The sequence below is a fragment of the Peromyscus leucopus genome, chromosome 6 (genome assembly GCF_004664715.2).
Source record: "Peromyscus leucopus breed LL Stock chromosome 6, UCI_PerLeu_2.1, whole genome shotgun sequence".
In the NCBI taxonomy this organism is placed as follows: Eukaryota; Metazoa; Chordata; class Mammalia; order Rodentia; family Cricetidae; genus Peromyscus; species Peromyscus leucopus.
Genome location: NC_051068.1, coordinates 78707208 through 78851386, shown reverse-complemented (window position 1 = coordinate 78851386; position 144179 = coordinate 78707208). Strand labels below are relative to the sequence as shown.

Genomic DNA, 144179 nt, shown 5'->3' with positions numbered 1-144179 from the left:
GAAAGATAAGAATTGTGGAAGGGGGGCTGGAGCAATAGCTCAGAGGTTAAGAGCACTGGATGTTCTTCCAGAGGTCCTGAGTTCAATTCCCAGCAACCACATGGCGGCTCACAACCGTCTGTAATGAGATCTGGTGCCCTCTTCTGTATAATAAATAAATAAATAAATAAATAAATAAATAAATAAATATAAATAAATCTTAAAACAAAACAAAAAACTGTGGAAGAAAGCTGGTGTGGTGGCACAGGCCTTTAGCCCCAGCAGTGGGGAGGCAGAGGCAGGCCTATCCCTATGAGTTTGAGGTCAGCCTGGACTACATAGTGAGTTCTAGGACAGCCAGACGTACGTAGTGAGATCGTGTCTCAAAAATAAAATAAAATAACTTAAAAAAAAATTATGGAACAGAAGGCAAGAACAGTGTAGCAGTGTAGGTGGTGTGATTTTGTTTGTGGTTGTGGTAGTGGGGTGGAAGTGCGAGGGAGGGAGTTGTTGTTTATTTTTAGTAAGTTAGCCTGCAATTTTTTTTTTTTTTTGTTTTTTTTTGTTTTTTGTATTGTTTTTTTGATTTTTTTTTTTTTTTGTTTTTGTTTTTTGTTTTTGTATTTTGCAATTTTTTTTTTTTTTTTTTTTTTTTTTTTTCATTGTTTTGTTTGCCCTCAGCTGTTTGAAGCAAGTGCTTTGTGGATCTATGTTTTTTTTTTTTGTTTTTGTTTTTTTTTTTTGTTTTTTTGTTTTTTTTTTTTTTTTTTTTTTTGTTTTTTTGTTTTTTTTTTTGTTGTTTTTTTTTTTTTTTTTTTTTTTTTTTTTTTGTTTTTTTTGGTTTTTTTTTTTTTTTTTTGTGTGTTTGTAGTTTTTTTTTTTTTTTTTTGTGTTTTTTGTTTGCTTTTGTTTTTTTTTGTTTTTTTTTTTTGTTGTTCGGTGATTATTGTAAAGTCCTTTTTTCTCTTCTATTTCCTTTTGTTCTTGGTAAATGTTAGCCCTACACATTTTATATGTGATGTTGTGGTGTGTGGTCTTTGTGTATGTTTTAAGTTTGTCTTTCCTGCCCTACTTTTTGGAGGTGAGGGAAACTTGTGATTTTCTTTACCTTTATTGGATTCTGAAAGATTGAAGTCGGTTTGGTTTCTACATGTTTACCTTGTCTGATTCATGTTAAGTCCCAAATTACAGTTCTTAAATCAAAATTTTATTGGTATTTTTTCTACTTAACGTTATTTGGGGGTAGATGGTCCTTGTGATTTGTGGTATTTGACGTTTTCTCTGTATCCCTGTGTAGGAAAGGATCTGTAACTTAGGTATGGGCTTATGGTTGCAGTTGGTCGCCGTCTGCCTAGTAGGATGTTAATCACTTGGAACAATTGTCCTGCAAAATATTGTAGAACAGAGATGGTGAAAATGAGTTGTATTTATTTTGTTTGTTTTGTGTATTATTGTTTTTTGTTTTGTATTTTGTTTTTTTTTCTTGTTTTTTTTTGTTTTAGTTTTTCTTATTTCTTCGTGTTATTGTATTTTGGTTTTTTTGTGTGTAGCTTTGTTTGTATTTTCTTTGTATTCTTGTTTTTTTGTTTGTTGTTTTTTTGTGGTTTTTTTGTATTGTTTGTTTTTGTGTTTTGTTTATTGTTTTTTGTTTTTTATTGTTCTTGTGTTTTGTTGGTTGTTTGTTTTTGTTTTTGTAATTTGTTGTGTTGTTGTTTTGTGTTTTTTGTTGTATGGTTTTGTGTGTTGTGTATTTGTTTGCTCAGAGCTGTAGCAGGCATGGGCACCTTAACAGGATGGGTAGTGGGGTGGAGTGGGGGGGGTAGGGAAGGAGTGGGGTTTTTTTTGTTGTTGTTGGTCTTGAGTGAATGAAGACAATTAAGGAAATGAGGTGGGAGGTGGTAGTTTGGGGCTGCAGATACCCACTGTCCATATCAACATCAGTTTCAAGGAAAAACCCAAAGGGAGACTGAGGATCTGAAACTGGAAAAATGGATTCCTTTGAAAGTATCCAGGGCCGTGTCTCCTGAGAAGTATTCCCATATCATGGCCACTTGCAGTCTTACTAAATTCTATGTTAATTTGTCTTTCTCTGTCCTACTTTCTAGGGAGGAAATTGGATCAAAGGAGTAGGAAAAAGGGTTTGCTACTTGTCCCTTGTCCCACCAGTTAAGTACAACTAGAAGCCTCAAGGATCTTCTAAGTCATTCTGGAGAGCCTGAGGGTGGCTTTTGCTTTTCTCTTTATTCCCTGTTAGGGATGGAACTCAGGGCTTTGCGTTGCAGTAGGTCAAGCCGTCTACCACAGAGTGGCTTAATTCACTGTGGAGAACAAATTGGCCTGCAACTCACTCTGTAGATCAGGCTGGCTTCAAACTCAGAGATCCATTTGCCTCTGCCTCCTGAGTTCTAGGCTTAAAGGCTGTGCCGCTATGCCCAGCCCAATTGACAATATATATATTTTGGTTTTTTGAGACAGGGTTTCTCTGTGTAGCTTTGTGCTACATTGTTGCTATGATTACTCTGTGTGTGTGTGTGTGTGTGTGTGTGTGTGTGTGTGTGTGTGTAGTGCTTTTGTGAGTGTGGGGGCATATGTGCTGTCACATGATTCTCTCCTTCCAATGTGTGTCCCAGGGATTGAACTCAGGCTGTCAGACTTGCAAGGCAAGTGCTTTTCCCGCTGAGCCATCTCACTGGCCCAATATTTGCTCTTGGTGGTGATTGATTTGTAGTTCCCTCCTACAACTTTGCAATGGTTTTCCGTGGACGACTGCAAAAGAACAACTTTAACAAAAGACCCTGAGCAGTCTTATTTTTGAGATGCGTCATTCACAGGACACACAGAATTTAATTCCTGATGGAGTCCAGGTAGACCTGACCGAAGAGTCACTTCTTCCATACATACCTCTTAGTTGCTTGAATTTAGCCCTAAAGGGTTTTGCTGGCGTTAACTCTTTGATATCTATTGCTAACTCTCATAATGTGGAAGCGTAGCGGACTGAGACAGGTCTCATCTTGATGGCTAGGGATAGTCAACATCAAGCCACTAGAAGGTTCATCACAATGTCTTCAGAGGAAATTATTCAGAGATGGAGGAGAGGGTTGTCAGAACAGAAATGGAATGCACTCCCAGAGGTAAGGAAAGCCTAGAGGCTTCCAGGAGAGGCTCCAGTTGCATGGTGACTTGACACTAGGTAAATATTCCAGTATTTGTTCCAGGCACCGGCATATTTCAGGAATTCTCACACCAACTGCAGCCTATTATCCCAAATCCCTTAAGATTGAGATCTACAAACAAATAGAGGAGAATTGGGTTCTGTCCGGAGAGAAGGTCTTCTAAAGAGACCCTTGTGCTCCTCTCTTAGCTTATGGATTATGGAGACAATGGTCCCTGGGGACTTTGGAATTCCCCAGCGATCTCATGCTGGGAGAAGGGGAAAGGCTGAAGGAACCGGCCCTGGAGCCAGTTAGAGGAGGAACCTGCCTCCCAGGAGGGGATCTCACAGGGTGCTGACGATTTATCAGACAAACGACCTTGCCAGACAGACTGGAGCCAAGACCAGAAGAGCTTACTTCTGCACAGTTCTTGCCCTCCTTAAAGCCTAAACCTCATGCTGGTGCCTGGGAGGTAGACTCGGGGGTCACAGGGCCTTTTTATTTGTTCTTCTTCCTGTCCTGGCCACATTGAGCAGGTCTCCTCTGCTTTTCATTCCTGCCTGTATATTCATTCTTTATTGGGTACATTATGGGGGACCCGAGTTTTTGTTTTTGTTTTTTAGAAACTCTAGGACCCAGGCTTGTATCTTAAACATTATGACCACGGTTTCTGCCCATTTCATTTATCCTCTTTAACTTTTAAAACAGACTTGCTAGCTCCTCCTCTATGCCAGTGAACAAAATGGTCCCCATGGTCTTAGTTTTCAAGGTTATTCTCTCTCTCTCTCTCTCTCCTCCCTCTTTCTAGACAGGGTCTCATTATGTAGTCCAGGTGGCCTTGTGGGCTTAAGCCTTCCATTCTCCTGCCTCAGCTCCTTCAGGACTGGAGCTGTAAGCATGCACTACCACTCCTTGACTGTTCGCATTTTTGGAGACAAGGTCTCTCAATGCCATTCCAGGCTGGCCCCCAACTTGTAATCTTTCGGCCTTAGCCTCCAGGGTGCTCCGTGCTCATTTTGTGTTACGACTTCAACTGTAAAAGTTATTACTACAGCTTGTGGTAAGTAGTTAGGATGGGAAAAGCGCCGAGTGTGTGTGGGTAGAAAGGGTGATCAGAAAATGAATTCCAACTAGCAACACGGTGTGTCTGAAGACACTGAACCTGTGGGACTTCATTCAGCAAGGACCCCTGGAAATGAATGGCACTAAAGAAGAGATGCCCAGACTCATAGATAGGCTTGGACTGAAAAAAAAAAAAAAAAAGGAAATATGCACAAGCTAGGCTTAGTGTATGGAGCAAGGAGCCCACCACATACTCTGAGAAACAAGAACAAAAGTGTTCTCATGTTCTGCAATGATATCAGAAAACATGGGTGACAGATGTCTTGTTTATGGGCTGGTTCCAGCAATACTTCATCTCAGAAGTTAAACAAGACAAAACTAGGAAATAAAAAGGTTGCTATCTAAAGCCCCACAAAAGGGGCTAGAGAAATGGCTCATCAGTTAAGAGCTCTTGCTGCTTTTCCGGAAGACCCAAGTTTGGTTTCCAGTATGCGGTCAAGCGTCTCACAACTGTTGGTAGCTCCAGCTCCGGGCATGCAGGCACCCTCTTCTGGGCACCCCTCTCCCGTGTGGCATCTAGTCACAGAGCCGCACACATGCACATAAAATAAAAAATAAATCGAAAAAAAAAAAAAAGGCCCATTAGTAATAGATAATTCAGACAGATGTGGTGGCGCACACCTTTAATCCCAGTATTTGGGAGGCGGAGGCAGGTGGATCTCTGTGAGTTCCAGGCCAGCCTGGTCTTCATAGTGAGTTCCAGGACAGCCAGGGCTACATGGTGAGAAAGGTCTCAACAAAACAAAAACAACAACAGAAAAGACAGTTCACCCGGCCTTCCATAATATGCTATGAAAATGGAAATATAGAGAGTACATTCTTACCTCCAAACATAACTTGATAATCTCAGCCCTTTGACCTGGCAATTCTTTGGTTTGTCAAAGGCCATACCTACCCACTTGGTGTTTGATCGTATTTGGTCAGCAATTGGTGCAGACCATAAAGAAGTCTGGGTACACAACACAGGGCTGGAAGTCATTCACTATTGCCTATGAAACAACATTCATTTCATCAAAGCTTTAACAGACAGATTAAAACCTAAAACCATAAAAGCTGCTAGAAGAAAGTATGAAGTCACGATCGGCTTTGAAGGCTTACTGGGGATGGTGGAAAAGCTAGAGTAATCATTCTCATGCCAAGACAAGTTGGTAGATGAGCGTATGCCAACGGGCTTGCCAAGGAAATGGATGAGCATACGGAAGGCAGCAGAGAAGTGTTAATTAATAAGTGAGGATTGGAGGAGCCTGTGGAGACGTCTTCAGAGGGAGACGACGATAAGGAAGAAGGGGAAGCGGAGCTGGTGATGTCCACACGACTGAGACATGCCCAACTGTTGAGTCACATAGAAATTGAAACACAAAATTATGGGATATGACCCTTGAATGGAACGTAACCCCAAGTCACCCGAGTCACGACTGAAGAGGTACCCCCTCAGCACTGTGGACTGAAGTCCTCTGAGGAAGCCGTTATCTGTATCGAAGATCCTGCAAATAGAGTGAGCTTGTCTGATAGAAAAACTGGAACTGTGGACAGGTGGAATGTGGTCAGTCCAGAGCCAAAATTATCTTGGGCTATCTTGGGTCCCTTAACAGCCTCTTGCCTTAACTTTTGTAGCTGACCCAACATTCTCCTGGCTAATAGGTAAACTTCTTGGAATGTGTCACTGAGCCTATCATCCCCGGAGCCTCCACCAAGCCTAAAGCAAGAAGTACCGTGAGATAACATCTATGAGTCTCTAGAAAAGATTTCCTGGCTTTGGAGCCTTGCCTACCCGATGCTTCCACCCATGCAATCAGGAAATTGATATATGGCTTTCTTTTGTTCTGTGGCTGTAAAGGTTCACCTTTTCCACAGCGGGGTGTGCCAGTCAGGGCCACTGGAGTAAGTGTTCTTGGGCCGTAGTTCCTCAGCGGCTTGGAATAACCATTTTCTTCTTTCCCTTAAAGCAGTTATTCTTTCAAGTTTGGCAGCAGCACCGGAGAGTTATAAAGCAAAGACCACAACTTTGTTTTTAAATGGTATTTTATTACTTTGTGTGTTACGTGTTTGTGCATGTGTGAGTGCATGTGTGCATGTGCTGCACACATCAAATGCACACACACACACACACACACACACACACACACACACACTAAAAAAAGTAATTAAAAAAAAAATAAAGACCGGGTCTCACTATATAGACCTTTGTTACTATATTGAAACTCGTGATCTGATTGCCTTAGCCTCCCAGGGCTGGGGTGACAAGGTTCACCATGTCTGGCTTGCTTCTCTGTCTTTCTTATTAGCATATGGATTATTTTAGGGTATGGAGATTCAATAGACCACCTTCAAATAGGATTGTAGAAGGCCACAATCTGCCTTTCCAAAACATGTCTTTCTGATATATTTATTATATTAGTTATCTTGAGAAACTATAGACAAAATAAGAGAAATTTATACCTAAAAAGGAAATTTCATTTTAAAGGTCTTTCTTCTTTGTACCAGAAAGAGAAGAACTAGTGACTAGATACTTTTTAACAACAGAAAAGGCATGCACTTTCTCCCTCACACATACCCCGCTCAATAAAGGTTTATTAGCCTTTGAAATCTAGGAGGTAGACACTGGAAATGGTCCTGAGAAAATCTGGGGAGCCTGGATGTCACCTCCAGTTCCAATCAGGATGCACAGGACTCCAACATATTCATTCTGGGTCAAGATTTCCTCCTGCAGTGGGCCCAGTTTTCCAGCTCAATGGCTGGAGGCCAGGGTCGAAGGTCAGGAGGGTTACTGCTTTGGCCTCAGAGGAAAAACAGGTGTGTGTGTGTGTGTGTGTTGGGGGCTGGCAGGAGAGGATATACCATTGAGGAGGTGTGGACTGAGCCAGCTGGCTAAAGTTAGAGACAACTGTCTTTCTTCTTCGGCCAGGTAGCTACAGGGCCACAACTGTGAAAGCCCCAAGAGGGCTGGGGGTGGAGAGAGCCGTGACACTCTTAACAGTCCACACCGGGCAGCCCCTGCCTTGCAGAAAAATGTGACTCCAGGATGTGGGGCCGGTTGCTCCAAGGACCCCCTGGGCTGTAAACAGCAGTGTCACAGTTCATCTCTCTTTCCTTTCTGAGGAAACAAAATCACAAATTTCCATGTCATCCTTTAACAGAGACCATGCTAACCTCTGTGTGGTACATTTCTGTTGTACTCAATGGCAAGCTGAGCCCATGTACTTTAACCCATGTTACATATCTGGCTTGTATTGAGGAGCTTCTTTTCCTGGCTGTGGCTTCTGGATACATATTTAATTACCCCCCCTCCCATCCTTTCTTCTTTATTTCAGATAATGGAGATTTTAGGCCTAAAGTTTAAACATTTTCTTAGAGACACTTATAGACATTTACGCTGAGCATATGAAAATACACATACAATGCCATGCGGTGGTGGCACATGCCTTTAATTCCAGCACTTGGGAGGCAGAGCCAGGCTGATTCTGTGAGTTCAAGGCCAACCTGGTCTACAGAGTGAGATCCAGGACAGGCTGCAAAGCTACACAGAGAAACCCTGTCTTGAAAAAACCAATAAACAAACAAACAAATGAATGAATAAAAACTGTAATATTGCCAGGCTTGGTGACACATGCCTTTAATTCCAGCACTCAGGAAGCAGAGGCAGGCAGATCTCTGAGTTCTAGTCCAGCCTGGTCTACTACCTAGGGGAGATCCTGTGTCAAAAAAATAAATAAGGGAGCTAGAAAGATGACTCAGTGATTGAGAACACTTTCTATTTTCCAGAGGACCTGAGTTCAATTCCCAGCACCTTTGCCTAGCTTCTGCTGGCACCTGCACTCACCTGCACATGTCTACATGCAGACATACACACAATTTAAAAAGGCATATAAATAAATAAAATAAATATTGTTATAATTCCATCCTCTGGCAGAATGAATTAACTTGGGAAACTTACCCTTAGCTCTTCTACGAGAAAAAGGGTAACTTTCTCTCTTTCCATTAGATTTTGTTTTATTTATTTATTCATTCATTCATTTATTTATGGCTTTCTTTCTTTTTTTTTTTTTTTTTTTTTCAAGACAGGGTTTCTCTGTGTAGTTTTGGTGCCTGTTTTGGATTTTGCTCTGTAGACCAGACTGGCCTTGAACTCACAGAGATCCACCTGGCTCTGCCTCCCGCTGAGTGCTGGGATTAAAGGTGTGCGCCACCACTGCCTGGCTAAAAATTATAGTTTTAACTATCTTAATAGTTCTTCCTTTGGTTCAAAAACTGTGTAATATTTCACTCTACAAATCAAAATAAATGTCCCAGTGGGCTGGAAGAGCTGAATGAGTTTCTAATGAGAAAGGCTGAAAAGAGCAAACACCAAACAACAACAAAGAGACTCGAGAGTCAGATTGGTCACTTGGAAGTTACTTGTCTTGCAAGGCACGATAGGACAATAGAAAAATAACGGACTGATTGACATTGGTTTCTTTCACGTTGTTTCTCTGTGTAAGATCCGAGGCAGAATGAACAGGTTACAGGTCTACTGAGAGCGTCCTGGTCAGGAGTTTGCCTCTTTGTCTAAGCGGGGTCCTTGGAAGGTCAGAGAAACCAGCTTGGTTTCCCATTGGTGCTATGGGACGGCAAGGAACTCCATGTTGAGTTTTAACCCAGTCAGTTGGGGCCCACCCAGTAGAGGACTCCACTGGTGAACAATGGCCGCCTGTAACTTCTGTTTAAAATCCCCTAGTGTTTAACACAGGACTGGACAAAGTAGGGCTCAAGGGAATTTCATGGCCTTGAAATTCATGCCTTTTGGAGAAATTTGAGGGTTTGTTTTTTTTTAAGGGTAATTATGCTGGTTTTGGCATATGTAATAAATGGACACAAGAAGCAGCTTTGTGTTAGAGCAAGAAGTAATAACAGAAGACCTTAGACTGGGTAATTTTGTTGTTACTGTTCTATTTTGTTGTGGTTGTGTTGATGGCACCGTAGTGCTTGTGTGAAAATCAGAGGACAACTTAGAGTCCATTCTCTCCTTCCATTGTCTGGGACCTTGGGGTTAAACTCAGGTCATCAGGCCTGGTGGTAAGCACCTTACCCAAGGAGCCTTCTTGCTGGCTGAAACACTGCTCTTGTTTGTTTTTATTTTGTTTTGTTTTTTTAGAGAATAGGATCTCAGTTGTACTCCAGGGTAGCCTTACACTCAAGACCCTTCTCCTTCTACCTTTGAGTTCTGGAGCTATCTTCATGTCCAGCTTTAAATCAGGTAACCCAAAAAAGCTATCGAAATTACCACTGGTAGGTGTGGAGACTAGGAAGTCGAGGATCAAGGTGCCAGCAGATTTGGTATCCAGTGAGAGCCAGTTCCTTAGAATAGGTGGTTTTTATTAGTATTTTTTTTTTTTGGAGGCAGAATTTCATGTAGCCCAAGCTGCCCTCAAACTCCTAGTTAGACAAAGCTAACCCTGAATTTTTTTACTTTTTAAAAATTGAATATTTCATAATATTTGTTTAATTATGTAAAGATGTGTTGCTGTTCCACCTTGCCTGCCTAAGTCACCTGATTGGTCTAATAAAAAGCTGAACCACCAACAGTGAGGGAGGAGTATAGGCAGGACTTCCAGGCAGGGAGAGTAAGTAGAAGGAGGGATCTAGGTCAAAAGAAAAAGAAGACAACAGAGAGATGCCAGCTAGCCAGCCAGCCACAGCAGAAGCAGGAAAATAGAACATACAGAATGAAAGAAAGGTAAAAAGCCCTGAAGCAAAATGTAGATGAATGGAAACTGGCTAAATTAAGTTAAAAGAGTTAGTGGGACAAGCCTAAGCTAAGGCCGAGCATTCATAAATAATAAGTCTCTGTGTCTTTGTGTGAGAGCTGGTTGGAGATCCAAAGAAAATCACAACTGCAACTGGATTTTACTATTTTAGTGTGTGTGTGTGTGTGTGTGTGTGTGTGTGTGTGTGTACACTTGCACACAAGCAGGCAAGTGCATGCCTTGGCACATGTGCGTGTGGAGGTCAGAGGCCAATCTGAAGGAGTGGATTCTTTACTTCTTTGGTGGGCTCTGGGTGTTGAACTTTAGGCCTCAGGCCTGGGTGGCAAGTGCTTAGTTACTGGCTGAGCCTTTTTGTAGGCCCCAGCCTCTGAACTCTTAATCCTCCTGCCTCCACCTCCAAATGCTGGGTTAACAAGTGTGTGCCTCCTCACCCAGTTTAGACATTGGTTTTTATGTGTTCTCATGAGGTGCAAGGGACAAACACCCTCCCTCGAACCCCATTTATCCGGATCCTTCCCTCATGACCCAATCACCTCCCAACAGCCCTCACCTTGGTATAATGCTACAGTTAGACTCATGAGGTCCTGATCCCCAACACCATAAAAAACAGCCAACCAAAACAATAAAAGGCACCACCTCTACTTGTTTTCTTTTTGAAACAGGGCCTTGCTATGGGCTCCAGGTTGGCCTAGCATTCTGGTGCTGAATTGGAGGGGTGTTGGGGTGTTGATGTGGCCTACCATTCTTGGCAGGCACTACCTCTAACAGTATCACATGGGGAAAATATGTAGCCCATAATACTTTTCTGTCTTTTATCTTTCGGTAATAAACAGAAGGAATTCTCTTTAAATGAGTGAAAGAGCCCTAGGTGTCTTGAGGACAAGGGCTCATTCCACACAGCCTCTGCCACCCTGGAGGTCCTGGATCTGGACGGAGGACAGCAGGGCTCAGGAATAATGATTCATTTGAATATGGAGGAGAAGCCATCCCTACCCAGGGTGAAGGAGAGGCTGACTCTGATGCTCCAGCCAGCGATGAAAGAAACAGTCAATGGAGAAGCAGCCTATTATCTGGACTCAGCCTCCTCCAAACAATGCTTTTGTTGACACATTCTCTGCTCCTTTTCCAAGGGGGAGGGGACAGCAGTTGGCTGATCTATGAAGTCTTGCAGCCTGGAGTCCAGAGGATCTGGGGGGAGGTCATCTTATCAGAAAGCTATCCCAGCAAGGCCCTGACCCAACTTGCAACAGTCTATTCCTAGTCTCTACATTCGAACTCATAAGTGCTGCTCCAGATAACATCCCGTGCTCCCTCGGAAAAGTTCCTTCAAGTTCATGCAAATGCCTGGGCTGCTCCAGACTGCTAAAGCAGAATTCCAGGGTGAGGCCCAGGAAGCTGTGTTTTAACAAGTTCTGTGGGGGATAGTTAGGTATGCTAAGGTTTGGGGTGTGTGTGTGTGTGTGTGTGTGAGAGAGAGAGAGAGAGAGAGAGAGAGAGAGAGAGAGAGAGAGAGAGAGAGAGAGAGAGAAGAAGGAGGAGGAGGAGGAGGAGGAGGAGGAGGAGGAGGAGGAGAGGGAGGAGGAGGAGGGAGAGAGGGAGGGAGGGAGGGAGGGAGGGAGGGGAAAAGAAACCCCTGCAGCTGCTAATGCCACTGGGTGTCTTCCTGTGGTTTCCCTCAGCAGGCCCGGGATTTGTTTTTTCTCCACTGTGAATCCCGTTCATTTCCTGCTGCTGTGTGTTGAGAAAGGATGGGGAGCAGGGAGGAAAGTGCGAGGGAGGGGAAAGGGTCAGCCAAGGCAGCAGCGTTTTCTGGGATGGAAAGGCAAAAGCTTCGTGACAATGTCCCTTTGTCGAGTTATGTGGATGGAACTGCAAGTCATTAGCAGCTAAGGAGTTTGACCCGGTCATTCTTTAGGGCCAGATCGCCCTCTGCTGCCCACCAGCAAATGGCACCAGCAAATGGCACTCTAAGACGCCAAGGAAAAGAGGAAGAGTCGAGGCGGCGGTGGGCGAAAAGAGCACGTGAGGAAGACCAAAAGGTCATCAGGTCACCACTCAGGCTGTATCAAAATCATATTCAAATCTTGTTTGCTGGAAGAAGCCTTAGCCAATGCCGGGGGGCGAAGGGGCTTTCCAGGACACATCCCGCAAACAGCAGGTTCTGCCAAGAGCCCCACCGTTCCCAGGATTCCAAGCTCCGCAGTGGATTTGGCCCTGCAGCCGTTCCCCTTTGGCTCACCCGCACCTCACCTAGAACAGACAGGGTGTTTAATAAAACAGGAAGAGGGAGGAAAGTGATGAAAATGTTTGGTGTGCAATCATTTATAGGCAATTAGTCAAGAGTCCGCTTTTCCCTCCCAGATCTTCCTTTCTCAGCCTCTCTGTACCTGCGCCCGCCTCCCGCTCCCGACAGCACCGCGTCTTTCAACCTTTCTTCTGCCAGGGAACTCTTGCCCTACAGCTGTGGAGTCAGCCCTTCTTTCCAACTTTATTGCCCCACTTTATTGCTGTTGGGAACCAGAGTTCATGTAGGTCATTAGTGGAAAGGGCAAAGATTTCTTTCCAGAATAAAAGCTCAAGCTAGCAGTTGCTCCTGCCCGCCCCTGGCAGTGACCCATTTCCTCCTGCCTCTTACCTTTGCCCCCTTCCAGCTCTGACTGCAGTGGACCCCCAGAGGATCTCAGCCCCAACCCCAGGTTTCTGCAGGATTTCTGCAGCGGATCCCGGTCGGGTCTGGGACATGATTTAAACTGTTACAAAAGATTTGGGGGTGAAATCCAGGCAGCGGTGTGGGAGACTGGGTGGAGGTGAAGGTTCAGGTAGGGAGGAGGTAAGAGCGCCAGCCAAATTCTGCAGAATGTTCTGATGTCATGAAATACTCAGGCTCTGCCCCCTAACAACCTCTAGACTGGGTGAATCTGTGTGCTTAGGAGAGAAAAAAAAAAAAAAAAATGCAGGCTGAGCAAGGCAAAGGGAGCAAGCCAGTAAGCTGAACGCCTCCATGGCCTCTGCATCAGCTCCTGCCTTCAGTCAGGTTCCTGCCCTGTTTGAGTTCCTGCCCTGACTTCCTTCAGTAATGGTCTACATGTGGAGGTGTAAGCCAAAGAAACCCTTTCCTCCCCAGCTTGCTATGGTCATGTTGTTTCACTGAAGCAAGAAAAACCCTAACTAGAACAATGAGACAGTATCATACAATCCAGGCTGGCCTCAAACTCACTGTGCCGCCAAAACTGTCCCTGAACTTCTGGTTTTCCTCCCTCTACCTGAGTGCTGAAACTGCCATTGTACGCCAAGACTAGTTCGTGTTGCTAGGTATTTCATGGGGCCTCATGCATGCTAGGCACCCGTTACACCTCCAGCCTTCCAAGAGTCAGTTGACTTCCTTCCATTTTGCCTCTCAGCCAGTCCTGTATGAAGACTAGTGACCTTCAGGCATCTCACTCTGGTGAATTCAGGAATTGACAATGGCTGGCTGCCCAATTTCATCTTTTTTCTTTCCTTTCCTTTCTTTCTCTTCCTTTCTTTTCTTTTCTTTTTTAAGAAAAAGTCTCACTATATAGCCCTAGTTGGCATGGAATTTGCTAGGTAGACCAGGCTGGCCCAGAACCAACAGAGATCTGTGTGCACCACCATACCCACTGGACCTTAAACCCTCACTTTTCACAGACATCAGTCATTAAGGTATCCAGCCTAGGATACACACCAATGAAATATAACATTAAGTAAGATAGCATATAATTTAAAGGTTTTTTTTTTTTTTTTTTTTTTTGGTTTTTCGAGACAGGGTCTCTCTGTGTAGCTTTGTGCCTTTTCCTAGAACTCACTTTGTAGTCCAGGCTGGCCTCGAACTCACAGAGATCCGCCTGGCTCTGCCTCCCGAGTGCTGGGATTAAAGGCGTGCGCCACCACCGCCCGGCTCTTAAAGGTTTGTTTTAAATTGTGTGTTTTAAATGTTTATTTACAAGTCATAATAAATGAAATTTCCATTTAAACCATGATTAGTTGGGCTGGAGAGATGGCTCAGAGGTTAAGAACACTGGCTGTTCTTCCAGAGGTCCTGAGTTCAATTCCCAGCACCCAGATGGTGGCTCACAACCATCTGTAATGAGATCTGCCTCCCTCTTCTGGCCTGCAGGGATACATGCAAACAGAACACTGTATACATAATAAATAAATAAATCTTTAAAAAAAAAAAACATCAACAAAACCATGATTAGTTGCTGCTTCTTCTAAGGGAGATGACATCATGCAAATTGGTGGGGAAGTTCTCTTGGTTCCTGTTGCATTCAAAGGTTATTGAGGGTGGGGGTGGGTTTGAAGAGATGGCTCAGTGGTTAAGAGCCCTGGCTGCTCTTCCAGAGGTCCTGGGTTCAATTCCCAGCACCCACAGGGCAGCTCACAATTGTCTGTAACTCCAGTTCCAGAGGCTCTGACATCTCCACACAAACATACATGTAGGCAAAACACCAATGCACATGAAACAAAAATAAATAAGTCATTAAAAAAAGAAAAGGCTATTGGAGAAGAAGAAGAGGGAAGAGAGAGACGAGAGGCTCCTAGGCGCTGGGTGAAGGGAAGATGCTGGCTGGCTAGCAGTGGACAGTTGCAAGCCTCACTCTCCAGGGAAGGCAGCTGGACCCTGATTTAACTCAGGGTACAGAGGTCAGCTGTTTTGCATACAGAGCCAGAGAAAAGGAGTTTCTGGAGAGGACAAAGGAATAAGCCCTGGAGAACTCGATAAACCAGGAGGAAAGAAAAACGGACAAGTCCCCTCTGAGTGGTGACCTTGTGTTTCTACAGTGTAAACTTCTGTCCCCTTGGGTCTGTGTACACTAATGCCTTCGGTTAACCGTGAAGAAAACAAACCCTTCTACATTTGCTGAGCATTACACAGTATTTCTTGGTACTTTACATATATACATTTTATTTATTGCTTGCTTTTGTGAGATAGGATCTCATGTAGCTCAGACTGGCCTCTAACTCTTTATGTAGCCAAGGCTGGCCTTGAACTCCTGATCCTCCTGAGTTCAGGAATTACAGAGCTGTGCCCCTGTGACAGTCTCTCTTATTTGTGTGTGTATATGTATATATGCTGCATATTTGTATTGGGTCCAGAGTGGACCTCAGGCAGTGTTCCTTCAATGCTGTCCACCTCTTTTGTTTTGTTTTTCTTTTATATTTGTTTTATTTTATATGTATGAGTAGTTTGCCTATATGTATGCATGCATGCACACCATGTACATGCCTGGTAACTGCAGATGTCAGAAGAAGGCATCAGATCCCCTGGTCTGGAGTGAAGGATGGCTGTGATACTGGGAACTGAATTTGGGACCCCTGCAATAGCAACAAGTGCTCTTAACCCCTGGGCTGCCTCTCCAGCCCCCAATCCTTGGTTTTTGTTGTTTGATTTTTTTTTGCAGGGGGGGGCAGGGCGCGGAGGAGGGCACAGAATCTTTCACTGGCCTGAGATTGCTACTATGGCTAGGCTGGCTGGCTGGGTAGGGAATACCAGGGATCTGCCTGTCTCCATCTCCCAAGCACTGGCATGACAGCTGTGTGCCATCATGATTTTCTTTTACACAGGGTCTAAGGACTGAACTCATGTCATCATGCTTACAGGCAGGCAGTTTGCCGACTGAGCCGTCTCTTCGTGTTTTCTGTGGAGGTGGAGCTCTAACTCAGGGTAAGACTAGTGAGCAAGTGCTGTGCCACTAAGCTGACCTGCAGCTCTAATATATACGGATCCACACATGCAGGCGTATATACACTTCTTTGTTAGATTAAAAAATCTCAGCCGGGCGGTGGTGGCGCACGCCTTTAATCCCAGCACTCGGGAGGCAGAGCCAGGCGGATCTCTGTGAGTTCGAGGCCAGCCTGGGCTACCAAGTGAGTTCCAGGAAAGGCGCAAAGCTACACAAGAGAAACCCTGTCTCGAAAAACCAAAAAAAAAAAAAATCTATTTTATTTTAGCTGGGTGCGGTGCCTCATGCCTTTAATTCCATCACTCAGGAGGCAGAGGCAGGCCTGGTCTACATAGTGAGTTCCAGGCTAGCCAGAGCTACATAGGGAGATTTTGTCTCAAATATCCCCACAAAGATATTTTATTTTATGTGTATGGCTGCTTTTGCCTGCATGTATGTATGTGTATTACATGTGTGCCTAGTACCTGTAGAGATGTTAGAAGAGGGAGGTGGATCACCTGGAATTGGAATTACAGATGACTACAAGCTGTCATGTGGGAGCTGAGAACCAAACCTGGGTCCTCTGTAAGAGCAGGAAGTGCTCTTGACTGCCAAACCACCTCTCCAATCCAGCTTCCAGAAATATTACTATTCTATTCTCTCTCTCTCTGAGACAGTTTTCTACATAGCATCTAACTATGCAGATCAGGCTAAACTCACAGAGATCTGCCTGCCTCTGCCTCCTGAGCGCTAGAATTAAAGGCATACGCCATAATGCCTGGCTTGATTATGAAATACCTGACAACCTTTTCTTTCTTTCTTCCCTTCCTTCCTTCTTTCTTTTTTGAGACAGGGTCTTGCTATTGTTGATGTAAAAAACACAGCTCTCATCTTTTGTTGTTGTCTGTTTGTTTTTTAAGACAGGGTTTCTCTGTGTAGCTGTCCTGGAACTCACTGTGTAGCCCAGGCTGGCCTTGAACTCAGAGATCTGCCCGTCTCTGCCTCCCAAGTGCTGGGATTTAAGGTGTGCACCACTCTACCCGGCCACAGCTCTCATCTTAAAGTGAATAAGAGACAGTTTTTATTCTAGAGCCTTTTTGAGTGGGAACACAGATTTAGGTTATCCCAAATTCCATGTTCCAGCATGGAAGCAGTTTCATGACATGTTTATAGTTTTACAGAACAAAGAAAGCCATAAATCAAGACAAGATTGAAATACATTGGTGGGTGCACCAGAAAGGTAGGTACAGAGAGCTGGGGGAAGCATTTCTGTAGACTCCAGATCCTCTATGAGTTTTTGGTGGAAGCTAGTGATCTGCTAAGTCAGTAGATGCTGAAGGGTTTTATTATTAGCCACTGGATGTTAGTGCTGACACAGAGGAGGGGAAGGAATGGCTAGAACCAGCCCAAGATAGTAATGGGCCTTTGGACCTGCCCCATTCCAAGCTCTCTATAGTACTAAAACTCTAATCAGCCAGTCAGTTTCATAGCCGAACTCAGCTTCTTTGCGGGAGCTTTTGTTCACACTCTGTAACCCTGGCTGACCTGGAACTCACTTATGTAGACCAGGTTGGTCTAGAACTCACAGAGATTTGTCTGCCTCTGCCAGGAACTGGCAACCCTTTAATTATCAAGTTTAAAAATTAACAGGAGGCTGCACATGTGGCTCAATGTTGTAGTATTTGCTCAGCTTGTGCAAGATCTTGGATTTGTTGCCCGGTACAACAAGAAATAGAAAAAGGAAAGATAAAATGAACGAGAGTTGTAGCAGGAGGGTCTGTTGCCTAGGAATAATTGTTTTATTATTTTCTGTCTTTTTTTTTCTTCTGAACTAAAGAATCGTATAAAACCAAAAATGATCACCACATGTGCTGCAAGATGGGAAGAGATTCGTGAGCAGAGTCACGGCAGATGTAGGGGCGCAATGCTGAGGTGAGACTGAAGCCTGCTGGTAAATTGTTTTAGGTAAATACTCTACTATGGAGCTATGGCTTGAGCCTAATTAACTTAAAAACAATCTCATTTAAAAAATTAAAATAAGGGACTACAGAAATGACTCAGCAGGTAAGAACACTCACTGCTGCTCTGAGGAGCTGAGATTTCTGTTCCCAGCACCCACATAGTGACTCACAACCTGCTACAACTCCAGTCCTGGGGGAGCCAATGCCCTCTTCTGGCCTCCAAGGGCACCACAAGCACATGGTGCACACACACACACACACACACACACACACACACGCACACGCACACGCACACGCACACGCACACGCGCACACACACAAAATACTTATACACACAACATAAAGACTAAGTAAAAACAAAAATAGAGCCCATGAGAGGACTTATTGGGGTGCAAAGTTCCAGTTGACCTGCTCCTGACCCGAGTCCAATCCTCAGGTCCCACAGGATAAAAGGACAGAACCAGCTCCTGCAGAACCAGCTGACCTAAAAACACAGGCAGGGTCATAGCATGTGAGTTCCCTCTACACTTGCCTGTACATACACACAATTTAAAATCAAAAATTTCAATAGGGGCTGGAGAGACATGCAGTGGTTAAAAGCACTGGCTTAGCAATTAGTGCAGCTCTATCTCTAAACAGAAGTAAAGAGGGTGTAACTGATGGCAGAGTGCTTCCCTAGTGTGTGTGAGGTCCTGGGCTGTATCATTAGAACCAACCAACCAACCAACCAACCAACCAACCAACAAACCAAAAAACAAACAAACAAAAACAACCGAAGAGCCCTCCCTTGTGTGGGCCACATCTGGCCCTTCATACACATTGGATGTGCCGTATGTTAGGGGAATCCTTTAAAAACTGGGGAGCAATCAGGGATGATAACACTGGGCAGGGGACTCTGTCATACCTTTTCTGATTTTGCCCTTGGAACATTTTTTAATGGTACCGCTCTTGTTTCATGAATTAAGAAACACAGGCGTAGTAAAATTAAGTCTTGACTCCGGATCATGCAGGTATATCAGAATTTAAACACAAGTTGGCATGACTTTTCCACCCATATGCTGAGTCACTGTGTACACGGACTTTCAGAAGAAGTAAGACATGGCCAATGGAGTCATCAATTAAACTGCTCCTTAATACAAATTGTTAAAGGCCTTGGGTCTCTTTAACTTAGAGAAACAGAAGTGTTGTGGCTATTTGCAAATATTTTTAATGTTTCTTGTGGAGAAGATAGGTCTTGAGGGCCCAATTAGGGCAAAGTTGTCTTTCTCTGCTCTACGTGAGGCTCATCAAATGTCTGAAATGGAGTGGGGGCTGAGGAGATGGCCCAGTCAGTAAGGTGGTCGTTGGCATACACCTAAAAAGCTGGGGAGAGCAGCGTATGCGTGTAACCCTGGTGGTGGGTGCTGGACTCAGATAATGCCCGGAGCTTCCTCATCAGCCAGTTTAGCCAAATTGCCAACCCCCAGCTCTCAATGAGAGAGCCTGCCTTCAGAACCAAAGAGGGTAATGGGCTGAGGGACGGCTCAGCAGTTGAGAGCACTTGCTGCTCTTCCAGAGGACCTGGGTTCGGTCTCCAGCACTGAACAGGAGGCTCACAAGCATCTGTAAACTCCAGTTTCAATGGACTCTAATGCCCTTTTCTGGCCATTGTGAGTACCACACATATATGAAACACATTTAGAGACCTACACATACATATACATGAAATAAATCTTAAAAAACAAAATCAATCAGTCAATTAAAAACAACCAAATCAAACTGGGCATGGTGATGTACATCTTTAATTCAACTCTTTGGAGGCAGAATCAGGTAGATCCCTGTGTGTTTGAGGTCAGCCTGGTCTACATATCAAGTTCCTGGACAGCCAGGGCTATATAGTGACACCCTCTCTCAAAACAAATGAAAAAACAACAACAATAACAAAAACAACAAACAAAAGCAAAAATGAAAAACAAAAAGAACCCCACAAAGGTGGACAGCTCCTAAAGAATGACACCTGAAGTTGACTTCTTACCCCTCTACAAGAACACACACACACACACACACACACACACACACACACACACACAAATAAAAAAAATAATTTTTTTTTTCTAATTGCTAAGAAAAACTATTGGCGTGCTGGTGATACCTAAGCTTGCAATCAAAGCTATTCCTGTTGGCATTCTGGCTCGCCCCTTGGGGACCCGCCCTGCGTCCTGACGTAACGCCCCCTTTAAGAGGAATCCCCCCCTCTTCCCCTTTCCCTCTCTCTTCTCCATGAGGGTGCACACACCTCCGCTTTCCTTTCTCTCCTTCCCTCCTCTCTCTGTCTCTCTTTTCTCATTCCCTCCATTCCTTCCCCCCCCAAATAAACTTTCCACGCGGACAAGAGTCTACACGGTGTGAGTGACTTTCCACGGCTCCACGCCGCAGCCCGCGGTGGTGTCTGCGTGACGTGTCTCCCTCACCCACTGGAGCCCCTTGGCCCAACCTGCCAAGGCCTCTCGCTGGCCGTGTCTTTACAATTCCTTTATGTAACTATTTGGATACTTTGATGTTTAAGAGTTCATGCAAATGTTAGCTACAAACACATTGAAAAACAAATAGCTCACGTGTTGCCTCTACTTGCTCTACCCACATAGCCTCCTCAGGTAGTCACGGTTGCTACTGCTGTCTCCACGGCTCTCCCACCGCAACTGGCTTACCCACGGGCACAAAGACTTGGACGTGAACCTCGAGCGTGGTTTTCTCCGTCATAGACCAGAGCTTGGGAAAACTTAAATGCATATCAGCAGTGAACAGATAGATAAATGGAGGCACATCAGACCTAGGAAACAAACATTTTAGTCTGCAGAGCAACAGATTGTATGAAAGAAGCCAGGAGAAGAAGTTCATGCCCCGTACTATTTCATCTCTGTAAAACACTAAGACTATGTAAATGAATCTCTATGGACAGAAAATAGGTGCTTGACCACAGAAAGCGTAGGAGGAGGGGGAAGGCATGGTGGGTGGATTGCAGAGGAGCGTGGGAAAATGTAGGAGTGGAGGGGTGATGCCTTCTTCACTTCGCTGAGGTTATGGTGTCAGAGGTATACACACATCTATGTATCAAAACCCAGCAACTTGTACTCTTTAAATATTAAATAAATGGAATGTCAATTAAATCTTAATGAAATTGAAATTAAAGAAAAAAATATAGGTAGTTACTTCTGAAATTAGGACTGTAAAAGGGATGACAGAATGCCCGCTTTTTGTGCCATTTAAACTATATATACTATATGTATTTCTTGGATTTTTTTTCTTTATTTTGAAATATTTGTTTTTTATTATTTATTTGTGTGCATGTGTCTGTATCTGTGTACGTGTGCTCGTACATGTGGATGCCCAGGGAGGCCAGAAGGGGGCGCTGGATACTCTGTAGACATAGGTAGTTGTTAGCCAACAGATCTGGGTGCTGGGACCTAAACTTAGGTCCTCTGCAAAAAGCAGCAAGTACACCTGGCGGTGGTGGCGCAGGCCTTTGATCCCAGCACTCGGGAGGCAGAGGCAGGTGGATCTCTGTGAGTTTGAGGCCAGCCTGGGCTACAGAATGAGTTCCAGGCCAGCGAGAACTACACAAAGAAACCCCATGTGGGAGTGGGGGAGAGAGAGAGAAGGCAGGAAGTACCCTTCACTTCTCTGCCATCTCTCAGTCCTTATTCATTTATTTATTTAGAGACACTATCTTCCTGTGTGGTGTAGGCTGATCTGAACTTTTGATCTTCCTAACTCAGCCTTCAAGTGCTGGTATTAACTGAGCATAGGCTTAACATTTTTATGACAAAATTAAAATATTGAAAGAAACCATAAACCTATTCACAAAGCAAGAGAAGTTTATCGTTGTGCCTTGAGCTTAAGCAGCTATGGATTTGGGAAAATGTTCCCAGTGGGTTCCGTGGAGAACAGAGAAGGCTGTTGTAGAATGGAATGTTCAGAGGTGTCCTAATTACTGAGAGCTGCAAAGACTGAGCTGCACACTTGAAAGGTTCTCTTTTTTTCCTATTTCCCCAGGGTCAAAGTCTTTGGAACCCAGTAATACTCCCAGAATAGGCTTCTGTCTTTCTGGGATTAAAGTAGACGTCATTACATTAAGAAATCTGGTCACAGGGCTTGATCAATGGCTCTGAGGTTAAGAGCACAGGCTGCTTTTGCAAAGGACCTTGGGTTTGATTCCTAGCACCCATATGGCAGCTCACAAACATCTATAATTCCAGTTCCAGGGAATCTGACACCCTCTTCCAGTCTCTGAAGGTACCAGGCACACCCATGGTGCACAGATACGCATGTGGGCAAACTACCCATGCACATAAACATAAATAAATAAATCATCTTTCTAAAAAATATGCTCATGCTCACTTGGTCTTTTTTTTCTTTTTTGGTTTTCCGAGACAGGGTTTCTCTGTGTAGCTTTGCGCCTTTTCCTGGAACTCACTTGTAGACCAGGCTGGCCTCGAACTCACAGAGATCCGCCTGCCTCTGCCTCCCGAGTGCTGGGATTAAAGGCGTGCGCCACCACCGCCCGGCCCGCTCACTTGGTCTTTACATGGATACTTGGAATTCAAACTCAGGCCTCTTGCTTGCAGAGTTAAGTGTTCTTACCCATGGAGCCATCTCTCCTGAATTTTATTTATTTTTTTAATTCATTCATTCATTCATCCATTTATTTATTTATAGTGTGTGTGGTGGGGAGGGGACAGGACAACTTTGGGGAGTCTGCTCTCTCCTACAATGTCAGTCTCAGGAATGGAACTCAAGCCCTAGGTTTGCCAGCAAGCACCCTACCCACGGAGTCATCTTAGAGAATTTTAATCTGCATTTTACAGATAAAGAAATCTGTCAAGACCAAAAGAGAGTTGGAGGGTGGTGTGATAAGGTAAAAAGGTAGATTATTGAATCCACTTTTATGAAGGTACTACTTGTTTAAATATTTTACATTGGATTGGATTTTTGTATATTGTATACAATTTTGGATTGGGCTCACCAAAATAGGATAAATAGTGAAATTTTTTTGTCTGAATTTGTCAAATGTTAATAGACTAGACATTCTTAATATATATAATGGATTTTTTGTCTGAATCTGTCAAATATTAATGAACTAGACATTGTTAATGTAATTCTTGACTGTATATATTGTATATATTTATTAGATATAGTTTTTCTTAGAGTTATAAGTTTCTTTTACTATTTTAGACAAAAAAGGGGGAAATGTGGTAATATTGTGTCCCCCAATATATTGTGTACCCTAATAAACTTATCTGGGGTCAGAGAACAGAACAGCCACTAGATAGACATAGAGGCCAGAAAATGGTGGCACACACACCTTTAATCCTAACATTCTGGAGGCAGAGATCCAACCGGATCTCTGTGAGTTCAAGGCCACACTGGAAACAGCCAGGCACGGTGACACATGCCTTCAATCCCAGCACTTGAGATCTCATGCCTTGCTTGGGAAAAACATACGCCTTTAATCCCAAGAAGTGATGGCAGGAAACAGAAAGGTATATAAGGTGGGAGGACCAGGAACCAGAGGCTTTTTAAGCTTTTGGTTTTTAGCAGTAGTTCAGCTGAGAGCCATTCAGATGAGGACTCAGGATTTCAGATGAGGAAACAGGATCAGCTGAGGAATGGGTAAGGTGAGGTGGATGTGGCTTGTTCTGCTTCTCTGATCTTTCAGCATTCACCCCAATACCTGGCTCCAGGTTTGTTTTTATTAATAAGACCTTTTAAGATTCATGTTACAGTGGTGGCGCATGCCTTTAATCCCAGCACTCAGGAGGCAGAGGCAGGCGGATCTCTGTAAATTCGAGGCCAGCCTGGGCTGCAGAGTGAGTTCCAGGAAAGGTGCCAAACCTACACAGAGAAACCCTGTCTGGCGGGGGGGGGAGGAAGGAGAAGTTAAATATTTTATCTTAGGTTACTGAATTGATAAGTTGGTAATGTTGAGGATCAAACCCAAGTGCTTGCACATGCTAGGCAAACACTCTACCACTAAGCTACACCTCTCTCTCTCTCTCTCTCTCTCCTCTCTCTCTCTCTCTCTCTCTCTTCTCTTTCTCTCTTGGTTTTCGAGACAGGGTTTCTCTGTATAGCCCTGGCTGTCCCGGAACTCACTCTGTAGACCAGGCTGGCCTCGAACTCACAGAGATCCGCCTGCCTCCGAGTGCTGGGGTTAAAGGCGTGCCCCACCACTGCCCAGCAAGCTGCACCTCTTATTCTAGAGCCGAGATGTTAAAGTGGGTTCTTCCTGAAGCAGTGTACTTTGGTCACCATGAAACAGCTCTTTGGTGTTCTGGGATGGAAAGAGAGGCCCTATTCTCCAGATCTCATCACGTGGGAGGCACACCCGAAGAGAGACACACTGGCCTACCATGTGATAAGCACTATAGTGAAGGTGTGTATGTGGACTATGAAGAGACCAAGGAAGGCCCTTGGCCCCCTGGAAATGGGGAAAGTGTTAGCTGAGATGTGTCTTGAAGCCTAGATGAGATCTGCTTCATGGGAGGGAAGTGGCGACAAGGAATCCCATGCCCAGTAGGCACAGGGGAATGAGCCCTGAAAGCCCATCAGATTGAGGAAAAACAAACAGCATGAAGAAAGAATAGAGCATACATTGGCATATGAGGATGGGATCAGTTTAAGAGATTAGGTTAGCCCTTCCGGATGTCCCTCAAAATTTAGTTTCCCCAGGATTGTGCAGGTCTCCAGATGAAATAAGAATAGCTGGGAAAGGCTGGATTGTCACAGCCCTCTCGCCTTGCTTATCCAGGTGATGCTCCTGCAAGGTTAAGTGGTACAGTCCAGGGGTAGAGCGCTTGCTGCGAGACGCCCTGTTTTGATTTTTATGAAAAATGTTACTAGAGATTCTCATGTGCAAATATATACTTTTATATGCTTGAGAGTTCAATTGCTGAGTCATAGGGCAGATAGTTGCTTAGTTGTATTAAGAAGAGGGAGGAGAGGGGGAGAGAGAGAGAGAGAGAGAGAGAGAGAGAGAGAGAGAGAGAGAGAGAGCTAAATCTACGTATGTCCTGTTCCAAAGCTTCCTGAATGTAACCCTGTTAAACATCTTTGCAGAACCATGATTTAAGTGATTTCATTTATAATTTAACCTTGCCCAACCGTGTTTAGTCACTGACACACCTCTGTATTTGTCGGGGCCTGCCAAGTCACATTTAGGTGGGGTTTTATTTTTAAACCACCTCCTAGTGCTTTATGTACTCTCTTCACATTTTATATACATGGAATTGCACATACTGGGATTATACTTAGAATATTATCTCCTTGTATAAAACGGGGAGTGATCTGAGTATGTGTTAACCAATTATAAACTGTGCACTTAGAGTTTACACTAGTACATATATACTTCTGTTTTATACAAAAGTTGTGCATATGATGGAGGGGAGAGGACACTGAATTTGAGCTTGACTTTTTTTTAAGTACTGAGGACTGAATTAGGGCCCTGCGCAGGCTAGGCAAGCACTCCACCACCAGCTGCATCTCTAGCCCTGAGCTTACCTTTGGACTAGCACTGTAAACTTCTACAACATTTGTTCAATCTTTTGCTCATTTGCAAGTGAGGAGACAATGGATGCTTTCAAACTGCAGGACTATCTGAGGATCAGATGAGCTCCCACACTCAGCAAGTCTTGCCCGTGCATCTTTCTTTTTCAGCTAATGAGCTGTCCATATGAACTGCCATAAATCTGCATGATGCAATGCAAGTCTCTGTATGTCCCTGCTGATGAGCCCCAAACTCCTCTCCCCTGCTTCTCATCTGCTCACACGCTTCTGAACTCTGTGAAAAGAACATGGATCAGAGATTGAGTTGAACAGGAATCAAGAGAAAGGGCAAAGGGCAGAAGGAAATGGAGAGTGGCATGTGTTTTCTTGTAAACTACAAAATGTACTGTTGGCTAAAATGGAAGAAAATAGTAGACAGGTTGTGTGTGTGTGTGTGTGTGTGTGTGTGTGTGTGTGTGTGTGCACATGTGCATGCTGAGCTTCACACATGCTAGGGAAGTGTCCTACCATTGAACTGTATCTGTAGCCTCACAAATGACAATTTATATACTCTGTGAGTGTGACTTAAAAAAAAAGAAAAATTTGAATTTGAAGTTGGAAATCAATATATCCATTTTGTGTTAAACAATAAAAACACCCTCATGTATAGTGATATTTGCATAAAAAAATCTGAAAGACAATAATGGTTATCATGGGCTATCCTAGGCAAGTGTCTGGAATGCACAGGTTCACTTTTCTTTCTCACCTTCTCCTTCTTTTCTTCTTCTTCTCCTTCTCCTTCTCCTCCTCCTCCTCCTTCTTCCCCTTCTCCTTCTTCTTCCTCTTCTTTTTCTTCTTCCTTATCTGGAGATAAGGTAGTTCAGGTTGACCTCGACTCAATGTATAGTAAAGAATAAGCTTGAGGGGCTGGAGAGATGGCTCTGAGGTTACAAGCACTTACTGCTCTTCCAAAGACCTGAGTTCAATTCCCAGCACCCACATGGTGGCTCACAACTGTCTCTAACTCCAGTTCCAGGGGATCCAACACCCTCACACAGACATAAATGTTTTACAAAAAAAGAATAACCTTGAATTTAAAAAGTATTATTATTTATTCTTCTCTCATATATTATATCCTAACACGTTTCCCCTCCCTTCACTCCTCCTAGTCCCTTCCCTTCACCTCCCCTCTCCCCCAGATCTACTCCTCCTCCATTTCCTTTCAGAAAAGAGCCTCCCAGGATATCAACCGAACATGGCATAACAAGTTACAATAAGGCTAGGCACCTCCCCTTGTAGCAGGGCTGGACTAGGCAACCCAGTAGGAGGAAAAGGGTCCCAAGAATGGAGGAAAGAACCAGAGACACACCCACTTCCACTGTTAGGAGTCCCACAAGAACAGCAAGCTACACAACTATTATGTGCAGAGGACCTAGCTCAGATCCATACAGGCCACCTGATTGTAGCTCCAGTCTCTGTGAGCCCCTGTGAGCCCTGCTTAGTTGATTCTGTGGGCCATGTTCTCCCGGCTCCTACAATCCTCCCTCCCCCTCTTCTGAGGGATTCCCTGGACTCCATCTAAGGTTTGGCTGTGAGTCTCTGCATCTGCTCCTGTCCGTTGCTGGATGAAGTCTCTCTGTTGGACTTTTCATCCTCTTGTCTCCACCTTCCCTCCTGAGTGCTAGATTTTTGCTTGGTTTTTCAAAATAGGGTCTCTCTGTGCAGCCCTGGCTGTCCTGGAATTCACTCTGCAGACCAGGCTGTTCTTGAACTCACAGAGCCTGCCTCTGTCTCCCAAACGCTGGGGTTAAAGGCATGCAAACCACCACCTGGTTTAAGTGTGTGCTGCCGCACCTACCCTGTGTATGTAGTTCTGGCACTTGAACCAAGGGCTTTGTTCACACTAGCCACTCTACCAACTGGGCCACTTCTCCATCCCTGAAGACTTCATTGTTTACAGTCTCCTGTGTGGTTTAAAAGTGCCTGTGATCATTTATTACTATCACCTTCAAAAATGAAATATGAAGGGCTGGAGAGTTGGCTCTGTCGTTAAGAGCACTTATTGCTCTTGCAGAGAAGCCGGGCTTTAGTTCCCAGCTCCCACATGGCAGCTCAGGACCACCTGTGACTCCAGTTCCAGGGGATCCAACGCCCTCTTTTGTCCTTGGCAGGCACTGTACACGTGTTACATCTGCATACACTTAGACACACACACACACACACACACACACACACACACACACACACACACACACACACCAAATAAGCAAATAACTCTTTCTTTCTCTCTCTTTAAGGGAAATATGCCCAGGTCAGGGAATAGCTGGTAGGCACACATGAGCTCTGCTCCCATGTCAGTGTCCTTAACCCTCGGCTCCTCTCTGCAAGGCCACCCTCAGTCCCAGGAGGATGTTGACCATCTGCCCTACTTTCCACGTGCTCTTCTGCAGTCCACATCAGCTGCCTAAGCAGCAGGTTCCCAGTGGCTGGTCAGCTGGAACTGCTGCTTCAGACAAACAGGAAAGAACCACAATACCCCACTGGACTCACTGACAGGGAAAAAAATAGAAAAGAAAAAAAATTAAACCTCAAAATGTTGAGGGAAATGTCATGCTATTAACACCCCAGGCCTCTTCTTGGATCTGGCAGGAAGCTGGACTTGGGATGTTCTGGAGGACCCTTGTCTGTGCGTGCTACAGGCTGCTCCCTGGCAACTTGCCTCTTACTTGGTTCGTGTCCCAGCTTCGTCAGCTAAGTTCTGATATCAGCTAAGTTCTGATGTTGTCAGCTAAGTTCTGATGTTGTCAGCTAAGTTCTGATGTCAGCTAAGTTCTAATGATCTTTTTTTCTTTTTTCTCTCCTGAGACAGGGTTTCTCTGTGTAGCTTTTGGAGCCTGTCCTGGAACTCGCTCTGTAGACCAGACTGGCCTCCAACTCACAAGAGATCTGCCTGCCTCTGCCCCCTGAGTGCTGGGATTAAAGACGTGTGCCACCATCATCCTCCCTAAATTCTAATGATCTTCATCCTCCTCGTCACACTGTAGCTTTCTGTGGACAAATAGGAAGCCTCACCATTCCCTTATGGAAGAGGCCTGTAAATTCCACAGTGTAGAAACTCAGGACAAAGGTGGATTCCTGAAGACAGGCAATGAAATAAGGCAAGAACTGCAATGGGCAGTATACAGCTAGCCTGTCTCTGCCCAGACATTCCTTAATGGCGGTGTGACTTTAGGTAAATGACATCACCTGCCAGTTTCTTCATCTGTAAAAGGGGAAGGGGTAACATCTTTGCCTCATAGCCTAGAGATGCTACATATGAAGGCTTAGTGCTATCAGGTGGCTGTGGGGCACGCCTTTAATCCCAGCACTCAGGGGGCAGAGGCAAGCGGATCTCTGAGTTCGAGGCCAGCCTGGTCTGCAGAGCAGCGACATGCTCAGTAAATGTTCTTCTTTTTTTTTTTTTTGGTTTTTTTTTGGTTTTTCGAGACAGGGTTTCTCTGTGTAGCTTTGCGCCTCTCCTGGAACTCACTTGGTAGCCCAGACTGGCCTCGAACTCACAGAGATCCACCTGGCTCTGCTTCCCAAGTGCTGGGACTAAAGCCGTGCGCCACCACCGCCCGGCACAGTAAATGTTCTTATTTGTGTGTTGATCCTCATTTCCTGTCACGTCTCACAATGGCTGTGAGTTTGGACCCCTAAAGGATAGGATGAACAGTTATACCCCTGCAATCCCAGCACTTGGGAGATAGAGGCAGGAGGAGGATCAGTTCTACTAAGCCAGTTTAAGGCCAGCCTGGGCTACGTTATGAAACCCATCTCAAATCTGGACCCCAGAGCCAGATTCTGCAACTCAGGCTTCTGGTGCTCTCTTTCCTGTGACTTTGGGCAGCCCTCTTAGCTTCTCGGTGTTCTCATTAGCAAAGTGAGTAGCAGGTTCCCATCTCATGTGACTCTTGTGGAAATTATCTAAGAGAGTGCATATAAAACAGTCGAGAGCCTAGAATCTCATCAGTTAGGCGATGGAGCTGTTTTGTTAAGTTGGTGCAGGGAGCAGGCTTCCTATAGAGAATGTGAGTTTAGTCAGGTATGGCAGCCTACAGCCTCAGCACTTGGTGGTAAAGGGCAGGAGGATTAGGAAGCCAAGGTCATTCTTGCTACGTATGGATTTCAAAGCTAGCCTGGGCTACCTACAACATAGTTTTTTTTTGTTTTTTTTTTTTTTTAAAAAAAAAAGGCCAGGAAGATAGATAACTCGTGGGTCAAGCATTTGCTGCTCAGTCTTACCAACCTGAGTTCAATTCCCAGAACCAACCTAAAGGTGGAAGAAAGACTTGACTTCAGACAGTTGTCCTTTGATCTCCATAGAGATGCCATGCCCTCTCCATCATGCATACACATAATTATAAATACAATTTAAAAGTCAAAAAGGAATATGAGTTTGTTAAACAGTCTTCTAAGTCCCTCTCTCCACCCTCCCCCAAATACTGAGAGAGTGAGCCATTGGTTCCATCCAGCAATCTCCTTCGCTCCTCCGTGCACTAGGATCTTCCCAGCTTCACAGTCTCCTTCTCAGCCTGCCAGCTTCTCTTTCTCTTCCTGCCTAGGCCTCTCATTAGTCCAATTAATAAATCATTGCTGTCATTGCAGACCCTGGCATTGGGGTCCCTTGGGGATAGGCATTATGCTGAACCTCCCAGGGCCCAGGTCTCTGGGGACACCGTCAGGATAATCATTGAATACTTTATTATACAGTGAGCGACTGTCAAATTGGCAGAACACTGGGGCCCACTCAGGGACAGGAAGGCTCTGGCTTGGAGCTAATGACCAGCCTCAGGCTTCTGGCTTTTTTCCATGTTCTGGCCTTCAGCTTCCCCTGGGCATTCACATACACACTCATGTAGTCACGCACACAAGTTCCCTCAGTGTTCTGTCAGCTAAAGGGTTTGTGGGTACGCTTCCAGCCTGGCAGGCCGGTAAACAGGGTGAAGCGTGGAGGGTCCAGGGACGCCTGAGTGCACCTGCTGATTGCTGAGAAGAACCAAACTCGGAGGTTCCCAAGAGTCCATTAACCATCGTCACACCCAGGAAGCTTGGTTCTCTCCCAACCTTGGAAAGAGTAAAGGAGCAGGTCTGGGGAGTGGCCCGGCAAGCTGAAAACCCCCAAATGGGACTTGCTTCAGATGTACTCAGAGGCTCAAGCAGTCCAGGGTCTGGCTGACCCGATGGGTACAGGATGGAAGTCGGCACCTTCATCCCTCTCCTCCCCACACCCTCAAAGCATGAAACCAGAGTTTATGCCAAGGATGAGGGCTGGACCGGAAATCAGGGGATGTGGCTTGGGGGGAAGCAGTCTGGTTAGTGTCCCGCCAGTTAGATCAAGCTCTTTGGGTATGCATTTGGGGAAAAGGAGTTGGGATCATACTCATCGGGCTGACACCTGGTTCCTACCTGCTCTGCTGTCAACACTCTTATTCACCACCTAGAATTAGGAGCTTCTGTGCTGGCCCCAGCCCAAGAAGAAAGGAGGAAGAATGCCAGTGTTTTCTTCCATGTTTGGCCTCTTAGTTCTCCTCAGCCACAAAACACACACACACACACACACACACACACACACACACACACACACGGTGTTTATGAGACTTTTGCAGACCTGGAAGGTCAGTCGAGGGTCAGTCTTGCCATTTCTTTCTTCTTTTCTTTTTTCTTTAGTTTTTTGAGTCAGGGTTTCTCTGTATCTAGCCCTAGCTGTCCTGGATCTCTCATCTCTCCCTCCCTTCACTGTGTTTGTGTTGTTGAGACAGGGTCTCACTCAGTCCGTGCTAGCCTCAGACTTGATATGTGGCCAAAGATGACCTTGGATGCCTCCTGCCTTTGCCTCCCAGATGCAGAGATTATAGGCAGGCACCACCATGCCTGGGTTATGAGGTGCTGGAGATGGAACCCAGGGCTTCCCAAACCCTAGGTAAGCACTTCCTATCTCCAGCTCCCTGATACCTCTTCAACCTGGTGTTCATCATTTTTGCCCCTGCTTTTACTACTGTTACTACCTTTGAACTTGGTTGTTTGGGCTGTACTGTGCTTATTGTGAGCAGTTTGCTTTTCTCAGTCACTACTGAGGGTGCAGATCTAGCCTCAAGCTACTGCACCTCTGTCTTTTCTAGTTGGTGGACATGGGGCGGTGGCTAAGTTTCAACTCTGGAAAGTCATGCTTCAGTTAACACTCATGTGTACAGCCCTTTCTACCAACATACAAGACTTTCTCTAGGATTTACACATAGGAATGGAACTGCTAGGTCATTGATAGTGTGCACCATCAGCTTTTCTAGATCTTTGGAAGGGATAAACAAATCCCCACACCACACCACCCCCACCCGGGTTGTGTAGCTCTGACTTTCCTGGAACTCGACTTGAACTCTGAGAGATCTTCCTGCCTCTGCCTCCCGAGTGCTGGAATTAAAGGCGTGCACTACCACAGCCCGCAACAAACAAACTTTTAATGTCCCCAGATCAATGGAGAAAAGATAACTCAAACAAACAATAGGAAATCTAAGAGGAACCTTGAATGGTGTGGGGACCACAAGCCCCTTCAGCGGTTTGGTTGGAAAAGCATGTTATCTAACTAGGCACCATTGGGAGGTAGTGGAAGCCATCTGGAGGTGGGGCCCTGTGGGAAGTCTTCAGTTCCTTGGGATCACAGCATGAAAGGGGACAGGGAACCCAGGCACTTCTTCCTAATTTTTTTTTAAATGATTTATTTACTTATTATGTACACAGAAGAGGGCGCCAGATCTCATTACAGATGGTTGTGAGCCACCATGTGGTTGCTGGGAATTGAACTCAGGACCTCTGGAAGAGCAGTCAGTGCTCTTAACCTCTGAGCCATCTCTCCAGCCGATCTTCCTAATTTTTTTCTTTTGCTTCCTGGCCACGAGATAAGCACTTCTGCTCTCCCATGCCCTCCCCTGCAGCATGCCAATGCCATGGGGCCAACATAAAATTCTGAAACCTCAAGGTCCAGAAGCCAACAGAAGCCTGTTTTTTCTAACGTGACTATCTCAGATATTCGTGATCCAGATGAAAAGCTGACTAACACTCTTGGAAGTGTTTTTGCTTGATAACATCTGACTACATACGTCAAAGTGAAAAATAGCTGGGTGTGGCAGCTCATACCTGCAATCCCAGCATGCAGGAGTCTGAGGCAAGTGGGCTGCCGTGAATTTGTAACCCGCCTAACCCACATAGTGAGTTCAAGGCCATAAGCTGTAGAGTGAGCCCTTGTCTCAGATACATAGGTATTCTGGGCTAGTGTCATTTATAGACAGACAATAGATATAGATATTTGGGCTACAGTGTGAGACTACAGGTAGGTAGGTTGGTAGATAGACAGACAGACGACAGACAGGTAAAAATATTACTACCACCAGGGATGGTGGCACATATCTATAATCCTAGCACTTGAGAGATGGAGAAAAGATGATCAGGATTTCAAAGCCAGCCTCAGCTACATGGTGGATTTAATGCCATCCTGGGCTACATGAGTCATTGTCTTTAAAAAAATTAATTAAAGAAAATACGTTATAAAATATGAAAATACCCAAGGCCTTGTTCATGCTATGTAACCACTCTTTTGTTGTTGTTGTGTTTTGGTTTGGTTTTTTCGAGACAGGGTTTCTCTGTGTAGCTTTGGAGCCTGTCCTGGATCTCACTCTGTAGCCCAGGCTGGCCTCGAACTCACAGATTCCACCTGCCTCTGCTCCATGCTGGAATAAAGCTGTGCCACACCCCGGTGCATGTATCATCTTACCTGAGCTCACCCGGCTTTGACTAACGCTTTGAATAAGGGAATAAACATATGACAGGTGTCCGGCTTTGAAGCAGTTGAGAATGCATTCAATCACTAAATCAGGCTGAGAGGTCGCTAAATCAGTGTGAGAGCGTTTGTTGGATTTGACGCTCTTTGTTTTTTAGACAGTTCTCTGTGTAGCTTTGCGCCTTTCCTGAACTTACTTGTAGCCAGGCTGGCCGAACTCACAGATCCGCCTGGTTGCCTCCGAGTGCTGGATTAAGGCGGGCACACGCCGGCGGATTGATGCTCTTATGCTTTTGCAGTTGACCCAAGTTCAGTTCTCAGCACTCACACCCAGTGACTCGTAACCGGTAACTCCAGATCCAGGAAATCTGGTGCCCTCTTCTGTCCAGTGGGGCACCTGCATGCATATGGCGCGCATGCATATGGCGCACATACATACAAGCAGGCACGCGCGCGCGCGCGCACACACACACACACAAACACACACACATTAAAAAGAAAAATCTTGCTGGATGGTGGCGGCGGCTGCTGCTGCTGCTGCTGCTGCTGCGGCGGCGGCGGCGGCGCACGCCTTTAATCCCAGCACCGGGGAGTCAGAGGCAGGTGGATTTCTGTGAGTTTGAGGCCAGCCTGGTCTACAGATGGAGTTCTAGAACAGCTAGGGCTACTACACAAAGAAACCCTGTATCAACCCCCCCCCCCCCAAAAAAAACCCTAAAAAATACAATAAAGGACTCATCACTGGCACAACTGACAAATTATCAAAGTTTAGCAATGGCAAATATGGACAATGAGCTACAGGAATTGTTTGTTTGAGATAGGATCTCCTGGAGCTCAGGAGACTGTTCCAATTCAGGGTGTATCTATCTGAGAATGACCTTGAACTTTGATCCCTATGCCTCCACCTCCTCTGCACTGGAATTATAGCTATCTGCAGCCACTCCAGGTTCTATGCTGCGGTGGGCATCAAGCCCAGGATTTTTTGCATACCAGGCAAGTATTCTACCAACTAAGGCCATTCCTAGCTCAGGAAACAGGAATGCTGTACTCCATTATTCTAACCACTTTTTCTTTTCAAAACCTTCCTTTTTAAAATTTTATTTATTTATTTATGTATTTTTGAGGCAGAGTTTCTCTCTGTAGCCCTGGTTGCCCTGGAACTCACCATGTAGACTAGGCTAGCCTCAAACATGGAGATCCACTTGTGACAGAGTAGATCTGTCTCCTTAGTGCTGGGATTAGAGGTGTGTGCCACTTAAATGTTTCTTCAGTTTTAAGGCTTTAAAAATATAAACTATTGGGTGGCAGTGACCCACACCTTTAATCTCAGTACTTGGGAGGCAGGTGGATCTCTGTGAGTTTGAGGCCAGCCTGGGCTACAGAGTGAGTTTCAGGACAGGCTTCTAAGCTATACAGAGAAACCCTGTCTGAAAAAAAATATATATATATATATATATGCTAGACAGCCAGGCATGGTGGCACATGCCTTTAATCTAGCACTGGGGAGGCAGAGGCAGGTGGATCTCTGTGAGTTCAAGGCCAGCCTGGTCTACATAGTAAGCTCCAAGATAGTCAGGGCTACATAGAAAGACCTTGTCTCAAAAAACCAAAACCAGAACCAAAATAAATAAATAAATTTAAAAAAATAGTACCAAAAACAAACCAGAGGAGGCTGGGAAAGTGTACAGGGTGCTTATTGTGGAAGAATGGGAGTGTGGCTCTTAGGGACAGGAAGTAGTCTCTGTCACACCTTCTCTACCTACACACAAGGCAATTCTCTAAAATTTTCTTCTAGAAGTTTTGTTTTTTTCATTTTGGTCTTTACTAGATTTTTTTTTCAGTATGAGCAGAGTCTAATTTTGTTCTTGGTTATTTTTTTATGACTAACAAGTGGTTCTAGCCTGTACACGCAAGTGCATACATACATACATACATATACATACATACCAGGGCCTCGAGTAGGCTAGGCAACTGGTCTACTGCTGAGTTACAACCCCAGCCCTAGCATGTGAGATGACTGATGAGTTTTGTAATGTGGCCTTTGGCCATACATTTCCTGTGTATGGGATGGGACTTTCGTTCTACACCCCATTCAGTTGTGTTTGACCATTTGCCTATGCACATACTTCTTCCTCATTTCCCTACTAAGCTATTCTGTTGGGTTTGACTATTTGCTGTGACCTTTGGCCACACATTTCCTGTGTATGGGACTTTAATCCTGTACCTCTTCCCATTCGGTTGTGTTTGATTATTTGCCTAGGCACCTACTTCTTCCTCATTTTCCTACTAAGACTTGTTATGAGGCTTGTTTTCTGGAATAGTAGGTCTTTTGTTTTTTTTTCCCTTTTACAGTACCGGTGATTGAACCTAGTGCCTTGCACATGATAGACAAGTACCTTAGCACTGAGTTACATTCCCAACCCTTTTTTATTTTGAGACCGGATCTCATGAAGTTGCCCAGGTTGGCCTTAAACTTGTAGCCCATGTTGGCCTTGAACTTGTGATTCTCCTGTCTCAATCCTGACTGTTGGGATTATACCAGCTGGGGCTGAGCCACCAGGCCTGAGTTTTGTTTCATTTTTAAGTTTTGTTTTGGTTTTTGTTTATTGAGACAAGTTATCCAAGTGTGTTAATAGTCCAGGCTAGCCTGGAACTTACTATCTGGCTGAGGCTAGCCTCCAACCTGCAGCAATCCTATTGCTGAGGCCTCCTGAGTGCAGGGATTTTGAGTGTGTACCATTGAGCCTAACTTATTTTCCTGAGCTAGGCTCTCATGAAGTTCAGGTTGGCCTCAGACTGGCTACGTAGTCAAGGCTGGCCTTGAATTTCTAATACTCTGCTTCGACCCCCCCCCCAAATGCTGGGGTTATAGGTGTGTTTTACTAAGCACACTTGTTTTATTTTTATTTGCTTAATTTCTTTAGACAGGGTCTAATTATGTGGCCCTGGTTGGCTGGAACTCACTATGAAGACACCAGAAACGAAACGGTGGGAAGAAGAGTCACCTCCTGGTTCCTGACAGTCGTCCTCTGATTTCCACATGCACGCTTTGGACACACACAATACATGGTTTTGTTTGTTTGTTTGTTTGGTTTTTTGAGGCAGGGTTTCTCTCTCCGTGTAGCTCTGGCTGGAACTCACTCTGTAGACCAGGCTGGTTTGGAACTCAGAGAACCACCTGCCTCTGCCTCTAGAGATCAAAGGTGTGTGCCACCACCACCCAGCTAATAAACAATGCAAATTTAAAAATCAGCTCGACAGGGGAAGCTGTATTATAGTCTTAGACTGAAAGATTCATTTCTATAAAGACATCAAGTTCTCCCAGGTTGATTTATGGATTTAGGGCAATCCTGATTAAAACCAGTATGAATGATATTGCAAAGTAAAAATAACAGTAAAGATACAGTTGTGGTAAAGAAATGTGGACAAACTTGCTGGGCCAGCTATCAAGATATACTTGATGGCTACTGTAGTTTAAAAATATAGTACTGCCCCAGGGAAAGTTAAATTGACTTTTGATACCTATCAGATACTTAATTGGATATTTGATTTATGACAGAACTTCAGAGCAGTGATTGAAAGGACAGATGTTTCACTGAATGAAGCTGAGCTCACTGGATTGTCACATGAGAGAAAAAAAGAAGTTGATACTCTTTTCTTTTTAAGTTATTTTATTTTGGTGTGTGGCGGGGAGGGGGGGCACGGGGGGGGGGGGTGGGGAGATGAGACAGGGTTTCTCTGTATAGCCCTGGCTATCTTGGAACTCACTATGTAGACCAGGCTGGCCACAAACTCATAGGGACCTGCCTGCCTCTGCCTCCTGAGTGCTGGGATCAAAGACATGTGATACCTGGATTTTTTCTTAATCATAGGCAAAAATCAATACAAGGGAGGGAGATGGTCCATAAGATAAAGATACTTGTTACTCTAAGCTGATAACCTGAGTTCAATCCCTAGGCCCCACATAAAGGGCAAGGGAAGGAACCCACTCCACAAGGATGCCCTCTGACCTCTATGCTAAATCATGGCATACACACCCACCACTGCATATCATGTACACACACACACACACACACACACACACACACACACACACACACACTAATCAGTGCTTGCAGAAATGGCTTATTGGTTAAGAGCATTGGGTGCTCTTCCAGAGGATTCGGGTTCAATTGCTAGCACCCACAAGGTGGTTTACAGGGAATGGTCTGTGACTCCAGTCCTAGGAATTCGATGCTCTCTTCTGGCCTCCACGGGCACTACATGCACATGGTGCACAGACATATATGCAGGCAAAACATCCATACACATAAAAATAAATAAGTTAAACAATTGTTTTTTGGTTTTTAGAGACAGGGTTTGAGTAGCCCTGGCTGTCCTAGAACTCGCTCTGTAGACCAGGCTGGCCTTGAGCTCACAGAGATCCACCTGCCTCTGCCTCCTAAGTAAAATTTTAAATTTAAATAAATTCCAGACCAAAAAAATCATATGCATAGCTATAAATATTTCGGAAGAGAATTATCAGAGAATATTTTTTTTCACTTTGGAGTAGAAATAGATGATTTTAGATGTAAAAAAGTTATTAACCATAAAAGAATAAGAAATTTGACCATAATTAAAATAAATTTGCCAGGCATGATGGTGTATGTCTGTAACCCAAGCACTCTGGAGGCTGAGACTGGATGGTCTTGAGTTCAAGGCCACTTGAGACCACATAGTGAGACCCCCTATGTTAAAAAAAACAGAATCATGGTCGAGGGGGTGGAGAGACGGCTCAGTAGTTAAGAGCACCGGCTGCTCTTTCAAAAGACCCAGGGTTGGTCCCCAGCATCCACAATGCAGCTCACAACCTTCTGTGACTCTAGTCTCAGGGGATTCCATGCCCTTTTCCCGCCTTCTCAGGCACTTTGTGCATGTGGTACACAGACATGCATGCTGGCAAAACACTCATACACATTGGGAAAAAAAAATCAGGGGTAGGAGAGATGGCTTAGCTCTTGTTCCTTTTCTAGAAGTCCCTGGAGGCCAGAAGAGGGCACTGGAGTCCCTGGAGCTGGGTTTCAAACTGTCCAGTGTCTGTGCTAGGAACTGCACCGTGCTCCTCTGCAAGAACAGCATGTGCTTCTAGCCACTGAACCATCTCTCCTGTGCCCAAAGTTTTATATTTTGATGAAGTCCAGTATCTGTATCAGTTTTCTGGCTTCACATTTTGCTTCAATAATAGTTAGTAGTTGCTGTTAATTCTCATGTTCAATCTTGGCTTTACTGGAAAGAGGAGGAGGGAGAAGAAGCTGAAGGAGACAGCTTACTAAAAGTCTTATTCAGTAGACAAGCCAGAAATGAGGATAGCCAGAAAGTTAATTTCAACCCAAATGCATGACATGGAAGTGGTGTGTTTATGTGTGTGTGTGTGTGTGTGTGTGGTGTGTGTGTGTGTGTGTGTGTGTGTGTGTGCAGTGACTATTGTAGAGCAGAGGTGGAAACCAGATGCCTTGAAAAGTCAGGGAAATCTCCAGAGAAAAGCTGGAAGCAAGTGGGAAGTGCCCAGTGAGGGTTAGTGGGCAGGGGACCAGCAAGGTCGTCACACAGAAATACACAGTGATGTTCTCGGCCCAGTTTATGAAAAGCAAACACATTTCTGTCACGGGAATATGGACAAAGTGGTGAGAAGATACAGGAAATGTGGAGATAGTTAGGCTGGGTGCTGATGGTGGATAAACGTTAGACAAAGAATGTGGTTTTTGATAGTATAGGTGAAGAGGGGCCGTTAACGTAAACATTTTTCCTATTTTCCCCAACAGTCCATGTTCACCAGCAAATATTGAGAGAAACACAAATAATAAAAGGCATCGACAATGTCAGATATTCTTATGTGGAGAGACACTAGCATACCTCCATCAATGTGTCTGTCAAGGTCATCAGCCTTGTCAAGGTGACAGCCTGCAGGAGAGGAGGCGCCAGTGCCGGGCGGAGGGCTCCACAAAGAAGCAGCGGAGCAGGGTGTGCTGGGGGACACTATGATTCCAGCATTCAGAAGGCTGAGGCAGGAGGATGGAGGATTTTAAGTTTGAAGCCAGTTTAGACTACATAGCAAATTCGCAGCCAGCCTGGGCTGCATCGTGAGACTCTGTCTCACAAATCCAAAAAAATCGTGCTAGGCATAGTGGCGCACGCCTCTGACCCCAGCACTTGGGAAGCAGAGGCAGGGGGATCTCTGTGAGTTCCAAGGACAGCCTGGTCTACATAATGAGACCCTGTGTCAAAACAAAACAAAATAAAATACAAAGAACAAAAACAAAAAAGGTGGAGGTGAAGGGATGGAGAGGGTAGGGTCTCAGGGGAAGTTAAAATAAATATAATTTAAAAATAGATCTTCTGCCGGCTATGGTGGTACAGCCATTTAATTCCAGCACTGGGGAGGCTGGGCACATCTCTGTGAGTTCAAGGCCAGCTTGGTCTACATAGTCAGTTCCAGGACAGCCAGGGCTAGCTAAAAGAAATTTTGTCTAAAAAAAAAATGTATTTTTAAAAATAATTATTTTTGCCGGGCGGTGGTGGCGCATGCCTTTAATCCCAGCACTCGGGAGGCAGAGCCAGGCGGATCTCTGTGAGTTCAAGGCCAGCCTGGGCTACCAAGTGAGCTCCAGGAAAGGCGCAAAGCTACACAGAGAAACCCTGTCTCGGAAAACCAAAAAAAAAAAAAAAAAATTATTTTTATTTTATGTGTATGAATGTTTTGCCTACATGCATGTTTGTGTACCACATGTGTTCCTGATGCCCTCGGAGGCCAGAAGAGGGCACGGATCCCCTGGAACTGGAGTTACAGATGGGTTTGAGCCATCATGTGCCTGCTGGGAAACAAACCTGGGTCATCTGGAGGAGCAGCCAGTACTCTTAACCACTGAGCCATCTCTCCAGCCCCAGACATTAAAATAAAACTCCCATTTATTTACTTACTTACTGTGTGTATGTGTGTGGGTCCACATGTCTATAGGTGTAAAGGTCAGAAGGGAACCTTCAGGAGTTGGTTCTGTCTATTATGAGGGTCTCAATCAAAATCGGGTCAAGCTTGGAGGCAAGTGCCTTTACCTGCTGAGCTGTCTCCCTTGGTCCTCTTACTAAAAACAAAACAAAACTTTGAAAGGAGAAAATTTCGTTAGTTTTATCATGTAGTATATAAGATCATCCCATCTATTAATTCATCAAGCACTTATTGTCACTATGTGTCAGGGCTACTGTGCTGCTAGTCAATATGGGGAACAGAGGCTGACTGGAATAGCAGCTCAGTGGTACAGCATGGGTTCAGTTCTCCAGGACCACACCCTTTCCTATGTCCAGGGAATATAAAGCTATATAAGGTGCACCTAAGTGTTATCACTGTGGTAAAAATAATGTGCAGGAGGAATGATGAGCTGAAGGTGCCCTTTAAAACTGAGGTTTACCCACACCGTTCACTTGGGGAGGACTCTGGTTTGATATCACAAATTTCCCTTGGGCCATTGACACCGTTTCAGAGGGAAGCTTTGAAATCAGAACTTGGCTTGCAAATAGTCTTTGGAAAGCATAAATGCCAGGGCTGGAGAGATGGCTCAGTGGTTAAGAGTATTTGCTGCTCTTGTAGAGGACCTGGTTCAGCTCTCAGCACCCACATGGTGGCTCACAACTGTCCCTAACTACAGTTTCAGGGCATCTGAATACCCTTTTCTGATCTCTGTAGGCACCAAGCATCCATGGCGCACAGGTATATATGCAGGCAAACCATACCTAAAATTAATAAATCTAGTAAAAAAAAAAAAAGAAAGAAAGAAAAAGCCAGCCCTGTGAGGTGGGCTCATGCCTTTTAATCCCAGTACTCAGGAGGCAGAGGCAGATCTGGTTAGTGAGCCTATTCCATAGCCAGGGAAAGGAGGTTAAGAGTAAAATTCACTCCATTATTTTAGCGTTTAAAGCAAGATTTTAGGACTGGGATGTAGTTCCGTGGTAGGTCACTTGACTAAAGGCATGAGGTTCTGGGTTTGGGTCTCAGTGCCTCTAAATGTACAAAAATCTGATTTTCTGAGCAGAAGCACTGGCTAGGCGTTGCTTCAGTGTTTTTAACTAGCCGTGGATGTTTTGCTTTTGTGTGTGTGTGTGTGTGTGTGTGTGTGTGTGTGTGTGCGTGTGCGTGCGCCTCCAGTGCCACAGCATGCACGTGGAGGTCAGACGACAGTGACTTACAGGAGTCAGTTGTCTCCTTCCGCCTTGTGCGGTCTGGGGACCCAACTCAAGTGGATACGCTTGGTGACAAGGCTGTTGTTGCTGAGTTATCTCACCCACCCTGTTTTTCTTTTCTCCTCTGCTAAACGAAGTGTAACTATGTAGATGAGGCTGAACTGGACTTGGGCTCCTCTGGCTTCAACCTCAAGTGCTGGAGTTCCAGGCATGCAGGCCCACACCTGGCTTGCAAGCAGTCTTTGAAAAGTATACACGTCAGTGAGCCATTACTAATCTTTTCAGTCTTACTCACTTTGTAGGTAACACACGGCTGAGAGAGCACAAGGGTAGAGTGACCCCACTGTTTCCAGCAAGTCTTCACAGCTTTTGCTTCAGGATAATAACCTTCCAGCCTTCGACTTTGTTGATTGCTCAAAAACCACAAACAGAATCCTGAAAACCCACTCCCCCAAAACAACCCTTTCTTTTTATCTATTTGTCCCACTTGTTTTTCTGAAGATGAACAATCTTCTCCCAAACCGAGGGGAGAATTTGCCTTAGAGACATTTACTGAACTCCAGGCTACAACAGAAGCTGGAGGTGTACAGATGACTAAACAGCGCCTCTGCTCCAGGACCATGAGGTCTCCCCACAGAGACATCGTGCTGCGCTCCGGGAGTACCCGCTGCCGCCCTCTTTCAAGGTAGGACGTGCCGCAGCGGCCGCCCTGGTGGTCGAAACTAGGTTTGGATCCCGCACTCATTCGTGGCTGCGGCTTGGAAGGCAGCCCTTCTGCCATTTCCTTCTGCTGCAGCCTGCAGAATAGGTCCTTTTCCTCTGCTACAGCAGATGCACCGCAGGGAAGACCCGGCGGAGCGGACGCCGCTCTATTTTAAGGACCCAGTGCGCCCCCAAGCGGAGGAAGAGCGGCGGAACCGCAGCGGAAGCACGGAGAAGGAGGAAGGGCCACTTTCATGCCCGCCTTCCCCGAGGGCGGGGCCAGCTCAGGCCTCGCCCCGTCTGGACTCCATTTCCGACGCAACCTCGTCCTGCGGCTCCGATTGGCTGGCTTCTGAGCGTGAGGACGTTGCGTCGTGGGGCGGGGCGGGCGAGCGGTGTCTGTCAGGGCTTCAGCCGTACGCCCCCCACTGCCGCCCCCACCCCCGCGGCCGCGTCGTTGCCACCTTTCGCTTGCCGTGAGAGGGGACAGGTGACGGCCGGGGCTCTGGGTGGCGGCTTGGCCTCCGGGCATCTGTCCTCAGCCGCGTCTCTGAGCCAGCCTCGGTCCTCGAGCGGGTCCCGGCCGCGGGAAGATGGCGGCCGCACCCCGCGGCGCCTGCGAGCAGCGGCGCCTGGGCTGTGGGTCGGGACCCCTCGCGCGGCCGCTCGTCCTTGCGCAGGCGCTGCTGCTGCTGCTGCCCGCCGCCCGGGCCGGCCTGTGCCCGGCGCCCTGCGCCTGCCGCCTTCCTCTGCTGGACTGCAGTCGCAGGAAGCTGCCCGCGCCCAGCTGGAGGGCACTGTCAGGCCCGCTCCCCCCCGACACCTCCAGCCTGTGAGTAGAGGAGGGCCCGAGGGCGCGGTCGCTAGCCCGGGTTCAGGAGGGAATTGCCCTGCGGAGATTGTGAACTTTTGAGTGTTAGGTTTCTTGGGACTCGTGGGAAGATTGGGACTAAGATCTGGGGCCCCTCGAGTTTGTGATGCTCTGGGCTGGGGATGTTGAACGTTGGACTCAACGGATCCTTGAGCGCAGCGGATACTGGGGATGGTTGTGGGCCGGGTCCAAGTGCTGCGAAGCCCTCTTTGGGCTGCATCATTTTTGTGTTCCAGCTTGATTGGTCCTTGGGCACGTGATGCAAACAGGATCTCTCCCAAAAGACACAGGAGGAGCTCTCTTTTGTCCCCAATTCTCCCATCGGCTCATTCATTGTATGATTCAGTTTCAATACTTGACAGGGTTAAAAAACCTCATCATGCATAAGGAAGGTCATTGCTGACCTCGAATATTTTTGTAAGAGCAGTATTCTTTAGTAGTCAATTTAAAGAAGGGAAAGAATTTTTTTCTTCCCAAGTCATGATACTTTGTTTTCACTACATTGCTTTGAGGCAAAGAACCTTCACATCAGATCTAGATCTCTCTTTGTTTATGTGTTGAGAACCCAATACAGTCGTTGAGTGGATTCAGGACTCGCTCTGACTTCAAATCCTGACAAACTTGTATTAGCTAGTGGCACCTGGAGAGCTCATTGGTCTGAGTCAGTAGGTATTTAATACTGTAATTATGGGACTTCTTAGCCACCAACATACAGTTATATTTCTGCCACTAACTGAGCGACATGCGCATTAATTATTGTCTTCTAGAGTTACCTCTTAAAAAGAGTTACCACTGAAAATACTTGGGGATGTAATTAAAATGTGAAAAGTAGTTGGGTTCTCATTGGTAATAGAATACAGATAGAACATCTGTATTGCAGAGGTTAAGAATATATTTGCAGTACGTATTTATAGGTTAGCATAGACAGGAAAGAAGCTAACTCGTATATTCATTGAGGAAAATTAGCAACTGCTACAGTTAACATCGAATTAGAACATAGTAGCACAGATTCTGTCATTTTATGGTGGTGACAGCTGTAGCTAGTTCTGGTTTATTGACTCAAAATTTAAGATTCTTATTATCATGTAATGTAATCTGAAAACATAGCATAGCATCTTCCTTATACAGCAGGTGTCTTTTTTCAAAGAAATTATTGAGACAGCTACCTGATTATGATAGACTGAATCTGACATAGGTTTAAACACAATACGACAATGTAACTGTGATTGAAATAAATAAGGCCTACTTTTGGAGATCCTTCATTGAGGCTTGCTGAGCATGCTTGTTTAGCATGCATGAAGGCCAGGGTTTGATCACTAGCACTGAAAAAGAATAATCATTAGTAGGTAAATAGTAATTAGAAGTAATGCTACCAAAAATGCAAAATGTCACCAGAAGCTGACATTTAGTTGTTTGGTTTTTTTGTTAGTTTGTTTTTTCTTTTGTGTTTTGAGAGGAGGTATTGCCAGGTAGCCCAGGATGGCCTCCAACTGTCTATTCTCCTGCCTCAGTTTACTTAGTGCTGCCCCACCATTCCCAGCTTTCATTCAGAAAATTTTAATGTCCTGTAATGAAATTGACATTTTTTGCTGGGTGGTGATGACACAGGTCTTTAATCTTAGCACTTGGGAGGCAGAGGCAGAGGCAGGTGGATCTCTGAGAGTTCATGGCCTGCCTGGACTATAGAATGAGTTCCAGGACAGCTAGGGTTGTTACACAGAGAAACCCTGACTTCAAAACAAAAAAAAAAAACAAAAAAAAAGGATGTTTTCAGTTGAAGTGAAATGTCTTAGAGAATGATTCTCTTATAGAAATGTAATTGGGGGGGGGGGTTGGAGAGATGGCTCAGCAATTAAGCAATTAAGTGACTTCCAGAGGTCCTGAGTTCAATTCCCAGCAACCACATGGTGGCTCACAACCATCCATAATGAGACCTGGTGTGTAACATGAATCTTAAAATGGTTTCACAAATTGCTAAATGGTTTTGTAATAAAAAACACGAGCCAGATATTGGGGTGAAAGCTGAAAGATCAAAGAAGCAGAGCGGCCACAGCCACCACCTCTGACCTCACCAGAATCTCAGCCAGAAAGAGCTCTGGCTGAAAGGGCTTCAGCTGAAAGGGAGGCTTCTGCCGAAAAGCCTTAGTTCCTGTCTCTTCACGCCTTATACACCTTTCTCCACCCACCATATCACTTCATTTTTAGTGCTGGGGTTAAAGGCATGTGACTCCCAAGTATTGGGATTAAAGGCGTGTGCCACCGCTGCCTGGCTCTGTTTTCTCTCCTAGACTGAGTCAGTCTCATGTAGTCCAGGGTGGCTTTGAACTCACAGAGATCCAGATGGAACTATGCCTCCCGAGTGCTAGGATTAAAGGTGTGTGCCATCACTGCCTGACCTGTTTAATCTAGTGGCTTGTTCTGTTCTCTGATCTTCAGTCAGATTTTATTAGGGTACACAATATATGACCATACTGGTGCCCTCTTCTGGCCTGCAGCAGAACACTGTACACATAATAAATAAATAAATCTTTTTAAAAAAGAAAAAAAAAAAAAGAAATGTAATTGAGTCTTCCATTAGCACAAAAACTCATAAGACTGTTCAAGGATAGGATTGTATTGTTTTAAGCCCAGGCTGAAGCATTCTTCAGCAATTGCTATTAGTTACATAATCGCCAGGTATACTTAGGGCTCCTTATGTTATCTTGAATTTTAGAGCACATTCAGTGTTTTAAGAAAACTCAAAAGCTCAAACTTACAGCACTCATGAAAATAATTGTATACAAAATTTGTTAATCCTGTTTATTATTATTTTTTCAGTGCTGGGTATTGAATCTAGGTTTTTAGGCATGTTAGAGAACTGCTGTATTATAGAGCAACACCTCAAGCATAACTGTTTTGTTTTTCAGTTTATTGGACATCGTCTTTATGGTTCTCTGTCTTAGAAATTCTCTAAAATACTTGGTTTTTCAAAATTGGATTCCCTGGGCACAGAGCTCGTTATTGTGTTTCATTTAATTAAGCACACACCTACATACATAGATTGGAGGGCCCAGTAAAATTGTAACTTCTTTTCTTTTTTAAAAATATTTTATTTATTGTTTGTATGTATGACCATGTGTGGAGGTCAGAGGAAACTTGTAGAAGTTGATTCTCTCCTTCTACCATATGGGTCCCAGTGGATCAGACTTTTGCCCTCAAGCCTGGTGGCAAATACTCTCACCCTCTGAGCCAGTAGTTCTCAATATTTCTAATGCTGTGACCCTTTAATGCAATTCCTCATGTTGTGGTGACCCCCAACTGTGTAGCTGGAGGGCTTCTCTCCAGGTTCCCCAAGCCCCGTAGTCCCACAATCCACTTATAAAATAATCACTCAGACGCTTATATCACTTATAAACTGTATGGCCATGGCAGGCTTCCTGCTAACTGTTCTTTTATCTTAAATTAACCCATTTCTATAAATCTATACCTTGCCACGTGGCTGGTGGCTTCCCGGCGTCTTCACATGCTGTTTCTCCTGGCGGTGGCTGCAGTGTCTCTCCCCCAGCCTTCCGCTTCCCAGAATTCTCCTCTCTCCTTGTCCCACCTACCTCCTGCCTGGTCATTGGCCATCAGTGTTTTATTTACATAGAGTGATATCCACAGCACTTCCCCTTTCTTCTTTTTTTAAAAAGGAAGGTTTTAACTTTAACATGGTAAAATTACATATAACAAAACAATTACCGAGCAAGAATTATAGTTACAATATTAAAGAAGATGTCCTATCTATCTTATATTTGTGAGTTTAAGGTTTTATAGCTAACTTATCTTTTATCATAACTGAGGAAATTACGACTATCTAGTCTTCAACCACATCAAAGACCTGAGAAGGAACATAATGGTACCTGAGAAATGGTAGATGGATGCAAGCAACTTTCGGGAATCTTGCAAAAGTAGACCAAGACAGCTGGCAGCCTGGACAGTCACCTAATGTTTTTCAGCATTGTTGGTGCATTCAAATTGGCTACAGGCCTAGAGTATCTGACAGACCATTTTTAGAAGCAGGAATTTTAAGAGACCATCTTACCCTGTCTTGGCAGAGTACAGTGGTCGCTTTCCTTGTGTCCCGCTTGTCCAGAAAGGACAGCATTGCATTTGTACTGTCAGCCATCAAGGCAAGGGCAGTTCTTTGCCCAGTAGGCCATTTTGTGCCAAAAAGACAAACTTCCAAATGGAAATGTCTTAGAAGCCCAACATTCTCTCGGGATCAATTGGTGCAGCCAGGAGCAATTGTGTCTCACGTCAACAGAATTCTAAGTTATTTAAATGCCATATTCTCCAGGTCTATGAAGTGTTTGAAGATTACCTATCTATCTGAAATATATCTATGTATACCTAGAAGACTTAACTAACATGGCTACAGATATGATTATCATAGATGACTAATTATTAATCTATTTTTTAATTATCCATTACAATTTTAAATGAGTTATATAAACACAACACCTCAAACAAGAATAGAAATATATACATATATAGAGAGAGTATAACAAAATTAACTTCAAGTTTGTATCAATGAACCAAAATTTATACCAATGTAAAACATTTTAAACATAAACTAAAATCTATACCAATGTAAAACATTTTAAACAAGTTATTCTTTAAAAGTAGGTTCATTAATCTACCCTTTAATCTTATCATCTCCATATCCTATATATCCATATCATATCCCCTTTTCTTTTTTAGAAAGAGATCACATTTATAATCAACCTGTTTTAAATAAAAATATTGGTTTTTCTCTGTCCCACACCAGAGGGCTCTTTTGATTTGGGACACAAGAATCACTTAACCATTTTTTTTTTTTTTAAAGCAATATGTCTGGGTTTAGAGGGGGAGTGAGCCAATTCCACCTCTAAAGCCAGCTTGGTATATTTGGGAATTTGGGCGTAGCATCTCTTACTACTTCCTGCTGGAGGGGGGCGCTGTATCTTATGGGGATGTAAAGAAAATTTTAGACCTATGGGGTAGTCCGTGAGGCTGTATTGTGTGAACCAGTTGCCTTGAAACCGATCTGGATGTTGGATCATCTGGGCCATGGTGTCATCGGAGTCCTTTCAGGGGGTCTTGGCTGGTGAAACCTAATGTATCTTAATCTGGAACAAGTCCACAGCCTCTGGCTTTCTGTGGAAACAAAAGCAGAACCTCTTTTCCAAAGTAACATATCCTTATATCCAAATTTTGAAGTCAAGGTACCTTTAAAATATACATTTTGGCATAACTCAACAGGTTTTGTAATCAAATGTTTTTCTTTAGTTATGAATATCAAAGACAACATAATCCAGATTCTCTGTGTGGTAGCCATCTTTATGTGGCTTATGTTTTATATTACCTTGAGCCTTGAGCCTATTGCTTTAAACTGTACCATTGTAAGCCCGAAACGGCGCTGTGGCTGCTGGCTCCACCCACTTCAGCTGCCCAACATGGCAGTGGTACATTTTCCGCCAGCTCTGGGAGTCATCAAGTCTCAGAAATAGTGGGTCTAAGCTTTTATCAAAGCAGCGTGTAGCCCAGAAACCTCTTTTTTTTTTTTTTTTTTTTTTAATAATAGTAAAGATTAAATCTACCACACAGCTTAATGTGCCGGTGGCAGACGCCTCATTTCCGCCATACTGCCGGTCAAACGCACCCGCCAGGAACCCGCCAGTGTTTAAACCTGCGTTTTGCAGCGTCTAGCTGTCCGTATGAGACAAGAAGCAGGAACCTGGTTTTGGCTCTGTTTAGAATTGATTATTAAATATTCTCAGGTTTAAGGTGGAAACTCGAGCCGTTGGGCGCCATTTGTAGCTGGAGGGCTTCTCTCCAGGTTCCCCAAGCCCCGTAGTCCCACAATCCACTTATAAAATAATCACTCAGACGCTTATATCACTTATAAACTGTATGGCCATGGCAGGCTTCCTGCTAACTGTTCTTTTATCTTAAATTAACCCATTTCTATAAATCTATACCTTGCCACGTGGCTGGTGGCTTCCCGGCGTCTTCACATGCTGTTTCTCCTGGCGGTGGCTGCAGTGTCTCTCCCCCAGCCTTCCGCTTCCCAGAATTCTCCTCTCTCCTTGTCCCACCTACCTCCTGCCTGGTCATTGGCCATCAGTGTTTTATTTACATAGAGTGATATCCACAGCACAACTGTAAAATTATTTTCATTGCTACTTCAAAACTGTAATTTTGTTACTGTTATGAAGCGTAACATAAATATCTGTGTTTTCTGATGGCCTTAGGCAAACCCTGAGAAAGGGTCGTTCGACCCCCAAAACAGAGTTGTGACCCACAGGTTGAGAACTGCTGCTCTGAGCCATCTTCCCAACCCAAAGCGATAGCCCAGGCTGGCCTGGAACTTGTGGTCCTTCCCCCTCTGCTTCTGCCTCTTCAGCCTGTCTACTTGTGTGGACCACCACAACTGGCTGAACTTTGTATTGTCTCCGTAGCTCTCCTTTTCCAGCTGCGTTGGTTGTTGGTGTTATGGTTTGAATGTGAAGTATCTCCCACAGACTCACATGTTGAGAACTGGCATTGTTCACAATCCCTTTCTGTGTATGCCTGCTTCCTGATGGTTGGGTTTGTGTGTGTGTGTGTGTGTGTGTGTGTGTGTGTGTGTGTGTGTGTGTGTTTTGGTTTGGTTTGTTTGTTTATTTGTTTGAGACAGGAATTTACTGTATAGCCCTGGCTGGCCTGGAACTCCCTCCATAGAACAGACTGGCTTTGAACTCAAAAATGTTTGCCTATTTCTGCCTCCCAAGTGATGAGTCACCACACCTAAGGGGGGATTGTAAGGTTTGTTTCCTTGTTTAATTACATTTGTTTATATATTTATTGAGTGTGTGGGTGGGCAGTACATGCTGTGGTGCATATGTGGAGGTCAGAGACAATCTATGGAAGTCGGTTCTCTTCTTCTGCCATGTGGGTCCAGGTAGTGAATTCAGGTGCCGTGCTTGGCGGCAAGCCTTTTACCTGCTAAGTCATCTGGCTGGTCCCTCATTCTGTTTTTGTTACAATAACTAAGACTTGTTTCCATTTGTTCCTTTAGAATAGTTGTGAATATGTTAATTCTTTACTACACAGAGGACATTAGCTTCCTTTGAATAACTCTAAGTTTTTCATCAAGTCTCTATAAATTTACAGTCTCAACACTGTTCAAAAGTCCAAAGTCTCAGCAGGGTGGTAGTTGCACACGCCTTTACTCCCTGCACTCAGAGGGCAGAAGCAGGTAGATCTCTGAGTTTGAGGCCGTCCTGGTCTATAGATCCAGTTCCAGGACAGCCAGGGCTACACAGAGAATGCTTGTCTTGAAAACCAAAACCAAAACCAAACAAACAAAAAGTTCAAAGCCTCATCTAAGGCCAAGTCTTAATTGGGGGCCACTTGTAAAATCAAAAAGCAAGGTTCCTACTTATAATGTATAATGGAATAAGCATTATTCCTAAAGGATAAATGGATGCATAACAAAAACGATCAGACCAAAGGAAGACTGAAACTTGTCAGGGCAGACACCAGACCCTGAAGCTCGGGGTCTGGTGTCTGGGGCTGTGGCAGCATCTTCACTTCTCCTGTGGACTTGGGTAGCACCATCTTTCCAGTGCATAGGACCATGTGGTCTTTCCATTGGGCCTACCTCACTTGATGCCTTCTGATTTTCTTGTGGAACTTAACACATTTCTGGTATCACCAGTGTCCTAGGGTTCTCCATTGTACCTTTGGTTTCCTCCTCATAGTTGCATGTACAGCCTACTTAGGGTATCCCTGTGGGGAAATTGATCCTGCTATAGTCTGCTTGGCCTGGCTTTCTGGAACCCTGGCTCAAGTCTCCAAGACTTCCCACTCTTGCATTATGTGTGTTTGCAAAACTAGTACTATGTTGACAGTACCATGTTGGAGATACTAACTACTTAACCCTGTTGGACCACAGCTATCTATGGGAGCTATTGAGTGCTTGCCTAGCTGAAAACATTTATTTCCCTGTGAGGTTTTCTGTGGGACTGTACTCTTAGTTCAGCTATTCTCTTTTCTAATGAATTTATATTTTTACAAGTTGGAGCCTTGATGGATAGTGTTTTCCACTCACGGCATCTTTTCTGTTGTCCCTGTGGAAAGTGTGTAATTTTTCCTTAATGGTGCCAGTCTCAACAAATGTAGCTGATTTGTCCATACTCACTACTTTAAGCAGGTGCATGTTCTTTTTCCAGCTCAACTGCTCATTTTCTGTATATTTTCCACTTTCTGATTGAATTCTCACTATAAACTCTTTACTAAACATACTGAACAGTAACCCTGCTGCCGTCTGAATGTATGCTGTTTTGAAATTTCTTCCATCAAATATAGTCAATTATTTTGAATTCAGCCTCACCAAAAATTTCAAAACACAGGTAGAATGCAGCCACATTCCTTGTCAGAATGTAATGTGAATGGCCTCTAATCTAATTCCCTATAGAGTCCTTGTTCTCTGAAGCTTCATGAGCATAGCCACTACTATTTATACCGTTATCAGCAATTTAGTATCAGTGTGTGGCTCACCAACCTCTGCCTCTTAACATTCTAGAGCTTCTCTAATCCATAGCTCAAAGTTATTCTTTCTTCTTGCAAACCAGTTCTAAGGCCCACAAAACAAGATGATCAGCATCATCCCCCCCCCCCCCAGGGTGTCTTTGTGTAGCCCTGGAACTTGCTTTGTAGACTGGGTTGGCCTTGAACTCACAGAGATCCACCTGCCCTTGCCTCCAGAGTGCTGGGACTAAAGGTGTGTGCTACCACTGCCCTGCTAGCCCCATTTTTTAGTATGGATTTTTTTTATATTAGTTACTTTTCTTGTTGCTGGACCAATTACCTGCCGTGTATCAACTCAAGGGAGGAAGGCTTTGTTTTGTCTCATGTTCTGAGAGATGCAGACTATTCTGACTTGCTCACAGCTAGGTGGACCAGGAAACAGCTTTTTTGTTGTTTGAGACAAGGCCTTGCTAAGTAGTCCATGCTGTTCTCAAACTCATGAGTCTCCTGCTTTTGCCTCCTGAGTGCTGGGATCATACTGTGAACTGTCACACTGGACACTATATGTCTAATTTTTGACTTGTGGCATTATGTGTCATTACGTTGCTGCTCAAAAGTTTAGGACTTTGGAGCATTTTGGATTTTCTGGTTAGTAATGCTCAATATATATATTTGATGTTTTCAAGACAGTTTTTTTTTTTTTTTTTTTAATCAGCCTATATTTTTAAATCCTTCCTAGTTACACTTAATATCCAGTGTTAGTGGAGAAGCATTTAGTCAAAATAGTTTAGAGTGCTAGGGCCTTGCTCCTGCTAAGCAAGTCCTCTAAGCTCTATCTGTGGCCCAAGTTGTCATTGCCTTAAATGCCAATTTAGGAGATCTGTGATTGGCTTAATTCTCCAAAATTCCTTTATGCTTTGGAAGACACACTTAAGTACTGATCATTGTCTCAAGTATGCTTTATTTTTATTACAAATGCTTGGTAGGGGCCTAGAGAGAAGGCTCAGCAGTTAAAATCGCTAGCTGCTGTTATAGGGAGTAGGGTTCAATTCCCAGCACTCAAGTGGCAGCTCACAATCATCTGTAACTGGGGGATCTGATGCCTCTTCTGTTTTGTTCGCAGGTCCCAAGCATGCACATGATACATAGACATACATGCAGGCAAAACACCATACATATAAAATAAATTAAAAAAAATAAACCCCTGTATATTTCCAGTATACAACATGCATAATCAAGGGAGTAATCATGTTCTTGATTTTTATTACTATAATTACATAGTTTCCTAATGCTTGAAAATGCATCTCTCATCTTATTATGTTATTATATTTTAACATCTCATCATGTTAAAAAATAGCATTTTTAACAAATATATTTTTATTTTTAATTTGTCTGTCTGTCTGTCTGTACATACAAGTGCCTGGAGGTTGGAGGCATCCAATCTCCAATGAAGCTGGAGTTACAGGGCATTGTGAGCTGCCTGACATAGGGGCTAGGAATTGAACTCAGGACCTCTTGAAGAGCACTGTGTGCCCTGAACTGGTGACCATCTATGTAACCCAATCTTACAGTTCTAAAATTGTATGTATTTTACATGTTTTGTTCTTGATTTACTCTGTGTGTGTGTGTGTGTGTGTGTGTGTGTGTGTGTGTGTGAGAGAGAGAGAGAGAGAGAGAGGAGGGAGGGAGGGAGGGAGGGAGGGAGGGAGGGATTAATTCGAGAAATCCCGGGAGTCTGCTTAACGGGTGAAAGGAATTTATTAGGAAAGAAAACTCACTAGACAGGAGAGTCGCGGAAGGGTCCTGGAAGGCTGAGGTACTGTCCCACACTGTTCTGCTGCCTGAGTCAGTCCCCACCATCCAAGCCCTTGTGGGAGAGAAGATAACCTTATATGTGTGTCTCAGGTCTTAATGGTAGCCCCGAGGCCACGCCCCAGGGGCAGGTACTTCAAGGTTATAGGTAGAACAGTTACCTGCTACATACAGTACTTAAGGTCATAGTCAAAACAGATGTCCACTACAAGAGATTGATTGCGAGATTGTTCTTCTATATTATTCCTTGAGGGAAGGACTCTCAGTCACACCAAGATCTGGTTGTGCTAGCTAGCTGGCTGGGGGGGACCCCTGTCTCTCTCTGCCTTTGGAGACTGGAATTACAGGTGGACCACCACACCTAGCCAACATTTATGTGGGTTCTGGGGCTCTGAACGCTAGTCTTTAATCTTGCCAAGTACTTTAACTGCTGAGCCATCTTCCCATCCCTTATTCTTTAAAGGTCGTCCTAGCCTAATGAAAAACTGGCATTTAACCAATGGAGAAAGATCATATTAAAAGCTTAGCAAAAATGTTTTAAAGAAGGGTTTTGAATGCGTTCTTATATTTTCTTTAGTGTGCCAAAGTAGATGACTCAACATTCTCTATTACTCTAATCATGAAAATGTTAGGTTGTTCACAGTTCATACAAGTAAAAAAAGAAAGAAAGAAAGCAATTTAAATAATTTTACCTGTTGTGTGATATTTTGTATATGTTCTAACAAAGTTTGCTTGGATATCAGAGAGTGGAGCTAGCCACTAGTTAACCATAGAAGCCAGGCAGTGGTGGCACCTTTAATCCAGCACCTGGGAGGAGGAAGCAGGAAGATCAGGAGTTCAAGGCCACTCTGGGCTACATGAGATTGATCCAGTCTAAAAGAAACAGCCAGGCTATGGTGGTACAGCCTTTGATCCCAGCACTAGGGAGGTGGAGACAGGAAGATAATGCCAGTGGAAATGGGATGCAGCCCATTCATTCTGAGGATTCCTAGAGACAGGATGCTCTAGGAATCGGTCTGAGATTTCATAGAGGTAAGAAGTTTCTGGTGGCTGGCTCATCTGCTTTTCTGATCTTTCAGCTTTCACCCTCAATATCTGACTCCGGGTTTTTATTGTTAAGATAATTAGGATTGTGCAACATTTATCCCAACCAAATTACTAAGTTTATATTTAGAACAATCCTCAGAAGAATGGAATAGGTTATATAAACTTTTTTTTTTTAAGGAATGTGTGTTCTTTACCCCTGCTTCCAAAAGGGGTGGGGGCTGTTATGTTATTTGTAAAATAGTTGCCAGGATAACTAGTGATGAACAATTTTACAATTAAGCAATGAACAGTTCAACAATAGAACGTGTACTGTAATAAGAATTAGAAACTAAATGCTGTTTCTTTTGGGTTTCTCTTATTTTGTATTTAATATATTTGTTTCAAAATACTATTACAGCTTGTTCAATTTATTTATTTATTTATTTATTTATGCTCATATAATTTAAATCATGGCAAGTTTCATTGGCAAAAGTATAGACAATCCTGAGCATAAGAGTCTTTCTTTGGGAAGCTGTTAAACCTGATGCTGGGTTAACTATGTTACCATTTGAAGACTAGGAGATGGGCTTGGTGGGTAAGAGTGCTTGCTGTGAAAGCAAGGTGACCTGAGTTAAAATTCCCAGCACTCATGTAAAAAGTGGACATGGCTGTAGCTAGAGTTTTCCTGCCTGGCCCACAGTCAGGACAAATCTCTGTCACCCGCCAGTCTCACAGCCACTCAGACCCAACCAAGTAAACACAGAGACTTATTTTGGTTACAAACTGTATGGCCGTGGCAGGCTTCTTGCTAACTGTTCTTATATCTTAAATTAATCTATTTCTATAAATCTATACCTTGCCACGTGGCTTGTGGCTTACTGGCATGTTCACATGCTGCTTGTCATGGTGGGCAGCTGGCAGTGACTCCTGCCTTCCTGTTCTTTTATTTCTCCTCTCTGTTAGTCCTGCCTATACTTCCTGCCTAGCCACAGCCAATCAGGTTTTATTTATTGACCAATCAGAGCAACTTGACATACAGACCATCCCCCAGCACAGCCAAGTGCAGACCATCTCAGACACCTGCACTCAGGCCCTTGGTCCTAATCATCCTTTATGTGGACCTGCTGGGTAAAGCCACGAGGAACCCAAGAATGGGCTCCCACAGGACATACAGAACATGGCTGTATATGCCTGTAACATCAGTGTGTTGGATGGAGGCAGGTGGATCCCAGAAGCTTGGTAGCCAGCCAGTCTAGTGGAAATGGTGAGTGAGCTTCAGGTTCATTTAGAGACTGTGTCTGAAAAGGTAAGCTGAAGAGTCTGGAGAGAGGGCTCAGCAGTTGACCTAATTTAAATTCCTCACACAAAATAATAAAAAACAAACAAAACCTATGTTTGTTATTGAGGAATCATGGGTTATTTTAGTGATGATATATGGCTCTGTAATTAGATGTTCACTGCATGTTATTTATTTAAATTAAAGTTTTGGTGTGAGTATGAGTGTGGAGGTCAGAGAACAACTTTGTGGAGTCTGTTCTCTCCTCTGCCTTGGGTTCCAGGGATCAACGTAGGTTGGCAGCCTTGTGCAGCAAGTGCCTTTACCCACTGAGACGTCTCACCAGCCCTTAAACCAGTATTTTAAGTGATAAGATAGCTTTTTTGGTATTGCTTGTTTGTTTTCAGACAAGGTCTCACTCTGGCACTCTGGTTTGGCCTGAAACTCACAGAGATCCCACTTGAGTCTATCTCCTATCCCCAGCTAAGATGGCTTGGTTTTTTGTTTGTTTGTTTGTTTAGTTTTCTTGTTCGAGACAGGGTTTCTCTGTCTCTGGCTGTCCTGGAAGTCGATTTGTAGACCAGGCTGGCCTCAAACTCAAAGAAATTCACCTGCTTTTGCCTCCCGAGTGCTGGGATTAAAGGTGTGCGCCACCACTGCCCTGGTGATAGCTTGTTTTTAATGTCCATTTCACATTTAAAAGTTTTAACTTAGAAATAATAAATAGTACATGAACTCAATTGATTTTCAGAAATGCTCACAAATAACCAACAGCATTGTCCCACTGTTCCCAGACTTTTTCTTTCTCTCCCTCCCTGCCCCCTCCCCCTTTTTTGGGAGACAGATTCTTATAATGTGTTGTCCATGCCTCCAATTTACAGTCTTTTTGCCTTGGTCTCTGAATGCTGGGACTGCAGGTGTGTATCACTACACCTAGCCTCTTACTTTTTTTTTTTTTTTTTTTAAAGTGTATTTTATTCTTTTAAATTATGTGTGTGTGTGGGTGAGTCTCCCTCCTCTAGTCCTGGCTCCTCTGCCAAGGCTGGGGCATGGTGTTGGGGTGCTCCTCCCCATTCATGCTGGAGTTTTGGCTGGTGTGGTGTGCAGATAGCCACGGTAGTTGCAAGTGAGTGAGTGCAGTAGCCACATCATGTCTGGAAGTTCGCATTTCATAGTTCTCCTCCCCATCCACCAGCTCTTACATTCCTTCTGCGTCCTCCTTGGAGATGCTCTCTGAGCCTTGGATGGCTGGGTGGGAATGGGGAGGTTGATGGATGATTCATCCACAGCTGAGCTCTCAGTTACTTAGGCCTTTGACCACTTATGGTGAGTTTGTTTTTAAACAGTTTTTTTTTTCATGGTCAAATATTAAAATAGAGTGGGGACATTTAAGGTGGAAAGTAAAAGTTCTTTAGTCACAGTTAAGAAAAACCACAGTTATTTGTTGGGAAGGCGTCTTACAAATATATCTTTTGAAAATGTAAATGAAGCCACTGTATAGTTTGTATAAATATGTGTTGTATATTTTAACTGGCTTCAGAGAACTCCATAGGATGGAATTTTCATAAGTTATTTAACTCATCTTAACAGTATGTAGGTTTCATTTAGGATTTTTTTAGTACAATTACCTCTTGGATGGTTTTCCAAAATGGTATGATTATATATGTAGACTTCTTCTTTTTTTTTTTTTTTTTTTTTTTGGTTTTTCAAGACAGGGTTTCTCTGTGTGGTTTTGGTGGCTGTCCTGGATCTTGCTCTGTAGACCAGGCTGGCCTTGAACTCACAGAGATCCACCTGGCTCTGCCTCTGGAGTGCTGGGATTAAAGGTGTGTGCCATCACTGCCCAGCTGTAGACTAGATTCTTAGAAGTGGTGTTAAATGGATGATTCTGGAATACTAAATATGATATTGGTGTGTACCCCAATATATTGACCAGGTCTTTGGTGGGCTATCTTTTTACTGCTATCTTTCTCATGGAGTCAGAATTCAGAATCAATATTTAGATTGTGGTTTTAGTATTTTATTTATTCATTTATTTTGTTTTTTTGAGATAAGTTTTCTCTGTGTAGCCCTGGCTGTACTGGATCTTGCTTTGTAGACCAGGCTGACCTTGATCTGCCTGCCTCTGTTCCTGAGTGCTGGTATTAAAGGGATGCGCCATCACTGCCTGGCTAATGCTGTTGATTCTTGAAAACAGAAAAGATTATTGACATAGAAGGACATGCACCATCACTGCCTGGCTAATGCTGTTGATTCTTGAAAACAGAAAAGATTATTGACACAGAAGTGGACATATCTGACTGAACAGAAAACTTCTGTATCTTTGTGGCTGCAGAACTTCTTTGTAGTTGGCTTGCAGAACTTGTGATTTCTCTGAGCATTTTGTAAATAATTTACACCTTGAGAGCACTGCACAGCCACAGTAATGGAACCTCAGGCTCTGGGTGGTATTAAGCACTTTAATAACTAATTGATTATCGCAGCTCCTTCCCTGTAGCATGAGTGAGAAGGGGAATCTACAACTCAGGGTGATAAAGCCTTCATTGAGATGTTTACACATCAGTCATCCATTAATACTCATATTTGTAGTGTTAGAAAAAACAGAAAAGGTTACTGATTGTTAAGTACATTTTGGGGATCGTTGAAGGGAATAGTTGGCTTTCATTTTAATCATAGCAGTTCCAGTGATGCTTTACCAAACCCTAAATCTCCCTGGTAGTTAATTTATTATTATGCATATGTGTGGACATATGTATCTGTGCAGGTGTGGGTGCACATGTGTGCACATGAGTGAGGAGGCCCAAGGTTGTTATTGGGAGTGTTCCTTTGAGCAGGGGTCTCTCAACTGAACCCAGGGCTCATCGAACCTCTTAGTCTAGCTAGCTAGGTTGTTCTTGGGATCCTGTCTCTGCCTTCTAAGTGCTGGAATTATAGGTGGGCTTCTGGGCCCACATGGCAGTTGTGTGGGTATTGGGGATCCAAACCCTGGTTTCTATACTTGCTTGACAAGCATCTTAATCTACTGAGTCACAACTCATCTCCCTAGGTCCTTGGTAGTCTAACTTGATTGCACTCCTCCCTAAGAGTTCTCCTGTGGATGTCACTCAGCAGCAATATAGACAATCCTTGGTCAAATAATTTCTTTTTTCTTCTTCTGGTTTTTGGAAACGGGGTTTCCCTGTGAAGCCCTGGCCATCTTGGAATTTGCTCTGTGGACCAGGCTTGCCTGAACGCAGAGATCTGCCTGCCTCTCCCTCCCGAGTGCTGGGATCAAAGGCATGCGCCACCACTGCCCGTCCCAAATAATTTCTTTTGAATAAAATACTTTAAAAGATAGTTCTATGGGGCTGGAGAGATGGCTCAGCAGTTAAGAACACTGGCTGCCCTTTCACAGGACTTGGGTTCAGTTCCCAGCACCCATATGGCAGCTCACAAATTTCCAGGGGATCAGACACTATCACACAGACATACATGCAGGCAAAACGCCAATGAGCACAAAATCAAGTTAAATCATTAAAATTTAAAAAAAGATAGTTCTATGTTAAAAGTTTAAACTCATGATGAAATTCAGTGAAATTTCTACTCCAGTAAACTGTTTGCCTGAGATGGGATGGAATTTTGAATAAATAACTTCTCTACTTTTAGTTGTATGACTTTAGATTGACAAACTATTAGTTTGTGTGCTTGTTTTATATGTAAGCAAAATGAGGATTGTAAATATATTTACCTTGTAGTTATGTGTTATTTAGCTAGTAGTACACAGAAGACTGTCTGCCACTTAATAAATATTAAGCCAGAACTATCATCATCGTCAACATAATTCAAATGAGATTTGTAACCTTCTCCAGAAGCTGGATAGCTCCTTTTAGGAAGACCAAATTCCCTGCAGGACGTGATCAGTTTGGTTTGTTTGCTTTTTGAGACTGGGTCTTGGTATGACACAGGTTAGCCTTGCACTCACTCCAGGGTTAGCCTTTGTGCATGATGTCACCACTGCATATGCAGCCACTTCCAGTTTAGTATAGAAACTCTCGTTTTGACTTGTGAGACATCTACCTTCAGATTTGTTTACAGCTGATGGGTTTTTATGTAATCACTACAAGAGACAAAGAAACTCACTGTTAAGTAAAGAAAGCAAGGGACAAAATGTGTACATTATCATTTGTATAAAAAATTGGAGGGCTGCAACCACACAGTAGTTTCATTTGTCGCTCTTAGAAAAAGACAGTCTGTTAGGAAGCTGGTGACAAGGATGGAAGACTTTATAGCTTTTATACTTAAATTTTTTTTTTAATGGGATCTTAGTTTCTTACTATGTAGCCTGAGCTAGTCTGGAACTCACAGATATCTGTCTACTTCTGCCTTCCCAAGTGCATCACCACACCTAGCTTGTTGGTTTGTGAGACAAGAATTTGCCATATAGTCCAGGTTGGACTGTAGCTTATGTCCCTCCTACCTCAGCCTTCCAAGTGCTGGGATTATAGGTTTGGACCACCATAGTTGGCTTTTGCTTTTTTTTTAATTGAACCATATTGATACATTCTAAATTACTAAAAACACATTAAAAATTGAAAAGTATTAGATCTGTTTTGAAATTTGGACAGACTTATTCATAAGCACTTCTTTTGGTAATACTGAAATTCAGTTGCACTTTTTTTTTTTTTGAGACATGATCTTACTATGTAATCCCGGCTGCTCTAGAGCTTACTGTGACACCAGGCAAACCTCAAATTGAGTGATCCTCCTACCTCTATCTTCTTAATGCTGAGGTTACAGACAATTCAGCACCATCCCCTAAATTCACATTTAGGGACTGGTGAGATAACTCAGAGGTTAAGAGCACATACTGCTCTTGAAGAGAGGAGTCTTGCAGAGGACCACATTGAGTGCCTATAACCCTGCCTTCAGGGGACTCTGATGCCTTTGGCCTCCATGAACATCTGTACTCCCATGCACATACCCACAGATGAACATAATTGAAAATAAAAAGAAATCTTTGTTTGGTTGGTTATCTATCAGTTTATTTATTTATTTATGTATTTATGTATTTATTTATTTATTTATTTATTTATTTGGGGAAAGGGTTTGTCAATCCAAAGTCATATAACTAAAAGTAGAGAAGTTATATATTCAAAATTTTATCTCATCTCAGGCAAGTAGACAATAGTCTGCTGCCTGAGTGCTAGGTTTAAAGGCTAAATAAATCTTTAAAAAAATTTACCTTGAGTAGGATTTCCAGTATTTCCACTTTAGTTTTGCAATTCCTCCCTTCCCTGGGCACACTGGGGAGTCCCTGGGTCTTGGCCCCTCTACCACTAAAGTATCTAACTAGTTCTGTTTTGTTTCTGTCAGAGGTCCAGCTTCCACCACTAAGCTTAATGTTTGTCCTCTTTCAGGGATTTGAGTCATAACCGGTTGTCTAACTGGAACATCAGCTTGGAATCACAAACTTTACAAGAAGTGTAAGTTATTTTTGTTTATTCAGTATTAAAGTCTTTGAAATAACCTAATTATGAATTTGAGTATTTTTGGTGTGTGTATGTGTGTGTATGTATTTGTGGTCTTGTATGTGCTTGTGGAGTCCAGAAATGTACATTAAGGTCTCCTGAATTGCTTGCCTACCTTATTTGTTTAAGATAATGTATTTATTTATCCTTTGAGAATTTCATATATTTTGACCATATTCTTTCCCTTTTTTCAAGTCCTCCCAGATCCTCACACATCTCCCTATCCACCCAACTTCATGTTCTCTCTATTTTTCTTGTTTTTGATTTGTTTTTCTTTCAAGACAGGACTTCTCTGTGTAGCCCTGGCTGTCCTGGAATTCACTGTGTAAACCAGGCTGGCCTCAAACTCAGAGATCCGCCTGCCTCTGCCTCCTGGGTGCTGGGATTAAAGGTGTGTGCCACCACTGTCCAGTGTTGGTTTTTGTTGTTGTTGTTGTTGTTGATTTGTTTTTTGAAACAGTGTCTTACTGTGTAGCCCTGGCTAGCCTGGAACTCACTTTGTAGATCAAGCTGTCTTTGAAATTACAGAATCCACTTGCTTCTGCCACCTAGTCCAGTGCTCTTTCTTTCTTAAAAACTAAACAAACAAACAAACAAACAAGTAAAATCCCTAAACAAACATGGAGTCTAATTTGTGTTAGCTGGCTATTCCTGAATATGGAGCCTTCCCTGAGTGTGGTTGATATACTCAGTATCACTCCATTGAAAAAAACTGATTTCCTCTCCCAGCAGTTACCAATTGTAAGTAGCTTTTTGTCTTGGAGTAGGACTTAGTGTCCACTTCCCCTTGGGGTTTTGTCTGGCTTGAGCTTGTGCATGCCATTGCAGTCTCTGAGTTCATGTGTGCATTTGCCCTGTTATGTCTAAGAAGACAGCTGTTTCCTTGAAGTCATCCGCCACCTCTGACTCTTAGGATCTTTCTGCCCCCTCTTTCTCATACATCCCTGAACTTTGGGAGGAGTGTGATACAGATATCCCATTTAGGACTGAGCATTCCAAATTTTATTAACTCTGCATGTTGATCAGTTAATTAACAGTCTACTTCAAGGAGACACTTCTCTGATAAGAGTTGAGAGATACATTGATCTATGAGTATAGCAATATGTCATTAAGAGTCTTTTTATTGATATGTTCATTTAACAGGATAATAGTAGTAGATTCCCCCTAGGGCCTATGATTTATCTAGTCTCAGGTTCTTGGCCTCATTCTACCTTAGTTTTTGAGGCAGCATCTCTAGACCTGACTCTCACTGATTCAGCTAGATTGACTGGTCATTGATCACCAGGGATCTGCCTAGTTCCACTTCCCCTTACCTCAGTACTGGGTGTACAGATGTGTACTACTCTATTCAGCTTTACATTGGTGCTGGGGATCTTAACTTGGTCCTTATATTTGCATACCAAGCACCAAACTTCCTTGGACTGTTTATTTCTCCAGCCTGAATTTGGGAATATTTAATCTAGAGATGCTGTGAAAAAAATTGAAGGAAGGGCTGGAGAGATGGCTCAGTGGTTAAGAGCACTTGCTGCTCTTCCAGAGGACCTGAGTTCCATTCCCAACAACCATGTGCGGCATCTCACAGCTATCCTACTGTCCTACCACCTTTTGAAACATTTTTTAAAATTAAAATGTATCACTTCTTAACCCCTTTTAAAAAACAGTGTTTTTATTATTTTATGTGTATGGGTGTTTTGGCTGCATGTTTGTTTGTGCACCATGTGCATGCGGGATCCACAAAGGCCAGAACAGGAAGTCAGATCCCCTGGAACTGGAGTTCCAGACAGTTGTGAGCTGCCATATGGGTGCTGGGAATCAAACCTGGGTCTTCTAGAAGAGCAACCAGTGCTATTAACAATGGAACCATCTCTTCAGCTCCTCAACTCCCTTTTTTAAAAAGATGGAATCTTGCTACATAGCTTAGACTGATCTAGAATGTCCTGTGTAGGTTTGCCTTGGATTACATGCCCTCCTCCACCCATCTTCTAAGGTCTGGGGTTGCTGGCATGTGTCATCATATCTGGTCCAAGCCTTTGTAATACTGATTTGTTGTTGTTGTTGTTGTTGCTATTCCTTTTTGAGACAGGGTCTTTCTGTTATAGTCCAGGTTGGTTTTGAACTTACATTCTCCTTCCTGTTCCTTCCAAGTAATGGGATTTCAGATGTGCTAAAACCACATCTAGCATTTAATACTGATTTTAATGGTAGAACATTACTATGAAGTAACACATTAAAATCTCCAATTTCTCAGAGCTGCAGAGATGGCTCAGCTTTGGTTAAGCTCACATACTGCACTTGAAGAGGACCTGAGTTTTGTTCCCATCATTCACATTGGGTGGCTTACTAGTTACTGCCTGTAACTTAAGCTTTAGGGGATCTGATGCCACTGCACTTATTTTGTACAACCTTCCTCTTCTCACATAATTAGAAATAATAAAAACTTAAAAAAAGAAAAGTATTCTAATTTTTCTAAACCACAATTTTATGTTAGTCTAAGTTATTCTGTGTTATAGGCCTTTTCACATTTGGGTACACTAGCATATTATCCAAAACCAGAATTCAGGAGGTAATTTCCACCATTAAACTTTCAAAACTGTTTTCTCTTTTGCTTAGGAAAATGAATTACAATGAGCTAACAGAGATCCCACATTTTGGAGAACCAACACCTAATATTACTCTACTTTCATTGTAAGTTAAGACTTCAGATCTTTTATTTAATTGTGAGTGTGTGTGTGTGTGTGTGTGTGTGTGTGTGTAGAAATCCCTGTTTTGGAGAACCAACACCTGCTATCACTCTGCTTTCACTGTTGTTTGTTTTTCAAGTGCCCATACTATTTATCCTAATTATTTAGTATCCTTGTGGCCTGGGATGAATCATTGGCAATAACTTCAGTATAATCCTTGTTTTGTAGAGTCCATAATCTCATATCAGAAATAAATGCGGATGCATTCCAGCTTTACTCTGCTCTCGAGAGTTTAGACCTCAGTTCCAATATAATATCAGAGATCAAGACATCTTCATTTCCTCAAATGTCGCTGAAGTACCTGTAAGTAAAATAGAGACCTGCATTTACCGAATTGATTGGAAGAGTAGTTTATGAGTAAACTGCAAGGGAACAGTGGGCTGGGCAGTAGCTGGTGTACTGCCTGCTTTCTAGATTTACTTTAAAGTGCATTTCTTTTTCTTTTTTTTTTTTTTTTTTGGTTTTTCGAGACAGGGTTTCTCTGTGTAGCTTTGCGCCTTTCCTGGAGCTCACTTGGTAGCCCAGGTTGGCCTCGAACTCACAGAGATCCGCCTGGCTCTGCCTCCTGAGTGCTGGGATTAAAGGCGTGCGCCACCAACGCCCGGCTTAAAGTGCATTTCTATCCTTCATCGGTTAACCACATTCCCTCAAATGTCTGTTGTTTATTTAATTTTGATATTCATTTGTAAAACAAGCTTAACTTTGGGCTTTTGGGGTTATTTATTCTTCTACTTCACCTGAAAAGAAAGTGTACTCTGTTGCCAGTAAAAAAATTGCTAGACATTGAGTGCAACGTTCAAGATTTAATTTTTAACATTGATTTGTTACTGTACATGGGGTGATGTAATACACATATCCTACAGTGAGAGTGTGGAGGTCAGAGGGCAACTTTGTGGAATTGTTTTTGTCTTCCATCTCTGTCTCTCTGTCTCTTTCTTTCTTTGCTTGGTTTTCTTTCTTTTCTTTTTTTTAATTGAATTAATTATTTTTTTAAAATAATTTTTTTTATTAAAAGATTTTTGTATTCATTTTACATACCAACCACAGATTCCCTTGTCCTCCCTCCTCCCACTCCCCAGCCTTCCCCCCCCCAGCCCACCCCCCATTTGGTTTTCTTTCTTTTGGTTTTTTGAGACAGGGTTTCTCTGTGTATTCTTGGCTGTCCTGGAACTCACTCTGTAGACCAGTCTGGCTTTGAACTCGAGATCCGTCTGCCTCTGCCTCCCTAGTGCTGGGATTAAAGGCGTGCGCCACTAGTCCTCAGTTTTTTTCTTCCATCTTTATGTGTGTTCCAGGGATGGAATTCAGGTTGTTAGGCTTGTTTGGCAAGTGTTTTTATTTGCTAGGCCATCTTGTCAGCCCAAGATGGCTGACATTTTGGTACTGGAAACCAAATCTAGGATCTTGTCATGCTAGGCGGTTGCTGTCCCATGAGCCATACCTCCAGTCCTGATCAGCTTTTGTAATTTACTTTTGTACAAAGTAAATAGGAATGATTTGTTACTGTTTGTTAAACAGTGGCTTACCCTGTGTATTGATGATGATAGTTAGCCTGCATGCCAGTTTCTAAAGCATATTCATGCACACTATTTTGTAACATCCTAAATGAAGTGGAGCTTTACTTTCTACCCCGTTGTATTGAGACAGGGTTTCACTGTGTTGTCCTGGCAGGCCTGGAACTTACCACGTAGACCAGGCTTGCCTCAAACTCACAGAGATCTATCTACCTCTATCTTGCAAGAGCTGGGATTAAGGGTATGTACCACCATGCCCCACCTTCCCCTGATTTTAAGGCTGGGGTTCAAACCCTTAGGACCTTGCCATATGCACGCCATCACTGAGCTATACCTACAGCCCTAACATAATTAATTTTTTAGATAAAGGGAGAAAGCAATTAAGTGATTTGTGAACTAAAATAGCAGTTAAGGAGCTGAGGAGATTGCTCAGTGGGTACAAGTGCTTGGCTCTGCAAGCACAAGAACCTGAGTTCAAATCCCAAATACCCTATGATGATAGGGACGTGGCTGTGTGTGTCTGTAACTCCAGCATTGGGGGTAGTGAGAGGCATATCCTGAGAGTTTGATGGCCAGTCAGCCTAGCCAAAATGATAGGTAGATTCCTGATTCCATGGGAGACTGAGCTTCTGGTTCCACGAGAGACCCTGTCTTGAGGTAATAAGTCAGAGAATGATAGAAGTAGCTCTCTCTTCCCCCATCCTGCTCTGGCCTCTACACCCACATACACACAATGTGCATACTCAATTGAATAACACATACACACACACACACACACACACACACACACACACACATACACAAAATATCAGTTAAGATTCTTTTTTGATTCATAAGCATGATGATTGGGTATTCATGCCTTTGCATGATATGTGCTTCCCGTGATGTTGTTGCAACCTTGGCACATGACTTGTCTGACATGAAAATAAACAGCCTGATTTGGGGTCTGGGGAGATAGCAGTCTAATGTTTTGTCAAAATGTGTATAGTTAATTGATGGAATTGGAGCCAGAGTTACAGACTTTGGTTAGTTATCACTGTTTCTTTTCTTTTGCTGCTACCTTGTCATTTTAGGAATTTGAGTAATAATAGGATAACCACCTTGGAGGCCGGTTGCTTTGACAACTTATCAGGTTCTTTATTAGTGGTAAAATTAAACCGGAACCGAATTAGCATGATTCCACCTAAAGTCTTCAAGCTGCCTCATCTCCAGTTCTTGTGAGTAACAAAATTGATGGATTGTAAGAGACAAGTTTTCCTTTACAGTAGTTTTTAAGTTACTGTTAGAGTAGCTCAGCCAATTTTCTAACTGTAAAATTTTTTGTTTAAGGGAACTGAAAAGAAACAGGATTAAAATTGTAGAAGGCCTTACCTTCCAAGGGCTTGATTCCTTACGCTCACTGAAAATGCAACGGAATGGAATTAGCAAACTCAAAGATGGAGCATTTTTTGGCTTGAATAATATGGAAGAATTGTAAGTACTAGGACAGGGAGAGTTGGGAGGAATCTTTCTGGGCTTTTAATGTTAGTAACAGAGATACACGGTTTTTCTGATGTGAGGTAAAAGGCAAACAACCTTCACTTTCTTCTCCCTTTCTTCTCCTCCTCCCCTCCAAGATTGAACCCAGGCCTTACACATGCTGCACACCTTGCTTTCGTACAGACTTTTAAGTTTTTTTAGTTAACTGGTATTTTGTTAGCATTCTTAAACTTTTCAATCTAAAAATAAATTATATTGTTTTGACTCAAAATTACCAGAATTTATCTGAATCAGGAATCTTGTACTACTTGATGTGTTGGTTTTGTAGCTACTTAGTCACTTTAGGGCTAGATCTTAAGTTTCTTGGGTCACTAGAGTTCAGCCAAGGTGTCTGTCAAAGCATTTAATGGAGATTTACAGTCGTGGTATTGAACGCCTTGTTGGAGTTACTCACTTCTCTCTGTAATTGTACAGAGAGCTGGAACATAATAACCTCACAGGAGTGAACAAAGGGTGGCTGTATGGCTTGCGAATGTTACAGCAGCTCTATGTGAGCCAGAATGCTATCGAGAGGATCAGCCCTGACGCATGGGAGTTCTGCCAGAGACTGTCTGAACTGTAAGTGTGGAGTGGGGTTTCATGGGAGGGTGTGAGACTAGAGCAGATTGGAGGAATTATAATTGCTCATGCTTGTCATGAGATCTGTTTCCTCAGTCTTTGTTAGAAACACTAAACTTAGCATGTCAATGGAGTAAAATTTGTAGGTTGGGCTAAATATAATAATTTTTTGACTTTCAGTGTTTCTTGTTTTTCAGGGATTTGTCCTATAACCAGCTGACCCGCCTTGATGAATCTGCCTTTGTGGGTTTGAGTTTCCTAGAGAGATTGAATTTAGGGGACAATAGAGTCACTCATATTGCTGATGGTGTATTTAGGTTTCTTTCCAATCTTCAAACACTGTAAGTTTTTAATTTTTTTTTTGCTTTATTTTTTTTTAATTTGTTTCAGAATGAAACTAAGCAAATTAATGAAAATAACTATGTGAAAATGGATATATGTTAGCATTTTGTGTTTCTTTTGTTCTCTATCCCATAAGTACACCTTAGAGCAATTTATACTTTAATTCTGACTAATCTCCTAACAGCAAAGCCTCTCCAGGTCAGTTGGCAGTGTTAGAATGTCGTCATCTGCTTGTTCCCTTGATGGATCGTGTACCACAACGCCTGGCTTTGTCTGGAAGGATGCAGCTGTGGAGTGGTAGCGGTCTATACTACTACACTGTTAGAAGTTTGCTGCATGTCGTGTGTGTGTGTGTGTGTGTGTGTGTGTGTGTGTGTGTGTGTGTGTGTGTGTGTGTGTGTCTGTGTGTGTGTGCTGTGTGTGTCTGTGTGTGTCTGTCTGTCTGTCTGTCTGTCTGTCTTTGGGGGCAGTGCTGTGGATTAAAACTTGAGCATACTAAGCCAGCACTTTACCACTGAGCTACATCTTCATGGTTTGCCCCAAGGAAACTAACCCCTTTTTTCTTTTTGGTGACAAGATCTCAATGTGTAGCTTAGGTTGGGCTTGAATTCTTAGCTCTGCCTTACAGGTACAGGGATTATAGATATGTATTATCATGCCTGGTTAAATGGGTGTGTGTGTGTGTGTGTGTGTGTGTGTGTGTGTGTGTGTGTGTGTATGTATGTGTATGTATGCGCACGCGCTGCTACATATGGTGCTGCTGCTGTTGGTTGATTATTGGCCTTGTTCAGGGGAATGCTCCCCTAGCATACACAAGGCCAGTAATCAGTCAACAGAAGCACTACTGATGAGTTTCATTAAGATTGCTTATAGGAGTCTGGCTCGGGTACCAGTAGCCATAAGATTGAAGAAAGTATCTCTTCCCTCCCCCATCAACCATTAACTGTGTAAATCCTCAGTGAGGTGTGGGGCCTTGTGAGCCCCTTTTTCCTCCATTAAAGAATGTTGATGGGCCTTATCTTTTTTTCCCCCTTTATGAAATTTATTTTCTTACATAAATTACGTATCTGGGCAGACAGCCTTCACTTTATTGCACTAGTAAGTAGCACATGAGGTTTGTGTTTTTCAACGTAGCACTGGTCTACCAGGTACTGTAGAAGAGGATGAGGAAAAGCCAGGACCTGCTCTGGAGGCCAGGGGTTGGGTGGGATGGGGTGAGGTATAGAACAACAATAACTCTTCTAACAACTGGTTTTCTCCCAGGAGATGGGCCTCGTTTTACATAGGTCATCACAGCTTCTGGGAGTTTAAGATTGTTATGCTATATAAGAGATAGGCTCCAAACTTTGGGACCTACCCACCAATGGGAAGGAGACACAATAAGTATAAAGATTGATTTATTCATTCTTTATACAGTGTGCTGCCTGAATATATGCCTGCACACCAGCTCTCATTCTAGATGGTTGTGAGCCACCATGTGGGTGCTGGGAATGGAACTCAGGACCTGCGGAAGAGCAGCCAGTGCTCCTAACATCTGAGCCATCTCTCCAGCCCCTATGGCTGAGTCTTAAATACTCTGTCCTCTTCACTTTGACCAGTTATGAGTCTCTGCAGTTAACTGGTGGCTCTCTCCAAAAAGAAGCTTCTCTGATCAAAACTGTCATCAGTAATCATATTCAATTATTTAGAAGTCAGATGTTGGGCTCATCATGATCATTAGGAAAATAATAGCAGTTGCTTCCTCACTAGGGCCCACACCTTTCCTAGCCATGGACTTTTGACCATGTTTATGGAGCAAGCCTCAAATACAATCACAAAGTGGTTGGATAACAGGCGTGTTGATGTTAATACCAGTAGGTACATCTTGCCTTGCAAGTCAGTAGTGTTACACACAGAGTCCATGGCTGAGTAAGACTGTTGATAACAATACTTCTTCAGCACTGTGAGACTAGTCAGCAGGAAGGAAGCTTTCAACCTAGTTCTAGTGTGATTCCTCTGTCCTGAGACCAAAGCATATGGTACCTTCAGCAGCTGTCTTACGGTCTAGTTCTGGTGGGCAGCCAACAGCAGTAGCAATCTCCTGTATTGTTTTGGGGGCATTTGGGGCCTTTCTGTCTAATCGCTTGTAGGGAGGCAACCCACCCTGGCCCTGGGGTTCTCATTTAACATCATATGGCTTCTGGTAGCAGCTTTATTCTCTCGTGCATGGTACCACCATTAAACCTCTGTTTTCTTTTGAAATTTTATTTTTTTAATTAGCTTACCAAGTATCAGGTTTTCCTAGGGGTAGATAGAGGTTTTTTCCATATCCATAGCTTTGACTCTTTCCCACCCTTTCCTCTCCCTCCTCTCCTCCTCTTCCCCTCCTCTTCCCCTACTCCACTGCTTCCTTTCCCATGTAAACTTTTCCACTTTTTGTTTTCCCTTCTACTTTTGTATCTAATGAGTTCTATCCCTTCCCCCTAAAAATGTCTTTTGTCCCTTCTTAGGGGCCCTGTTCTCATAATTTAGATTCTTAATGCCTATTTATTAGAATTCTTGGTGATTATCACATTCAAAATTAATAAATGGTTTCAGGAAAGAGATAGGCTCCAAACTTTGGGACCTAATCACCATTGAGAAGGAGACACAATAAGTATAAGAAAAAAACTTAGGATACACGCTGTCTAGTTACTATTATACTTGGTTACTTAGTTCTGTTGCTGTGAAGAGACACTATGTCCAAGGCAGCTCTTATAAAGGAAAGAATTTAATTAGGGTCTTGCTTATAGTTTCAGAGGGTTTGTCCATGAACATCCTAGCAGGGAGCGTGGCAGCAGGTAGGAGCAGTGGCTAAGAGCTTACATCCTGACCATCAGGCAGCAGACAGAAAAACTAGGTTTGTTGCGGGCTTTTGAAACCTCAAAACCTACGCCTGGTGACACATCTCCTCTAACAAAGCCACACCCCCTCCAGCAAGGACACACTTGTTCAGCAGGGACACAGCACAGTCCTTCCCAAACAGTTCTACCTGGAGATCAAGCATTCAAACATGAATCTATGGGAGCCAGTCTCATTCAAACCACCACATTCCACCTCCTGCCCCATAGGCTTGTAGCTATATCATAATGAAAAATGCATTCCATTCAACTTTAAAAGTCCCCATCGTCTTTCATACCCTCAACACTATTTAAAAGACGAAAGTCTCTTCCAAGACTCAAGGCAATCTTCTAATTGTAATCCCCTGTAAAATAAAAAATCAAATCACATATTTCCAACATACAGTGACACAGTACATACATTACCATTCCAAAAGGGAGGAAAGGGAACATGGTGAGGAAACACTAAACCAAAGCAGGACCAAAACCCAGCAGGGAAAACTCCAAATTCTCTATCTCTGTGCCCAGTGTCTTGACTTATTAGATGGCTTTTTATATCCCCCCCCCTTTTTTCCCCCAGCTTTGTTGACTGCAACACACTTCTCTCTCTTGGACTGGTTCCACACCCTGTCTGTAGCTCTCCTTGACAGGCATCCAAGGTTCTGGCATCTCCAACATCTTGGTATCTCCAATGTAATTACCCAGGCTTCACCTTCATAGCTTCATGAAATGGCCTCTTTGGGTCACCATGCAGGGACTCCCTTGCCACACTTTGCCCTAGCGGCTTTCCTTAACTGCTGAGGACTTATTCTACAACCCCTTTCTTATATCCTTGATCAAACCAGAACCATGTTGCCAAAAGTGCCAAGTTCTGCTGCCTGGGCTAAAACCTGGTCCCTTCCATGACTTATATTTGCATAAACTTTGACTTGGTGGTATTTCCTTTGGGATATAAACTTGCCTTTTTACAAGTTGTAGGATTAGCTAAGTTGGATTTTGCCCTGAGGTAACATTCCTTTTATTCCATTTAGCATCAGACCTTTCTTTAAACTTCCCATCTCTGTGAACATAGGGCTTGCTTGGCTCCAACATTACATTTCCTGGTGGTCTTTCCTCTTAAAACTGTATGTTTTGTATTTCTTTTTGCATCTATGGCTCCTTTTAATTGTAGATCTGTGTAACCGTCATCACTGATAACCACATAACACAGTCAACGCTAGGCTGCTTTGAAATCTCTGCCAATGACATTTGTCCAAACCTCTTCAATTTAGTCTTTGGCAGATTTTTTGAACAAAGGGCAGAAAGCGGCCACATTCTTTGCCAACATATCACATGAGTTGTCTCTAAATATTCTTCCCCTCTGACCTTTTGAACTGGGCCTCCATAGGCCACATTGCTGTCAGCACTGCTGCCTTCCATACTCCTACTAGGACAGCCCAGTTAAGCCCTACTTACAGCATTCAACTGCTTTCCTAATTCAAAGTCCCAGAGTCTTCCATATTTCTGTAAGTAACAGTATGGTCAGGCTGTCACAGCAATACCCCAGTCCCCAATACCAATTTCTATCTTAGTTCTACTGCTGTGATGAAACACTATGACCAAAGCAACTTATAAAAAGAAGCATTTAATTGGGGACTTGGTTACAGTTTCAGAGGGTTAGTCCATAACCATCATGGCAGGGAGCATGTAGGTAGCAGGCAGGCAGACATGGCACTGCCCCAGTAGTTGAGAGCTTACATCTGATCTACAAAATGGAGACAAAGCGAACAAGACTGAACCTGACGTGGGGTTTTGGAACCTCAAAGTCCATCCCCAGTGTACACCTCCTCAAACAAAGCCACACCCCCTAATCCTTCCCAAATAGTTCCACTAACTGAGGATCAAGCATTCATCTGTAGGAGCCTTGGGGGCCAGTTCTCATGCAAACCACTTCATATACATACATACAAAAATACACCTGTATATGTAGACCAAACTGACCTTAAAATCAGAGAGATCTGCTTACTTCTGCCTCTATACCTCACTGATTATGTTTCCTTTTATTTCCTTTTATTTTATTTTTTTGTCTCTTGAGACAAGGTCCTGCTGTGTTAACCCAGGCTGGCTTTGAACTTTTCATCTTCCTGTCTTAGTCTCCTAAGTCCTGGGATTATTGGCATGAGCCACCATGCCTCTGTGGGTCAATCATTTCTATTTATTTTCTGCTGTGGAGGAGGGGAATGTCCTGAAGAAGTGATAGTAAACAAAAATGAGCTGTGTTAGCATTTTACTTGAAGAAGGCTAAGCAAGAAGAAGCCTCTCGGCATCCATACAACTTTATATAATCTTATAAATCAGAAAGTGTGTGCCTTAGTTTAGTATAAGATGACTTTAGGAAGCAAGTGATTAAATATATTTTTTCAAGTTTTGCTTATTTATTATGTATATAGTTTTCTGCCTGCATGGATGCTTGCAGGCCAGAAGAAAGCACCAGATCTCATTAGAGATGGTTGTGAGCCACCATGTGGTGGCTGGGAATTAAACTCTTAACTGCTGAGCCATCTCTGCAGCCTGTGATTAAATTTTTTTTTAAATTTATTTATTATGTATACAGCATGTATGACTGCAGGCCAGAAGAGGGCACCAGATCTCATTACAGGTGTTTGTGAGCCACCATGTGGTTGCTGGGAATTGAACTCAGGACCTCTGGAAGAGCAGTCAGTGCTCTTAATCTCTGAGCCATCTCTCCAGCCCTAAATATTTTTAATATAACTGATATTTTGTCATTACATGGTGTATACAATTGTAATTCCTCTGAGAATGGCATAGTGGATTTTAAAAGACCATACTTTTCAAGAAAACACAGTGACTACACTAGCACCTGGGCATACCATTTTCCTTCCCAAGAGGAATGTTGGTTTGCTCTTGAGCTGTGAAGCTCTGTGTTGGTATTACTCTTGGAGCTATTTTAAGTTTAAGGGCCTAGAGGAAGGCTTGGAACACCCAGAAATCCCATGAGTCTAAAATTACATTTGTAAGCTGTATCTATCTTCTTTATCTTGGAACCCTCCTTTTTGTAGGACCCCATCTACAATTTTTAATAGGCTAGTATCGTTAGATATGGTTAACTAGGAAGATTAGTAATCTAAGCAGGTTAATTGGCTTATTTTTTTATTTATTCATTTATTTGTTCTTATTTATTTATTTTTGAGACAGGGTTTCTTTATGAAGTTCTGGCTGTCCTGGAACTCACTATGTAGATCAGGCTGCCTTGAACTCACCGAGATCCTCCTGCTTCTGCCTCCTGAGTACTAGTACTAAAGACATGTGCCATTACCCCTGCTTAATATATCAATTCTTCTGTTTATCACAAATATTTCTTTCAAAAGCAAAACTGAGTCTTCACCATAAATAATTGTTAAAATAAGAATCAAAATTAGCATGTGTCCCTTTACGCTGCCATACCAGGATGCTGTCTAGTGGTCGTATTGGCTAACAACTTTTTTCTCCCTGACACTTTCAGAGATTTGAGAAACAATGAAATTTCATGGGCCATAGAAGATGCTAGTGAAGCCTTTGCTGGACTCAAAAGTCTCACTAAATTGTATGTATCCGTGATGTTTATCTTTTCAAGGAGTAGTTGTAAATATTATTGGATAATGTTTCTTTTATGACCAGAAAATCTGAGCCTTCCTACCGTCTCCTAAAGGAAGGAGCTTTGTTTGTTTGTTTGTCAAATAGTTTGTTGTGTTTAGGCACTTTTTATTTATATTGCTATGGAAATTAAGTTTTTTATTTTTATTTATTTTTTATTTATTTATTTTTTTCGAGACAGGGTTTCTCTGTGTAGCTTTGCACCTTTCCTGGAACTCGCTTTGGAGACCAGCTGGCCTTGAACCACAGAGATCCGCCTGGCTCTGCCTCCCGAGTGCTAGGATTAAAGGCGTGCGCCACCACCGCCCAGCGACCAAGTTTTTTATTTCTTACTTTCAGGTTAGCACTGTAAGAGATAGGTTTCATCCCAGTGTGTTCATCTATATGTTTCATTATTCTTTGTTCTCATTCATTCCCCTCCCTTACTGTCCTCTTTCTATTTCCTCCCTGCTTGGGTTGGTTCCATTTTTACATCCAGGTAGTTCTTTCTGTTTTCTTTTGACTTATGCACCATTCTCTGTTTCCTACCACCCTCAAGATCTCTTCCTCCCCTCTCATGATCCCTTTTCTAGTTTCATGACCTACAAACACATATATCCAGGTGGTGGTGGTGCACGCCTTTAATCCCAGCACTCGGGAAGCAGAGGTAGGTGAATCTCTGTGAGTTTGAGGCCAGCCTGGTCTACTGAGTGAGTTCCAGGAAAGGTGAAAAACTACACAGAGAAACCCTGTAGCTAGAGTTTTCCTTCCTGGCCCACAGTCAGGACAAATCTTTGTCACCTGCCATTCCCACAGCCGCTCAGACCCAACCAAGTAAACACAGAGATTTATATTGCTTACAAACTGTATGGCCATGGCAGGCTTCTTGCTAACTGTTCTTACAGCTTAAATTAATCCATTTCCATAAATCTATACCTTGCCATGCGGCTCATGGCTTACCAGCATCTTCACATGCTGCTTGTCCTGGTGTCGGCTGGCAGTGACTCCTTCTGCCTTCCTGTTCTTTCTTTTCTCCTCTCTGTTAGTCCCGCCTATAGTTCCTGCCTAGCCATTGGCCAATCAGTGTTTTATTTATTGACCAACCAGAGCAACACATTTGCCACACGTATATAATTCTAAATCTAGGTTCTGCTTATGAGAGAAAATGTTTGGCTTTATCCATTTTCCTACAAATTCAATAACTTAATTTTTCTTTGTGGCTGCATAAAATTCTGTTGTATGTATGTGCTATCTTTTCGTTATCCATCCATGTTTTAGTGGACACCTAGGCTGTGGCATATTGACTTAGAGTCCTTCAGGTATGTATTTACCAGTAGTTTAGTTGGGCCATATGGTAGTTTTATTTTCAGTTTTTGAAGGACCCTCCATACTGGTTTCCATAGTGACTATAAGTGTACGCTCTCAACACTGTGGGATTTAAATAAGTTACAGAATAGAGTTTTCCATTCAAGTAAGAGAAGAGCTTTGAGAAAATGTAGTTGAGTTTGTATTGTGTTTAATCATGTGAGATGTATGGGGAATATGTCTAATAATAGGAGAAAATATTCTCCATGAAGCATTTTACATCTCCTATAAGAAGGATTTCACCAAAGATTTATGCTTGTCTGAATGTCTTTAATCTGACCATCTTTTATTAAGGAGAGAAATGGGAAATTTAACCTTACATAGCATTGGCAAATTACTTAAGTGGTTAGGATGACTGTTCAGAGGAGCTCTGAAATCTCAACAGAAGCTTTTGTGTTGTGCTTTGCATTAATTAGTAAGTTCATAACTTTCTTAAAAATGCTTGCTTTCACTAAGCTATAGTTCAGTGTATATAATTTCCCCCCTCCTCAGTTGTGTTTCAATAAAGCTCAGAGGTTAAGAATGCTTTCTGTTCTTTCAGAGGACCTGAGTTTGGTTCTCAGCACTCATAGTAGGTGGCTCATAACCACTTGTAACTTCTACTTCAGAGGGTCTGATGTCCTCTTCTGGTCTCCACAGACACAGCACTCATATGAACATACCTCTCCCCCACTATCTACACGCAGGGACATAATTAAAAATGTGTTACTAATACCACACTATAAACTTTTAAGTATACCATGTATAGATAAATATTTAATGAATTTAATTTTATTTCAGAGTCTTGCAAGGAAACCAGATTAAGTCAATTACTCAGAAAGCATTCATTGGTCTTGAATCCCTTGAGTATTTGTAAGTATTTCATATATATTTACTCACTGCTGCTGTGGAATGTCTTTCTGTACTCTGTGAATATGTGTTGCTCTGATTGGTTGATAAATAAAGCTGTATTGGCCTATGGCAAAGCAGCTTAGAGGTAAGCAGGAAATATAAGCAGATAGACAGGAAGAAGAAAGGAAGAAGGGAATAGATGTGAGCCAGCCACCCAAGGAACAACATGTAATGGGATGCAGATAAAGCCATGGAACATGTGGCAATACATGGATTAATAGTTACGGGTTAATTTAAGATATAATAACTAGCTAGCATGAGGCCTGCCATAGACTATACAGTTTGTAAATAATATACACCTCTGTGTTTACTTGGGTCTGAGTGGCTGCAGGACTGGACAGGACACAGGAAAACCTCCAGCTATACTCTGCATAATCTTTGTGCTGGGTGTGATGGTGCCTACCTTTCATCCTAGTCCTCAGGAGGCAGAGACAGGGAAATCTTTGTGAGTTTGAGGCCAGCCTGGTCTACATAGCAAGTTTAAAGCCAGACAGGATTGCATACTGAGGCTGCCTCAAAACAAAACAAATTTTGCTGTCACCGGGAGGTGTTCATGAGCATTTAAGCATTTATGTAGCTTCACCATAGACAGAATTACTGATGTTGCATTTCTCTTGGTTTCAGAGATTTGAACAACAATGCTATAATGTCTATCCAAGAAAATGCTTTTTCTCAGACTCACTTAAAGGAGCTGTAAGTAACTTTTTTCTCTTTTAATTGTTAGTGCTTATTGTATGTAAAGTACACCAAACCTGGTGAAGATGGAGGCCAGGGGAGGTCATCAGATTCTCTCAAACTGGAGTTACAGATGATCCTGAACCATTATGTGGGTGCTGGGAATTGAACCTGGGTCTTTATTTCTTTATTTTTTATTTTTTTCCAGAGCTGAGGATTGAACCCAGGGCCTTGCGCTTGCTAGGCAAGCGCTTTGCCACTGAGCTAAATCTAAATCCCCAACCCCGAACCTGGGTCTTTTTTTTTTTTTTTTTTTTTGGTTTTTTCGAGATAGGGTTTCTCTGTGTAGCTTTGCGCCTTTCCTGGAGCTCACTTGGTAGCCCAGGCTGGCCTCGAACTCACAGAGATCCGCCTGCCTCTGCCTCCCGAGTGCTGGGATTAAAGGCGTGTGCTGCCACCACCGCCCGGCTGAACCTGGGTCTTTAGGTAGAGCAGACAGTGTTCTCAATCACTGAGCCATGTCTCCAGCCCCTCATTGTCGGAAAAAAAAAGAAGGCAACTCAGATGTTTTCAGAAGCATTGATTTAAGCAAGAGCTATGTAAGTGTTAACATGGAGTTGTTTCAGTGGTGGTGTCATGTAGAGATACCCAGCACTGAATAGTCAAGTGTGTGCTACCACCTGTGTGCTGATGTGCTCATAAGTAGGAGTCCTTAGCACCACTCCTGGGCTCGGATGTGTACTGTACTTTCTGGACTATCAGAAACATGTCTCCAGTTCTTATCCTGTGGTTGGGCTAAGGTGGGTAGCTGTTGATTTTGTTCTTTTGTTTTATGAAATTGGTCTAGAATTTTGTGTTAATTTTAATGTGTTTAAACTGTTAAAACTTTAAATGTTACATTAAAAAAAAAGTGTTATATATATATTCCTCCCCCCCTAGAGCTGAGGACCGAACCCAGGGCCTTGTGCTTGCTAGGCAAGCACTCTACCACTGAGCTAAATCCCCAACCCATGTTTTATATTTTTTTTACATATAATTTTTAAAGCAAATTTTTAAATGTATATATTGTTTTGCTTACATATATGTCTGTGTACCATGTACGTGTCTGGTGCCTGTGAAGTCCAGAAGAGAGTGTCAGATCCTCTGGAATTGATGTTACAGACAGTTGTGAGCTACCATGTGGGTGTTAGGAACTGAACCCAGATCCTGAAAGAGCAGTGCTTTTAACCACTGAGCCAATTCTCCAACACCTTCTATATAATTTTAAAAAATTGCCTTTTTAAAAAATTGCCTTTTTAGCCAGGCAGATCTCTGTGAGTTCGAGGCCAGCCTGGGCTGCCAAGTGAGTTCCAGGAAAGGCGCAAAGCTACACAGAAAAACCCTGTCTCAAAAAACTAAAAAAAAAAGGAAAAAATTGCCTTTTTAAAAAATGTATGTGTATGTGCCTGAGTGTAAGTGCACCACATGCATGCACGTATGAGTTCAAGGATGTCAGAAGAAGGCATCAGCTCCTCTAGAACTGGAGTTACAGGTGGCTGTGAGATGCCTTGGGGTGCTGGGCAACAAGTTCAGGTCCTCTGTAAGAGCGGTAAGAGTTCTTAACTGCTGAGTCATTTCTTTAGCCCCTAAAATTGGTTTTATTAGTTTAGAGATTTTTCTGAGTGAAGGGAGTTAGCTGGGAATTGTTACCAATTCAAACTGTGGTGTTGGAAAATCGGTATTTTAAATGCTGTGATTGGGGGCTCTTCAAAGGGCATGCAGTAGAATCAGTTCATGACAAGACAGTAATAAAAATGAAGAGAAAGCTTGTAGGATTTTTTACAATTCCATACAATTAGGATACCTTTATAGTAGTTTTTAAAAGTCTTAGTTTTGGGACAGTGACATGGTTCAGTGGATAATGGTGCTTGCCTTCAAGCTTCACAATCTTGAGTTTGATCCCAAGGCCCACATGATGGAAGACCTGACTCTTACTAATTGTCCTCTGACTTCCACATAACAGCATGGCATGTAGCCAGGCATGGTGGTGCACGCTTTTAATCCCAGCACTGGGGAGGCAGAGGCAGGTGGATCTCTATGAATTCCACACCAGTCTGGTCTACATAGTGAATTTAAGGACAGTCAGGATTATGTAGAGAGATCCTGTCATCCCCCCTACTCCCAAAAGAATGTGGCATGTGTGTATGCTAACCGCCCCTCCCAACATCTTTATACACATATATGGTAAATAAAAATCTAAACAAATTTATTTTAAAGTACTGATTTGTATGTAATAGGTTGGAAAATTGAAAAACTTGTTCTCACCCAGATTGAGATTTACTCCATTCCTTACAACTTGTCACAATAGACAAACTGCTTCGCTGGAGTCTCTGTTCCTTTTCAGAACTGGAATAGTGGTTCCCTAGGGTCATGTGAAGATACAGTAGAATAATTTGTTTATAAAGACATTCCTTCATCATCCAGTGTGTACTGAATTGGATCATGGTCTCTCTCTCTCTTTTAATAGTTTATTTTTATTTAATGTGCTTTGTTGTTTTGCCGATGCATATGTCTGTGTTGGGGGTGCCTGATCCCCCAGAATCAGAGCTACAGACAGTTGTGAGCTGCCATATGGGTGCTGGGAATAGAACCTTGGTCCCCTGGAAGGACAGCCAGTGCTCTTAAGTTCTGAGCCATCTCTCCAGCCCCCATGGTCTCTGTTCATACCTCATATTGTATTAAGAAAGATTATTCTAAAGAAGGCACAGAATTAAACAATAAGGGCTAGGCATGTAGTTTGGTAAGGTGCCTTGAGCTCACAGAGATTCCACTGCTTCTGCCTCCTAAGTGCTGGGATTAAAGCTATGCATAACTACAACCCAGACTGTCTAATCTAAAACCTTGCTGATTCTGAAAGTTTAGCAAGGATTCTCCCATGTATACACCTGAGTATCCTTAGATACCCTAGATATTGATCGAGTTTTCCCTTCTATACCATCCCCAGGTGATGTCTGGTTACTCTGGCCTGCCTGTAGCAAGAAGCTTTCTAGATTGTTTTAGCCAGAATTCTCCTCAGTCCTGAGGCTTTTGCTTAGTAATGTGCCATCCACTGATTCTCACCCCTCTTTCTTTTTTTGGCTAAAAATTCCTTTTTGCTGTTGGCTGTAATTGCAATTGAGCCCAGCTTCTTTCCTCTGTTGTAAAATCTCATTGCAATGATCTGTGCCTGGGAGATGGTCTTGAATACACTGCCTCACCGTGCTTTAACAAGTATCATTGAATAACTTTTCCTTTAACAGTTATGGTGTTGTGGCATAGATAGGATCAGATTCATCATTGGACCCCCGGACCTCTCACCCAGGACTCCCAAATGTACACTTTTGAAGACTTTGTCTTCATTCCTGACTGATTGATTGGGGATCCAATGGTGAGTCAGACTGGTGAATCATTGCTCTGGACAAACATCCATTGGAGCTGGTAAGGAGAGATTCTGATTCTTGAGATTGAGTGCAGTTTCTAAAGCGAGGACTGAGTACCCACTTCTTATGGAGGCACCTGCTCGGCTCTGGACAAACATCCATTGGAGCTGGTAAGGAGAGATTCTGATTCTTGAGATTGAGTGCAGTTTCTAAAGCGAGGACTGAGTACCCACTTCTTATGGAGGCACCTGCTCGGCTGGAGGTTTTCCTGGGCCTCTTTCGTGAGTGGGGATTGTTTCCTGACTCCCTGGCATAGATACTCTTTGTACTCTGTAGAATCGTTTTCGTGATTAGATTCTGCTTCTCCTACAGAAACTCTGTCCTCACTGGAAACCCTGGCAATAACGAGTTCTGCCAACTTTGTCCACTTACTGTCCACTTCTTAATGACTGGAACTTTATTATCCTCTTCTGAGGAGCTTAAGGTCTCCTTATGCTGGTTCCTCTTAAGACCACTCCCTTCCCATTGCTATTTCTCTTTCTCCTCTTAATCACTAGTTCCCTTGAGCCTTATATTGCTGTGTCTTTCTGAAAATCCCCCCTTCTTCATTTGTCTACCCACCTCCATCACACCATATTCCATTTTATCTGCTTCACTGTCAGGCCACCTGACCTCCATTGGGACTTTCCGATCCCCAAAGAGCTGTGTGAGTCAGAAAAACACTGAATGGAAGTACTATTTTACCTATACCCAGATGGGCTTTGGTGATATCCAGATAGCTCCTAAGTATCCCTGTAACCTCTCTAAGATGATATATTATGGCAAAAATATTTTTTAATTTCTAAAAACTATTTTATTAGCATATATTGATTATACATAATAGGTTTCATTATGGCATTTTCATACATGTATGTAATGTAATTTGATCATATTCATTCCCTAACACCTTTATCCTTTTATCCCCTGCTACTCCCATTAATCCTCTTCCCAAGTAGCCTCCCTTCTATTTTTATGACCCAGTGAGTTTCATTAGGGTTATTTACAGAAGCACGGGCACCTTGCCTGTGGTTACAGCACTGAAGAAGATGTCTCTCCATCCCCCAACTGTAGATGAATTTCTAAATCGTCTTATTAAATAAAAAACACGAAGCCAAATACAGGAGTGAAAGCCTTAGAGATCAGGGAAATAGGGAAAGCTACCAGCCAACCTTACCTCACCAACTCTGCAGCTTCCAAATGTGAGCTACTTCCTGTCTACCCACACCTTTATATGCCTTGCTTTTCTACCCTCTCATTGGCTCTTAGCCCAGCTACCTCACTTCCTTGTCACTGTCTGTACTGACCTCCAGGTCTCTATGGTTGGTACTGGGACTAAAGGCATGTGGCACCACCCTTGGCTCTGTTCCCTAGTGTGGCCTTGAACTCACAGAGAGCCTGCCTGCTAAGTGATCGGACTAAGGGCGTTTGCTGCCTGACTTTGTTTACTTAAAATGGCTGGCCTTTTCCCCCTGATCTCCAGGCAAACTTTATTTATCAAAGCACAAATAAAATATCACCACATTTCAGCACAAATAAAATATCAACCACACCCAACAACCATTAACAGTGTGTAAATCCTCAGAGGGCCCCCTAAGCTTGACAATCTGCTCCACACATATGTATGTTTTACCCTGTCTTTCAGGAATGTGTCTCCTGTGCTGACACTGCACAGTACCAGGCCATATGTATACTAGAAAGCTATTGCTGCAGAAGAATAGAGTTCCCTTGTCCTTCCATGTCTTGTGCCCTGTTGCCTGCTCTTCATCACCTGTGGTTGGGACTTGAACAAGTTAAAGAAGAGTTATTTGAACCCAAGCTACTGTAACACTAACACTTGATCTGATAATCAAGATGGTGATTAAATCATCAATGGGTGAACAGCATATACAGTGTGGATGTACTAGAGAAAGGAATAATTTATGTCCTGAGTGGGACAGCTCAGATTTTATCACATTAATCAAAATGGCACACAATTTGCAATTTAGCAATTGTTTACTTTTGTGCTCTTCCATGTAACATTTTTCTTTATTATTGACCTCAGATGATTGAAACTATAGGAAGCGAGCTGTGGATGAGGGAAATGTACTGTATATGTAAATATGTATCTCTCTCTCTCTCTTCGTTTTTCAGCAGCCAATTTAGATAAAAATGTAAAGTATAGGAAAAATAACAGCTTTGTAATTTTTTGAGGCAGGGACAGGAGAATCTCTGAGTTTAAGGCCAGCCTAGTCTACATAGTGAGTTTCAAGCCAACCAAGGCTACAGAGAGACTCTGTCTCAAAAAAAGTAAATAAATGAGTTTATGTTAGTGTTTTACTGATTCAAGACTGAAATCTTAGAATGAAAGATGTAGTTTCTCTGTTTGTATCTGTTTATAGAGTAGTTTGTATGCGTTAGGTATGAATGTTAAGTGTGTTTGATAATTTTCTGTTTTTGTGTATGTAACATGATGCATTGTGAGAGTGAACAACATGAACGTGCATTAAGAGGCCAGAAACTGACATCAGGGGTGTTCCTCTGTTATTTTAGCCAGAGTCTCTCACTGATCCTGGAGCTCTGTTTGGGCTAATCTGGCTGGCTAGCATGCTCTTGGGAATCTCCCTGTTCCTGCCTCCCCGAGAACTGGGGTTACAGATACATTTGGCTACATCTACCTTTGACATGGGTGCTGGACATCCAAATGCAGGTCCTCATAGTTTCACAGCAAACCCTTATTCCACTGAGCCACATTTAGCCCTGTGATATTTGTCTAGTTCTAGATCAGTGGTTTTCAACCTGAGGGTTGTGACCCTTTTGATAACCTCTCCAAAAATATTTATATTATGATTCATAACAGTAGCAAAATTACAGTTATTGAAGTAGCAACAAAAATAATTTTATAGTTGGTGGTCACCACAACATGAGCTGTATTAAAAGGTCACAGCATTAAGAAGGTTAAGAATCACTGCTCTAGATGATATTACCAAGTTAATTTATAAAATACTTTAAAGGAGTTCCTTTAAAGCTATCTTAAGGACAAAAAGAAAGCAGAAACAAAAAACTGGGCTGGGCAGTGGTGGTACACATCTTTAATTCCAGCACTTGGGAGGAAGAGGCAGGCAGATCTCTGAGTTCGAGGTCAGCCTGGTCTATAGAGTGAGTTCCAGGACAGCCAGGGCCACACAGAGAAACCGTCTCAAAAAGCCAAACAAACAAACAAAAAACCCAAAAAACAAAACAACAACAAAAAAACAAGAAAAAAAGAACAGGCACTTATGTAACTCTCAGAAACATAGAATTAACCCATGTACTTTTAAACATTTATGGCTTGGATAAGCTGTGTATGAAAGATTAGTCTACTATTGTTGGCTTGATAAAAACAGCTTTCTTTTCAGAATTGTCAGTATTGACTGTGATGCAGACAGTTTTTTTTTTTAAATATTTAGCATAAGCTGACATAGGGACAGTTACATGGCCCCTTGTCTTATTATTCTTTTTTTTAAAATTTTATTTTATTTTACAATACAATTCAGTTCTACATATCAGCCACGGAAACCCTTGTTCTTCCCCCTCCCGCCCCTCTCCTCTTCCCCCCAGCCCACCCCCCATTCCCACCTCCTCCAGGGCAAAGCCTAGGACTGAGATCAACCTGGTAGACTCAGACCAGGCAGGTCCAGTCCCCTCCTCCCAGGCCAAGCCAAGCGACCCTGCATAAAGCCCCAGGTTTCAAACAGCCAACTCATGCAATGAGCACAGGACCTGGTCCCACTGCCTGGATGCCTCCCAAACAGATCAAGCCAATCAACTGTCTCACCCATGCAGAGGGCCTAATCCAGTTGGGGGCCCCTCAGCCATTGGTTCATAGTTCATGTGTTTCCATTCGTTTGGCTATTTGTCCCTATGCTTTATCCAACCTTGGTTTCAACAATTCTCGCTCATATAAACCCTCCTCTTTCTTGCTAATTAGACTCCCGGAGCTCCACCCAGGGCTTAGCCAGATCCCTCAGTCCTTAGATGGGGTTTCTAGCACGACAATTAGGGTGTTTGGCCATCCCATCACCAGAGTAGGTCAGTTTGGGCTGTCTCTCGACCATTGCCAGCAGTCTATTGTGAGGGTATCTTTGTGGATTTCTGTGGGCCTCTCTAGCACTTTGCTTCTTCCTATTCTCATGTGGTCTTCATTTACCATGGTCTCCTATTCCTTGTTCTCCCTCTCTGTTCTTGATCCAGCTGGGATCTTCCGCTCCCCCAAGCTCTCTTTCCCTCGACCCTTGCCCTTCATTACCCCCACTCATGTCCAGGCTGTTTATGTAGATCTAATCCATTTCTCCGTGATGCAGACAGTTTTGCTCTATCTGGGTTTCTACTCAGGTTTGTGTGTTCACTGCATACAGGGTCTCTCCTGCTACCCTGCGGGTTAAACTCAAGTCATCAAGCTTGGCAGCAGGTACCTTTAACCATTGAGCATCTCACTGGCCCCCAAAGATATATTTGTAAAGTTGAGGAGAAAGTAATTTTGTGTTAGCATGGAGTTGCTGCAGAATGAAAATGGAGACCAAAAAAAAAAAAAAAAAAAAATCGAATAGATATTAGGAAGTTGGGAAGAATTTGATGTGGTCAAGCTGGCTAAATGGAATCAATTTGTTCTAAGAGTTTTGAGAAAACATTAATATTAATCGTTGTCCTCTGTACTGTTAAAATATGTTTTCTTTCATAAAATAAGGTTATCCAAGGGCCATCTGTCCCTGACTGTTCCCCATCTGTCTTTTCCTTCTACCTTCAGGATAGATAGAATGTAGGATCTTGTCAATGCTAAGTATATTCCTTAGCACTGATCCAGCTACACCTCCAGCCCTCTTTTTATTTTATTTTATATATGTTTTTAAAACACGGTGCTTTACTATAATTGAGCAGGCTGGCCTTAAACTCCTGATCCTCCTTATTAAGCTCCTGATTCTTTGGGTTCCTTGACTTTACCAGGTTTTTGATTGAAGAAAACCAAGTCTTTTTGATATTAAAGGAGCTAACTTCAAAAGAGTTGTATGGGGCTAGGGAGATTTTTAATTCATAAAGTGCAGTTCCAGTGCATGCATACACACTTACATACCCACATGAACAGGAACATGCACCACCCCTCCCCAAACCACAACTATAAACTGAAGTTCTGTAGCCTTTAAAATCCTTCATTGTGGCTAAATAGGTAGGGATTGTTTTAGTTTTATGTGATCCTATGTAGTCAGGTGTTCAAACCTTGTTTTCTTTTTCACAGATTTCTCAAAATAAATTTATATAAACTCTTTCTGACTTCAGATTAGCTTTGGGATCACTTAGATAACTCTTTGGAAATTTCTTTTCTCTTGTAATGCTAGATTCAAACCCAGAGCCATTCAAGTGCTGTAGCACTGATCTATCCCTAGTCTTTATGATTTTTTAAAAAAATTTTATGCTGTATACTTGATGTGTGTGTGGGGAGGGAAAGCCTTGTATGCTGTGGCATAGTGTGGAGGTCTGGGACACTTTGTAGATTCTGTTCTCTCCTTCTACCTTTATATATGGGTTCTGGGATCAAACTCAAGTCACCAGGCTTTCATAGCAAGTATCTTTACCCACTCTTGACAGCTGCCTGAGCCTCCCCCCCCCTTTTTTTTTTTTAAACAAAAGGTTATTTTAGTTATTGAGGCTGGGACGTCCAAAATCATGATACCAGAAGATTATGCCACTGTCCCAGTTCTCTTCCTGGCTTGTAGGTGGCCTCTTCCCCTCTTCCTCAGATGGCAGAGAGAGTAGGCATGCACTCAAAAAGCAAGAATGAGCTTCTGACGTCCTGAGCCCTTTTTATATGGGGCCCCTGTCTTAATTGGAGTTTTTATTGCTGTGAAAAGACACCATGACACGGACAATGCTTACCTCAAGTTATATATATATGTGTATATATGTGTATATATGTGTATATATGTATATATATGTATATATATGTGTGTGTGTGTGTGTGTTTTGAAATTATAATAGTTACATTACCTCTCACTCCCTTTAAAAAAAGAAAACCTCTTACAGGCAAGGGTGGTGACTCAGGCCTATAATCTTAGCAACTGGGGGGCTGAGGCATGAGGACTACCTCAATTCAAGGCCAATTTGAGCTGCTGAGTATTTAATTCATAAGATTTCAATAGCCTTTAGCACTGCGACTGCGCACATACACTATTTAACTCATAGTGGTTTCCTTTACTTTTCTTTCTTTTGCTTTCTACCCCTCACACACTGTGCCTACAAGAGCCCAACAGTACACACATACCCCATGTCATTTTCTCCAAAGTGTATGAATACTACATAATAAAGTATTAATAAAAATTTTCTTTTAATTTATATGTAACTCTCTCATGAGCCTCAAAGTACTTAGGCAAAGTGTGAGGAGGAATACCAAAAAGCATAGAAGTTGTAATAAGTGCAGACTTAAAAGTATTTTAAGGGCTGGGTAGGTGGGTTAAGAGGTAAAAGCACATTCTAGGCTCCCAGGCTGATGACCTGAGTTAGATTCCCAGATCGGTGGAAGGAGAGAACCTCCATACATGCACTGTGGCACGACCTCCCTTCCCATCAGGTTAAGAATAGAGCATTTCAGTCGTACACAAAGAATAAGTTGTAGTGTTCCCCAAATTGTTTGCTTGCTCTGCCAAAGGATCATGGAGAGAAAAGCACTGATTCTTCAATGGGATCTGTCTTATAGATCACTTTTTTTTTTTAAAGTTGCTCTTACTCTGAGTCAAAGTATACATTGCCAGAGGGCTGAAGTGCTTTCAGTCTTGATGAAATAATTTGAAAATAACAATATACTTCCCACAATAAAGCTCTTTCAGTGCTTCAAAATTGGTGATTAGCCTTTGCCCACAATGTTTCAAGATTTTAAACCTCAGGAATACAAGGATGGTCCATGACTGTCCATACACCTTCCACCTGGATGTCCTCGTTATTAACCTTCTGACAAACTTACTCAGTCCCCTCTTTCTTTTCTCACTCTCACTTCTGTACTCTCTACACATACATAGTTTTTACGTATACATTGTACATGTAAAAGTCTTTTGTTGTTTGCAGGACGTTTAAAAGCTGAGGAGACACATTGAGGGACTGTAGACTTGGCTCAGGGGTTAAGAACACTTTTTGGTTTTGCAGAGAACTCAGGTTTGGTTCTCAGCACCCACATGATAGCTCACAACTATCTGTTTCTCCAGTTTCAGGGGATCTGATACCTTCTTCAAACCTCCTCAAGCACCAGGCACACACACAGTACATATGCATACACACAGGAAAAATGTTCATATACATTAAGATAAAAATTATAGGCATCATGATACTTCATTCCTGAGTAGCTTGGCATGTATTTCCTAAGAACAGGCATTTTTACATAGCTACAATATCATTTTCATACTCAATGCAATTAACATTTATAAAATTATAGTATCTAGTAGATTGCTCATCTTCAAATTTTTCCAGTTTCAGAAATATCACCCTGGTTGGAGATGCAGCTTAGTTGGTAAAGTGCTTCCTAACATGCCTGAAAACCTCTGGGTTTCATCCCCAGCACCGTGTTAAGCCAGATGTGGTGTTACACAGCTGTAGTCTCAGCACTTGGGAGGTGGAAGCAAAAGGACTAGAAGTTCCAGGTCATCCTTGACTGCACAGTGAGCTCAAAGCCATCCTGGACTATCTGAGTCCCCGTCTCCAGCAGACAGCATACACATGTGTATACACATACTACAATATACACACATGTATATCCCTCCCTGTTTAGAACTCCCAACCCCAAACAAGAATCATGTGTCGGTGGGTGTCATGGTGTATATCTGAGATTGTAAGTTTGAGGCCAGTCTGGGTAGTATAGTAACTCTCTCAGAACAAACAAACATGCATGCTTGTATGCATTTCATGCTATTGCAGTGGCTCTTTACTTGTCTTTAATCTAAAAATGGCTCTCTTGTCCCTCATTCTTTTTTGAAGTTTTTCATAACACTGACATATTACTAAGGCTAACTGAGTTTGTTTTCTTACAATTGATAAACTTTTTTGATAAGAAATGCATAAATGTGTAGCAAAGTTATACAGAAGAAACTAGACTAAAGCTAAAATGAAAGGTTCTTTTCTTTGTTTTCTTTCTGCAGTGTTCTGAACACAAGCAGTTTGCTCTGTGATTGTCATTTGAAGTGGCTACTTCAGTGGCTGGTGGATAACAACTTTCATCATTCTGTGAATGTAAGCTGTGCACATCCTGAATGGTTAGCTGGGCAAAGCATCCTGAATGTGGACCTGAAAGATTTTGTCTGTGGTTTGTATTTCTGTTTTCAAATTTTTAAATTTCTGTTAACTATTGTAACAACAAAATAAAGGGAATGAACAAAAGCAAAACAAAACAAACAAAAACCCACCCCAAATGGCTTTTGACAGTCCATCTTATGTCCCTGTGGTGTAGCTCTCCAAGCCATGTCTCAGTGATTACTTTCACAGATGCAGGCTACATTTTGTGTTCTTTGACTTAGTGTTTCATAAACAATTGTTTTCCTCACTGTTCTTGTTTTTTTTTTAATGCAAGGACCCTCTCAGTGGTCCCTTCTCATTGGCTTTAATGGGAGTGTGAATGTTGGCTTTAATTTGAGGGCAATTATTAACTTTAGGATAAAACTTCAGGATTATTAACTTTAGGATTAACTTCATAAGTAAGATTTCTGAATTAATTTGTATTTTTTTTCATATGAAGACTTTTAGTAGATTTTGAAAAGAACCATCAAGAACAATTTTGAAAAGGCATTACTTTATAGGGCCATCAGCAATGTTATAAGTGTATAACAGTGTGTCTTTATAATCACCAATGTCATTTTTTGGATGTAGTTTCTTGGTAAAAGAATAGACCACTTGGGATTGTCGTCCTCTCTTTCCACCATGGGGCTTGTTCAGGGAGCAAGTTCATATCAGTAGGCTTGATGGCAAACTCCTTTGCCCACTGAGACATTTCACTGGCCCAGATGCAATTTCTTTTCTTTAAAAGAAATTAATTTATCTTTATTTTATGTGTATAGGTGTTTTGCATGCATGCATGCCTGTGTACTATGTGTGTGCAGTGCCCAGGAGACCATAAGAGGGTGTCAGATCCTCTGGAACTGGAGTTGCAGGTTGTTAGCTCTGTTGTGCCCCTTTCTGGAATTTCTTAGGACTCAACGTGGCAGCATATCTTTAAGACAGTAGATAGTCATAAACAGGATGTCCTGAATATAACATTTATGGTTTCAAAAATAAATCTATTTTTTTTTCTTTCTCAACTTGGGAAGTTTTCTTTTGTAATTAAATCTTCTTTCCAATGAACTGAATTCTGCTTACACTGCTCCACATTCCCCTTTGACTTTTACTTAGCTTTAAATGTAAGGCATATTACATGTTTTGAGACAAGGTCTCACTGTGTGGCCCTGGCTGGTCTAGAATTCACTGTGCAGACCAGACCAGGTTGGCCTGGAACTCAGACATCTGCCTGTCTCTGCTTCCCAAGTGATGAGATTAAGGGTGTGTGCACTCTGCCTCATACTTATTTTTTATACAATTCCAGTTACACCCTTTAAGGTACAATGGCATGTTACTTAGTAAAGATGCTGGTTCAGGATTTCTATAGCAGCCTCTCTGAATCCATAATGTTGTTATTTATGAATCCATAGTGCACTCACCAGTCCTAAACTAGTTTTCACTTGTGCATTTATCCTGTTTGAATTCTTGACTATTTTAATGTTGAAACTATGTACAAAGTACTTTCAAGTCATGCATTTATTAGTAGTCTCCATGAAAAAGAGTTTATATTCCCATTTTCTGTATTATACAGAAAGGATAATGGTTATTATAAACATTTTGTATATGTATTGTTATATATAGGACATAAATATCATTATGTGTGTATATACATGGTATGGTAGAATTAGAACTTACCTTGAAATTCTTCTCTAAGGTTTCTTTCTCTCCACCTCTTCACATCCATTGGTAATGCTTAGGAAATGCATGGTAAGCATCTAAGAGTCCTCAGGGATGGATGTAGGAAGAATGCTAGTGCTGACATCCAGAACCTGACTTCTAGTCTACCTTCTGCCACTGCCTAATGCCTTGAACAAATGTTTAACTGGAGTTCATTTTCTTCACCTTTAAACAAGGGATTGGATGATGCTGGAGAGATGGCTCAGTGGTTGAGAGCACTGACTGCTCTTCCAGAGATCCTGGTTCAGTTCCCAGTATCCACATGGCAGCTCACAACTGGCTGTAACTCCAAAATCGGACACCTTCACACAGACATACATGCAGGCAAAACACCAATGCAAATAAAATAAAAAATAAATAAATTATTAAAAACAAAACAAACAAGAAACCAACAACAAGGAATTAGGCTCTTTATAGTATCCTTCAGTCTTAAACCCCTGTGAATGAAGCTTACGGTTTTACAATATTTGTATTAAATTGAATCTGAAGTAAAAATAAGTAACTGACTTGGCCACTATTGCATTTATTCCTTTTAGATGATTTTCTGAAGCCTCAGCTAAGGACACATCCTGAAAGCACAGTTGCTCTAAGAGGTGTTAATGTGACTCTGACGTGCACTGCGGTAAGCAGCAGTGATTCACCCATGTCCACTGTGTGGCGCAAGGACAGTGAAATCTTGTATGATGTGGATATCGAGAATTTTGTTCGTTATCGGCAGCAGGCTGGAGAAGCTCTGGAATATACTAGTGTCTTACACCTCTTCAATGTGAACTTCACAGATGAAGGGAAATACCAGTGTATTGTTACTAATCACTTTGGCTCTAATTATTCGCAGAAAGCCAAACTGACTGTGAATGGTAAGGAATTGTACTACTTGACTTTTGAAATACTTACTTTTTTGCTTATTTATATATTTCTAGAACATATGCCATGACTATCTGGCCTATCTGGCCATGCTGATGGGCAAAAGTACTTGAAGTACTTTTTATATCTGAATTATAAGTCACTTGACCAAGAAAATTAGGTCATGCCCCACATTTGGAGGGAGCTCTTAGTGTTGTTATCTCTTGGTTGTGGTATATGGAAGGGGTGGACTTTTGGATTACCCACCTATACCTACTGTCCTACATTCTTTGTCCTAGGAGATGCTTTTCTTCCATTTCTGTTTCTCTCTTTCTCTCTTTTTTTCCGAAACAGGGTTTCTCTGTAGTTTTGCTCCTTTCCTGGAACTCACTTTGTAGCCCAGGTTGGCCTCAAACTCACAGAGATCCGCCTACCTCTGTCTCCCGAGTGCTGGGATTAAAGGCGTGCGCCACCACCACCCAGCCATTTCTGTTCCTCTTGAAGGCATTCTTTTAATGGTCTGAATTTTCTTTCCAAAACCATAATTCTTTGAAAACTATGGATTTTTTTCTAACATGTTCACTGTGTCCTCTAACTGTTGAGAGTGTTTTGGACATCTCCCAGGTCTCTATAGTTCTCCAGATAGGGCCAGAATCATTTTGAAAAGAAACCCCTCCTATGTTATAAAAAAGTTTGAGTAACTACAGTGTTTTAGGCTGTGAGCAACCAAAAGATTTACTTGTGCCCTGTTCCTGTTCTTTATTTAATTTCTAGCCTTTTTTTATTTTTGTTTTTAGATTTTATTTTATTATTTTATGTGTGAGTGGTTTGCCTTCATGTATGTCTGTACCACATGCATGCCTGGTGGCCATGAAGGCCTGAAGACATCATTGGATCTCCTAAAGTAACAGACAGTTGTGAGCTGCCATGTGGGTGCTAGGAATTGAACCTGAGTCCTGCAAGAGCAGTAAGTGCTCTTAACTACTGAGCCAACTCCCCAGCTCTGTACCCAACTCCTGTGTTTCTTCAATGCCATTTTTTTTTTTTTTTTGAGCTGAGGGGACTGCTTCAATGCCATTTTTAAAAGCATAATGAAAACAAAACGAAAAAACCTATGGTTCTCTTGACCCCTGTTGGTGTTGGATTGGGAAGCCTCACTTAACTTTCCAAGTGGAAGAGTGATATTAAACATCAAGTGCTAATCTGGGTTCAGGAGAGATTTTGGCTTTCTGACTTCTTCCTGTCAGCATGGTCAGATAGGCATGGCGTGTACTCTAGAAATACTGTGTTACCTACATGCTCCACATGCTGAAGTGCTGGTGAAAAAGATGCTTTCAGAAGCTGGGTTCCTTGTCAGTCCAGAGAATATGGCTTTTCAAAGAAGTGGAGCATTTTACATCTGGATTTCGCCTGTAGATTAGTAGATTTGTCTGCTTGTGCATGCTTTCCTTTTGCCTACTTTCTCTGTAATTTTTTTTTGGAACAGAGATGCCCTCTTTTCTGAAAACTCCGATGGATCTAACTATTCGCACTGGTGCCATGGCCAGATTAGAATGTGCGGCAGAGGGGCACCCTGCACCTCAGATTTCCTGGCAGAAAGACGGTGGTACTGACTTTCCTGCAGCCCGAGAAAGACGAATGCATGTCATGCCTGAGGATGATGTCTTCTTCATTGCCAACGTTAAGATAGAAGACATGGGAATCTACAGCTGCATGGCACAGAACATAGCTGGAGGCCTCTCAGCGAATGCCTCCCTCATTGTGTTAGGTACGCTTACTGGGTTAGGACCGCTGTTCTCCTGGAGCCTCTGTGAGCTGCTCAGGCCTTGAAAGGCAACAAAAACGATTTGGAGTGTTTGGTGTGAATTTTTTTTTTTTAGTTCTTTTTGTTGTTGTTCTTTTCTTTTTTGTTTTTGTTTTTTGAGACAGTGTTTCTCTGTGTAGCCCTAGCTCTCCTGGAACTCACTCTGTAGACCAGGCTGGTCCAGAACTCACAGAGATCTGCTTCCTTCTATCTCTCAAATGCTAGGATTAATGGTGTACACCACTGCCATCTGGTTAAAACATGTTTTTTTATGTAACACGAATCCAAGGCAAATTAAGCTGTTCAGGTCTCTGTTTTCTTAGATACTAGAGTTTTGTGGGGTTGTCTCCTCCTCCTTTCCCTCTTCCTCCTCACCATTCTATAACCCAGGAGAACTCTATAACCCTGGAGAATTTATTATGTGTTACAGATGAGCCACTCTGACCTGACTGTCAAAAACCTTTATTCAAAAGAAGTGTGTTAATGTGGGGGCTGAGGCAGAAGAATCAAGAGTTCTAGGTCAGCTTGGGTTATATAGTTGAGAACCTGCCTCAGAAACAGCAGAAACCCCTAGCACTAATGACTGGCTTTACTTTCTTTTTGAGATAGGTCTTACTGAGTTGCTGAGATGGCTATAGACTTGTAATCCTTTTGCTTTGGCCTCCTAAGTCAAGTAGATGGATTTACAGCCATGCATCACTACAACCAGTTCATATTTAGATTTTTATTACCCAGAGACAGGGTTTCTCTGTGTAGCTTTGGTGCCTGTCCTGGAACTCACTCTGTAGATCAGGCTGGCCTCGAACTCACAGAGATCCTCCTGCCTCTGCCTCCTGAGTGCTGGGATTAAAGGCGTGCGCCACCACCGCCCGGCCATCATACTCTTAATAGTCTTAGTTCTATAGGATTTAGGAGATCAATTTCCTAACTTAGTGTTTTTAACCTCCTATAGAGACACCGTCATTTATTAGACCTCTGGAGGACAAGACTGTCACCCGAGGCGAAACGGCAGTGTTGCAGTGCATAGCTGGAGGGAGTCCTGCTCCTCGCCTCAACTGGACCAAAGACGATGGACCACTCTTAGTAACAGAACGACACTTCTTTGCTGCAGCCAATCAGCTTCTCATCATTGTAGATGCTGGCTTAGAAGATGCTGGGAAATATACCTGCATTATGTCTAACACTCTTGGGACAGAGCGGGGACATATTTACTTAAACGTCATTTCATCCTCCAATTGTGACTCTTCTCAGAATAGCATTGGACATGAGGATGATGGTTGGACCACAGTTGGCATTGTCATCATTGTGGTGGTCTGCTGTGTGGTGGGCACTTCTTTGATCTGGGTCATTGTAATCTACCACATGAGAAGGAAAAATGAAGACTATAGTATCACAAATACAGGTAAGTGGGACCCAGATGATGCATGGCATATTCTTAGGAATGTAGGATTTAGTAAAAAATAAGAAGCTGGGAGAGTTGTGATTGATTACTTGATAAGAGATGTAAGGAAGTTCTTCTGATAAAATACTCAGCTTCCTTGAGATAACCTATTTGGGGAAATAGTTTTAAAAATTTGTATATACTATATATACTTCCCCCTAAATTTAGCTCTTAGAATTGTATTACAGATACATTTTCTTGTTCTTGTGGAGGTTTTGTTTGTTTGTTTTTTGGATTTTTGAGATGGGGTTTCTTTGTGTAGCCCTGGCTGTCAGCACTTGTTCTCTAGACCAACCTGGCCTTAAACTCTGCCTCCGGAGTGCTGGGATTAAAGGCATGTACCACATGCCCAGTTTGTTCTTTTCTTTTGAGAGGAGCTCAGTGGATGGCCCTGGCTGGCCTGGAACTCACAAACTGGCCTTGAGTTTGCAGTGATCCTCTGTCTCCATCTCCTGTGTGCTGGGATTACAGGTGTGGTGAACCATGCCTAGCTGAGTTATATTTTGTTTTGTTTTTGCACTTTCTTTCCTTAGAGCCTAAGGTTCATTCCTGCCATAATTTGTTTTAGGGGAGAGTTGAATCCTTCCTTGTGAGTGAGTAGGTCTTTTACCCCACTCACCCCAGGATCTGCAAGAGAAGGGATCCAGGTAGAGAGATTATGAAAGTGTAGCTATAGGTAAGATTTTAATCTTCAGTGTTTTTTCTTTTGATAACTCCTCACCCCCAGCCCTCTACTAGTAATTGTGGGAGTGAACCTACAGCCTGTACATGTTAGGCAAGCACTTTACCACTGCTGCACCAAGTCACACTTCTAAAATGAAACTCTTGAGAAGAACTTTAGTTAAATATATATATATATATATATATATATACACACACACACACACACACACACACACACACACACACACACACACACATACACACACACACATACATATATACTAAGGGAAGTATGAAGAGCTGTTGGGGTCCCAAGTCCATACCATTTTCCAGACCAGTGTCAAAGTGGAGCACACTTACAAAATTGCCTTCTGAATGTTGACTTCGACTGCCTGAGTTTGAGAGTTACAGATGTCTCTTTACAGAGGAACTTAATTTGCCTGCAGACATTCCCAGCTATCTGTCTTCCCAAGGAACACTGTCTGAACCGCAGGAAGGCTACAGCAACTCTGAGGCCGGCAGTCATCAGCAGCTTATGCCTCCTGCCAACGGATACGTACACAAGGGCACCGACGGTAGGCACTTTGCGGTTCATAGTTACAACTTCAGCCTGTTCCGCTGGGTTTATTGTTCAGTGTATAGTTTTCCCATTAGCCTGAAGCAAGATTTTAAGATAAAATATTTAGAACATTTAACTTCATACAAAATGGAATGAAATTGACTATAAAGTCTTAACCAGAGAAGAAGGCCATCTTACAAAAAGAAACACATTACCCTTAAACAGGGATTGAAGGACATGGCTGAGCCTCCTGGATCTTTGTCATTGCAAAAAGAGGATGTTCTAGAAACTCTTTTCAAGTGTTTCTTGCCCTTTTAGAGATGAGCATCCTTTAGATAACATCCAGAGGGCATTTGGTTCTCCTTCTGACAAGTAGATACTTAATAAAGTTAAAGGGCAAAATGACTCTCAGCCTATAATGGAGAACTTCAGAGAGCTATAAAATGTCCCGTAGTAAAGTGACTAGAACCTCTTCTTGCCCTTCCCTCCTCCCAACCTCACTTCTGTAGAAAGTGACAGACACAGGAGGTGGATCTGGCTAGGGATCGTGTGAGCAGCTCCTGCTGCTTAACTTCTTGACTCATAGAAGTAACATGAGCTTATATGCTTTCAATTGCTCAAGCCAAGTTGTATTTCAGAGCAGAGGTCCAGACCTGTCTTGGATCCCGTGGTTGGAGTTTAATCTCTCCAGGCTAGACAGAGACAGAGGTTTAACATTAGAATTCAAGAGTATGGGCTCTGAAGCCAGAGTGCCTAGGTTTCCACTTCAGCTTTCTCTATAAAGTGGAGATGAGAATTCTATCTGCTTCATAGGGATGTTGTGAGGGGAAAAAAATGAGTTAATTGCATAAAGACCTTGAAATTTCACCTGTTTTATAAAGTAAGTGTACAGTAAATGCTACAACTGTTGAAGAAAGTTGATCGTGACAAAGTTATGCCTTAACAGAAAAGCATTTGGGTTCTTTCCCATGTTGTTATTAGGTGGCACCAGTACCCGGGTGATCTGTTCAGATTGTTATGACAATGCCAACATCTACTCAAGGACCCGAGAATACTGTCCGTACACCTATATTGCTGAGGAGGATGTTTTAGACCAGACCCTGTCCAGCCTCATGGTTCAGATGCCCAAAGAGACATTTTTGTCAAATCCTCCCCAAGATGCTACTACTCTGGAGAGTCTGATACCATCAGCAGAGAGAGAGCTGTCTACCTTTCCCACCAACCATGAGAGGATGAATGAGAAGCTTCCCTTCTCACAGATGAGCAGTGGTAACAGGAGCTTTGGATTTCACTTTCCCTGACCTGCCTTTCTGTTGTATCGGTAGCACACTCATTTCACGGGAAACAAACAAATTAGTATACTAGAGTAATTGCCATTGTTAACTAGTGTCAACTAGAGGTCTTTACTTATCTTCATTTAAATAGTGGAGATTTGAAGGGCTAAACATATGGCATGAGAAACCTAAAATGTTTTGTTTGGTTGTTCTTCTGTCGGGCAAGCCATCTTGGCATCATATCGCCCATGTCAGCAAAACAAAGCTCTTTCTGGACCAATCAGCCGTCACTTCCTCTCAGAGGAAGAACATGGGGAATGGGACACAGGGCAAAAATTGCAGGGTCACAGACAAAGGTGTTGCTTCCAGGGACGGTTCTGGCAGCAGTAAATGATCTAACATGAGACTGAAGATGTGCTCTGTAAGAGACCAGTTCTAAAGATTTCTCAAGAGGTCAGAGAATAGCACTGTCATTGAAGATAGTCTCTTAGCTTTACGTTCAGTGTCTTGAAAGAATTAAAGTACGAAACCTCTTTTAACCTGTGGGAAGTCTTCATTTGAATCTGTTTTAAGTACAGAGATTGTACAGATGAGACTGCCTTGGATTGTCCATTCTTTGCCTAGGGTATCCTAATTAATTCCACACAGGGTGTCCTAGCATCCCTTAGCATTACCTTAGAACTTGTTAGACATGCAGTTGTGTTAGACCTAGTGAATCTGAATTCAAAGTTTAATAAGGTCCAAAGATTACTTATATGCCTTGTTATTTGTTTTTTGTGTGTGTGATGGTGTCATGCTCAAATCCAACACTTAATTCTCCTGCCTTGCCTCTCAAGTGCTGAGGTAACAGGCACATGCCAGGATTATGGGCATGAACCACCTCACGTGGCTTGTATTAAATTGTTTTTGTTTTGTGTGTAACTGTATGCATTCATGTACGTTGAGACACATGCATGGGGAGACTAAAGGAGAATGTCTATAGAGTCATCCTCCATTGCTTTTGAGCCTAGTTTTTGAGACAGGGTCACTTTTGTAAACCTGGAGATTGCTGTTTAAGCCAGGCTGACTGGCCAGCAAGGTCCTGGGATTCTGTTGTCACTGCTTCTCTCTGCTGGAGTTAGTCATACATGACCTCGCCCGGCTTTTTATGAGTGCTGGGAATTTGAACTCAGGTCTTCTTGCTTTCACAACAAGCCCTCTTACCCACTGAGCCATTTCCTCAGCCCCCACATGCATAGTGAATTTTGAGAATTCTGCACTAGTTTACATTCTAGGTTAATTTTGCTTTCATTTATGGGTGTTTCCAGAATGTTAGACTAACTTTTCCCAAAATATGTCATGTGCTGTGTGTGTATACACACGTATCATCCTTCTACCTCTATTTTTTCAGTGCTTTGGCTACAGGTGTGCATCACCACACCTGGTTCAGAAATGCACATTTTTGAAACCAAAGTACAGATAATCCGATTTACTAAGAGTTACATTAGTTTGCTATTTGTTTCTTTTCTTCTTTTTTCTTTTTTCTGTTTTTGGTTTTTTTCCAGACAGGGTTTCTCTGTGTAGCCTTGGATGTCCTAGAACTCGTTCTGTAGCTCAGGCTCGAACTCACAGAGATCCGCCTGCCTCTGCCTCCCGAGTGCTGGGATTAAAGGCGTGCGCCACCAATGCCCGGCTGAGAATGGTTATTTTTAAAACTCTTTTTCTTTGGCTTTTTGAGACAAGATTTTGTTAAGGAGCCCTGGCTGGCTTAGAATATGCAATGTAGACCAGGCTAGTCTCAGTTTTGTGGCAATCCTGCCTCTGCCTCCTGAGGGCTGGGACTGTATACTTCCATCCTATCCTTTAACTTCTATGACTTACTTGAGTGTATTGGAGGGATGTCCCACAGAGTGCATACCAAGGTCAGAAGACAGATTTGTGGAGTCAGTTCCTGCCTACTTTTCTGTGGATTCTGGGGTTTGAACACAAGTCCATAGCTTGTGTGGCAAGCTTCTTTAACAGCTGAGCCATACAGTAGGCCCACATTCAGCTTTTAAAATGTCTTTAAAGAGGGGCTAGAGCACTGGTTCTCAACCTTCCTAATGCTGTGACCCTTTATGTTGTGGTGACACCCAACCATAATTATTTCGTTGCTCCTTCATAATTAATTAATAATTAATTTTGGTACTGTTATGAATCACATGTAAATATCTGATATGCAGGCTGTTATTCGACCTCCAAAGGGGTGCAACCCACAGGTTGAGAATCACTGGACTAGAGGTGGCTCACTGGTTAACAGCACTGGCCACTCTTCCAGAGGACCCAGGTTCAGTTCCCGGCACCCATATGGTGACTCACTACTGCCTGTAACTCCACTTCCACGAGATCTGATGCCCTCCTCTGACTTCCACAGGCACCAGGCACATGTGGTGCACAGACACACTGGCAGAACATCCATACATATAAAATAAAAATTTAAAATATATCTACAGAAGTGACAGCTCCACTGAATTAATGACTATTATCTGTGTGTCATGGAACTGTCATTACAATATTCCTTTTCCGTGTGTCTAGAATTTTGAACTGTATTTTTGTCTCAGGGTTTTTATTGCTGTGATGAAACACCACGACCAAAGCCAGCTTGGTGAGAAAAGGGTTTCTTCCGCTTACAGTTGCATATACCAGTTCATCAAAAGCAGTGAGGGCAAGAACTCGAAGCAGGGCAGGGAACCTGGAGGCAGGAACTGATGCAGAGGCCATGGAGAATACTATTTCCTGGCTTGTTCCTTGTGGCTTGTTCAGCCTGATTTTGTAGTCTTAGTGGCTGCACAGGAATCTACTCATATTTTATCCTCTGCCACCACACAGCCCCTCAGTCAGCACCCAGAAGCCACTCAGGCTGTGGTGGGGCTTCCAGTCCTATGGCCATGGTTAAGTCTCTATCACTCTATTTATTAAAAAGACTCAGAAGTCAAAGGCTGGGATGAAAACCTGCTAGCCAGAGATGCTGAGTAGCAACCAGCTGACCTTGCTTTTTGGCTAGAGACACTGCCAGAGACATGTCTCTTCCCTCATCCCAGAACCAAGAGAGCTCAAATTCCAGTCCCTACCCTTTCCTTCATGTGCATCTTCTCTATCCAAATTGATGCCTTCTCTATGGCCAATTCTGTTAGCTAGTCACTGACTCGGCCCCCTGATTCAAGGTATAACTTTATCGGGCAGTCTCGGGAATGTCAGAGTGTGATCAAAATATTCTACATTAGTCTGCTTAAAAAAAAATCTATTTAACTTTATTTTTATGTGCATTGGTATGAAGGTGTCAGATCCCCTGGAACTGGAGTTACAGACAGTTGTGAGCTGCCATGTGGGTACTGAGAACTCTGGGTCCTCTGAGCAGCAGCCAGTGCTCTTAACTGCTGAGCCATTTCTCCAGCCCCACAGCCTGCTTTTTTGTTATAGAACCCAGGACCACTACTAAAGGGATGGCATCATCTACAATGATAGTCTGGGTGGTCTGGGGTCCACCCCCATCCATCACTAATTAAGAAAATGCTGAATAGGCTTGCCTACAGCCCCATCTTAAAGAGGTTTTGTTTTGTTTAAGTGTGTTGTTGGCACTGGAGAGCTGGCTCAGCTTTTTTTTCCCTCAAGATTTATTTATTGTTTTTTCCTTAAGATTTATTTTTATAGTGTTCTGCTTGCATTTCAGAAGAGAGCACCAGATCTCATTATAGATGGTTGTGAGCCACCATGTGGTTACTGGGAATTGAACTCAGCACCTCTGGAAGAGCAGCCAGTGCTCTTAACCTCTGAGCCATCTCTCCAGCTCCAGAGGTATTTTCTTAATTAAGATTCCCTCAAATGACTTCAGCCTGTGTCAAGTTGACATGAAACTAGCCAACACAATTTTCAAAGCAGAAAAGCTACTAAAATAACAGGTGAAAAACAGCAACATGATTTCAGAAATTAGCTTATTAGTTCTGTTGAATATAAAGATTTGGTAGTTTGTGGTTTCAGTTTTTATTTTTAATGTTGGTGTTGTGATCTCAGTGTCCTCATCAAGGATGCTGGGCAACTTTACTTTTTTCTTTTTTGGTTTTTTATTTTATTTTATTTTTTTGGTTTTTTGAGACAAAGTTTCTCTGTGTAGTTTTGGAGCCTGTCCTGGAACTCACTTGGTAGCCCAGGCTGGCCTCGAACTCACAGAGATCTGCCTGGCTTTGCCTCCCGAGTGCTGGGATTAAAGGTGTGCGCCACCACCGCCTGGCTTTTACTTCTTTTTGGGGATTGGGTTAAAAGGCTGGAGAGATGGCTTAGGGATAAAGAGCATTTGTTGCTCTTAGAACCTGGGTTCAGTTCCCAGCACCGACATGGCAGCTCACCATGATCATCGGTAACTTCAGTTCCAGGAGATCCAGTTCCATTTTCTGGCCTCTGGGCAGACATACATGTGACACACAAACATATGTGTAGGCAAAACACCCACGTGCATTTTAAAAGGGTATCAGGCTTTCGGGAATTAATTGTGAAATTCCTGTTGTTACTGATGGTATTTCTTGTTTCTTATTAGAAATATTCCAGCGGCCGCTGTGGAACATGAACAGAGAACTAGGCCTACTTCCCTTTCCCCAGCAGCCTGTCCTTGACTCACCACAGCTTCAGCGACATGAGGGCCTGGCAGAAAGGGATCCAAACTGCTCTTCCCCTGTGTCCTGCCACAGGTTACATGACCACACTTTCGATTTTAGTAGGACTCGGAACATTCAAGATGGTAGTGAAGGCACATGAAGCCCATTCAGGAGGAAGTCTGAGCAGAAACTCAAGTTAGTTAATTTACTACCTCAGAGTTGAGAAGAACCCCCAAAGTCAGCACTTGCATTACTCTTTGCTTCGAATTATATCTGACCACCCCAAAGTAGCCCCGATGTTTGGGCTTACACCCGTTGAAGAAAAGTTAGTGGCTGACAGATGTACCGCAGAAATGTGTACCGTGTTGAGAGTACACAGCCCTGGGGAAGACGATATGGGCAAGCATCCCTCCAGATGGCCCCACAGGGATGTGCCCAGGTGTGCACCGCCCATCATGAAGAGTGTTGTTGCTGCTTAGCCTGCTGGATTGCCCGGTCCTCAGAATGGTCATGGGAAAGCATCACTACTTTGACATTCTACTTGGCCTTCCAAGTTAGGAGCAGAGATACCTTCTGAGCTCTCCTAACTCCGACTGGGATTCTCCTGTGGTGTTGAACAGAGAATGGAGGCTGAGGCTTTGATATTCAAGGTCTTCAGCTAGAATCCAAGTTTTGCTGACTGGAACCAGAGCAAAGGCTTTTGTATTCTTGTGTGTGTATGCGCGTGCGTGCGTGCGTGCGTGCGTGCGTGTGTGTGTGTGTGTGTGTGTGTGTTTGGTGTGTGTGTGGGGGGTATGTTTGTTTTGTCCCTATAACCAGGGATGTCATTGTAAATATATGTGCATTTATAAATAATTTTTCTACTCATTGACCTTGTGTGTTGGCTACAGTGTAAATACTTTTGATATGCCCAAATTATATATAATGTCTATCTGGTTACTGTCTGGGCAGCAACTTCTCAAGATCACAGATTTTACATAACTTAGTTTAATGAGGTCTACAAACTCTGTTTAAAGCTCTAAGACTATTTGTTACGAAGCTTCATGTAGAGAGGTGGGGTACTTAGTGATTGTGTGCTCACAAACTCAGTCTTGGTGTAATTAACTGTTTGCTTCATGCCTGAAGGTCCATGCATCCAATCCCTTGCCATCTGTTTACAAGTGCCAGGTGATAATCTTGTTCTAGCATAAACGTCTAGCTCTTCCAGAGCCCAGCACCCTTGTCGCAGCCCTGTGAGCATAGAAGGTTACTTATTTGGGGACTGTCTTCTGTCAGCAAAGTACTTTAATGACAAGGAAACCAAAGATTGTTCTTTTTTATGTTTACTTTGTTTTTAATCTCCTTCATGAATGTAGCGTATTAAGAAGGGAAGTGTGCTCTTGGGAGTAGATCCCACGGAAGTTCCTGTACTCTGATTTAGTGTGGTCCTTACTTTATACCAGTTATTATTGAAGCCAAAAAACTTTCTTGAATTTCTGGTAGCAAAAAGCTTTATGTAAACAAAGAATGTTAACACTAATGAAATGTCATGTGCTTTCAGTCTGTCCTTTGTAATACCAGCTTCCTGCTAGATGACTCTGGACTTTTAAAGGTGTCTATTTATAAGTAACTGTATATTTTTAGAATTCCAAACTCACTTAGCTTTTTGTCAGAAAGATGAATTTCTGACTTTTTTCCATGCTTGTTTTAATCTTTAATTTTTCTTCCTCAGATAAAAGTGCTGTTAGCTTTTTTAACTTTTTTTCTATTTAAATTGTCATGATTTCTTCATTTCCGCTTTGAACCTTTCAAATATTATAGTCTTATCATCTCTTTGGATGCTTTCTTCCTTTTGGGCTGTCTTCTAGTTTATAGTGGTCTGACTAGGAATTAGAACCCGGCCCCCTTCCTGGCGCTGCTCTCGCTAGCTGTCTATCTGACTCCTGCGGATGGGAAGAGGCTGTTCACCAGCTCTAAGCCGCTCTCCAGCTCCCTCCAGGAACCAAGAGGATTGTGCCACTTCAGTAAAGAGCTGCCTTTGTGAACTGTTGTCTAGATCAAGGATGCTGCTGCTTGCTCTAACTTGAGCTGTATTTATTTTCCCAATACAGGACTAATGGTCTAAGAAATGCTTAGGGGAGGGGGGGAATGCTCTGCTTTTAAACAGTGTCAGTAAACAAAGACTCACGTCTGAATTGAAAAATTGCCTTTTGTCTTCTGGAGCAGCAGTACTCCAGCACACAGGGGCTCAGAGTGGAGGTGTGCTGCAGCCCATGTGTGGCTGGCCACGCCACTTCTGTGGTCAGTTTAGTGCTCTGTCAGCTGGGATCTGTCAGGTAGAAAGCAGGCCCTGACGCAGTCCTCTAGAAATACTTTATCCAGGACATCACCCGGAAGCTCCAGCAGTGGCCTTTCTGCTGGGTGTCAGTCTGGTCTTCTGAGGGTTGGTGGGATGTTGGACCCGCCCTCCCAGATATCCCTGGCTTCCTTAAATAACTGTTAAGGAAAAGAGCCTGCCTGCTTCTGGTTTAAAATAACAATAGATTCTTAGCCAGGCCGAGGTGGTGCACGCCTTTAATCCTAGCACTCAGGAGGCAGAGGCAGGTGGATCTCTGAGTTCGAGGCCAGTCTGGGCTACAGAGTGAGTTCCAGGACAGGACAGAGAAACCCTGTCTCAAAAAATAAACAAAAAACCCAAACAAAACTACAATATATTCTTAACTTAGAGAAAGGAATTCCTGAAAAAAACGTCTTTGCACAGGTTTGACCAAGCAGTCTCTACCCTCCACTAGTGATAGAATTGGTGTCTCCTCACTGCTTCCTCCAGGCTGGACAGGGTTCACTAGGACTAAGTTAATCAGGGACATTGCAGAGCAAGGGAGACTGAAATCCTGAGAGAAGTAGTCCATCCCCCGGCCAGTTCCTACTTCATTTTTGTGGGACAAATAAGTTCTCTTAATTTGTTGGTGCCCCTCTTGAACTGATTCTACACACAGAGGCTTATTCATAATTATAAATCCCCAGCTTTAGCTTGGCTTGTTGCTAGCCAGCTTTTCTTAACTTTAAATGATCCTATCTATTTGGTCTCTGGGCTTTTACCTTTCTTTCTGTACACCTTTCTTTCTTACCCTGTTGCTGGTTGTGAACCGGGGAGGCTGGCCCCTGATTTCCTCCTTTTCCTCCTCCTCCTCTTTCTCCTCCTCTTCCTCTTCTCTTGTTCTTTCTTTTTCTCCCAGATTTCTCCTTCTATTTATCCTCTCTACCTGCCAGCCCCACCCTTCCTTTCTCCTGCCTCACTATTGGCCGTTCAGCTCTTTATTAGACCATCAGGTTTTTCAGACAGGCAAAGTAATACAGCTTCACAGAGTTAAACAAATGCAACATAGAAGAATGCAACACATCTTTGCATCATTAAACAAATGTTCCAAAGCATAAACACATGTAACACATGTTAAAATACTTTTCTCCAACAGGGAACTTTCACTCTTAGTTGGCTGAACATTGCCGGGTGAGGGGTCGTGAAGGACCCTTAGTCTGTATCAAACAGTTTCAGCACTGTCAACCTGTGAAAAGGGGACAAGAGAGAACTCTTTATTTACATCTTGTAGGAAGTAACAGACACCGTCTCCAGAGAGGTGTAGAGTACATGTCTTAGTCTAATAGCGACCCTTCTCTGGTAATGGAAGTGTCTGCCTGTTGTGGGGAGGTTTGTGCAGACACTAATCTAGTCCTGCTGAAGAGGGTTCTTTGATGGCGTGGAACACGGGCAATGTCACTGTAGCATCTGCAGTGTTATCATTAGCTTGAGAGTTTGTCCTTTGATCTTTGTGTTGGTTTAGTGCACTTCAGATTTTTTTTTTTTTTTTCTAAAACTAAGCCATTTGGGACTTTGGTTAACAAAGGAATCTGATTTGTGTTCACAGGTAAAAACATGAAATGGTGGCATTATTTTTCTGGAAAAAAAAAACCCTATACTTTCTACACAAGTGCCATTACTCTAACAAAAATTTAAGCCTGTGTTGTATTATAACTCTTTACTCTGATTTTTGAAAAATATTACTAATTTTTAAAGCCCCCACTGGCCTTGAACTCTCAGTCTCCTGCCGCCTCCTCTGAAATGTGGGCACTATAGGTATGTCTGACTTGATTAATTTTTATTCTTGCCTATGGAGCCTAACTGGAGTGGAGGTGTTATTGCAGCGTTCAGTTTTATAATGTTTTACCCAAGTATAAGAGGATGGCTTTGGGCTGGAGAGATGGCTCAGCTGTTAAAGGCTAGGCTCACAACCAAAAATATAAGAGTTCTGTTCCCAGCACCCACGGCTGTCTCTCCAGCCACCAATTAAAAAAAAAAAAAAAAAAAAAAAAAAAAGAGGCTGGCCTTTTCTCATTATTGGATACCACTGACATGCTACAGGGGTAAGGAGTATCAGGTAAGTGTGTCTGTTTCCCCAGTGCTGGGCTTTGAACCTACAACTCTGAATGCCAGCTGCATGTTCTCCCACTGAGCTCAGACCCCATGTTTGATGTTCTCTTAGACATGTTCCATCTTTGGACCTTTTTTGTTTTGGTGTTGGCAGTCCTGGGGATTGACTCTGTAGGCTCCTGTGTACCAGACAAGTGCCCTACCTCTGAGCTGCAGCCTCAGCTGGCATGTTGGTTTACTGCAGAGTCATGGGTGGTTATAAAAACAATGGGACCATAAATGGCTGAGCTGGGTTTTTTCTGTTAGGTGCTCTCTGCCAGTCCAGTCTGGCGGTGTTCTTCCACCTCCCTTTCTACTTTAAACTTTTTGTTTGGAACATGATCTAAATATATAGCACTTTGCCTGGGTTTTCTTTTTCTTTTGTTCTTTTTGGACATTAGTTCATTGACAGAAGTACCAAGTTTCTGAATTAGGGATGCATTAGGAATTGTACTTAGAACATCTGAAAACCCAAGAACCACTTGTAGGCTTTGTGAAAAGGTGGGAGGGGAAGGAGAGGTTGGTGTATGGTATCCTAGGAATCAGACGCAGGCAAGCACTCTGCCAGCCAGTGTGCTTTAAGTTACGGTTTGGATCCACTCCCTCTCAGTGCAAACATTATTTCTTGGTAATCATCACGAGGTGGGTGGTGTGAGGGTGAAGAGCAGCTTGGCTTGTTTGTGAATATTGATGGATGTGAAGTGATCTTGTTGAGACTGTAACTGTTTTCAATGAGAAGCTGATCTTCAGGTGGCCAAGTGCCCTTGAAATATGTCCTGGCTGCTGGAGATGGCCTCTTCACCCACAGAGTGACTTCTACTCCCTGCTGTCCTCTCTTCTCTTTTCCCATTAGAGGATGTCGGGCTGAGCAGCCCTGGTATAAGACACCTCTAAATAGATCCAAGCCACGTTGTTCAGTGTGGCTGTTTCCTGGTATCGATTATATTTTCTCACATAAGAATGTATATTTTATAGAGCATGTGTTCGTCCTGTCTACTGTAATGTCAATAAAGCAAAAACATGATTCTCTTGTCTTGCCTAAAGTATAGGAATGAATAGTGTGTTTTGTTTGGGGCCTTTTGAGGAGAGTTTTTGAATAGTTAAACAAGTTAAAATGAAATTGCTTTTCCCTTGTTCTCACCAAGTCCTACTTTCTTGCCTGGTGCTGGGAGCACCCTGGAACTGAGCTGTGCGGGACAGGCACTGTGTGCTCTCCTGCTTGTCCCTCTAGAGGTCGTCTGTGGTGCTGGGAGACAAATGGGTTTGAGAGTCATGAAGAGTTCTCTGCGAGGAGAGAATTCAAGTGTAGCTGGAGAGTTTTCTCTTTCTCCAGCTACATTCAAGGGCAATGTTTTCTAGTTTGATGAAGTCTGGTTAACGTGGTATTTGAGGAATGTCAGTATTCTGTAACTTTGTTGCTCTACCACCTCGGGCTTGGTCACTCTGGGGGTCAGCTCTTTGAAGACCAGGATTGTCACGGTGATCATCGCATTGTGTACATCTGCCACACTTAGGGAAGCACTCACCTGCCTCCCAACAGACCAGGAGTACAGATGAGGCAGGCAGCTTTCTTCAGTCTGCATTGTGTAGTTAAGGGAACTGCCTCAGTAAAGCCATATGGTTACCCAGTGGCTAGAAGCTATGGGGCAGCGAAGCTAGGATTTGAATCAGGTTTGGACAGATTTGGGGGTTTTCTGCTATCATGCCTTCTAGTTCTGAGTACTGTGGGTTGGCTGCAGTCTAAAGAAGCACTGGGGGGTGGGGGGAGCTGCTGCTCAATCCCAGTGTGAAAATGAACTACTAAATTCTGATGGAGAAACAACTATTGTTCTCCATTGCAAAAAACAGCCCACACCATAGTTTTATTACTATGTTCTCCATTGCAAAAACTATTGTTCTCCATTGCAAAAACAGCCCACACCATAGTTTTATTACTTTTTTTAAAGTTTGGAATGGAATATGCTAGGGCCTTCTAGCAATATCCTGCTGTTATAAGAATACTCATTCACACTGAAAGATACTTTGAAGTTTTTAACCTAGTACTAAAACTGTCCATACAGCATGCTTACTTGCTATGGAGCAACACTTTTATAAACCGTGAGTGAATATTGAAGAAAAAAATGAATAAAAAAACAAAGTGCAGGGTAGGTGTATTAGTACATGTCTATAATCCAGTGCTTGAGAGGAAGGAGGACCAGAAATGCAAGGCCATGCTTGGCTGTGTAGCTGGGTGTGAGGCCAGCCTGCCCTACATGAGAACCTGTCTTTAAAAAAAAGTGGGGGTGGTGCTAGGAAGAGAGCTCAGTTCTGAAAATTTGAGTCTCAGAACTGTAGCTAGAGCTTTCCTGCCTTGCCCACAGAACAAATCTCTGTCACCCGCCAGTCCCACAGCCGCTCAGACCCAACCAAGTAAACACAGAGGCTTATATTGCTTACAAACTGTATGGCCGTGGCAGGCTTCTTGCTAACTGTTCTTATAGCTTAAATTAATCCATTTCCATAAATCTATACCTTGCCATGTGGCTCGTGGCTTACCGGTGTCTTCAGATGCTGCTTGTCATGCCTTCCGCCTTCCTGTTCTTTCTTTTCTCCTCTGTTAGTCCCGCCTATACTTCCTGCCTAGCCTCTGGCCAATCAGTGTTTTATTTATTGACCAATCAGAGCAACAGATTTGACATACAGACCATCCCACAGCACAGAACCTGTCAAAGCCCTGCATGGTGGCACATTATTAACAACCCTAGTGCTATGGAGGAGGAGACGGGCAGGTCCCAGCCAGGCTGACCCATTTGGCGAGCTCCAAGTTAGTGACAAACTGTTTTAAAACAAACACCAAAGGGCCACTCCCAAGGAATGACATCTAAGGTTGTCTTCTGGACCACACACACACACAACCAAAAAGACAGTGCAAGTATAAGGTTTTTACTCTATATTCAAGAGGTAGACACTTGCCAGTCTCTGAACATTTCTGACCCCTTACTCAGTGTGTTTACTTTTTCATGGACAAGTAACAAGTACAGTGTGTGAGCTGTAGCAGTCTACAGCCTTCTGAATTGCTACCTCTCTGACTGTCAGTGTCGATTGGTCACTGGGGGTTTGGCTGTACTCATTTCTCACAGTTCCTTTTAACCCCCGGCACAGAATAGTTAAAACTTGAATGCCACACTTCGTCCAGAAGCCCTGGCTAGAAGTAGCAAGTGAAAGGACTTGGCTGCTCAGCCACCTCCCCCCACCCCCATGTGCCAGCTCCTCATTTGCTGAGTGCAGATTGATTGCTTTGCAAGCCTGCCTGCTGTGTTTCTAGCCAATGCTCTCTGGAATGGGGAACCTCTGGTTTGTTACCAGGGAAACTATCACAAGGCAGCTCAAAGGAAAAGAAAATACACGGGTCAGTCTGCAAAGGAGATGGATTGCCAATGTGAGTGTCACATGAGTTGTGTTAATGGCTGAAATGAGACAGTTGGAGCTGTTGAATCAGTCACCTCTGCTTCACTGTTTCTTGACATCTCAGGTTTGGAGCTGGAGAGGTTAGACGAAGTGGTTAAGAGCACTTGGTGTTTTTGTAGAGGGCCTGAGTTTGATTTCCAGCACCCTCATCGGGCAACTCAAGATGGCTGATAACTCCAGTTCCAGGGGATCTGCATGCATGTGGTGCACATAAGTAATGTGTGTGCTAGTGTCAGCAGGGACCAGAAGAGGTCACTGGATCCTACAAAGCTGAGTTATAGACAGTTGTGAGTTGCCTGACATGGGTGCTGGATTTTGAACTAGCATTCTCTGGGAGATCAACAAGTATTCTTAACTGCTGAGCCATCTCTCCAGCCCAAATAAACCAGTCTTTTAAAAAAAGAAATTTGGGGGTGATGGAGAGGTGACTCAGTGGTTAAAAGTACTGGCTGCTCTTCCAGAGGTCCTGAATTCAATTCCCAGCAACCACATGGTATTTCACAACTGTCTATAACTAATCCCATGGAATCTAATGCCCTTTTCTGGTGTGCAGACATAATGCAGACAAAACACCCATTCATACAATAAAGAAGCAAAGTGCTAGAGAGGCCCACAGAAATCCACAAAGATACCCCCACAATAGACTACTGGCAATGGTTGAGAGACAGCCCGAACTGACCTACTCTGGTGATGGATGGCCAAACACCCGCCAGACACCCTAATTGTCATGCTAGAAACCCCATCCAATGACTGAGGGAACTGGATGCAGAGATCCACAGCCAGGCCCCAGGTGGAACTCCAGGAGTCCAATTGGTGAGAAAGAGGAGGGTTTGTATGATCGAGAATTGTTGAGACCAAGGTTGGATAAAGCACAGGGACAAAGAGCCAAACGAATGGAAACACATGAACTATGAACCAATAGCTGAGGGGCCCCCAACTGGATCAGGCCCTCTGGATAAGTGAGATAGTTGATTAGCTTGATCTGTTTGGGAGGCATCCAGGCAGTGGGACCAGGACCTGTCCTCAGTGCATGGGTTGGCTGTTTGAAACCTGGGGCTTATACAGAGACACTTGGCTCAGCCTGGGAGGAAGGGACTGGACCTGCCTGGACTGAATCTACCAGGTTGAACTCAATCCTCAGGGAAGTCATTGTCCTGGAAGAGATGGGAATGGGGGTGTGCTGGGAGGAAGGTGGGGGGGGCGGCGGGAGGGGGGAGTACAAGGGAATCTGTGGCTGATATGTAAAATTAAATTATAAAATTAAAAAAAAAAAAGAAATTTCAGATTTCCCCTCCAGTATCCATTTAGTTCCCAGATAGTCTATTTGTCAAGGCAAACATGAAGAATTACAATTACTGGTGGAAAGAGGGTTTTTGTTTTGTTTGCTTGTTTTTGAGACAGTATTTCTTCTGTGTAACAGCCCTAGCTGTCTTGGAACTCTCTTTGTAGACCAGGCTATCCTCGAACTCGCAGAGACCCATTACCTCCGCCTCCCAAGTGCTGGGAAGAAGTTTTAAAACCAATAGTAAATACATTGTCCTTACTCCTTCCAGATGCTGTTAAGCGCTCCCCACTCTTAGCGCTTTTCATACTTTTCCATACAACCACCCACATGAGGGAGAAATTCTTCTCGCCATTTTACAGATGATAGAGCTGTAATCCCAGCACTTGGGAGGCACATGCCAGAGTTCTGTTGAGTTGAAGCCAGCCTGGGCTCCACAGACCCTGTTTCAACAAAACAGGCAGAACAATACAAATGAGGGGACAGGTCAAAGCACTTGTCTAAAGTCACAGAACAAGCCAGCAGTGGATCTCAAAGTCATTGTGTCAAAGGGAAAACGGGAGCCTTTCCGAAGCCTTGTCTTAGTCTTTACTAAGTTGTGTCCCCAACAAATAGAAATGCTGATGTCTTTCTCCAGGACCTCAGAGTATAGTCCTATTTCAAGATAACCCTGGAAAGATAGGATTAAGGTCAAATGGTGTGTTTCAAGAGCAGGGCCTAACCTGATCTGATGGGAGTCCTAAGAAAAGAAAAAAGCCAGACTCCAGACACAGGAATCCAGAAAATAGGCCATGTGTAAACTAGCTGAGAAGGCCCTGTGCAAGCCAAAACCCTTAGAAGAAAACAGGCCTCCCCATTTCTCGATTCCTTAATTGTAAGAAGACAGGTTCTTTTTTTTTTTTTTTTTTTTAAGAGGAAGATTGCTTTTATTTATGTGTTGTATGATACTTGGTTTGTTTTCTGACAAATAAAACTTGCCTAGAGATCAGAGGGCAGAGCTAGCCACTAATTAACCATAGAGGCCAGGCAGTGGTGGCACACACCTTGAATCCCAGCACTTGGGAGGAGGAAGCAGGAAGATCAGGAGTTCAAGGCCACCCTGGGCTACAAGAGATTGAACCAGTCTAAAAGAAGCACAGCCTGGTCGTGGTGGTACAGGCCTTTGATCCCAGCACATGGGAGGCTCATGCTTGTTGTTGGTTGTTTTATTACTCTTTACTCTTTTTTTTTGGGGGGGGGACGACATCATCCAGCTCCCAAATAAATTACAATTTGAGGCTTATTATTAATTATAAATGGCCTTAGCTTGGCTTGTTGCTAGCCAGCTCTCCTTAACTTTAAATTATCCCGTCTATCTTTGGCCTTTCTCTATGTTTGTATACCTTTCTTTCTTACTCTGTTGCTGGTTGCATATCTGGATGGCTGGCCCCTGGAGTCCTCCTCCTTCTCTGGCTACTTTTCCTTTTGTCCCAGATTTCTCCCTCTATATATTCTCTCATCCTTTCTCCTGCCTTTCTATTGGCCATTTAATTCTTTATTAGACCATCAGCTGTTTTAGACAGGCACAGTAACACAGCTTCACAGAATTAAACAAATGCAACATAAAAAAAAGTAACACACCTTAAAATAATATTCTACAACACATGCCTTTAATCCCAGCACAAGGGAGATGGAGACAGGAATATAAAGTGGGTGGAGACAGGATCTCAGACTCATTTAGTCTGAGGATTCATAGAGACAGGATGCCCCCATTCAGTCTGAGATTTCATAGAGGTAAGAAGGCTCTGGTGGCTGACTGCTCTGTTTCTCTGATCTTTCAGCTTTCACCCTTAATATCGCTGACTCTGGGTTTTTATTTAATAAGACTAATTAGGACCATGCATCATTTATGTGCATGCACATGGGTGCCCACACAGGTCAGAATAGGGTATTGGGGTTTTTGCAGCTGGGATACCTGAAATGGTGCTGGGAACTGAACTTGGGGCCTCTGAAATAGCACTTCCTGCTCTTATCCTCAGAGCCATCACTCCAGCCTGCTCTAAAGTGATTCTTTACCCAATCTATAGAATGTTACAGAAGCCCCAGAAGACTCTCTTCCAACAGCCCAGCCAGGCTGGTCAAATTCCTCTTTTGCAAGTAAAGAGTTCAGCCCAGATTATGTGATTTGCCTAAGGTCATGTGCTCCAAAGATCCTTTCTACTGAAAGAGCCTGTGCTCTGATCCATCAGAGGGTTTTGTTGTTGTTATTTTGTTTTCTTTTGTTTGTTTTTTGTCTTTGTTTTTTGATGGGGTCTCATGTAGTCCAGGTTAGCTTCAAACTCACTCCACAGCACAGAATATGACCTTGACTTTGTAATCATCCTGTTCCAGATCACGGATGATCACCTCCACAGTAGGTACCTGTCTGTCTCCATGTTCAGTTTTGTTTTGATTTTTTTTTGGGGGGGGCGGGTTTCGAGACAGGGTTTCTCTGTGTAGTTTTGGTGCCTGTCCTGTATCTCACTCTGTAGACCAGGCTGGCCTCGAACTCACAGACATCTACCTGGCTCTGCCTCTGGAGTGTTGGGATTAAATGCATGCACTACCACAACCAGCTGTCAGATTTTTGTATTTGTTTTTAATGTATCCCCCCCACCCTGTATGTGTAGGGGAGAGGGTGGTAGAGAGAGTGGATGTGGTGTATGGCCATGGCGCACATGTGGTGTAGAGAGAATGGATGTGGTGTATGGCCATGGCGCACATGTGGTGTAGAGAGAATGGATGAGGTGTATGGCCATGGCGCACATGTGGTGTAGAGAGAATGGATGTGGTGTATGGCCATGGCGCACATGTGGTGTAGAGAGAATGGATGGGTGTATGGCCATGGCGCACATGTGGTGTAGAGAGAATGGATGAGGTGTATGGGGGGGGGGGGGGGGGCCATGGCGCACATGTGGTGTAGAGAGAATGGATGAGGTGTATGGCCATGGCGCACATGTGGTGTAGAGAGAATGGATGTGGTGTATGGCCATGACGCACATGTGGCACCCAGAGGCCAACCTTGGGTGTCAGTCCTCACCTTCCACCTTGTGTGAGGTGGGGTGTCTTGATCCCTGTTGCCCATCGCCCTGTAGGAGCACTGGGACGACAGAGGCACCGCACCCGGTTTTAGCGGGTTTTGGGGAGTCAAACTCAGGTCCCCAAACTTGATCTGCAAACGCCTTTGCCCACTAAGCCATCTCCCAGCCTTCTGCAGTTCTTTGTACCTTGAATGCACTGTAGAGACTTAACATTTAAGATTTCCCGAGGAGAAACTGGAAATCAAGCTGATGAGCTCATTGGCTAGTGTACTGTGGTCTGATCCACCCCAGGGGTCACGGAAGTATAGGCTTGCCGGAAAGCAGGAAATTAACTCTACCACATAAATGAGTGCGTCAAGGAGCAAAAGCAAAGGAGAGAGATTTAGAGCATTCAAGAGTAAGCGCCTATTTATTTATTTATTTATTTATCTATTTATTTATTTATTGAGACAAGGTTTTACCATGTAGTTCTGGTTGGCCTGGAGCATTCAAGAGTAAGCGCCTATTTATTTATTTATTTATTGATCTATTTATTTATTTACTGAAACAAGGTTTCACCATGTAGCCCTCGTTGGCCTGGAGCTTGCTATGGTAGACCGGGCTGGCCTAGAACTCAGATCTGCCCGCTTCTGCCTCCCTGAGTGCTGATGTTACAGGTGTGCTCCACCGTGCCCAGCTTAGTGAGGACTTCTAAGCTCCTATTTTATTCTCTTCCAAGGAGAAACCAGATTCCATAGAATCCCATACACAGAATAACAGCAGGGCAGCTCTTGAGGCATGTGCAAGCCTGGGTTGTTTAAAGATTTATTTTTATTTTATTTTATTTATTTATTTTATTGTTTTTAGTTGTGCGTATATGATCAGAGGTCAGAGACATCAGATCCCCCCAGAGCTGTAGTGATAGCAGTCAAAAGCCACGTGACTCAGGTGCTGGGACCTGAACTTGGGTCCCCTGCAAGAGCAGTGCTCGCTCTGACCCACTGTACCATCACCCCAGTTCCAAGACCCGAGTAGTTTAGATTTGTTCCTTTCCTAAATGCTCCATCAAAGCCAGTGTGGATCCCTCAGTCTTGAGAACAAGGGGCACGTGACGTGGCTGGTGTTGGCAGTGGAGACAGCAGCTTGAATTATTTATCCTTTGGAGCGAGCTCCAGAGACAAGCACAGGAGCATGTGTCCCACCCAGAAACTGCAGGGCAGAGAAGAAATATAGTTCTCTTCCAACAGGAGTTGCTGCCACCCAGGCGGCTGTGTCACTTGGGGGTGGGGTGTGGGGGTGGCTCGGGGACTCCACAAGCTGCTCTTACTAAAATGGGACTTCTAGGGTGAAAATTCAAGCGTGTGATGTTGAGAACTTTTGACTTCTGGAGAAACACAAAATCATAATAAATTGCAAGTCGAGGGGGGGGGGAAGCCATGAATCGCGTTGGCAGGTGCGCTTCCTCGTGGGCTGGTGCCCCCCAGCACCGGCAGCTTCTCGCACCCTCCCAGCCCTTAGTCACCTGTCCCATCTGGTAAGTATGTGCTGTTTCCCGGCGCTACCTGGAGCACAGCAGATGTCAGTACCGAGGGAGGTCAGGGGCAGCTCGCAGAGGACCTCACGCCTTCAGCTGTGCGTGCTTCCAGATTTCTATCTTTGGGCAGCCTTAATTTAGGGAGGCCTCTCAGCTGTCTCTGTTCATTTTCCCCCTCAGTCCAGGAGAGAGTTGGGACTGATCCGCCACTTTCTTTAAAGTCCTCTCTTGTGTCTGAGTTGTACATAATGCAAGCCTTGCTAGTGAAGTGACTAATGAGAGTGAGTGGTGGAAGAATTTAAGATCAGCAAAGATTTTTTGGAGCTCCTGAAGGCAAGGTATGGTTTTGCTATAGCTCTGGTTAAGAACACAGGCTTGCCAGGTGATGGGGACTCACGCCTTCAGTCCCAGCACTTACTAGGCAGAGGCAGGTGGATCTCTGTGAGTTAGAGGCCAGTGTGGTCCACAGAGCAAGTTCTAGGACAGCCAGACTGTCTAGAAACCCTGTCTCGAAAAAACCAACCAACCAACCAACCAACCAACCAACCAACCAACCAACCAACCAACCCACTCCCCCAACCCCCCACTGCACATACACACAGGCTTGTTTTCTTTCTCTACAAACCCCAACGTGTCCTTCCTAATCCTCCTCCTACCCTTGCCCTGGTCCTCAGTAAGGGCATTTGGACAAAAGTACAATTTGTCATCCATGGTGGGAGTCCCATGGCTAGGCTGCCCACTTCTTGCAGAGACAGCTGGCTAGTATATGGAGGTCCTTTCTGGTCAGCCGGACCCTGCATTTACCACAGGACTTTTAATGTAAGCGGCAGGCTCCAGCCCTACAACCACCTATTACCAGTTGCAGAGGCTTAAGCCAGCCCCTTAGTTTTGTGTACCCCACCCTTCTGATTTGCAGAATGCAAATAAGCATGCCTTATCTCCATTAGCGCAGACTACATCAGCTGATACAGATAACATGAAGAAGCAGAGCGCTCAACAGTGATCCATATATTAAAAGCTTTCTAGATGGAGCGCACCCTCCCTTTTCCTCCCCTGGCTGAAATGGCTCTGGGTGGAGAATGGGAGGTTGGTTTTCTAGGGCTAGCCCTGGAGATTTGGATTCCTAGGTGAATTTGACTTGGAAACAAGAAACTTTGAAGAAATTGTGCATTGACCCTGGAGTCACTGGGTCTGAGATTCCAACTAGCTCTGTACACATTCACTTAGTGATCTCGGAAGCCATGGACGGAGAAGTCTGGATGCCCCCGACGCCCTTTCAGCTCTGGAGTCCTGTAGATCTTCTCAAGCACGGGGAGCCCTTCCCAAGACTGCCTCCAGTGGATTTTTGTCCCCCAGGTGTTTCCCAGTAGTTCTTGACTCCCAGGAAATACTCTATTAAAGAACAGTAATTACATATGAATGTATGGATTTTAAAAAGGACAGAGCACTCAGCTGCTTTAAACGGGGGTGAGGGAAAGAAGGCGCTGAGACATGTTGAGCTCTCTACAAAGTGTGATGTGTGATGAGACCATGGGTGAGCCTTACTCCTGACTGGGGGTCCTCTTTGGCCCAGGCATTCCCCCCCCCCCAGAATGCAGTCCCCATCATTGCCTACGAACTCCCACAGGGCTCTGTGGCAAACTGAATTGCTTCTCAGAATATTATCTTCAGTACTTAACATTCTGGCTTCACGCTGGAATGGGAGGTGGCATCTTGGAAGATCACAAATGTTCTGGAACCAGAATGCTTGAGTTCCCATTATGGCTACTTGTATTACAGGCAAATTACTAAATTTCTTTTAACTTCTGTTTTCTTCTCTGCAGGACAGTAATGATAATCCTCATTCTACAAGGTCACTGTGAGCACCATGTGAAATAATTTCTACTAGAGGGAAGCAAATGCGGGCATTTTATTCACTTATTTTGAGACAGGATCTCACTAGGCAGTCCAGGCTGTCCTCAGACTCATTATGTAGCCCAGGCTGGCCTTGGACTCACAATTTTCCTGCCTCAACTGGGCTTATAGTCATAAGTCACCATACCCAGCTCAGCATTTGTAAGTCTAATATATTTAGAAGCATAGATAAATGAAAACATCACTTTCTTTGTGTTCTTTGGCCAATCAGTGGGCTGCACGATTTTTTTCTAGGGAAAATTTGTATCTTTTAATAAGTTCAAACAAGCTGGGCGATGGTGGCGCACACCTTTAATCCCAGCACTTGGGAGGTAGAGGCAGGCAGATCTCTGTGAGTTTGAGGCCAGCCTGGTCTACAGAGTGAGTACCAGGACAGCCAAGGCTATACAGAAAAACCCTGTCTTGAAAAACCAAATAAAAAAAAAATCAAACATGACTCTCCTTTCCCAAGGCCTCCAAGGGAGCTCGCTCTGTTGGAATCGGTCTGAAGAGGACAGCAGTTACTGCAGGTGAAGATGTGGTCCCCTTTGTGGACATCCGGGGCTCGGCACACTGATGCTCTAACAACCAGAGCTTGCTATTTCATGTCTTGTTCTCTAGCTGTGCTTGAGAATCCAGTAAGCTAAGTTGCAGAAAGTCAAGTTACTTTTTAGTGAAAAAAAATTAAAACATTTAGGTCAGCATACAAAGTACTGGGTTTCATCATGGCATCTTCGGACACACACACGTCATTATCTATGTCTTCAATTGTTCTCTCCCCCCCCCCCCCCCCCCCGTCCCTTTCTGCTCCCATCAGCCCCTCTTCCAGTTTCCTGTTGAATGTTTCCCATGACCCTCTCTAGTTCCCAGATCCCTTAAGATCTCTTCCTCACTTCTCATGGTCCTCTTTCTGGTTTTTAATCTACAAACACACATAGAGATGTGTATATATGTATGTATATGTAACTCATGTATGTATATGTAACTCAAGATGAGGCTGCACACAAGAGAGAGAACACTGGTGTATATATTTCTGAAACTTGCTTATTTTGCTTAACATTCTAGTGTCTAGTTCCATCATTTTCTTGCAAATGTCATTTATGATTTCATATTTCTTTGTGCCTGCATCAAGTTCCATTTTGCAAATGTATGTTTTTTGTTTTGTTTTGTTTTTTCGAGACAGGGTTTCTCTGTGTAGCTTTGCGCCTTTCCTAGAACTTGCTTTGTAGACCAGGCTGGCCTCGAACTCACAGAGATCCACCTGCCTCTGCCTCCTGAGTGCTGGGATTAAAGGCGTGCGACACCCCACCCCCACCCCACCCCCGCACGTATTCTGTAATTTTTGACAATTTGTACATATGTAAACCACCTTCTACTTCCCTGATTTTTTGTGTGGACGTGGGTGGCCCGGTGAGTTTGATTGAGATTGCTTGTGTGAGCATGAGTGGGGTTACTTACTGGGCCCTGGGCAACTTACTAGGGACAGCAGCGCTGATGAAAATCTCTTTCCTCGCCGGCCGGTGGTGGCGCACGCCTTTAATCCCAGCACTCGGGAGGCAGAGCCAGGTGGATCTCTGTGAGTTCGAGGCCAGCCTGGGCTACCAAGTGAGCTCCAGGAAAGGCGCAAAGCTACGCAGAGAAACCCTGTCTCGAAAAACCAAAAAAAAAAAAAAATCTCTTTCCTCCAGCAACCACGAACTTCCTACAGCTCCTGGGGGGGGGCTGGGGCCTCAGGAGCCCCTCCCTGACCTGCGATAGAATGGTGACTGTGCCCAGTGTCCTGCTGGTGTGACGCGGGCGAGAGCAGTTAACAACAGCTGTGAATTCACGAGCGCGCACCGCAGCTAGGTCATATCTGAAAGGACGCTTTCTTTCCACAGCACTTTTCCTGCCCTCCAGCTCTTACATTCTTCCCGCCGCCTCTCCCGTGATGTTCCCTGCGTCTGGGAAGGGGGACAAATACGTCTCGTTCGGAGCTGAGCACTCAACGGTCAGTTTTTCTCAGCACTTTAACCGGCTCTGCGTCTCTGCAGTAACCACTGTCCACACTGATGAGGCCTCCCTGACCAAGGCTGACAGTAACACTGTATGAATAGAAACATACATATTGGGCCGATGGCATGGCTTAACAGTAAAGGGGCTTGCTGCCAAGCTTGATGACTTGAGTTCAATCCCCAGGGCCCACATGGCGGGAGAGAACTTATTCTCCGAGTTGTTCTCTGACTTTGATACACATGCTATAACATGTGTGCACCCCCTACACACAAATAATTAAATGTAATAAGAAACCACGAATTTTTAGAAAGAAATCCAAGGACATAAAATGTGCACTTAAGTAGCTTCCCTTCTAGTGCTCCGTGGCCACCTCAGGTACGGGCTTTTGGCTGGGTTTAAATTCCCTCCAGAGGAACAAGTTCAAATTCAATCTATAAGAGGTCAGTTACCCCACGGTGGTCATGCACTGTCACACCAGTGGACACATCTTTCTTTTTCTTTAGAAGGGGTAGGCAAGACTGTCTATGACAACATTTTCTTTATTAATCTATCGATGGACATCTAGTTAAGTTCTGTTTCTTGGACATTGTGACTAGTACAGCAATAAACATGGACGGGCAAGCTATCTCTGTAATGTGTTGTTGACTTAGACTCCTTCTGGTGTATACTCAAAAACAGTGTAATTGGGGCAAGTGTAGTTCTGGTTTCAGGTTTTTTATTAAAAAATTAGTATGTGTGGGTGTTACCTGCCTGGATGTATGTACCACATGCTGGCCTGGTGTCTGTGGAGGTCAGAAGAGGGTGCTGGATCCCCTGGAACTGGAGTTATGGGTGTTTGTGAGCCACCATGTAGGTGCCGAGAACTGAACCCACGTCTTTGTCAAGAGCAGCGAGTGCTCTTAACTCCTGAGCATCTCTCCAGCTTGTAGGACCCTGCACACTACCATCCACAGCAGCAGGTTCACTAGCAGTGTGCGTGGATTCCTTTTTCTCACATCCTTGCCAGGATTGTCACTTGTTTTTGTGGTGAGAGCCATTCTGGCTTGCGGTGCCCCCGCGGTACGGGTGCCGGACAGTTATTCCAGTATGTGTCGGCGGTTTGCTGCCTTCTTTGAGAACCACACGCTCGGTTCATTGGCTTGTTTCAGGCTGGATGAGTTGTTTTTCTGGTGTTTAACGTGTGCCGTTCTGTACATACAGGACCGGCAGATGTGTAGCTGGAGGAGATTTTTATTACTATTCTCGGGGCTCTGGTGCTTGCTTCCTTTGCCGAGGAGAAGTTTTTCTTCCTTCCCTGCTTGTCAATTGTGGGCACTAATTGCAGTACAGTGGGAGCCCTGTTGAGGAAGTTCTTGCCTGGGCCTGTATCTTTCAAAGTCCCAGGCCAGGCGTTGAAGTCTTTGATCCACTTTGGGTTGAGTTTGCACGGTGAACTCAGTGTCTGTTGTTAGAGAGGCTCTTTCCTCCGGCGTATGCTTTCGACACCTTGTCAAAAGTTAGCTCGCTATAGCTCTGTGGGCTTATTTCTGGGTCCTTTATTGGATCCCTTTCATCAACAGGCCTGTTTTCCAGTCAGTACCATGCTGTTTTTGTTACCATGACTCTGTAATGTGATTTGAGACAGGATATCTCTGATACCCCAGCATTTTCCTCTTTCTGACAAGGATTTGCTTGAGATACTCAGGGTCTTTCGCCGTTTCAGGAAGCTAAACTGCTGACCTGCCAAAGGGATACGCAGAAATGTCTGAAAAAGGAAGGTCACCTCCTCCCTCCCTCCCTCCCTCCCTCCCTCCCTCCCTCCCTCCCTCTCTCCCTGCCTCTGTTTTTTGCTTGCTTGCTTGCCTTGAAAACAAAACCCTCTTTCTCAGTTTGGAAGCCTGTTCTGCTTTTCTTTATATTGGATACTCCCTGTTCCCCGGGTCCATCTAGCTTAGAATTTCTTCAGACTGAAATAACTTGGAACTCATTTTAAACAGTCGCCTTAATCCTTGGTGCCTTTGTAGGCCCATCCAGCTACTTGTCAACAAATAGTCCAGGGTGTGTGTGTTCAAGCCCAGCGCCAGGCAGCTGACTGAGAAAGCTAGGCAGCGCCTCGGGCTCTCTTTCCAAGTTAGCCAAGCCTGGATTTTGCAGTAGGTGGACGGAGAGGCTGGAGTCCGAGATGCAGGGCCAACTGCAGTTCTTCGCCCATGTGCTCTTTAGATCCGGATTTTAGAATTCGTGAGAGGTGGTGAGAAGCCATGTGGTCCCAAGCCATGGAGAAATCCTGCCCCATTGAGAAGCCGGGTCGTTCAGCCCCTGAATGTCACATCAGGAAATAGCAGGAAGGCAGGTGAACAAACTGTTTAAGTCCTTTCAAAAGGTGCCATATTTTGCCTTTTTGTTCGTAGACATCTCTTGTTTCCCTGTCTGATTTCTAGAAGTTCCTCTACACATCGGTTTGAGCGAGAACCGGCCTCCAGGTGGCGCTTCAGCACAGAGAACGGAGCGGGACGGCGCTGCCCGGGCCACCGCTGCTCAGGGATGCCCTTACGTAAGGGGATTCACGGGAAATCCGGCTTCTCGGGTTGCACAATGGAGGCGAGGCCTGGCCTTTACCGTAGCTCAGACTGTGACTCGAAATCTGTCCGGGCGGTGTAGGGCTCCGAAAGTTCTAGGCCGCTGCCAGGACGAAGCCCAGAGCAGCTTGGCGTGTTGGGAGGGTGAGACTAGAGCTCCGGCTTTGTCCTCCGAGGCTGCAGGCCACGCTCTGGGCTCCCGGCCCATGGCCGAGCTCTCAGCCCGGCCAGGCCAGAGGAGGCCTTCAGGCCAAGCAGTCTGCTCCAAGGCTGCAGTCCTTCCCCTCCCCCCTCTCCTCCCTCTCCCGCCTCCCCTCACCCCCTCTCCACACCCCATTCTCACCTTATGCTATTTACAAATCGATTTCCCGGTGTGATCTCATTTGCAGCTCCCGGCTCCCCGGGTAGAGGGACAGATTGGGGCCATCGCTCAGTCCCTGCACTCTAACGACGACGACGCCTTGAGAAGGTCTCTTTCCGTGCCTGTCACCACTAGCAAATACTGAGCAGCGTGGGCAAATATTGAATTCAAGTTGGTGGTTTCAGAGCTTGGCACCGAGGAGTGCTCGAAACTATTTACAGCATGAAGAAATAGTTACAGATGAAGAGCTGGGTGGAGGAGCACTGTGCTGGTCGGTGAACTGTGTGTTCCAGAAGTCAGGGCTCCAGGCTCCCAGGCCCAGTAGCCAGGCTACACTAGGCACTAATGACAGCACGTGGTTTTGCAGGCAGAAGTACAGTACGCAGGACCATAAAGGGACCCGTGTCGATTTGTCTCAGTATCTGACAGACACCATGACTCCGGGTTAGGCGCTGGGGCACCTGTCTCTAAGGGGACATTCGACAATATGGATGGGACTGAATGCGTGGTATTTTTGAGACCTTGTTTAAAGTGTGGGGTGGAGAGGCACTCTGACTCTACTTATCAAAAGTCTTCTGTCCTCATTGGGGATACCCAGGAAGGGGAAGTGGCCCTGGAGCTATTTACATATCCTACCCCATGGGGTCAAGGACCAGCTCGCTCTTTGGTTTCTCTTTGAATGTGTGTGTTTCAGGCAGTTGGGGACTTGAGGGAGACTGGGTTTGGGTCTCCGTTCTACCCTTTCCTTGCTGGCTGGCTCCAGTCATTTAACCTCTTTGTACCTGCTTCTCTTTTTCAGTGATAATACGACAATAAGAGTGTTAACTAAAAGTGGCATGAACATTTCAGGAGCTAACACACACACACACACACACACACGCACGCACGCACGCACGCACGCACGCACGCACGCACGCACGCACGCACGCACGAGCTTAAGAGTGGAAATGCTTTACCACTGAGGGCCCTGCCCCGTGCCTCAGCTGTCTCTCTGTAGTTATCCTGTGCTTGAGAACTGGTTTGGTTCACCCTGGGGTGGGGGTGGGGTGTCTCATCAAAATTATGTTGGATTTCCTCAAATCAGCTGCCAGGTTCTTACCTTTCTCTTATTCAGTTATAGCTTTCTTCTTTTCTTTCTTTCTTTGTTTCTTTCTTTTCTTCCTTCCTTCCTTCCTTTCTTCCTTTCTTTCTTTTTTTGAGACAGGATTTCTCTGTGTAGCCCTGTCTGTCCTGGAATTTGTCCCAGACCAGGTTGGCCTTGAACACATGGAGATCTGCCTGCCTCTGTCTCTTGAGTGCTAGGATTAAAGGTGTGCACCACTACCTCCTGGCCCAGTTATAACTTTCTTGTGCTCTGAAGGGGAGAGGAAACAGCTTGAAATGCACTGGTTTTGTGTTACTAAAGGAACTGACATCTTCATCTTCAGGCTCTCCAGGGGCTCCAGTCAGAGTTCATCTCTATACTTGAGCTCACCACACAGTGCATGGCAGTGGTTCACTACACACCCATGACCAACAGGAAGGAAGGGACCTTAAAGATGATAACACTAATTAGTCCAGAATAGTTTATCTGGTCATGTGACTAAGCATGGCAATCACCAAGGAAATGTGATCAGCTTGGAACAGAAAGGGGGCTGGGTGGGGAGGAGAGGAGAAACCATAGCTGCCTGCTATCTGCCGGAGGCATCGTTTTCCATTGCACAGGGCTCCATCTCTCAGACCAGGTTGAAAACCTTGTCACTGCTCTGGGACACTGAAGGTGTCTCCGGTTGCCGCCTGCCCTGAGTCATGTTCTGTGGAGGAGTTGGTCATTTGTTTCATAGCCTCTTAGATACCTTTCTTTATGGCTCCAGACCAGCCAATAAGACCAGTCAGCAGACCAGCCAGCAGACCAACCAGTAGACAGACCAACCAGTAGACAGACCAGCCAGTAGACAGACCAGCCAGTAGACAGACCAGCCAGTAGACAGACCAGCCAGCTTATTGGGCATATGTGTAGGCCTCAGTAGGAGAAAAGCAGAGCTGGGGTGAATAGTCTTCAGTATATTACCCCCTCCTCCCCAGGCTCTTCTATAGCTCAGGCTGGGGGGAACTTGCAATGTAGCTGAAGATGACCTTGGACTAATCTTCTATAGTCACCTTCCAGTGCTGGGATTCTGGGTGTGTGCTACCAACTTGGTTTATGTGGTGTTGAGGATTGAACTCAGGATTATTTTGTGCATGCTAGGCTAGCACTCTACCAACTGAGCCACATTTTCAGCCCTCCGGGTAATATATATTTATATACACTTAATTTTATGCCTATTGGTGTTTTGTCTGCATGTATGTCTGTGTGAGAGTGTCGGATACCCTGGAATGGGAGTTACAGACAGGTGTGAGCTGCCTTACTGGTGCTGGGAATTGAACCCGAGTCCTCTGGAAGAGCAGTCAGTGCTCTTAACTACTGATCCATCTCTCTAGCACCACTCAGGGTAGTTCTTAATAGATACTTTTCTGATCATAACTGTCTTATTCCAATTCTCACAACAAATAAGACTTCTAAAAGACCCCACCCACAGCCCAGATTGTCCATCTGGAAAGGCTCAGAGCAGACAGAATGTAACTGGATGCTACTCTAGTTTAGGGTTCCATAGGGAGATGAAATTAAAGCTCTTGGAGCTTGCCTAGTAAACACATTAGCTATTAACCAGCTGGGCCACTGATGGTAAGCCGGAAGGAATGTCTTAGGCACCTGTGCACTCTGACTGGTAGATATAACCTTCCTGGGAAACTGTGGTGATGAGGATTCTGTGTGCACGTCACCTGACGCCCAGGGGCAAGTGCTCTGACAACCATCTCTGCCACAGGTGCAGGATGGGGAACCAGCCCAAGAGTGGTGGGTATGTCCTGCTCCAGTTGCTAACGAGAAGAGGAAGCTGTTCATTTGGAAGTTGGAAAAATAAAGATGGTTGACTGGTCAAGTATGCTCATTTAATTAGCTCACAATGGGCACTGAGCAGCAGCGCAGGAAGGTAGGCTGTGGAGGAAGCTGGCAAGGTAGAGGAACATTCACGCCCCAGGTCTCTGTAGACTTGACTACATATTAAAAACACGCAGGTGGAGACAACAAGGTGAGATGCTTGCTCTAGGCTGGGGGTTAAGACCCAGGCAGACCCTAGAAGACAGAAGCCATTGGTGAGCAGAAGCAAGGGCGGAGAGCGTTTCCCCACCTGAGCTCTGCATCGCTCAGCACCCCTGACATTTTGTAGCACCCCTTGACATTTCCGTAAATGTTTTGCCATGAAAATCAGGCACTGATGAGGGTTCCGTCAACCTAGGGAATCCTGTGAAAAGAATTCAGCACAGCTTACTGAGCCCAAAGTGGATCATTTATTATTTATTTGAAGCTATTAACGGTACAATAAAGATCACGGTTACATTTTCATAGCTTACAATATCCTTTATTCATTTCACCTCAACGTGATGATTGGCCTGAAGGAGGTATGGAAGAGTCATGTCCTGAGGCTCGGTTTCTGAAAGGCCTTGAATGACCGGGGATGAGTCTGGTTTCGATTGGGAGGTAGAGAACTCGTGGACAGAGGTGATGAAGTGAAGGCGGGCTTAGGAAAATCCCTGTGGGGACTGTGAAGGAGAGGTTGAAAGCAGGAGAAACTGGAGGTTAGAAGAGGAGTGTCTTACTGTTCGATTGCTGTGAAGACACCATGACCATGGCACCGCTTATAAAGAAAAACATTTAATTGGGGTGGCTTACATTTTCTGAGGTTTAGTCCATTATCATCATGGTGGGACATGGTGGCATGCAGACAGACATGATGATGGAGAAGTGGCCGAGTGTCCTACATCTTGGCTTGCAGGCAACAGGAAGTAGTCTGAGACACTAGGCATAGCTTGAGCGTGTATGAGACCTCAAAGCCTGACTCCACAGTGACACACTTCCTCCAACAAGACCACACCTACTCCAGGAAGGCCACACCTCCTAATAGGGCCGCTCCCTTTAGGGGCCATTTTCTTTCAAACCACCACAAGGAGTAAGGAACTGTAGCGCGGTCCAAGTAAGAGGTGTTAGCAGGGCTGGGGATGTGGCCAGTGGATAGAATGCGTCTAGCGTGTGTGAAGTCCTAGGTTCATCCCCTAGCGATGCTTAACCCCGTGCATGGTGGCACATGCTTCTAATCCCAGCACTAGGGAGGTAGAGGCAGGAGGATCAGAAGTTCAGGGTCATCCTTGGCTATGTAGGGAGCTCAAAGCCAGTCTAAGTTATTTGAAAGACTTCAAGAATATTAAAGTAAATAAACAGATGAGATTAACAGCGTTGTTGAGGGCAGTTACAATAGAGAAGAAAAAAAAAAAAGGCTCAATGTCAAGAGATACTTGCCAGCGTCTTCAAGAGCTTGAGGCCATTGAACTGGGGACTCTGGGGAAAGGTACCAGCCTTCCCCACAGCCTTCAGAACAAAAGCACCAGAGGAGGAGGCAAATTGCTGAGCTGAGGCGTTTGATTAGACAGTGAGAGCGCCTTCTTCCCATGCTGGGGATGATTAAGCTTAGAAGAGCTACCCAGGACACCCGCGGGCCCTTCACAGGCAAGTGGCCATCCTCCCTGGACCACAAGGCAGGCCACTCAAAGCTGTTCTCTGATTCATGAGAACATCATTCATTTTCTTAGCAATCTGAATATTGAAGGAAGCCTTGGAGCATTTCTAGTCAGTGGCTTTCAAACCTGACTTCACAAGACTCAGGGGATGAACGGCAGCTGAGCATCCGTGAGGTGTGGGATTCAGTCCCCACACCACACACACACACACACACACACACACACACACACACACACACACACACACACCATCCCTCACGCGCACACAGTACCTGAGCACCACAAACCTCTGAGGAGCTCGCAAGATGCCGGTGCTAGCTCTGTTCCAGAGAACTGAATCTGAGCGGGGAACCCACATTTCGTGTTTTGAGGCGCTCAGAAGGCAGGGCCAAACCTAGGCCTGCTTTTAACTCACGCCTTTACTTCCCATGTGAACAAACCGAGGGCCGGAGAGGGACACAGTCTTACTTAAGGTCACATAAAGATCTCAGGGGCAGAGCTTGGGTCAGAAGCTCATGCTTAAGGCTCCTCAGATACACCACAAGCTAATGCCTGGTTCCATGCTTGGGTCTGGGTTAAGGGGTACACGGCGGCAAGAAGGCTTGGAAGCTTTGTCTCTCACCCCACTAGGAAGATCTGAGCGGAGCAGGAGAGCGGCTGGGGGCGGGGTGATGATGATAGCAGCTAGTGAGTCCCGAGCACCAAGCACTCTGCTCCGCCGTGGTCTACCGCGTGGCTTTGCCCTGAGGTCACCTTTGTCCCACACACCCAGGAGGGACCTCTTCCCTCCAATTTATCTAGCACATGGGGGGCAGGGAGTCTGGCACCAGGGGTTCCTCAGTGCCAAGCCCCACCTGGCTTCTTTCTGGGACTCAAATCTGGGTCCGCTGCGAGAGCAACCAATGTTCTAAACGACTGAGCCATCTCTCCAGCCCCAGGAACAGGCTTTCTCACCCCCACTTCATTCCCACTCTGATAGAACAGTAGCTAGTATTTATGGATTCCCATTATGTAGCATTATGATTCCCATTTTACAGGTGCGCTGGTTAGTTTTGTCAAACTAGTCACAGACTAGAGTTACCTGGGAAGAGGGCCCTCAAATGAGGAATTGTCTCCATCAGATTGGCATGTAGGGAAGTCTGTAGGGCATTTTCTTGATTAATGATTGATGTGGGCGGGCCCAGCCCTCTGTGGGTAGGTGGTCCTGGGTTATATAAGAAAGCAGGCCGAGCAAACCACGACCAGGAAGCCAGTAAGCAGCACTCTTCCATGGTCCCAGCTTCAGTTCCTGCCTCCAGCTTCCCATCTTGGCTTCCCTCGAAGGTGGACTGTGGAAGCCCAGCGAACCGCCCCCACCCTCAGATCGCTTTTGGTTAGTGTTTTATAACAGTGACAGAGAAGCACGCTAGGACAAGCTGTTTCTGGCTTTTTCTGATTATCATGAAAAAATGCTACCTTGAGCGCTGGTGTCCTTGATTCACAGGGGCCTATGTTATAATTGCTCTCTCTTGGGATTGTACCTCAGAGTAGAGCTGCTGAGTCACCTGATATGACTGGGACTCAGTGCGAAAAAGAAGAACTGCCTCTCAATAAAGAGGAGCATCATGGAGGCTTCCAGAATCCATAAGGAGAGACTAAGGGGCTGGGCCTAGAAAATGGACAGAAGCCACAAAAAGCTCAATGGCCAGACAATGGAGTGGATGGAGATGAGCCTTCACTGGCTGCCATCAGCGCCTGTGATAACAGGCAGGTTAAGAAGAAGAAGGTTAATGAGTCTGGTCATCATTTGATGGGCGTGGGAACCCTCAGACTGAAGACCCAAAGACACAGGGCGGGATCTAATGGCCATCAGTCGTATCAGAGATCTCCATCGGGGCCTGCATGGCTAGGGTATATCTGGCCACTCTGTGCAGCCTTTTTTTTTTCTACATATGGGGACCTTTTCTGGGATAGCAGTTTGGGAACTAGGACTTACAACCAAATAATGTAGGTCAGAGAGTTTCTGACTTATATTCAATTTTTAATCGACGAGTTGCATATATTCAGGAGATACAGTGTGGCTGTGATCTCCAGTGTCTGTGCACGATGTGTTATGATTGGGTCAGGATGACTGGGGTATCCATCACTCCAGACATTTCTCATTTCTCAGTGTGGGAACATCCGAAATCTTTCCCACTAGCTACTGTCAACCACAGTTACCCTGCGACGCTGCAGGCCATTAGCAGCGAGTCCTCCACTCCAGCTTCATCCTCCCATGAACCGCTCCTCTCCACCTCTCTGCTCAGGCCCTGACCCTTGCATCTCTACTTCATTCCACTACTATATGTAAGAACACACACGTGTCTTTCTCTGCTTGACTTATGTCTCTTAAACTTCCAGTTCCACCCATGTTAGGCACATGATTGTATCCACGTTTATGGACAAATACTACTCTATTGTGTGTTTCCCAGATGTTCTTATCCATTTGTCAGTGGACACCTAGGCAGATCCCTTGTCGGTTGTGGTGAGCGCTGCTGTATACCCCAAGATGCAGTCTCTTTGCCGGGCTAATTTCAATTTATCCTGATTTATACTCAGGAGGAGCTTTCTGGATTAGATTGCAGTTGTTTCTTGTTTCCTGAGGCACCTGTATACTGTCTCCAGAGTGACTGTGGGGGCCACACTCCCAGCTACTGTTCACAAGGCTCTCCTTCCTCTACGTTTTTACCAGCATCTGCTCTTTGTCTTTTGATAACCGCCACTCTACCAGAGCTGACTTGACGGCTCATTGCATGTGTGTGGTTTTTATTTTGTTTGTGAACCTAGCCTGTAATGGCTGAGCCATCTCTCCAGCCTGTGTGTGGGTTTAAAAAAATTTTTTTTATTGTGTGTGTGGTGTGTGTGTGTGTGTGTGTGTGTGTGTGTGTACACATACATGAGTGTAGGGGCCTGCAGAGGGCAGAGAGGGTGTCAGATCCCCTAGGGCTAGAGTTACTGATGGCTGAGATCCACCATATGCTGCAGGGAACTGAACCCGGGTCCTCTGCAAGAGCAGCAAGCTCACTTCCGCCCTGAGCTGTCTCTCCTGTGGGCTTCCAATGCCACACTGTGTGGTTTTGCCTTGTGCTTCCCTGGTGACTGATGATAGTTTTGGTTTTTCATGTGATTGTTGACTATCTGTATACCTTCTTTGGAGAAATCTACTTAGGGTTTGGCCTATTTTATTTTTATTTTTTTTTTAATTAAGAGATCTTCTATTCATTTTACATATCAACCTCAGATTCCCCTGTCCTCCCTCCTCCTGTCCCTCAGCCTTCCCCGCCCCCCTGAATCCATCCCCCATCCCCTCCTCCAAGGCAAGGTCTCCCCTGGGGAGTCAGCAGACCCTGGTACATTCAGTTGAGGCAGGTCCAAGCCCCTCCTCCCTGCACCAAGGCTGAGCCAAGTGTCTCACCATAGGCACTAGGTTCCAAAAAGCCAGCTCATGGAGTCCCATTGCCTGGGGGCTCCCTAAACAGTTCAAGCTAAACAACTGTCTCACTTATCCAGAGGGCCTAGTCCAGTACCATGGGGGCTCCTCAGCTACTGGTCCACAGTTCATGTGTTTCCACTAGTTTGGCTAGTTGTCTCAGTGCTTTTTCCAATCATGGTCTCGATATCTCTCACTCATACAGTCCCTCTTCTCTCTCGTCGATTGGACTCCTGGAGCTCTGCCTGGGACCTGGCTGTGGATCTTGGCATCTGCTTCGGTCTCTGGATGTGGGTTCTATCATGACAGTCAGGGTATTCAGCCATCCAATCACCATAGTAGGTCAGCTCAGGCACCCTCTCGACCATTGCCAGTAGTCTATGGTGGAGGCATCTTTGTGGATTCCTGGGAACCTCCCTAGCACTCTGCTTCTCCCTATTCCCATGGTGGGTTCGGCCTATTTTTAAACTGATTTATGATTATTATGTGAGTTTTATTTTCTATTGAGTTGTTTGAATTCCTTGTATATATTCAGGAAGTCAATACCTTGTTAGAAAAATAATTGGCAAATGCTCCCCCCTTGTTCTGTCTGTGGGAGGTGTCAGTTTTCTCTTTCTACTTGTCGGTTTTGCCTATCTGGCCAGATCACAGCCAACCACTCTGCTCATATCCCAGTATTCCCAGTGCACTCACTGCCCTACTGATTTTGTAGTGTTGGGTCTTCATGTTCAAATCTTTGATCCATTTTGAGTTGATTTTTTACATAGTGAGAATTGGAAATCTAGTTTCTTCTGTACATCGATGTCCAGTTTACCTAGAACCATTATAAAAAGAATTTTCATTTTCCAATGTATGTTAGAGTTGACTGTAAATAAGAGGGTTCATTCCTGGTTCTCTGTTCCACTAGACTCTATTTTGGGGCCATTACCTTGCTGTTTGGTTATTATAGCTTTGCAGTATGTTTTGAACTCAGGGATTACAATGCCTTCAGCTTTCCTTTTTCTACACAGGATTGCTTTGGAACTTTGGGGTTGGAGATTCCATATAAATTCTCCCCTATCCCCGGCTGCCGCCCCACACACATACCCCTCTCCAGTGGGGGTGGGAGCTTGAATCTAATGGCTTCTTACATGCTAGGCAGGTGCTGTACTATTGAGCTACATCCCAGTCCATTCTTTTTCTTTTTCTGTTTGGAACATCACAGGTATTTTGATAGAAGTTATGTAGAATATGCAGATCGCTTTCAGTAGTGTGGGCAGTTTAACAGGATGAGATTTTCCAGTCTGTGAACACAAGAAACCTGTTTTTTCTGTGTGCACTCTCTTCATTTTCTCTCATAGAGTCTCTTGACTTTGTTTTTGTTTTATAAACTGTATTTTATATATTTTTAAAACTATATTTATATATAGTAGTCACAGAGACTGGATTCTTTGGGAATGCAGAACTGTTTTTTGCTACTTCAGCACACAGAGTTGAATTCACATATCTTACCCCCCCCCCACGGCTATGATAGAGCTTAGGATAAAAAAAAAAAAGCAAAACGAGTTTACACCTCCTATGACTCACATGTCCTTCACCTACATTCTGACCTTGCTCATCACCTAATATGACCCCATTTTCTAAATTTCAGACAATACTCATTCTTAATAGCCATTTACATATTTTCACATATATGCTACTAGCCACAATTCATATATGAGGGAGAATGTGTTTTTCTGTCTTCCAGAGTTTAATATTATACTCGCTTAATGTCATGCTTTTCAGATCCATTCATTTCCTGCAAACTTCGTTTTCTTTCCAGATGAATAATACTCCATTTTGTACATGTACCACATTTCCGTTCTCCATTCTTCTATTGCTGGGCATCTAGGTTGGTTCCATTTCCTTCTATAGTGAATTCACACCAATGAACACATGAGCATGCAAACATCTCTGAGGTAGGATACGGAGTTCTTTGGGCAAAGGCCTAGGAATGGTATAGGTGGGTTATATGGTAATTCTGTTTTTAGTTTTTTATGGAGACTCTGAGCTGATTTCCACAATGGCTGTTTTAATTTGCACATTCTCACCAACATTTGTTGTCAGATTTCTTTTTATTTATTTATTTTAGATTTACTTTCATCTTATGTGTTATTAGTATTTTGCCTACATGTATGTATGTGTACCACATGTGTGTCTGGTTTCCACAGAGGCAAAAGCAGGCAGCAGATCCCCTGGAACTGTAGCTACAGGTGGTTGTGAGCCAGTGTGGGTGCTGGGAAGCAAACCCAGGTCCTGTTCTAGAACAGCCAGTACTCTTAACCACTGAGCCATCTCTCCAGGGCTGATGGTCAACTTTTACATGAAAAATCAGGAAATAGAGCAGAGAAGTATTTTCAGATTGGCTTTAGGGAAAACGGGTTCTAGTTTCCACCGCCTCCCCAGGAGGAAATGAAGGGGAAGAAGCAAGAGGTCAGGAGAAAGTCAGGGCAAAACTCCACCAGGAGGACAGTCCTGGTGACAACCTGAGCAATGATCCCGGGAGAAACGCCAACTGCTTGCTGCTGCAGCTGGCCTTCTAGAACAATCCAGAGTCTGGAGGGAGGGTCACTTGGGCAAGCCAGCCAGGAAGAGAAACAATCTGAACACTTCCGGTCACCACAGAAAGGAAGCTGTACACACTGGGCAGTTTCCTCACAAGGGAAATGACCTGAAAGTGGATGTTGGAGCAATGTGGACAGCCTGAAGGACATCTGCTCCCGCAGGGCCTGCTGAGGGGGAGGGCTCCGCGGATGGGGGTGAGGGGCAGGCGCCGCTCCTGGAGTCAGGACCCTGCATCGCTAGCTGGAGAGCCCAGGAGTTCTCTGTCCCTGGCAGCCACGGGCCTCCATCTGGGACTGCATATAAAGGCCGCGGTGAGGGAGGCAGGGACCAGGAAGAGGACTGCCTGACAGGGGCCTTTTAGCTAAAGCCTGCTCTTTTCAAACCCCCTTTTTCCCAGAGTTGCTTTGAAGCGGAACGAAGGTTGGAAGAGACCAGCACAGACGCCTCTAAAGTGCAAAGGATTATTATTTTCCCCAACAGGCTCTTGTAATCAAAGACAGGAGCAAAAACATGATAATAAACGAACAAACAAACAGCTGTTTTCTCAAAGGCTTTACCATCCCAGGTTCCCATTTGGCCCGAGTTTCCACAGTGTTCTCTCTACCCGGCAGCCGGGTGGGCGTCTGTGGGAGGGTAGCAGGGAGAGGGTAGTGCTTTGAAGTAAAATTAGGTCAAAGCTGGTGCTTAAACAGTGTGTAGATGGTGGAGATCTGCGGTTCCTTTTCCCTGGCTTCTGGAAGAAGCACTGGAGAAACTGTAGGAGGGAGGAGAGGGGCCAGACGTGCCAGATGTTTCTCACAGCGGTCCCTTGGAGGTAAGGGAGATTGCCCTGTTCTGTTTTTAGCTGAGGGTGAAGTCCTCCGCCTCCTGCTGGATCTCGGCTTCTCTCACCAGACTCCAGGGACCAGGCTTGCTCAGGACGCCTTGTCAGCATTCAGGAAAAACACACAAACATCCCTGTTTGGCATTTGAGCACCCGAAGTTCAAATGGAGCTTAGAGGGGGCTGAGGGAAGGCCTGGTTTTTGTAGGTTAACTCCAGACACTCTTCTCCTGGAGAAGGGAGCTGTGGCGTAAAAAGTCACATTTGTCCTACTGGACACACTTGAGATTAATTTTATATATATTTACTTATGGGACAGAACAGGAGGAACCACAGCATCTCATATCATGACACAATGTCGAGATTGGAGGATAGACAACTCATGGGAATCTGTGCTTCCACCATGTGGGTTCCGGGGGATTGAACTCAGGTCATCAGACTTGGCAGCAAGCACATTTGATATTTATGAAGACCAAGGATATTTTTGAAGAACTCTCAAGAAATTGGTTATGTCGGGTGAGTGGCAAGGGGCTGGAGTCCGTTGGTGGAAGGGAAGAGAGAAAGACTTTTTGTCAGTGGCCTTTTTATTTCCCAAGTGACAAACATGATTTCAGAAACAATATTTATGAATGGCGTGTTTGTGATGTGTGTGAGTATGAGCACATGCATGACATGCATGTGTGTAGAGGCTGGAGAACAAATCCTGTTATTCCTTCATCTACCTGTATGAGGGTTCCAGAGACCGACCGTAGGCTGCCAGACTTTCAGGGAAAACGCCTTTACCTGCTGAGCCTTCGCTCTAGTCCCCACAAACACATTTTTTTGTTTGCTTGTTTGTTTGTTTTTTTTCCGAGACAGGGTTACTCTGTGTAGCCCTGTCTGTCCTGGATCTCGCTCTGCAGACCAGGCTGGCCTCAAACTCACAGAGATCCGCCTGCCTCTGCCTCCCAAGTGCTGGGATTAAAGGCGTGCGCCACCACCGCCCCAGCCATAAACACATTTTTTTTTTCAGAGCAGTTTTGGGTCACAGCAAAATTGAGTAGAAAGGGGATGGGGTGTGACTTGGTGGTGGTAGAGTAGTTACACCCAGCCCAGTCCCCACATGTGGACAACTTCACCTGCTATAGGCACCCCAGGTTAGAGTGCTCCATTTGTTAAGACTGATGGGTGGACCCTGCTACATCTCTGTTAGAGCCCAGAGCTCATATGAAAGCTTATTCATGGTGTTGTACATCCTGGGAATCTTATCAGACACAACACATCCACTATTGCTGTGCCATGTTCTTTCATAGTTTAGTCTTCTTCAGAATGTCATACAGAACTGACCTTCTTAAACTGAGTCACAGTCCCAAAGGGGGGGGGAGGTGCATAACTGAGTAAAATTTGGCCAGAGTAAAAGATTTCTGAATGTATAGCAAGCAAAAATTCATCCAGAAATCCAACTCATGGTGAATCAGGTGTTTTGGGAGGACAAACATGTGTTGTATCACATGACTTCTCTGCAGCCTGATTCTGGACAAGAGCATGTGCCCTGTACATGCTGTCTGGCCAGGAGACACCAAGTGCTATCCCAGACTGCTCTGCTCAGACTCAAGGCTATTGTATTGTGAATTGCAGTGTGAAGTTCTGCTCTTAGAGAAAATAATAGTTTAATTACAGAAAACAAAGACTCAGCATATTAAGTATCAAAGTAGTATATCTCTGGATCCAATTGTATTAGGATGTTTCACTGGAAAAACTGCTCTTTGAGCTATTGTCTTTAGTTTAGGATTAGGAAGAATTTCTGAAATTCTTGTTTATGGCATTTAGCAGTATGCATAATATTTATGCAAAGTGACATTTTCAGCATTGATTATAAAATCAAAATATCCATGAACTCTAAAGAACCTTCATGTTCTCTCTTATGCAGTATCAAATATTTGGATCAAGATTTAATCCTTTATGTAAAAATAAATATGGACATCCTCTCATTGGTATGCAAATTTGATTTAGTCTTTAATATAAATTATAAAAGTATATGACTATCAAATAATTGTTTGAAATAAATTTATGATTTACTATCAGTAATTGATTAGTTTACCTATTTATATATTTATATACCTGAGTATATATGAATATACTCAGAATCACATAAAAATTTCTTGGGTGAAAAGGGGTCATGACTGGAGATGGTTTGAGATATCTTGATGGAGAGTTCCTCCTTTCCCCATGGCCAACATGGTTGTCAAGAAAGGCTGCCAGGGGACTGGGGAGATGGCTTGCTGATAAAGAGCTTGCTACACCAGCCTGAGGCCCCGAGTTCAGATCCTTAGAATCCATGTAAATGCTGGGTGGGCATGACGACCCCCTGTAATTAATTCCAGCCTCAAAGGAGAAGACCAGATCCTCAAAGCAAGCTGGCTAGGAGGACTGGTTAGATCAGTGAGCTCTGGGTTCGATTGAGAGGTCCTGCCTCAGTTAATAAGGTGGAAGAGTTACCAAAGATGATTTCTGACATCAACCTCATATCTCCAGGTACACATATCCACATATATGTGCACACACATGTGAAAATGGATACCTGAAACCTATATATGATGTTATTCCTGGTTCCACATACTTATGATAAATTTAGTTTATAAATTAGACATGATAAGAAATAAAAGGAATTAATAATCACATGGAACAATTATTACACCATATTATAATAGAAGTTCTCTCTGCCCATTCCCCTTAGCCTGTCTTATTGTAGGCCAGCAGAATGGCTCAGAAGGCAAAGATTCTTGCCACCAAGCCTAATGACTTGAATTCATCCTCCTCAAGAACCCACCTAGAGGGAGAGAACCAACACCTGCATGTTGGCCCCTGTCTTCCACACATATGCGGTGGCATGCACACACACAAACTGCCAGGCTAATATATTTTTTATTTTATGTGTTTGGGTGTTTTTCCTGTACGTACACCTGGCTCCATGTGCCTGCAGTGTTCACAGAGGCCAAAAGAAGGCATTGGATGCCCTGGAGCTGGAGTTACAGAAGGTTGTGAACCACTGTGTGGGTGGTGAAAATCAAACCCAGGTCCTCGGCAAGAGCAACTAGCATTCGTATTGACTGAGCTACCTCTCTAGCTCCTTGTTAAGAGGTTTTGTGTCTATGTCCACAGGAACTATTGGGTAGACATTTTCTTTTCATGTAGACACTGGTTTTGGTGATGAAGTCATGTTGACTTTATAGGGTGAGTAAAGAAACATCCTCCTGGTCTTGTCTTCTGGAATAGATGACAGAGAATTGGTACCGATGGTTCCTTAAACATTTGGTGAAATCTACCAGTTAATCCATTCAATCAGTTTATCATTGATTCAATTTCATTCATACACAAAAGCTTGTTCAGTTTCTCAGTTTTTTTCTGGCATGATTTCTGGAAGGTTCTCTCTCCCAAAGAATTGACCCACTTCATTTAGGTTGTTAAATTTACGAACACAGAGTTGTGTGTGCCATTTCTCTATTATCCTTTTAACACCCATAAAAGCTATAGTGATAACCTCCCTTTCGTCTCTGATACCAGTAATCTATATCTCCTCTTTCTCGTAGTCTGGCTAAAGGCTTAATGGATTTTTACTGATCTTTTCAAAACACCAGCATCTAGTTTTACTGCCTTTCTCTATTCATTTCCTGTTCATAGTTTCTTTGATTGATTTTTTTTTTTAATGATACAGGGGTCTTGCTGTGATAGCCCAGGCTAGCCACAAACTCCTGAGTTCAAGTGATCATCTGCCTTAGTCTCCTAAGTGTTAGATCCCAAAGAACCCAGGACATGTGGTTAACTGAGATGCCTGTTAAGGCATCAGAGCAGACACTGGCTGCAGGCTCTCGCAGGCTCTCGCAGGCTCTCTCAGCATCTCAAGTGCCGGTTACAGAGTCCTGGCTCCTTAGCAGCTGCCCCTACCCTAAACCTCTCCAGGCCCTTCCCTTCCCTTCCCCCATCTTCTCTTTCCTGTGTAACCCAGCTATTTTGTTTTCTTGATTCATATTTGCCCTCTTGGCCTTCTTCTCTTCCTCTCGCTTCTCTTCCTCTCGCTTCTCTTCCTCTCCCCCGACCCTCCTCTCATGGCCCAGGCTATTCTGCTGACCATGTTCAGTCTGGGCTGTTCTCTCCCTCATATCTACAATAAAATCCTTCTAGGAACAGCCATGTCCTCACTTTTATTTACTATGTAACGAGGCCCACAGGCACACACCGCTGAGCCCACATTAATTTTTTTCTTCTGTGGACTTTATTATTTGTTTATATACTTATTTTGAAATCGGGTCTTCCAATGTGGCCCTGACTGGCCTGGAACTCACTATGTAGATGAGGCCTCTGCTTCCCAGTGCTGGGATTAAAGGCATGTTCTCCTGCCCAGCTTCTCCTTTTGACCTTAAACTTAGATGACTGATTTTACGATTCTGTTGTTGCCAACACATACATTTGGTGCCATATTTTTTATTTATTTATTTATTTGCTCCACAGTGCTTTTGCTGCATCCTGCACATTTTGATAAGTTATATTTTTGTTTTATTTCAGACGCTTGGACATTTCCCATGCTACTGTATCTCTGACCCATGTGTCATTGTAAATATGTTGTTCATCATACAGCTGTGTTGGTGTTTTTTAGCTGTCTTTCTGTTATTGATTTCTTTCTTTCTTTTTTTTCTTTTTTTTTTGGTTTTTCTCAAGACAGGGTTTCTCTGTGTAGCTTTGCGCCTTTCCTGGAACTTACTCTGCAGCTCAGGCTGGCCTCGAACTCACAGAGATCCGCCTGGCTCTACCTCCTGTGTGCTGTTATTGATTTCTAGTTTCTGTTTCCTTGTAGCCCAAGAGCCCAGACCATATGATTTCTGTTCTTTTAAGTGTGTTAAGGTTCGCTTTATAACCACAAAGGTGACAGAGCTTACCACTGCTTGTGAGAGGAGCATGGCTTCTGTTGGTGTTGGGTGAAGCAGTGAAGCAGTCGTTGAAGTCATCCAAGGGTCTAGTTGAGTGATGGTGCTTGCTGTTGAGTCTGTTTCTGTCCCTATCTCCCTGTCTGTCTGTCTGTCTCTATCTCTCTCCTCACCTTTTTCCTAATTCTAGAAGGATTAAGTGGATTAAACCCAACTGTTTAACTTCCTACATTACTTCTTTGCTCCTTCTCTCTTTCCCTTCCTTCTTTTCATGCTGGGATGAAACCTAGTGCCTCGAGCATCCTCGATTGATTAAACTACCATTGAGTTATCCTTTCCTCCTAATAGTCACCTTTTAGAAGAAAAATGAATTTCTTTTTTAGAACAAAAACTCATATTTTGGCTTGGAACAGTACAAGTTCGTGCCAATGTCTGGTCCCCTCTGTCTACGATGACAGTCCATGAGACTTGAATTAGGCTGATGACCCCGGAGACAGAGCAATATCCCCCCCATCATCAAAAGTGACTCTTTCATATCCACTGGCCTCTGCTTGGGCAGGAACATGGATGGCGAGGCTTCCAGACTCACTGGGAAGAGCTGAGGTGTGGTGAGGTTGTCTCCTTAGCGCTATCCCCATGTCTTAAACTGAAGTTGGGATTTTCTTGTCCTTGACATCCCAGAAAGGGAAGGGCCCAGGGTGACTGGAAGTCTGCAGAGAGTCTGCAGAGGAGCAAGTGACAGGGGGGTGCAGGCCTGTCCACGGATAAGGCTGCCATAGTAAACATTACACATCAATGCCTTAAAACAGCAGATGTTTATTCTCCCCTGGTTCTGCAGGCATGAGTCTAAAGGTCCAGGTGTGAGCAGGGGTCTGGGAAGATCTGTCGCTGCCTTGTGCAGGTGGCTGTTGACATTCCTTGGAGATACTCGACATGCAGCTACGTCATCCCATCTCTGCTTTCCTTCTCATTGGCAATGTGCATGCTTGTGTCTCTCTTACCTGTGTCTCTAAAGACTCTAGTCCTTGGACTGAGGCCGCCTTTCTTAACTAATTATATTTGCAAAGACCCTCTTTCCAAATATAGTCACTGGCACAGGTACTGGACAGAGGCAGATCCTTCTGAGTGACAAAATGAATCCCACAGTAAAGCGTTTCTTCTGTCTCCCAGAGTTGCCAGCACAAGGTGCCCGCTGGAATGATCTGGGAGCCAGGACAGAACTAACAGCAGCTGAAGGGAGGGAGGTGAACGTGAGAGAGGGTCCTGCCAAGGGGTCAGCTCTGCCTGTATCTCCTCAGAGACAGTTTCAAAACTGGCATCTGATGTGTGAGGTACTTGTGAGTCTTTACCTAACCCAGCCACTTCCAAATAAACGCTGTCAAATTGGCCCATTCGTCATTTATAGGGCGCACTTCACACCTCCGTTAACATCCCATTCCCAGGCAGACGTGTGGTGTAATTCACCCCAATTTTTAAGAGAGAGCACTCAGAATTCTGCTCAGACTGATCATCAAACAGTTCGGAAAACCATGTCTGGGGCTGACGAAGGCCTGGCAGCGAGAGCTGCCTCAGGCGCTGAGCTCTGGCATGGGTCTGGGACTTCCCAGCGGGAGAACTTCAGGAGTGGAAGCCCATAGGCCTGATTGCCTTCTTAGATTAATATTTAATAGGATGACTGCCCCCATCCAGCCTGCTAGCCCAGATCAGGGCCACAAGCCAAGGCTTGGCCTTGCTGTGAGCAAGGGCTGTGAGGAAGATTTGGCAAAATTTTAATTAACTGAAGATAAACATACATGGGGAGCTTGAGACCATTAGCCGGCCATGCCACCCAGTGAGAAAAGGCCTGGCTAATCACACAGCGCAGCAGGTGAGGTGGCCCGAAGACCTGCAGCGGCCGTGTGCTTTCAAATTAAAAAACATATTTTAAAAATAAATATGCGTGGGGGTCCTGGTGCATCATGTTGTTTCATCTGACGAGCAGGAAAGCTGGAGGGTTAATGAGTGACTGTTTTCCATATTTCCGCCCAGGATGGCCAGAAACACATGCTCAACAAAATGAGGCTAGATGGGAACTTCCCTGGAGGAAGGTGGACATTGGAAATCAAGTCAAGGGAACCCAGAGTGAAGACCCGTCCCGGAGTCAGGCCTGGGCTACTTGGGGGGTTGGTGGAAGAGCACTCGAGGCTGCTGCTTGCTCACCTGGCAGGCAGCGAAGTTAGGTTGGACCCTGGGTTTGCAATTTACCCACTTTTGGAAGGCAAGCTGGCTGAGTGCTGTGGCTGGGGCTGAGGTCACCGTATTCTCTAGGGAAGAATTGGTGCAGCTTGGTTAGAAAGGAGGCGTCACAGCCCCTCGTGACTTCCACAGCACCCGCTGCTCTCAGACAAGGGATGAAGCAATGCGGAAGACTTGGTTTGTGTTCTCCTACAGCTTATGTCATGGCGGCCGGAGGCAGATAGGGAACACCCATGAAAGCTCATGTGGCAAATCCCTGGCGACCGGAATGACAGGAAGCCAGGGGAGGGCTTTCCAGGGAACAGCCGAGGACGCAAAGCCCCAAGGAAGGAAAGGAAGGCTTGATCTGGGAGGGGATGTCAGAAAAGACCAGTGAGGTTGAGCTCAGTGAGAAAAGGAGGGACCAGTAGGAAAGTGGCTGGGCGCAGAGCTAAGGGGATCCTTTCTGTGAAACTTGTCTCCCACCAGCTCCAAAGCTTCAGGAGGGTAGAATCTTTCTCACTCACTTCATAGCTAGTTTGCCTGCTGGGGTCTGTGAGGGTTACCTTCTCTTTTCTTGGCTTCTGAGCCTCCCTACAGTCTGTGGAGCCAAGTTCCAGGCTGGCCCCCAGTGACCCTGGGGCTATCTGTGCTCCTCCCTTCACACAGAAGGGGTTGTGACCCATAAAGTAAGGTAGAAGTGACCGTGTGTGGTGTGGGAGGCTAGGCTGTGAATGTCACACCAAATGGCAACAGAGAGGGGTCTGTGCGGAGTGGAACCGGGTCCCTGGACAGAAGCCAGCTGCCAACCTGCCAGTCAAGTGAATGAGCCAACTAAGAAGTGAGGGCCTCGGATGACGATAGGCCCAGGTGACACACGACTGAATGAGAGACTCTGAGCCAGAACTACCCAGCTGAGAGCTCCTAACAGAACTACAAAAGGTGGTAAATGATTAACTGGAACTTGTCGCTTTTAGGCGATTTCTTCTATAACACAGTTGGAACACACACCGCGAGGTCACTCACAAGTATGGTGGGACATAGCTGTGAGGAGGTCCTTACTAAAAGGAAGTTTCCCCATGGAGGACAGAGGATAAGGAAACACCTGAGACCAGAGGGGGACTAAAATTGGTCCTTGAGGACCCCTAACAGATCTGAATAATGGGACTATTTGGCAAATAAGCATCACCTATTGTCTCCTGTGAAGAGGCAGAAGTTGAGAGATTCAAGGTAGTGTTCTCAAAGATCTAAATCCTGTGTAATTCCCCAAGTTTGTTTTTGTGGCCTTGGACCGATTTGACAAGGTGAAAAGCTCTTAAATGCGTGTTTAGGTGAGAAAGAAAGGGGGTGAAGGGTGTGGGGAGAGCCCCCAAAGCTACTTTGGAGCAGGCCCTTGTGGGAGGAACCAAGTTGAGCGGAGAGTTCCATTAGGCCTGAGGTGGGCTGGGGGCAGTCAGACTGGCCCAGTGATTTCCCAGCTCCAGGCACAATGGCTCTCTCAATTCTTCTTTGAGGATCTCAGTTCTGGTCAGATCTCCATCTCAGGAAAAAAATGTAATGTCACCTCAGTTGGTCTTGGAAGGTGTAGCTTGGCATCAACTTACAGTAACCTCCTCTTGACATGTTAGTTTGGGACTTATTTCTGCACTTATCTAATCATTGTGTGTGTGTGTGTGTGTGTGTGGTGTGTGTGTGTATGCACACGTCATGGCATGTGTGTGGAGGTCAGAGGACAGTTTCTGGAGTTGGTTCTCTCCTTCTACCATGTAGATTCTGGAAGCTAAATTGAGGTTGTCGGGCTTGGGGTCAAGGTCATTCACTGAGACATCTCTCTTGCCCTGGCTGCTTATTTCTGTCATTAACTGAGGCTGTTCAGTTGAGGCCTGTCAAGTTCTTATTTTAGAATAAGTTTTATCTGAAACTCCTAAGTGTGCTTGCTGTTGCAGTTAGGGTGAGGAAAGGCTGAGCCCGGCCTCCTGTCCTCAGGTGCCTCACAGGAAGGCTGAGGCCCAAGGATCCGAAGGTCAGAGCCCGCTGTAGTTTGAAGATAAGGTGCCGATTGGAGAGCGTTGTGCCAGTGTTTTTCCTTTTCTCGTGCTATAAATAACCAGATTAATTTTTCTCAGATACCATCTCCCCACACATCACTAGGCTTCAGTACCCTGGGATGGATCCTTCTCAGAAGTTAAGGTCAAAACTTGTATCTCAGCCTGCTCCCTGCATGCACCCCTCCCCCCATGCCCTGTCAATTTGTGTTTTGCTATGCAGCTGTTTCTTCCAAAATGGAACCACTCTCCTTTGAAAGGAAGAAAGAAGCTTATAAGATTCAGGAAGTAAAACATACAGGACCAGGAAGTAAATGAATTGTAAAAGGCTCAGGAAGTTCCTGAAGTTAACAAGACCCCCAAGGTTCTATTATCAGCAAACAATTGCTGGTAAGAAGAAATGCTGTGATCAGTTGTCCCAGGAGCTCTAGGGATGCAGCTTTCGTGAGTCATCACCGTCCTGGATAGACTTGTGCAGCCTTTGAGTCACCCACATTCCCATAGGTAGTTCCGGTAAATTCATTGCTTCACCAAGCTAGACTTGGGTGACATAATTTCTCTGGTCCATTATCAGCATTTGTTTACATGGACCCATGTTGTAGTCTGTTTGTCGCTCCTCCAGACCCTGAGGCTGCCCTTTCTCTACTTAAATGGCATTGCTCCCCTCCTCGAACATTCTTTTGGGCCCTGCTTAGACTCCACTTCTGAGGAGACAACTTTTCACCCAAGACACTTGTGCTCATCAGCATCCATTAGCATATGTTTTGACCCTGCATCCATGGGTCAAAGTCACAGAGGATTGGGGAGACTTGTGGGACAAATTCTAACCACATAAATGAGGGGATTGAGCTAGCTTGTTCAAGGACACACAATCCATGCCAAAGTCAAGTTCAGAGTCTAGGTTTTGTTCTGCCACCCCTCTCCCCACTTTTTAATGCAGCCCAAGCTGACCTGAACTCACTGTGTAGCCAGGCTGACCTATATCCTCTTCCTCACCCCCCTGAATTCTGTGATTATAGGCAAGTACCATCATGCCTGGCTTGAGAGTCGAGTTCTCTAGGCTAGGTTAGCCTCTCTAATAGGCTCTTGAATGTAGACACTGTCTTAAATTTCTTCAAAGTCCCTAAACATAGCATTCAGTTAATATTCATGGGGCTGTTGATGGGTCGTGGCTGAGGATCAGAAATGCATCCCTCATCCCTTTGAGGTCAATCTAAAGTCAGTGCTAAGAAGGAAGGTTGAGCGGGACTAGCTAGGAAGAGACTGCTATTCATTCTTCATCTTCAGACCCTGCCTCAGAGGAGCATGTGCAGAAAAGGGTGAGCACAAGCGTCCCTCGCCCTGAGTGCAGAAGGCCTGTGGAGCTCTCGGTGTCGGCTGCAGAAGAAGCAAGCAGGTCTAGCTCCAGTGCATACAACTCTGTGTCTCTGAG

General features: G+C 44.0%; 1 protein-coding gene and 1 non-coding gene across 3 annotated transcripts; both read left to right on the top strand.

Annotated features, from left to right (window-relative positions):
- Positions 1-42238: 42238 nt before the first annotated feature.
- Lrig2 (leucine rich repeats and immunoglobulin like domains 2) lies at positions 42239-103382 on the top strand. 2 transcript variants are annotated; one of them, XM_028889915.2, is made up of 18 exons: positions 42239-42715; positions 60779-60844; positions 63500-63574; positions 63799-63933; positions 66218-66361; positions 66474-66617; positions 67098-67241; positions 67439-67582; positions 73944-74024; positions 76199-76270; positions 76934-77002; positions 88554-88717; positions 90936-91256; positions 92729-93010; positions 93999-94448; positions 95597-95725; positions 96691-96978; positions 101533-103382. In XM_028889915.2, exons 1-18 carry the CDS (start codon positions 42477-42479, stop codon positions 101748-101750), a joined length of 3165 nt encoding a protein of 1054 aa, XP_028745748.1. In that variant the 5' UTR covers positions 42239-42476; the 3' UTR covers positions 101751-103382. The 2 variants fall into 2 exon arrangements, with proteins under 2 accessions (XP_028745748.1, XP_028745747.1); XM_028889914.2 differs by having other exon boundaries at positions 95576-95725.
- Positions 65962-66064, top strand: LOC114707277. Its single transcript, XR_003736627.1, has one exon. It is a non-coding gene; the product is annotated as a small nucleolar RNA U13 (small nucleolar RNA).
- Positions 103383-144179: the final 40797 nt, after the last annotated feature.

What these genes read in the sequence shown, in the direction of transcription:
- Lrig2 (XM_028889914.2), top strand. Translation starts at nt 42,477, where the DNA reads ATGGCGGCCGCACCCCGCGGCGCCTGCGAGCAGCGGCGCCTGGGCTGT. An exon ending in CCCCCCGACACCTCCAGCCT is followed by an intron (nt 42,716 to 60,778) that starts GTGAGTAGAGGA and finishes GTCCTCTTTCAG; the next exon opens with GGATTTGAGTCATAACCGGT. An exon ending in CAAATGTCGCTGAAGTACCT is followed by an intron (nt 63,934 to 66,217) that starts GTAAGTAAAATA and finishes TTGTCATTTTAG; the next exon opens with GAATTTGAGTAATAATAGGA.